The sequence below is a fragment of the Embiotoca jacksoni genome, unplaced genomic scaffold (assembly GCF_022577435.1).
Source record: "Embiotoca jacksoni isolate LCO1_2020_lvr unplaced genomic scaffold, fEmbJac1.0.p SCAF_7, whole genome shotgun sequence".
Lineage (NCBI taxonomy): Eukaryota > Metazoa > Chordata > Actinopteri > Embiotocidae > Embiotoca > Embiotoca jacksoni.
In genome coordinates this window covers 18,254,697-18,398,875 of record NW_027185425.1, presented here as the reverse complement: position 1 = coordinate 18,398,875, position 144,179 = coordinate 18,254,697, and the positions used below count along the sequence as shown (strand labels likewise).

Here is a 144,179-nt window from a genome sequence, read left to right as displayed (position 1 = left end):
ACAATCACTGTGACACACAATAGTGACAATATGTGGCTGCATCATTTAAGATCCCTTTTGCAACCTTTTGTAAAATCAAAAACGTGCCTTGCAACAAATCTGGTGACATTTTGTAACTCGTCCCCTTTGAAGATAGCAGCATTTCTCAGTGACTGTGTTGTTATGTGGCTCTGAAGTGTGAATGAGCTGAGAATAAAGGTACCAGCTCTTTCATCTTCAACTGTATAGTAGTACCCTCAATGCGGCATTGTTACCACTTGTTGGATCTTTTCATTGGCAGCCAATCAGAGGACGTCTGTAACTCCTTAGTTGACCACAGTGTAGTGTTTTGGGTGACGCAGTGATTGTAATGACTCTTGTTGACAAACCAGCGGTCTGCAGTGTCCTTTTAGTATCGGCCTCGTTAGCTTCTAAAAATACCAAACAAAGTGAGTCTAGGCGTGCCCTGGAAAAGTTACTATAGGCCAAGAAACTCACTTCAGCCATTTTCATTCTTTCAGTCTCCACTCAAAGCTCATGAACATATTCGAGGGAACGTAGATCGACTGGTAAATCGAAAGCTTTGCCTTTCAGCTCACTCTTCTCTTCTCCAAAACGCTCCATTACAACCCCTGCTTCACTGCTGTTAGACCAGCAGCATACTGATATTGGTACTAAAATGTAAATAAGGTTTATAACTGGGACCCACAGTGTCACGGTACATCTCACATCTTGGTGGACTGTGAAAGAATAAAGGTTGGGAAAAGTACCTTTATTCTCCCCCATGGGGGACACTTAGTTATTGTCTGGGTCTGGAACAACAAACTATATCATATCATATTTTATTTTAGTACTTGGGCTGGAGTGGAAATGTGTGCAGGGAGCCTCCCTGTCCTAAATCTAGACTGGGACAAGAGGGGGAAAAAAAAAAAATCAATCTCCGAATCAATTCTCATTTTAATCACTTAAGTCCTTCATCCTTTCAAATAGGCAATACAGACGTGAACCTCTCCACCGCCGAGCAACTCTGCCACCGGAGTGTTATGAGTGGACAGTGGTCTGTGTGTCTAGCCATCATACAACTGTGTTTGTTCGCTACAGTCACATCGCTGCTTCTCGTGTCTGTGAGTCTGAGAACAGACGATGTGTCATCACTGGCAGACAGACCTGACTGAGTCCAGACAGGTGAGGTTACCTGCAAACAGTGACTTTTGTGTTGAATCTGTGCAGAAGAGGCTTCGGCACTTTTCCTTCACAGGTCGTGGTCATTTCAAATATTCCTTTTTGCCATCTGAGTCACATCTTAACAGAGTAAATTCTCCACTTCCTCAGGGTGGCTTCAGTAATTGCAGCTGATTATCATTTCTTTTGGAGAAGTTTGGATCAGAATCTAAAAGAGAAATACCCAGAACATAAAAGGTTCCTCCGTGCTCGGATGAGAAGACAACTGCAGCATCTCTGTCCTTAGATACATATTCTCCAGTGTTATGAGTTTATTATGCTCCAGACACCAAATGTTCACACTGTCATTCATTCTCTGATAAAGTTAAATTAATGTGTGGTGAGTGGGAGCTGAAAATTGTGTGTGGAAACCAGATGTAATGTTTTGTTTATGTTTCATCGATTAGGTGTCGGAGATTTATATTGTCACTAAATAACACACTTATTTTCACATATCTCTACGTAGCCTTCGCTTCTATTTTATTATAACTAACATAAAATGTCAGGCAGCTATTCAATATGTGTTTTGATATATTCTCATATCATACGCATTTTAATTGGTAGTCTCGTTGCCCTCAGCACGGTGCTGATGTTTACTGGCGGAGAAACCATTTGGATTATTTTCTTTGGCAGCACAGGACTGGATTTTGTTCAAAACATTTTGTGTGACTGGTTCTGGTGCCGATACTTTGATTTTGATGGGATACCTTTTTTAAGAAAAAGAATAATTACCTAACACATTATATTACAAGTCCTTAGCTTTCATACATTTTATGGGGGGGGGGGGTGTAACCCACGTTGTTTTATTGGTGGCTATAATTAACAGATGTCTCCTAAAAGCCTCACATGCAAGTTATTAAGTTTACAATGTACTGATGTTCTCACACTGAAGCTATTGCTTGATGCTACAATATACCGTCAACACCTTACATGCCATCAGTAGATGGTAGCGAGGCGGCTGCAACTCAGACAGCTGTGTGACCAGAGATGAGTTTGAAAAGAGGAAAATAAGATTCTGTAATGTAATATTTGAGCAACACAAGTTGGAACCAGGTTATTTTATGTACGGGCCACTCGAGTAGAGGCTACGTAGCTACCGCTGTTGCTCAGTCACACAGATGAGCATAATTAACTGGAGTTAAATTATAATTTGTAAAAGATACTTCATGTGTTACATGCAAACGGCATTTTAGATCCAGGAACAGCAGATGGAAAAAGCGGTTGTTAAGAGGAATGAAGAAAAAACAAAGTTCTGATGCACAAATTTCATTTCAGTTTTTGAAATTTTCTCTAGTTTTTTATTTTTGCTGACATATTTGAGCATTTAAACATTTATGGAAATGAAACCATGTCAAAGGTTAGAGGAAAACATTACTCTTTGGTGGAGCTGTTAACAACTCAGAGACATCTTAATGTGACACTGACTACATAGGCTACTGATTTTTGTCAGACGTCAGAAGACAAACAGGCTGGAAAGTCCCAGTTATTCTTTTTTTAATTTTTTTTTTCATCTTTTTTATTAATATGCTGTAATTCAGAAGTAAGTTCTATCATCCATTGTGTTGGACAATTTACAATCACTAATTAAGCTAACATGCATGTCTTTAGGCTGTGGGGAAACCGGAGTACCAATGAAGGCACAGGAAGGACACAGAACGTTAATCGTGAATTAACTTGAATGATTTAATTAATTGATTATGTTTACGTTTAACACATTTTGTAGGTTAGTTCTTTCCGGCTTGGATGTTCAATCCAATCCGAAGGCCTCCTCCTCCTCCTCCTCTTCCTCTTAGTCTTCTTCTATTCGTGCACAACAGAATATGAACGACCTCACAAACCAGCTCCTGGTGTGTTTCCTCTCAGTGTTGCTCTCCAGCTGCTGCTTGTTGAAAGCCTCTTCTGCTGCAACCTTTCGCTGAAGCTCCGATGTCCGGATTTGTTTGAGGTCTCGTATGATTTTCTTCTGGGCAAGAGAGCTGTCAGTAGTCGGTATCCCGTTATATTGCATATTTCCGCCCTGCAGTTGATGATGGACGGCGTGCAGGGTGTCGCCTCTGCTTTTGGTGGGGGATCTATCTGGTTGAATGGAAACTTGAAAGAGCTTCATCCTGTTGGACGAGAGATCTTTCCTCTTCCACCCATCAATGTAAGACATCATGTGAAGGTTCAGCCTTGTGTGTGTATGCTGATGGGACTGTGTTTGTTTCTTCTCCCAACCAATGTGATGTACTCCGTCTGAATTCACCTCTGCTGACACTGACTACAGGAAGAATGTGATCGTTTCTGGGCTGTGACATCAAAGTTCCGTATGACATCACAACAGAGTGCCTTTTATTCAAAGTCTCAAGGCCATGCCCTAAATTTAAAACGTGGTTTCCATGGTGACAAGAAGCAAATTTGATTCCGTAATGAAAAATTGACTCAATTTCAGTCACATTTTCATCACTAAAGCTTTTTTTTTTTTTTATTGTGTTTGTTTTGTGATATTGTCAACAACAATTAAAGAGATGTGTTGTCATGTCTATCATAACATTAATGAACATCTATTTTGTTGCCACTTTTTGTCAAATTCTCAATTGATTATTGACTGTTGGTGATTCTGGTCGGTAATTATTCTCCTTACTGCACGCTCCCTGTGCCACACCCCTCCCCTCCCCCCAGTTGCTGCTATAAAACAGTCCATAGGTAGATGGACAGAGTTTTTATCTCTGTTGTACTGTCGCCTGATTTTGTCTGAAAGACGAGCTAAGCCTGAACCATCAAATGTACTTGTCTCGATTTGTGCTTTTGAGTCCTAATCCTGCACTGTTGCAAAATTATTTTTTTTTAATTTATTTTAGACAACAGCACTATTGGTTTTTAATTCAAACAGTATTAAAGTGCTCTATAAATGTTATTTTAAACCTGTATGATCATTGTAATATCATTAAGTGGATTCATGTTGTGCAGGTTTCTGAAAGTCGCTCGGTTGTAATCATGACTCACTCATAATCTTCTTTTTTTTCAGGGTTGCTTGCCTTTGGCTTATCTGACATTTGAGTGAAACAGTGATATGTCAATGTGTAATCAGCCTGAGTGTGCACAGTGATGAGCTTCTTGTTGCCCTGTCTGTTTCCTGCGGGGTGACCAAAGGAAAGCGTGGGCAGCTCTATAATCAGGACTGTGGTTTCACCTTATGACTAAATATAACTCACATTTACATTTACTGCTGTTCACTTTTTCCGCCTGTGTATTCACGTCAGGTCAAGTGCCATTAAAGGAAAATTAAGTCCAGCCCAAAGTTAATACTACCTGCAAGAATGTAAATTACACAAGTAATGATAATTACATGTTCACTTGGGTGGGGCTGTTGCTGTAACATGCTAGCAACAGCCCCACCCAAATTTACAACAGCATACAGTAGATTATAAATAGAAAGTACATGTGGATGGCTGTCTCACTGAAGTCACCTTCATCTGTGTTCAGTCTACAGAACCGGTCCAACAGTATTTAGATCTGAATTGTTCTGCAGACTGTTCTTAGCTTTGGCAGCAGAGAGAGTCTGTTATAATTTAGCAACAAACTGACTTAAACCTGCAGTGTGGAACTTTTGTCTCCTCCTTTCTGCCAGAGAAAGTTATGACAGAAACACAGCTGACACGTTCTTATGCCATAGGCTTCTTTTGAGGGTCGCAAATGACTCAGAATCAGAATTTGATAAACACTTGGAAAGTCTTGAAGAGCAGCACGACTGGATTATCTGATCCTCATTCAAGTTAAATCATCAGTTAGCCGTCTCAGCCAGGGTAAGTCTCTGGTCCGCATGTTCTGCCCAGTTTGCGTTCATCTGGCCGGTGTGGAAATGTCTCACCAGACACTACTGGTGGCTGGTTGCTGTATAGATCATAAACTCCGCCCCTTCCATGTCAGCAGATATGGGCCAAACTAAAAAAATCAAATTGCATTTCATTGCATATTTATTTTTTCTTCTATTTTAGGTAGCTCTTGTCATGTTGATGTATGTCCAAGTGCTAATTTCTTGACAGCTTAAGTATTTGTGGAGATAAGGTCAGGTGGTTGTGTGGGTGGGAACTTAACACCATGACTCCACCCCTCGATTGATAATTGGTTCCACATGATTTCACCTGCGCAACATAGCACCTGCAGCATACAGGATGTTTTGTTGTCCATCTTTAGTCTATAATAGCTGCTTTAAGGAAGTCAAAATATGCTAATAATAATGTATTTTGCTTTGTTTACACTTTATTAATGAAGACACAATTTCATGTGTTTTACCACAGTTTTGATGCCTTCCGTGTTTTTGTTTTACACTGTAGAAAATAGTAAACATACTAAATGCTAAAACCAGTCACTACTTTTCTCTTGATGTGGTGTTTTGATTTCAATTTTAAATGTGTAATGTAACAAAAACATGAATTTTATGGTCCCGTTAACATCCTTTGGGAGGCACTATACATCATTTAGCAGAACACAAGATACCTCCAACAGTTTAAGGTGAATAAGACAGAGAGGAATATGTGTAAGGCCCGTTATACCACTGAGTAGCTTTATTATATGGAAAACTAAACCTCCTCCTCTTTAGAAACATGTGAAGCTGATTAAAATTTAACAAAATAATAAAAGTTTTCTTCGTAACATCACTCAGAACCACACATTGAGCAGAAAACACAAACTTGATAATCAGACTAAATGTCTTTGTCTCTTCATTATTCATCTTTACATTCTAATCACTAAAAAAAGAAAAATCTGCAACCTGCAATTTTTAATAATGTAAAGGTTATGATTAGAGGTCCAACACTCTGCACTGGCCGACCTCATGGTATAAAACATGTTCTTGATCTTGTGTTTTTCCACGAGCTGGATTCTGTTTCATCGAGTATAACGTACCATCTCGGGCACATTTCCTCCTCAGAGAATCATTTGCCAGTCCACATTGTGATCTTACATGAACCTCCCTCATATTAAACTTAGAAGCAGTGTACAAACAGAGGAAACTGGCATCTCTGAACCCTGAAAAGACAGACTATAAATATGCTGGATAGTCTGAGCATTTTATATGGTGAATAGAAACCTGCACAATGCATGTGCTGTTTGATTAGTTACACCCACGTCTTCAAGTCTATTATTATTCAGCAGGAATATATTTCAGCTGTGATGTTCATTTCCTCTGACAAATTTGGACAATCCGACCATAGATTCTCTGGATGAATGAACGGGGAAAGGTTCTGATTCATATCTGCTCAGCTCACTCGTCTACCTGTCAGCTCTCAGATCGAGATGCCTGATACCACCAGAGGAGCTTTATGCTGTGCTTCACTAAAAATCAATAATCAGATGTAACATTTCTGTGATCAGCACGAAGTCTTTCCCAAAGCAAAATAGAATTTTAATGTTCAAGATGAAAGTGCAGTTCGATGTTCCCTGTAGCTCCTGCGTCTGCTAGAGAACGTTCCAGCGGAGAACTCGGTGAAGGTATAAAGAAATAGTAGTACATACACAATCTGCCCTGTGGGCAATGTTTTGTTGATGAACGTTAACAAGTTGGAAACCACTGAGCTAAAACAAAATGTGTCTTTACTTGCCATTTGATTTGAAGGGTCATTGCACTTTTATGATCCACAGTTTCTGGACTGTCGTGTGTAATTGAGGAAAAACATGGATACAAATTTGATATTAACTAGATGGTAAAAACATTTGGCTCTATACGCGTGCCAATGCAAAGCTGTTGCTGAGTGCCAATCCAAGCGTATTTGCAGTTTGGTACAGCACAAAGGGCTTTTGTTATGTGCTGGCGTTCAGTTGTTGTTGAGGCTCAGAGGGAAACCAGCTGCACCGAGATCGGTGGAGCAGCACAATGAGGGGTGTGTTGGTAAAGGTGTAGTGCAACTTTGGTGTCATTTTTGACACCAGCTCAAACCATGTGCAACGCAGCTGATTAAGGGCTATTTATGTGGCCCTAGTGGGCCAGAGCAGACATGAACAGACCTATCCTAAATCCCACAGACAGGTTTGGTGGATGTTCTACGCTTCCTTCTTTGACACGGCACCACGCTGAGCCACAGATGTGCTTCTGTTCATCAAATTACCCAAAAAAGTTGCCCACACCTTCATGCGCTCCCAGCGCGTAGAATTTAGACCTCTGTTTGTTCTGAAGAATCTATTAAAGCATTAAACAGAGAGCATTTAGAAAATAGAGAAAAGATTTGCAAGTAGAAATGTGTCAGCGAGTGTTTCAGACCTTTACTGAGATTGGGCTCAAAGTGTGATTTGAGGGCAGGTTCTGGTTTTCCATATCACCTATTTTTCATAAAACATGACATTTCTCAGTTTCAACATTTGATATGTTGTCTTTGCTCTATTCTCAATCATAGACTGTATCTAAAAGTGGACGTAGCTTCTAGGTCTGAAAAATAAGTTAATGAGTTATTTCAGTTTTGCTAGCTAAAGTCGCTCCTACTTATTAGTTTTCTGGCTGTACATCTGAAAATAATCCAGTCATTAATAAAAATAAAAAAAAAAGCCTCATAATGAAAAGTTTTGATTGACAGGCCTGTGGTGCAGTCAGGTTACAGCTATCAGTGGGCGGTTTAGTATCGTCGGGTTTCCTCCCCAGCTCGTCCAAATATGGTCACTACCGGTTCCAAACCGCTCCGAACTAGCAAGATAGCGCCGGGCAAATTCCAAAGTTGAGGGTTCGTAACGGCCGTTCACAAACAAGCGGGTGACGTCACTGTTCGTTGCTGCTTGTTCTCCATTAAATATGGATTTACATGATTTGCAAATCATCGCATTCTGTTTTTATTTGAATTTAAAACTTTTTGGGAATCGGCTTGTATATAAAGGTCCAAAATCATTCATAAGAGTCAGGACACTGAATGTTTTGTGAGCACATTTTCCAAAAAAAAAAACTGCACAGATGCAGTGTGGTACCAATTACGTGATATCTGACACAAACTACATTACTGGCTCTTAATTCAAAAGTGTAACGATACAGCAGAAAGCATGTTTTATGTTGCTGTCAACAGTAAAAACTATATTCTTTCATTTCCTCTTTCCCTTCAATCTTAATATCACAACTCTATAACAATAAAAGCTTCCTCCCAGACTGCAATGACCAAGCACAAATACACCATAAAGGAGTACTATAATTAAGTACAGTAAGAGGGAGGGGAACCCTGTCTGGGGCATGCAAAAGGTCACTAGCAGGCTTGCTTTTGTCTGACTTCTCCTTCATACCCAGCAGTTCCTCACATGGAGGGCCGTGCAGCAGAAAAACAACCAGCAGCTTCAGACTGGGAACGTCTGCGGCTGCTTTTCTCACAGCAGGCAGCAGCAGCTCTCTATGCTGTGTTTACTTCCTCCCAGCAGGCAAACAAAGGGCACATACAGGACATTTTATCAAGAGCTACATGAATTGAACTGCGTCACTATCAGCTCTGGCATCGATGCCTTGTTCTTGGATAACTGCAAACATTAAAGGGGGAAGGAGAAGTGGCTGGGAAAAATGAGTCTATATTCCTCCTCTTGTTTGTTTAAATTTGATTAATGGACTTGTTGTGTGTCGTGAAGAGTCTGTAACTCTGTTCTGGGATTAGATGAGTCACTTTTTTAATCATTTTTAGACAGACGTTTATCCAGAGTCATGCAGTAGATTTATGTCCAGTATGCCTACACTCAGCAGCAGGGTCTTAACCAGCCCAGTAGGTGGCAGACGAATCTGTCCCACTGATCTGCGGTCTACAAAACAATGGACTCCACTCCTGCCGTGCAGTTCATCAAATGACCAGAAGAGACCAGAGTCTTCACACTTTTGACTGCTGCACCCTCTGAAAAAGTTGCTCATGTTTACGAGAGCAGCTTTTTAAAGCAGCTGAACTGTAACAGAGGTGTGTATTTGAAACAGACTTAACAGAGTACATCTCTTTCCCCTCATAACAGCAAAGACATCTACAATATTTTGAGATTTTATAATTAAAGAGAACAAGAAATTGTTTTCTTTTATAATACACAGAAATCATAACATTTCAAATATAACCTTAAAACCTCTCTGGCTCATGTTTTACTGGACAGTCCTGATCATAAGTATTTGGACAGTTATACCTTTATGTTGTTGTTGTTGTTGTTGTTGTTGTTGTTCAGGCTCTGTACTTCAGCACAGTAAGTTTGAAATAAAATAGTGGACACAACATAAAAGTGCCATGTCTCATCTTTCACTTTGAGAACAGATATAGTCCTTTCAAACAAAGGGCTAAAAGTCAGAGGGTGATTGGACATGTACACATGATGTGAGTGAGGTGACTAACTGCAGGATGTTTGTAATTTATTGCTCTCAACCAGGAGTTTTCGTCCAGAGCACGACTGAATGTCAAGATGCACTTCACTGAAAACACAAGTGTTGTCCCCACACTGAAATGCTGAGACTGAGGCCCGTACATGTGATATACAGGAGAATGAGTGTGTTTGTGCTCTTCTGTCATTGACACAAACTTCAAGGACAGTAATTTGTTTAATGGATATCAGACAGCTAACAGCTATATGACCTACCTGGTCAATTGCCATTTATATGTTCCTTGTGAACTTCAGTTTTAAAAAAAAAAAAAAAAAATTATTAGAAGGATCCCGGCTGTTCAATTTGGCAAACCAAGTCCCTTTGATATCGCTTTGATCGATTTTAGTTTTGCTTGCTTTTTGCACCTTTCATTCTATTTTTCACTTGCATGGTCACAAGCAGGTGACTCATGTCAACTTGGAGCCACTTGTGAGCGTTTTGTACATGATGTACTGTTAAAATGACACACAGATAACACAATAAACATTTAGTACTGTTGCCCCTTGTTTAATATAGTCTACACGTTTCAAAACAATTTTTCAGCAGTGGATTTCTTTACAATATTCACATGCTTGACAATTCAAAGGTTTTAATTGTCTCATAAAATGCCAATGCTTATCAAAATATATATATATATATATATATATATACAAATATAAATATAAAGTAAAGACTGTAAATACATTTTTTTTAGGTGATCATTGCAAATTATTATTTACAGCAGTTGAGAGGGGACAAACCTTGCTTGACTGTAACCATGACGACTGTCTTAGGCTTCCTCTCACCAAAGTGTCCCAGCCACCAACTCTAAACCACTTTTCCTGCACAAAGTACCAAATCTTCGCTCCGGTCACGTGTCCCCTGAGGTTTGTTTGAGTCACGTGTTCAGAGCGTTTCTCTCCAGGTGGGGGAGCAGCCAGCCCGCAGTAAAGTGCGCATGCGCGAAAGTATCTAATCTTCCTGGCTGCGTTAACGTGCGACACCTCTTTAGACGGCAAAGTGTTGACAAGGAAGTTTTAAATCCAACGTTTGACGTGTTTCCGGGCACTTTGTGTCTCATTCAGGGGGTTCTCGCCTGCCGTGTCCGGTCCCGGTCCCTCGGACTGACTCCAGCGGATCGTTTGGGTCAAAAGGTGGTCCGGAGCGGCTAGTTCCGCCTCGCTTTCTCTACCGCGATGGACGGCAGCGACAAGTGTCACAAGTAATCGGGGCTCAGACCAAAACCACGGGACAAGCGCGTGTCCTGCCACGCGGACACCGTCCCACCGTCCCACCGTCCCAACACGAGTCCAGGTGAGCGGTGTCGGTGTTTCAGAGCTCGAGCAACAAGTGGGAGCTCATTGACGTCAGCTAGCGAAGCTAACAGGGGGCCGGCGGCCACCTGTCGGAGGTCGGACAGGTCCGGTTGTGACGCGTCTCGGCCGGTCGGGGTAGGGAGGGGTGATTAAAAAACAAACAAAAACAAAAAGAGAGACCGAAAACAGCGGAAAGCCGTTGAGGTGCTGTTGTTCAGCTACCTGTACCTGGTGGGTAACGTGAGCTCGTGCTATGCTAAGTCACTGAAAACAGCTGATTCAGAAGTTATTATGACTCGTGTCGCTGCCTGTTGTCGTCAGGACACGTAACCACCACCAAACATGTTAAAACCTCCATTTTCTATTCACTATTTCTACAGTTTTGTAACTTTTTTTTAACATTTGCACGAGGCGTCACCGAGAGCTCGCTGTAACTATATTCCTGTGTAATGACGTCATGACGCATCATGAGGCTTCAGGTGTGAAGTATTTGTTTCCCAGCTTGTTTCGTGTGAAGTATTTGTCTCCCAGCTTGTTTCACGTGAAGTATTTGTCTCCCAGCTTGTTTCACGTGAAGTATTTGTCTCCCAGCTTGTTTCACGTGAAGTATTTGTCTCCCAGCTTGTTTCCTGTGAAGTATTTGTCTCCCAGCTTGTTTCCTGTGAAGTATTTGTCTCCCAGCTTGTTTCACGTGAAGTATTTGTCTCCCAGCTTGTTTCACGTGAAGTATTTGTCTCCCAGCTTGTTTCACGTGAAGTATTTGTCTCCCAGCTTGTTTCCTGTGAAGTATTTGTCTCCCAGCTTGTTTCCTGTGAAGTATTTGTCTCCCAGCTTGTTTCACGTGAAGTATTTGTCTCCCAGCTTGTTTCCTGTGAAGTATTTGTCTCCCAGCTTGTTTCCTGTGAAGTATTTGTCTCCCAGCTTGTTTCCTGTGAAGTATTTGTCTCCCAGCTTGTTTCCTGTGAAGTATTTGTCTCCCAGCTTGTTTCACGTGAAGTATTTGTCTCCCAGCTTGTTTCACGTGAAGTATTTGTCTCCCAGCTTGTTTCACGTGAAGTATTTGTCTCCCAGCTTGTTTCCTGTGAAGTATTTGTCTCCCAGCTTGTTTCCTGTGAAGTATTTGTCTCCCAGCTTGTTTCCTGTGAAGTATTTGTCTCCCAGCTTGTTTCCTGTGAAGTATTTGTCTCCCAGCTTGTTTCACGTGAAGTATTTGTCTCCCAGCTTGTTTCACGTGAAGTATTTGTCTCCCAGCTTGTTTCCTGTGAAGTATTTGTCTCCCAGCTTGTTTCCTGTGAAGTATTTGTCTCCCAGCTTGTTTCCTGTGAAGTATTTGTCTCCCAGCTTGTTTCCTGTGAAGTATTTGTCTCCCAGCTTGTTTCACGTGAAGTATTTGTCTCCCAGCTTGTTTCATGTGAAGTATTCCTCTGCATTCCTTTCACAGGACCGTCGACTTGTTCTGACAAGTCACACCCAGGCGACCAGAAAGACGGGAGACAAAAGGACCTGCAGTTTATTGTACTTGTTCTGGAGAGGCTGTAATCAGGTCAGTCATGTTATTGAGCTTCGTATGCAGATAGTCGAGGGTTGTTGCATTTGACAGGGATTACACCTCATTTGATCAAGCAGAGCAGGTACATTTGTGAGTCCCGTCTCAATATATATAACTGTATGTACAGGTAGGTCGCTTTGTGGGATGAGGTTAGGAGCTCGACGTGGATGGGGTCAGATTTACAGAGGATTTAAAACGGTGGGAAAGGCACACCTTGTTTACTGTAATGGATTATTTTGCAGGTAACAGGTTGTTGTCTAGTGTGGATTTTTACTTCAGCCAAAGATGAGATGTTTTGTTTTCTCAACAAGTTTGTCTAAAAAGCCTGAGGACATTTTCCATGGAACATGTTTTTGGTGCATAATCAGAGATTCTTTTATTTTAAATTTTGTTTTCATATAACAGCTGCACTTAAATAAAAAAACATATCCGTCACAAATGATCTGAATATAGGTCCATAATATATTTCCAACGACTATCATGTCAAACTACAACAAACAAGATGCAGCTTTGACAGTATTAATGTCCGTGTGGCTTCTAGTCAAGTTTAATATTGGAAACAAACAGTGAGCGTGTCTGAGTTTGGTATAACGGGCTGGTAAAGTAGAAAAAAAGAAGTTATTTGAGAGTTGGAATGCTGTGGGATTTATATAATCTGATGTTTGTGCCATTATCTGCTCGCTGTTGACAGTTCCACGCAGCTCGTTCCCGAGCAAACTGCAGCTCAGTACTTCATTTAGTGATTGCCAAGTCTGCAGAATGAACTTGGCACAATGGGCGATTGTGCTCCGCTCAGCTCAGCAGAGCTCGGGCCCTTTATCCTATGAACTGGGAGTCCTTAATGAGCTAATTAGGTGCTTACAGTGAACAAACAGGATTGTGTAAAATTTATGAATTACAAGAGTAATGTTCTCAAAGTGCATGGTTTGTCATACAGGACAGGAGGGCCTGTTATTGCTCTGCTTAGTCAGGATAATCAGGCAGCCTGAAACAGACAGCGCTTTGGGTCCATTGGGTTCTAATGGAAAGGAAACAGACTTTGTTAGTTCACAGTTTACTTGATTCTAACAAAGTAAAATGTGCATCGACAACGTTTGTTTACAAGTTGAATCACTAACTTTATTATTAAAGAAAGTGTCTTGGACTTACTCATGTAAATGATCACTGTGAATTCAGTGTCTGTGCCGAGATGTCTTTTACGAGGTCCATTTATGCATGACAGACACTTTTTTTTATAAAAGTGACAATTTAGGTGTAATCCAAGACACAGAAATCGACGAGAGAAAGTGCTTCAACACCCAATTCCATGTTTCACCTGATACAGAAACCTCCCGGCCTTCATGCTGATCAAATAACATGCCTCTTTTTCTTTGAAGCATTGTCAGATAGAGAGAGAAGGGCTTTTAACTAAAGCACACAAGTATTTGGAGGACACCTGATCCACTGATACTAGTGGACTTTGGTGGTTTGCAAATTTTTCTCTGGTTTTCCAGAGAGGGTTTTGATTTACGAGAGCAGATTATGAACTGGTTACCAATAGCTTATTTACTTCAATATGTACACACAACTTAAGACCGACATCTTTCCATAGGCAGGAGATTATCACTGAATGTAAAATTAGTTTATTTCGGTGCAGGTGGAAAAAGAAACATTTGAAAATGTTTGTGTTTGTGTTTTTAGTGAATATAATAAAAGTTAATTGATATTAACAGTGAATGTTCATGTTTTTACGGTTTATTACGCATTACACCTGCAGTTGCTACAGGTTTGTGCTTGACCGCATATTTGTGGTGCAAGCTGTTTTCACGTGGCGTCAGTGGAAATTTTGCAGATGTACTGTTTCTGTGAGCGACAGAAATCTCCAGAAAAACATCAGTTTACCGACAGACAGAACTCAGAATAAGTTTCAAAGACAGAAAACTAATTTCATGACCATAACTGATGCCTCACGATGCGGGGACCATGGATTCAGTAATGATGATATTGATAAATAATTAAAGTGTTTATTCTTCATTCTTGATCTCAGAGCTATGATATTGGTACATGATTGTTTCATGTTAATTGATGCATTTTTGGTGTATTTTCATTTTTGTAGACTTTATTCTTGCTGAATATGTCACTCATCAGCTGTTTCCCAAATAGTTAATGCATCACTCGGTGTCCTGCAGTTTCATAGTGTATTTCATAGTGTAATAAGGTGGGAGGTCTCACCTCCATTTACAAACTGCGGGTGTATTCCTGCACTCGTGTGAAAGTGCTGAAATCCTGCTGTTGGGTCTTATTACCAAACCTGAAAATCTGGCTGCTGTTTTGCCTGCTGCTTTTTAAACTGTACTCAGCTGTTTCTTATGCTGTGTGGCTCACAAAGCCAACATGGAGACAATGATTTGAAGGCAAGTTAAATCAGAGGCCCATCTCTTCCTCAACCTTTGGATCCTCTGTAAAATAATGTCAGGACTGGGTGTGTACATGTTCATGTGGTGCCCCGAGGCCTCGGGCCGCACAATGCAGGGACTGACTGAGTCTACGGGCCGAGCTGCTCTGGTTCTCTGGGAGGATATCTGAGAGCAGAGTTGGGTTGCAGCGGTGCTGGACCTTATCTCGTCAATTATTTGTGAGTTCAACTGCGTATCGACTTCTCTCTCTTTATGGTCCGGTTGGATTTAATGGATAATAAATGAATAAAACTATGATTAAGTTATTAGTCTTAATAAGCAGCAATAATATATATGTTGTGTACAGTTTTTAGTAATGATTAATTAATGCAAAAATCATAGTGCAGGGATTTTGCTCAGTATGCAGTCGTTGAAGTTCTGATACTACTGACTGCATATATCTGTTGGAAATAAACGTAAAATCAGCCATTTATATGATCATCCTATTTATTTATTTACAAGTGAAGCCATTAAAAGAGTGTTTACAGGCTGATGTTTGTTATGCCTTGAGCTCAGTTTACTGAATCGGATCACTTTTAAGGGTTGTACTGCTTTTTATCAATCTTATACTAATCTCAAAATAAATAAATAGATAATGATATTAAAGACCATAATAATGATACCGACCATAATAATAGTAGTGTCAGTAGTAATAATGATTTAGACGGGCACAGTTGTGAATCACTTGCAATTTAAATGGGGACAACCTGCTATGATATGTATCAGTAACATAAGCATTAGAGAAGAATTAAAAAAAAAAAATTCCCATTAGGTTAGGTAGTTACTTTATTAATCCCCAAGTGGACCAGCTAAAGTGATGTACAGTGCAGATATGACGACCTGCCTGCTGCTGTGTACATGTGCTCTGTGTATATTAGAGCCCAAGTCTTGTCCAACCAATTGGACTAAACCAAAGTTGCCCAGGCAGAGGGGTTGGCAGGCCAACGTTAGACGTTCATTGCACAGTTGGCTGTAAAGTTTGCACGTGAGGTGATGGACTGCTCGTTGTAGAAGTACAACTGGTCGGTATTTCTGTCAGTGGTGATGATGGCGTTCTTTCAAAGGGATCGCTGCTTCATTCAAAGAAAATGGCACAAACTGAAGCCATATCTAATAAACCGCTTACTCAGCAGGTTTTTAAAGAAGCTCGGCACCAAGAAGGAAGTCGGCTGTGTTTCCTCTTGCTTTATGTGACTTGTATGATTGTATGTTTTACAGGAGGACTGCTGCTAAGCTGTCCTGCTGGAACCAGAAGTCACCGCCAAACTTCAAGGACGCCGTTTCCGGGGAGGATTTAATTGTTGACCAATGATCTCCAGTCGAGGTAAGTTGACTGCATTTTGTAACTTAATAAAGTAACTAATATTGGATCAATTCGTTTATCATGACTACATTTGAATTGTCAGAGAACCCGCTGTGCTTATTAACAAAAAGAGTTTGTCCTGGTCCACCTGACAAGGAGGTCAAATACCTGCCGACCAGGTTATGTACACAGTGTGCAGCTTGTTCAGTCACACGGGGTTGAGTTTTACCAGTTCTTCTCTGGAGGCTTCTGACATTACACAGTGCAGCCTGATACCACCGTCAGGACCAACCTCCTCCAGCCTCCTCTAGCCTCCTCCTGCCTCCTCTAGCCTCCTCTTACCTCCTCCAGCCTCCTCCAGCCCCCTCTTACCTCCTCCTGCCTCCTCTAGCCTCCTCTAGCCTCCTCCTGCCTCCTCCTGCCTCCTGTAGCCTCCTCCTGCCTCATCTAGCCTCCTCTTACCTCCTCCTGCCTCCTCTTACCTCCTCCAGCCTCCTCTTACCTCCTCCAGCCCCCTCTTACCTCCTCCTACCTCCTCCAGCCTCCTCCTAACTCCTCCAGCCCCACCCAACCTCATGTCATCGTGGAGCAACACCCACTTAACCAGTGACAGGCACGGCATCTATTGACTGTGAAGGTCTCTGGGAGAGACAACACAAAAGTCAATGTTTGCCAATGTCAGCTGCTGAGTCCCCTCATCAACCACGGACACACACACACACACACACACACACGCCCTTGTGCTTTGTCTTAACGCTACAGGACATTCAAAGTTTGTGAATTTGTAAAAGCTGTTAAAAGCTGCCCTCAATTTCATGGGAGCAGTTTCATAACTTCTTTTTTTCTGAGCTGTGATTTGTTGACCTTTGATTGTTACAGTCAAAACCCGACTACCTTCTCCAAAAAAAAGAATTGGAACAGATATATTTATATGCAGTGTGCATCTGAACCTGGACTGGTATTGATGGTATTTTGTGAAGAGACGGTTCAGGAAAGCAACGCTGGTCTGGTTGGTTCTCAGAGTCAATTAGAAACTCCTGAGGTCAGACTGATTTAGGAAACGCTTGCTCATAACTTTGCACAGACACAATTTAATGATGTCTTACAAAAGGTGTAGTTAAGCTTTCTGTCTGCAAAGGGACTTTCTTGAAAATCAGAGTGGCTCAACCTGCACCACCTCAGGACAGCTTCCCAAACCATCTGTCAACTCAGACAGCTGCCTGTAAACGTGTTGTAGCTTTAAGTGGACGTGATGTTCAACAGCTTGTTGTTACGTCACAAATTTACCGGTCTTTCCACCTGTCTCTGCTACACACACACACACACACACACACACACACACACACACACACACACACACACACACACACACACTTTGTTCTTCTATTCATTGGGTAGTTGTGTTGAATGGATTTGGTGGACGTACCATATATCTGGTGTCATTTGTCTGTGGTGTTCAGCATGAAGGGATTTGTTCCCGTCACTGCAGTATGTTGCTCCTACGTGATGTCCAGAGAAACTTTGCATTATTGTTACAGACGTCTTGATTTAATTTGTATTTGATCTAAACACCCCAACCATCCTGGTGTCTGTACCCACAGCGCACCACAAACTTGCCCACACGTAAAAACAAGATTTTTGGATCAAGCTTTGTTTAGCTTTAACATGGAGATGAGCTTCTACAGAGACTACTGGATAGCCATGTTGTTTCTGGTAGGGTTCGCTGTTATTCCAAATTTTGTGGTACTTTAACAGTGATACCGGTTCCTGAGTGATGCAGGGTTTTTTTTTTTTTTTTTTTTTTTTTTTTTTTTTTTTTTTTTTTTTTTTTTTATACCAATTTTCTAAAATCTATTTTAATTGGATGACACATCACAATACAAATCTTTTGTTATGTGTTTTAAAATGAAAGTATGTTTTGTGTGGATGAAGCCTGGGTATTGATTTTTGGTATTAAATGACGAGACATTTTTGATACCAGGTAGTGCTGAGTCAGTTTGGTCGGTGTTCCCAGACGTAGTTGCTGGAGATACAGGATGATTGACACTAACACTGCGTCACTCAACCTTGAGTTTTCATGGTTTGAATGAGGTGTTTGGCAGCAGTTTAACATTTACATGTTTATACTCATGACATCAGGCTAATTTTTTGGTGGTCTGTCTTTGGCCCTGAGATAAAACAAAAAAAACCTTCAATGATGGTTGTTTTGATGACCTACAATTCCAACAGTTCCTTTCCTGCATAGATTAAATCTCTGTTCATTAAAATGACTGATGATTTCTACTGCCCTTGAGTGGTTTAGATGGGACTCTGCACCTTTACCTTCATTCTATATATTAGTATATATGAATATGCAAAAGCACCACATGGACATGTTAACAAGTTTAAAACATTCACTTTCATCGGATGGGTCTTGAACGGTTCAGTTATCTGTCTTGTAAGTAGAAGAAATGAATAATGTATGTAATGTAAACATAATGTAAAGTATGTTGTCCTTTTAGAAATACATTCTTGTCAGTTACATGTGCTTTTATTATATTACCATACAATTTGAAAATCACCCTTTAATTCATACATTGAAAGTCCCAAAACACACCTAGAGTCTGTTTAAATGAAGAAAGCTTTCAGGGTATCTGATGATGACTGCAGTCCGAGTTACCTCACAAGTCAGCGTGTCATCCTGTCACACAGCGTTAGTTATTACCAACCACGTTTCAATTTTGTTACTTGGTTGTCTAGAAGTATGTATCTTTATTATGTAAAGCAGAGTGCTTTGTTTTTCACTTATTTCATTATATTTTACACATCACTTCATGTTTACACAATTAATTTGTCCAAACCAAAGAGCCTGAAATTCAATTGTGCAGGAGAAAAGTCAAGTTACGTTTTTTTTTTAAATATTAGTTTCTCAACTCCTGTAAAACATTTGACTCCCTTTCTACTCGACACTGCAGCTGCCTGATCATTTCTCCACTGTGACCTTTATTTCTTACGTTGTTTTGAAAGAAATTACAAATTAGACAAGTTTATTTGCCTTTTAGTTCAGAATTGATTCTTGAGTCCATTAATGCACCATTTTGTTTGTGCTAACACAACAGAGTTTAGCTTCCAGAGTTAATGCTCCCCATTAGCTGTAGAGAACATCTAATCTATTCAAGTGCCCCGAGAATCATTCATTGATTTACCGAGTAATGAATGAAACCGTGGAGGCTTCACCTCATGTAAAGTCAAACCTCAGTATCAGCTGCTCTGGGACGCCATGCTCCCTCAATACTTTGATGGAATTCGTTTCATTCCAGTCACGTTAGTTTAATATCAGCTGTGAATTAGTGTAGATTTAGTTCCAAGTGATGACAAGTGAGAGAAACTATGAAGTAAAGCATTTTTTGAAGAAGTATTTCAAATAGACACGCATCTAATCTGTTGTACTGTGTTCCATTATTGAAATGTTTCTTATATGTTTCAATCTGTTTAATTGTTTCAGGAGCTGCTGAGTTTTGGACACTGTGATGGAAAATCCTGGTATGAAAGACTTTTTATTTAACAGTTCTGTGATTTAAAATGTGTAGTTTGAATATTTTAGGTTTTCTTTCAGTCTCTATTTCACTGTGCTGCAAAAGTTATTTCTTTTTTTGGTATATATTCGATATAAAATGGCGTAAAACAAACCTTTAGAAAAGTTGCTTTCTAAAATGCAGTCGACAGCATGTTGTTATCTCCACCATAGTATCGTGGTGAATCAACAACCACAGCTTTGGGTTAGGAAGCTGCCCATTAAGGGGTTGGCCGTGTGACGAACCGTGCTGTTTATCACCGCTGCTATCTGATTGGCTCTCGCCCAGAGGACACACCTGTGGGTGAGCAGAGCTGCTGCTGTCTCTCAGCGCCACACATGGCCTCGTGTCTATTGCACCGCTGACCTTGATCACTTGACCACCTCCACGAGTTGTTGTTGTAGTGCACTTGAGACACCTGTGGAATAACACCTGACATGGCTGTGCAGTCTGAACGTGAGTAAACCTGTTTTCTGTCTCGTGGATGTTTAACTGTTAGAGTTACACTTCAGTTTCATGAAATGATCGTGTCGTGTCCAGACTTTCAGTAGGTCCTTTGTTTAAATAATAGAAGAACAGAGAGAGTATCGAAGGTGAACATCTTTTGTTGCTTTGGTCTGTGAAGGTGCCAGGATGTAGAGCAGGGCACGGATCCAGAGCACTTTATAGACAACTGGGCCGTGGAGGGAACGGATTAAGGAAGCTTGATCTACTCATCCCTGCCTGGTCCTATGGCCAAGCAGTAAAAATAAACTGCACTTCCTCCTCGGCTCTCTGAAAGTGACGTGTTGAAGACACGGCTGTCGAGCAACTGGAATGCTTCACGTCTTTGTATTGTGATTTGAGGTCACTGAGCAACATGTCTCATGTTGCATCAGTATTGTATGTTTTGGGATCGTCACGGTGACATTCGGTCACGGTATCTGTATGAGTCATGAATTTGATGCTGAAGAAATGTGTTTGTCTCCATCTGCTGCTGCTCTTTGGAAACAGTAGGACGGATGTGAGCACCACGATGAGTCAGAGGTTGTGAGAGGTTGTCATCCCTCTTTATTTAGCCTGATTTGGAGGATTGCTGTCCTAATTACTGCTCTTGCACCAAAAGCTGACATGTGGTCTTCCCATTCCTCACATTCCTGTCAAAGCTGCTCTGCAGTAGCTGTAACTGGACTGTAGAGGGCGCAACAGGGATTCAATTCACCTTTTTACGATATAAGGAATGTCCTGAAACACAGATGGTTTGCTCTCTTGCTGTTTGCCAAACCTCCCTTTAAAGTTTCAATATATTGCTCTATAAAACGCTAGTAATTGCCGTATTTTTATCCAAGCTGTACTGCTGTTATCTTCCTGTCCCCCAGTCAGGTTGGGAAAAAAAAAAAAAAGAATGAACATGTCGGTACAATGGAGCAACTCCATCATCTTCTGTAAACTTCATTCTGCCTCATGAGAAGTAGAAAAAGATACTTCACATCCTTTTTTCCCAGTTCAAGACGGCGCTCATCTCACTCCCTCTCACTGATTACATATAATCACACCACAGTGTCCTGCCCTGTTCCTGCCCTGCATGGGCTGTCAGTGAGATTGACAAAGTTCTGCTCTTGTATCTGTGTATGTTCAGTTTGTTCAGTATTACAAAAGGACTTAGAGACATGCAGTGTGTAAAAGTAAAGATCAGGTGTTTCCAGTAAGAATTTGTTGAATTTTTAAAGACACGACTCCAGAGCAGGTTCAGCTGTATTAAAAGCATTTGTGTTTTTTAAATGATCCTGAAATTCTGAGGTAAAGCTGTAAAACTGAGTTTCTGACGTTTAACTTGAAGTCATCGGTTTGCACGTCTCTCCACGGTTTAAAAGGACCGGACCCCGGAGAGCCACCGGACACCGGCGCTGTGTCACTTCCTCTTTTTTGGCACCGAGCTCTGCCTTGGCTCGCCTCACCTTCCACTCCTCCAGTTACCTCACCCTGCAGAGCCCGTCCCGCGCCCTTCAGGGAGCAGTGTTTTGTCATTCTGTAAAATGGTGCTAGCGAGAGCCCCCATCGCGTTGCAAATCCCCCGAAGTTCGATGGCTCGGCCGGCCGGGCCTCAAAGCTCGCCTCGCCGGTGAACTTTGCCCCCGAAAAATGTGCTCTGAGGAATGAAAGGCATCCAAGACCGTTGGATTACCTTATTGCCGTACCTTATTTATGAAGTCAGAGCTCCAAGAAGGGAGGGACCTAAGAACTGAGTGAGTCAGTGTGTTTGTGTTTTAAAGCGAGGAGAAGAAGGAGGGAGTAAGGGAGGGGGAGACCAAATAACAGGCTGATGGGAGGGGGGAGGGCAAGACTGTAGAGACGAGAGAGACGGAACGACGCAAGTGAGCAGTGAAGACAGTGTTGAGTTACAGGAACTCTGTCTGGGTGGAGAGGAGCGAGGTGGCCTTAGGTTTTCCTCTCCTGCCGCGGGCCTCAGGAGAGGCAGCGCCCGGCAGGCCAGCGGGGACAGGAGCCGTAGCATGGGACACAGTGCTAGCAGCGAGACTGTGGCCCAGCAACTAGCCCAACACAACACGGGTGAGTCCGAGGCTCATGGTTGCCATCAACATGGTTTTTGGACTGATTTTTGAACCCGGCGGGCGGCAGGCGTGTTTGCATTTATAAAGAATAGAAAGCCACCAAGTACATATGAGAGCGAACTGTGTTCCTAGCAGGTGGTTTCAGTGCAGAGAAACTGGAAAGCGGCAGGCACAGACAGGTGGAGAAGAATGCAGCAGATGGAATGTGGTGATTGTGAAATGTACAAACCACACAAACCTCCGTCGGCACACGGCGCTGCATCTCGCGGGGGAAACACATCTGAAAACAGTTTGAGGGGTACGAGGCACCGACTGACACCAGCTCCCCTCACGGTTCAACTCCTCCCGGAGTCCTCCTGGGGTCCTCCTGGGGTCCTCCTGGGGTCCTCCCGGAGTCCTCCTGGAGTCCTCCTGGAGTCCTCCTGGAGTCCTCCGGTCTACAGGGACCCACGAAGCCTCATGTCTCTCTCTGAGCTCAATAACACTTCAAACATTCAGAACAGATTTTTGCTGTCAAAAGGAGAATTTGTATTTGCACACCTACAGTTGTTCTTATGAACACAGCCCGCAGCTGTTGGACTCCAGCATGTATTTTAATGCCAGCTCCCCTCCATGTCTGTCTCCGGTCCTCTGCGTACTCTCACTCGGTTACATTTGCTGACACTGAAGTGTAAATCGTGGCCCGCTGTGTTGAATCAGGTGCTCAAACATCTCGCAACACGGTTTCCTGCATAAAGCAAGTAACACGTGAACATCCTCTTCGATACATATTTGCTGCCCATACGAGATGTATGTTTGCCTCTGCTGTGCTATTTTGTGTAGGTGGTGTCAACGTGTCATGTGATTGACATGAGTCACATGGACGGCCTGACCAGGGGAACACGGCATTAGTGGCAGCTGGCGAGTGCATTCCTGCTTCACTGTGTCAGTCCTTCCAGCTTCCACTTAGAGAAGCTTGTGTCCTTACTTTTCTATTCAGACAAGCTTTTCAGTTAAAGAGCCAGACGTGCAGCGAGTGCATTGTTGTGTATTGTGAGTATTGTAAGCTCTTGATTTGTCTTGATTTGCCCTTCACCTCGTCTTGTCAGGCGTCGGCGCCTTCAGCTCGTTGCTCGTTCTGTGAAAAGCAGCCGCCTGAGATTGTCACGCTCTGCTGTAACACAAGGTCACCACATCACACGCTGCTTTTGTTGCAGCCGAAGCCACATCAGTGCTCTCCCAGTTTACACACACACACACACACACACACACACACACACACACACACACACACACACCCAGTTTACCACCCACTGGTGTCAGGAATGGCTGTGGGAGCCAGTGATCTGCGCAGAGTTCACTGACCTCTGTGCTTTTCACACATGCGTCCAACACTGCGCATCGTACAGTAGGAACACACCAGCATGTAAACGGTCGTGGAGAGAGATGTTTTCAGTTTAGTTGTTGTGGTGGTTTAAATGTCAGTTAGACAGCTCTTAGATCAGAGCTGCAACTAACCATGAACGTTTGGACCAACATTCATGTTGTTGTTACATTTTACACACGTGGTCCACTTAGTTATGATGTCCCATTGACATTTTACATGAAATGCTGCGTCCCGTCGTCTCATGGTAACATACATGTAACGTCTCATGTAAACAGACAAACTGTAGCAACACGTGTTGTTGACGGAGACATGAATGTAGAAAATGCTGCTTATTGACCAACTGCTCAGCCTCATCTGACCATCGGGTGTTTCCGTCTGCTTCTCAGATAAACGGAGCCAAGTGTGAATAGAAAGTGATTCTTGAAGAAGGAGGTCAGAGGTGAAAAGTATAAATCCTTCTGTCCCGGTATGTGATGATGACACAGTGTATCATAGCTACAGTTTGTAGCATCTCGTGGTGCCATCGCTGCTGCGATGAGCTGAACATTGTAAGGAGTTTATTTAAAGCTGCTTATTTCACCAGTCTGGAACTCAGCTGGTATTTGTGACCTCGTAATCACATCACATAATAACGGAAAATAAATGTCCAGCTTTTTTAATATGCAGCTTGTAACTCAAACATTTGATGGCTCCAACTTCAAAGTGAGAGTTTGGAGATTTTTATTGACTTTACATTACATCTTTGTTTTTGACAGTTGAACAAAAGTAGACATGATGCTGTCACATTGAGCTGTAGGAAATTCTAATGGGTATTTTTTTTTTTTTTTTTCCTCAATAGACTGATCAATTAATCAGGAAAACAGTTGCCAGATGAATCTATTGTGGATGTAACACTGTAAACAGACGTCAGTCTTTAGTCAAGCACAACCCTCTAACGCTTATTTCCTCTATAACTACGTAGAAAATGTTTTTCATCGTCTGTTGCTTTTAGCTGTGTAGGGCACCAGGTGCCCTTCAGGAAACACTGGCACATCCATATTGATGTGAGTGCCGATTAATGTGCTCTCTCCCAGAGAAGTAAACAAACAAATTAAAATTGGATTGCAGCTACTGAAAAAAACATTTACAGAACAGACATCTGAAAGCACAAAACATCTTTGAGCCCCGTCAACTCTCATCTTCTCGACTGATCAAATTCTAGTCGGTGATTATGGGATCATAAATGAATCATTTCCCAACATTCAGTGTACAGACTTGTTTTTTTCTTCTGAACTCGCCTGATGTCCTGAACTCGCCCGTCTGACTCAAAAACACTGGACACATTTATCTGTGACCTTGAAAAACTCATCCGCGGGACACGAGTGTTATAACTGATTGTAGGAGGTAACGGTCCTCGTTGAATCCCTCCGTGTCACGTGTGTGATGAAGCAGCTGCGTTCAATAACAGCTGCGTTCAATAACATCTGTCAGGTTGTGTTCGGTTGAAGTCACTCAGGTGTGCTGCTGGTGGATCTCATCTTGTCACCTCGTCTCATGTCTTCCTTCTTTCATTTGATCGTGTTTTCCGTTCTGTTCATCACAGCTGTGAGCGGTGGAGTCACATGTGAGTTGGAGCCTGGTCGATTTATCGGTCGGCCCGTTTCATCCCGTAGATCGTATCAGCGTGTACGTTGTCTGATGTGAAAACGTTTGTTTTTTTTCTTCAGTAGTTATTTATAATCATTCCATTCCCAGTGAAGTACTGTTTCAATGATGTCATCTTTGACAATAAAATGTATCATTAAACTGTAAGATAACCACATTTGAATTGATATACTGATATTGGAATTACTTTTACCTCCTAATAGAAGAATAAGGAACTGAATGCTGACCCGCTCAATAATGTACTCATGAAGTGTCAGATGCCGTTAGCTCTGTTGCTTTTCCTGCGACCTTTGACCTCTGGAGAGAGACAACGCATAACATGTCCTCAGTGGACAAATTTAAGAGAAGCCATTTATGTGACAAACTGAAGAAAAAAAATTGCTTTAGAAACAGCAGCAATGTTGTTTGTGGATCTTTATCCTGAAAGCTTTTGTCAACAACGGTCCTCAAGATACGAGAACAAAAATCAGACTGGTCTTTTGGAAATGACTGAATTAATGAGAACGCAAACTATTAAGCTGCCAAACATGTACTGACTTTAAATGTGTTTGTTTTTATTTTGTCCCAGTTGTGCGTTCTAAGAACACGTATACTTATATTGCTGCCAATAAGAAAACGACATCATCCCGTTACGTTGAAATCCACTTGACATAACTATCTGATGTGACCTTTCCACTGTGACACTGTGTAATGCTCAGCGTCAGCGTGAGCACACCTTCTGCTCGGCTTTGTGCTCGCCACCGTGCAGTGTTGTGTTGTGTTGTGTAACTGACTGCTGCCTTACGACTCATCACCCAAGAATTATAATGGTGGTTTCACACCCAGTTCTTGCTGCCTTTGGGTTTTCAATAGCTTTAGAGCAACTCTGGAATTTTGAGTCATGGTTTCTGCCACAGTTGTGTACTGATTACTCCAGGTTTTTTTTCCCCCTTCAGTAAAACCTTGTTTTATGCCTTGTTTTTTATTCTCATGAATCTGATTTAAACTAAGATTATTGAAGGTTTTGATCTCCATGCAGCAGATGTTACATAATCCTGTACTCATCACTAGTGGCAAGACTCTCATTACTGCACACGACCCTGTAAATATGACCAGGAGACGTTGTGTTCATAGTTCACTGTCAGACAGTAGGAGTAGAATTTGGACCGGCCTCGTTTAGAGCTTTGATTGTTTATTACAACACATAATTGAGGCAGCAGGTTATGCTGAGCTCTGACCTACATATGGAGTCTGACCTTGTGAATGTTTCAGCCAGAAAAGATGGACTGATTTGTTTTTATCTTGGATTATCGTCTCTGGATTTTCAAAATTAGAGGTGAAGCATAACAATACATCTGCCTGATGTGTCGATATAATGCTGCTTTTTATTTCATCTACTTCATACGTGATGATCGGTCGTCTCCAGGAAGCCCTGAAGGAATATTTTCATTCTGTTTTTTAAATTGTACTTTTCAGCCACAACTTTTTAAACAAGAGTAACTGCCTGAAGACTGTCACTGTATTCAGAACATATTGTTCATCTGTGTGTTGTATTGCTGTCACTTCTGAGTCCATAGAGACCTCTGACAGATGCACCCAGAGTTCCCAGCAGATCTACAATAACAGATATCTCTCATTATTTTCAGTTTTCTCTTTTTTTTTTTAAACCCAATTGTGTGAAATGAGGCTTTTAGCTGAGGACAGCTGCTACTTCTCGGCTAAAAGAAGTAGAAAATAAGTTTGCAATTGTGTTCAATAAAGAAAACTTTCCACAGCTCAAACTTTCTCGGTTGTTTTCTTCTGTGTCATGTTCATGCAGATGATGAGGTTGACCTGCAACAGAGCACAACAGGAGGTGAGGAGGGAAACTCTGGTGGGGGAACACCTACAACCAAACGCAAAGGCAAGTTCTCCAAGATGGGAAAGATCTTCAAACCCTGGAAATGGAGGAAGAAGAAGCCAAGTGATAAGTTCACGGAAACATCTATAGGTAAGCTTGCTATGAGGATTTCTTTATGGTCACCTGATGTTTCCATTATATTGCACTTGATTTATTTACATTTTAATTTTTTCAGCTTTAGAAAGAAAGATTTCTGTGAGGAAAAGTCGCCATGAGCTAATAGCAAGAGGAGTTCTAAAGGACGTCCCGGAGAACGGTAGGTCGCGCTGTGGGTGTTTTTATGAAGGTGATCTGTGGATGAATTAACTTAATCTTTCATGACACTTATTGAACTGCTTTTGTCTGCATTGGACAGAGAGCAACGAAGTGAACCACTCCAAAGCCCCACCATTGAAAAATGGACACCCTGTGCCGATGGACGTGGACAGGGTGTCGGAAGCGGGGGTGCGAGTGTCTCGAGGGGAGTCCGACATCAAAGTGAATTCCCTCAAGCCGTCTCAGGGAGATGAGCGTCGGAGCCGAGTGCCGTCCGACGCTTCCCGAAGTAACCGAGCACCTCTGGATGTGGACTCTCACGCACGGCCCCCCGTGGACGTTGACAGACGGAGCCGTCTGCCGTCAGATATCGATAAGAGAGCAGGATCTTTACCTCGAGGACCTCCGCAGGACGATAGATACCGTAGAGACGAGAGGAGGGAAGGCAAAGATGACAGGGAGGACAGAGGGAGGAAGGACAGGGACGACATGGAAAGAAGGGACGGTGGAGCTGACCGTAGAGAAGACAGAGACTTCAGAGAAAGACGAGAATGGAAGGATGACAGAGAGAGGAGAGACGAAAGGTCAGACAGGGACAATAGAGAACGGAAGGATCGGGACGAGAGGGAAAGGAAGGATCGGGACGAAAGAGAAAGGAAGGATCGGGACGAAAGAGAAAGGAAGGATCGGGACGAGAGGGAAAGGAAGGATCGGGACGAGAGGGAAAGGAAGGATCGGGACGAGAGGGAAAGGAAGGATCGGGACGAAAGAGAAAGGAAGGACGACAGGGACAAGAGAGACGATAGAGATCGGAGACTTGAAAGAGAAAGAAGAGAGAACCGAGATGACAAAGAGAGAGAAGATGGGGAGAGGAAAGACCCTCGAGTAGAGAGAGACAATAGAGACAGGAGGGAGGACAGAGAGAGAAGAGAGGACAGAGAGAGGAGAGAGGACAGAGAGAGAAGAGAGGACCGGGTCAAGAGAAATGAACGAGAGAGACGAGACGAGCGAGAGAAGGACAGGAGAGAGAGGCTGGTGCCACAGCGGGCCGTGGAGGACGCTCGGCCCGTTGCCAGGCCCGTCTCCGAGATGGACTTGAGGCCTCTTCTACAGAAGAGCTCCTCGGAGGACAACAAGAAGGCTCGTCCAGCTTCAGAGGCCGACCGGAGGACGACGCTGCCCAGATACAGCCCAGCTGCAGAGTTCAGAGAGCGCTCAGGTAGGATCATGTTGAGTCGCAGGCTTCTCAGAGGAAGCAGAGAAAAGTGGGTCGTCCCAGTATCCTGGTACACAGTTCACCACAGTTCACCACAGTTCACCACAGTTCACCACAGTTCACCACAGAGGATCAGGCTGATAAAACACACACACACTGCGTGAACACTGTTTTTTCATGTTTTTATCACGCAGACAGAACTAAGTAGGAAAAAAGAACTTCCTGCGGCTGCTTTGTGGTCCTGAAACAGTCTACAAGGGTTTTAGTGTTTGCTCTGGTGCTTCCTCTAAACACAGCAAAGGAAGCACATTTCTAGAATTTATGATTTAGACACTTCATAGTGTAACACAAATACAATAGATTGCCAAACCTTATGTTAAACTGTTTCTACATCAGTGTAGTTCTACTGGAAGCACTGCCAGAGTCGTGTAGAGACTACAAAGTGTGATTTGTTTTCTTTAATCTGTGGTCGTCCTTGTTTCTGATGCTGCTGCAGATTGTTGTTGACGGCAGCGGAAACTGAGCGAGTTAAATAAAGGCTTTGTAATCATCTTCTTCTTGTGTACAGCGGGCTGTAAGATAGCAGTGCTGTTTTCAGAGCAAGCACTCTTCTCCTGGAAATCCAACTCTGTAGTCAAAGAGGAAATGAAAAGCTGATCAATTCAGGTCCAACTTATTTAGATTGCACAGCAATTGTCTTTTTGAAGCTCCTAGAAACATTTGTATGCTGCAATCTTGGTAACAAAGATTAGTATTGGTCACAGCTTTAGTTTTCTTCGCTGTGATAACAGCCCGGAAACCCTCTTCACATCAGCGTCGATTTTGGTCGATGCCTTTTGGTTGAAGGCTGCTCCTGTAGCTTCAAAATGAACTCTGTGGAGCGTAGCCACACTCGTACGTTCATCAGTGATTTTAATGGATCACATTGAGTAATTTCAAATTGCATCACATCATCTTGACCTTTGCCTCAGCCTTTTAAATGGACCGTGCAGAGTTATTCTTACATGACCAACAGAAATGACGACATTTCACTCTGAGTACAGTTCAGAACATTGACACGTGTACATTATGTACGATACAAAAGCTCCTCTGTTTTCCAGATTTCCATGAAACCCAAAGTAGCCGTTCTTATACATTTCAGCTGTAAATAGACTTCAGACTTCAGCCTTGAGTTCCAGATTGAATGTGTTTTTCCAGTGTTGTTCAGCGGTGCCAGAACATTGTGTTTGATGTGAACTAACGCACGCCTCCTGTCTCTTTGCTTGTGCAAACTATTTTGTTAGCAAACAGTCAGTCAGTAAATTTCTTACTGTGATGAAAGAGCAACATGTGTGCTCACCATCTCCTGATGGTGTTAAAAGATTGAAATACTTCATTCTGAAGCTGAAGCAGTAAAACTGAGCTTTGATACATGTTTTTCAGTGGACATGAAAAGATGAAAAACCAATGATTTAGACCCCTCTGTGCATCTTTGATCTGTGTCGTCTGCTGTGTGAACTTCAGATCGTCTGTGTTGATCTTTTTGTGCTTCCTGTTTACATAGTTGTCTACAGAGTGACCTTGCTGTGACCTGTCCTGTAATGCGTGTCTGTGTTTGTGTGTCTGTAGAGTCCACTGGTGTCCGCTTCGCCCCCGACCCTCGCCCGACACCAGACTCCCAGCAGGAACCTCCCAAACAGGCTTTGCTCCCCCCTAAATTCCTCACCGGCTCTTCCTCGGAGTCGGGCAGGAGTCCGACCCCTTCCCCCACCTCCTCCTCCTCCTCTTCCTCCTCCTCCTCTACCTCCTCCAACTCGTCCCGCGTTGCCGTAGCTGTGGCCAAGCCTCCGAGGACAGTTTCCCTAATATCAGACGACCCTCCTCGACCCTCCCTCCCTATGCCTTCCTCAACCGACACGCCGCCCCCCGTCCCTCCCCACGCCAAGCAGCCTCCCGTCCCTCCACCCAAACCCACCAACCGCAACAGCAACCCGGCGCTGCTTGGTGAGTTTGTTACCGCCTGCTGAAATGAGTTTCTCTCTATAAACAGCTGCTTTGCTTTTTATGTCTTTTTTTTTTTTATAGCATTTGTGAAACAAGGTCCTAAAATAAGCTTTGTAGAAACAAATATAAGAAACCGGAGGGAAACTGTTGGATCTTTGAGGAGCAGTCGTGTCAAATGGTTCATCAAATGTTTGATTTTTAACGTGCATGTTTTCCATAGGATCATATCTGTACTGGTGGAGTACTGATAAAAACCAGCGTTTAAATTCCCGAGCAGCATTTATTACTCCAACTGTTGCCATAGTTTTCCTCAATAGTTCTGCCAATGGCATATTACTGCATCTGTTCACATTCATGCTCACTCTGATATGCATGTTTCTGCTCTTTTGGAGCAAGAGAGGGGGAAAGCGAGTTCATGTGTTCACTTCAGACAGGAATCGCCACTGACACCCACTTGTTTGAAAGAGAAAGTCATTATTGTTTATAGTATGGAGTTTAGTTATTGACTTCTGTGGCATGGTGTCACCAAACAGAAAGTTTTGTATTATTTATGACCATGTTTATGTGCAATGCAGCCCTCTTCACCTCCGTACACAGGAGGGATGAATAAATGATGTCGGCTTGGCCTCGTGTGATCACATCCATTTCATCTGACCAGCCTGCTGTAGTTGTCTGAATGTAGCCAGCAGTGGTTTTGTCTCCACTGAATGCTTCACCTGATGAAACATCAGTCTGTGCAGCTTTGTTTTGTTTGACGTAGTTAAGTTGTCGTGTAAGTGGAGGAGCTGCGAGTGAACACGATGTCTGAAGCCGGTTACAACGTAGCATTTACAGGCTGCTAACGGTGTGATCGTGGACACGCAGGCCGTTTCATTCGTAATTGTTTACTACCCGACTTGTATTATAGTGTGTGTGTGTAAATATATGAGAAGTTAACTAGTAATTATTCTCTATCTGATAATTATGGGGGAAGCTGTCATAATAATTCAAATCAAAGGTCGTCGGTACTCAGTCAAGCTGTCGGAGAAGTGAGGCATCACGGTGCTCCCTGATGATATCATTTGTCTTAAGTATTTCAAATATTAAAATTACAGGAAGTATAATGTCACCATAACTGCAGGTAGTTACCTTAGCAACCACAACATTGTTATTTATCCTGTGTTCGTTACGTTTTGGAAAATGAAGTACAGCCAGACTGATTGTACTGACGAGCTCCTGGAAGGTAAACTTAGCTTTTTGCTTTCCTTCTGTGCTCTCTGATGCTCCGCCACCGCTGCCGGGCTGTTTCACACCGGCCGCCCTGACGGGGGCTTCGCAGCATAACGTTTTCTTTGTCAGTCCATTGCTATTTTTTCAAGTATTTAGATTCGCCAGCTTTATAACATTAGCCTGTGGTAAAACCATATGAAAAAAAACATGTACACAACATCAACAATCTGTAGACGTTCACACCCACACGGCAGATTCAAAACCTCGGCGAGCGATAAGCTGCGTTAAGGTGGGGATCTGTGTTGCTTTTGTTTGTTGTGGTAGGCTGTTGTGGTTTTTGGACAGACTTGAATATCTGTTGTTTGTTGCGTGAATTAAAGAAGTTAGGAAGACACTTAAGGTCTTTGAAAGTACAGTAAGACAACAAAACAAGAAACTACTTACTCCCCCCATCTTTGACAAATCAAATCCAATTCCTTAGTTTAATCTCTGGCATCGTCATATTGTGTTTATGGTAACACAATATGTGTTGTATGTGTATCTTCATCCAATAAGAAACGGTGACAAGTAAAACCAAACTAATTGAAATGACCTGTTTCTCTGCATTAATTGCAATCAAACGAGCTGAAGGATAAGAACACATTATGTTCATGTCATTATAGAAGAAGTTTATTACCATTCCCAGTAAAAAAAAAAAAAGAAGAAACCCTTGAATTTACCAATCGGTTGAATCTCCTTTGGTTATAATCAACTCAAAGTGTTTCCACGAGCTGCAGATCAGACCTGCACAACGTTCACACTGCTGCTTCCACCCTGCCTTCACGTTTGGACGTCTCAGGAAGTTCAGGCCGTTTCATTGAGTGTCTGCACGGTGAAGGTCTGACTAGTAGATATTTAGGGCTGCAGCGCTGCGGCATCAATCAGCTGTACTGAGCCTCGGCTGGACGGCCACTCTGACATCATCTCGTCAGACACGTGGATAAATATCTTCCCCTTGTTTGTGGCCCAGAGGACTCGAAGCAACCTCGAACCGTGACGCTCTTCCCCTTTTCGAGATGATGGTTTCATCCGGGTCTCCAAAACATTTCTTTGTCAGTGAGGTCGTAGAGTGCCTCGGCGCTCTTTGGCAAGCTCAGGTGCTCGGAGTGCTTTTCTTTTTCAGGTATGTTGAATATTTGGCAAACGGTAAACTCATGATCAGACATGTTCACCAATTCCAATCATCCATCTTTAAGCCTTTAGTTGTTTTTCTGAGCGTCTTTTTTACCTCACTGATCGGTGTTGTGCTTTTGAAGTCCCTGACTTGTGAGGACAGCGGCCGCACAACCAAACGTGTCGACGAGACGACTCGGCAGCTCCATCCAGCTTTATGCTAAAAACAATTCACCATCATGAGTCCGCTGAGATCCCTTTGTTCTGAGGCACGGTTTATCATCAACAGATGCTTCTTGTGAACAGCAAAATCTAAATGTTGGTGTTTTGTTTGCGGTCGCTCCAACAGGAGCTGGAAGCCGCCCCTCCAGTCTCGCTCGGTTCTTTGTTTTTGTCTGACTCCTCCTGCCGTTAGCGTTTGTTGACGTCGTTAGCCGAGAGATTCACCTTCTTTTTCAGGGAAGTTTTGAAACTTTTTTCCAGACAGGGAAAGTCCGTGAATTTGATCGTTTTTGGGGGCCAAGTCATTGAATATTACAGAATTTTGTTCTCCTGTTTAAATGTTATTGTCATTTATCAACATGTAATATTTTCCATGTATGTAGCTGATTTAGCCAGTTATTGTTGATGTATATGTTTGGTAGCATCAATGGTCACTGACAGAAATTTAAAATGTAGCTTCATAGGTTGTGAGCTAATTGCTGTTATTCTTAGATAAATCTTTTTCTCTGCAACCAGTATTTAGACATGTATTTAATTCATGTCTTTATTGGTGCAAGCGGAGGGGTGTGTTTCAGCCTGTTTTAAACAGGAATGTCAAATGTTAAATGCAGCATGTTTCTCTGATCATTACAGGTCATTTCATTTCAGCTTTTTAGTCGGTAAAAGTCTGAGAATTTGACATTTGACTTGAGTGGGAATCCTGGATTTTTATGTTTGAAGTTAAATGAATTGAGTATTGCGACTTGGATAAATATGTGTTCTTATTTATACATTGATAAAGATCATTTCTTGCCACTAGATTATGTGTTTTACTAATTCCACACTATAATGTATTTTTAGTGGAGATAAAAGTTGTGGTTATGCTGCTGTTAGTTGACATCATTCCAACTTGATATATTTCTGTCCTCCCAAACATCCACGTGTTCCATATTTGAAGCCGTTTCATTTCTCTCCATTATCACCTCGCGTCTTTCCTACCGGTGAGCTGACCGTTTCTGCTGTGTCGGTGTTTTCCACCACGTTGCTCGCCGTGCAGCGTCGGCGTTCACGGCCAGCGGTCTCTGGAGAGGAGACGCGCACCGGCTTGTATTTGCACCGTTTATGCAACTCCGGAGGCCAAACAGAAACTGATTGGCTTTCAGTTTTTCATATCTTTTGTCCCAGCATGCAGCAGCTGTTTACAGCCCGTCCCGCTATCGTTTGTCTGAAACTCACAGCCTCCGTGGTACAAACACATTCCACTGTTGCACCAGTGAGGCGTCTGCACTTATATTACTGTCAGTGGAGAGAGTGAGATTACATTAGTAATGGCCTCTGTTAGCATAATATCACACACGTCACCTGCAGGCTGTCCAGTACACCGTTTTAAATTTTCCTTTCCTCCATTATGTTGGATGTGATGTTTATATTTGTGTTGCCAGATCTTGAATCAATCACAGAATGATTCAACTCGGCCTCAAAAAAAGGTTCATGACCGATGCTGCATTAGTGAGACTGATTTGTGAGTTTAAAACTTAATTAAGTTCTTCATTATAATTCTAATATAATTGGTATTATAAGTCTATTATTATTGAAATGCAATAACAAACATAACAAAAATCACTTCACATATCAATGAACTGGTTTTTTTTTCTCCTATAAAAATGTCCTTACAGTTATGCCACATCACATTTCAAAATAAGAGTTGTGGTAAAACCAGCAGCAGATCATTGATGCAAGTTCATTCTGGAGATAAAGAAACTTTAAGACTGAAGAACTGGGAGAAAGAGTGACGGCTGATATGGGACAAAAAAAAGATAACAACTTGTCCGTCAAATCACATTTTAATTCACAGATTTGTCTGAATATTGATGAATCTGTTTTGTTTATTAAATGTCAAATATTTGTTGTAAAGATTATACTTTTAGTATGTTTTTTAAAGTGTACTTTAGGTCTTATTCCAAGTCTTGAGACACGTTAAGTGTTTGCTAGATGGACACTTCCGTCCTGCTGTCCTATACAGTAGGAGGAGCTTCAGGAGACACATAGAAACCTCCTGACGGGGTTCTTTGTGAGCACAAAGCCTTTTCTTTTTTTTCTTTTTAACAAAAATGTGCTTCACCTCTGCTGCTACAACTATTAGTCAACAACTTTAAGGTGTGACTGAGAGCCACACTGACCAGCACATCGTGCAGCTGAAAAATCAGTGGTCTCTGGTGGACGTACTTCTAAATACATCGAACGTGGTTTAGCACTGCAATTTGTTGTTATTTATCAGCAAAGAGATGTTAACACATCAGAAATAAGATAATAACTTTAAATACTGCATGAGACTGGCTGAAATGGACCCGATGAAACAAGGAGAAGAAGAGTGTTTCCCTTTGATTTAATGACCTTGAAGAAAAGCATCATGAATGAGCAAGTATGTCAATAAATCATCATGTTGAAGGGAAGCGCCTCACTGCAGCGGCGCTTTATGTAACCAGGAGAAATGTTTCTTATCTTCTGTTTCCACTGAAGTTGTTTATGGTGTGATGATGGATGTTCCTCTGCACAGCGTAAAGTCAGGACGACCACTATCTGAACCCCCCCCCCCCCCCCCCCCATATTTATCTCCCAGCTTAAAATATAAACCCAGCCCCCTCCCTGACCTCTCCGCTCATGTTTGCCAGCTTCCTCATTGAACAGGAGCTCTGAGGTCAGGCAGCCTTGTTACTGGACCAGCTGGAGACGGCAGAGCGAGCTCGGCCTCTACCTCTCTCTCCCCGTGTACCTGCGCCACAGGGCGAGCCGGACCTGCTCAGGTACCCGATCAGGGCCGCAGACGTCCGTCCACCTTTAATAAAGCCTGCAGACCTGTGGAGGAGCTCCCCCACCTTCACAGCACGTTCAATACCTCACCTCCATTTTAACCTCAGACCCGCATCGCATGTGTTTTGCAGCCAGTGGAGCTGTTTTTACCTCAACTAATGTTTTCTAAATGCTGCAAGGAGGCACCGCATGGACATGCTTTATGCCTGAGTGCAACGACTGTGTTTGATCATCTCAGTGGATGTTCATTAAAGACTGCTGTCTGTTTGTGTGTTGGCCTCCACTGACTCCGTAACCAGCTTGCAGTAACAGGAACATGAAAACTGACATTTTCTTTTGTTTCTTTGTATGTTATTGTTACTAAAACTAACTTCACTCTTCCTCAGATTGACTCTGCATCTTCACACTGTGCCTGTAGCTTTTGTTTGGGAGCATCCTTCTGCACAACAAGTATTAATTGCTGTTGTTGACTGTCCTCTCAACAGCGGAGCTTTCTCAGTCTGGCAGCGGTGTCATCGTAGTCCCAGCACCCGCCAAGCGCTCTCCACCCACCCCACCGAAGAGGATGACCCCCGTAATCAAGCGCCACTCTGTGGATCCTTCTCCTGCCAGCCAGGTGCCAGAGTCTTCCACCACTAACTCCTCCTCTGCCCCTGTCCCGGCGCCCCCTGCTGTCCTTAAAGGAGACAACGGCGAGGACAGGACAAACGTAGCGGTTCCTCAGAGCGTCACCGAGCCTCTGCCTTTACCGCCCTCCCACATACCTCCGTCTCCTCCCGGGGCTCGGTCGCTCCCCCCGCCCAGCGCCACCTCCGCCGGTCCCGCGCCCACCGTGAAGGTTGACCCCCCCAGCCCGACCACAGAGCCTCCCAGTCAGCTTCCGGCCATCCCTCTACACATCCTCATCCAGAGAGCCCTGGCCAGCCCCGGCCAGGCTCAGCCCAACCCGGACGGCTCCCAGAGGGCCCACTCACTACTGTTCGAGTCTCCTCCAGATTTCCTCACGGAGGTGGGGGGGAACCAGCGTAACTCTCTCCCCATCACCATCGAACCTCTCAGGCTGTGAGTGCCTCATACACTCAACATCACATTAAAAAGCTGTGAAGGAACAGAAGCAGTTTAACTAATAGGTTCATATATTGTTAGGTTGGAGACAATTTAAATAGAGCTCAAACTATCAAATGATTAATCCATTTATTGAACAAAAAAGTTAATCGGCAATAAATTTGATAATTTCTTCAATTAGGTTTTCAAGTAGAAATTACAACAGTATTAAAACTTTATTAATCCTGAAGGGGGCAGAGATTAATTAAATAGTTAGACAATGGCGTTATGATTGTTTAAGGAATGAAGGCAAACGGCAGTAACACATTCAATTCAATTCAATTCATTTTTATCTTTATGGAGCCAAATCCAACACAGGAAAGTTTTATGAGTAAATTATATCAAAAAAGAAAAGTGGTTAATGTCTCTTAAATGAGAAATTGTGCAGCATACCTGTTTACTACAACAGTAAAGTGAATTTTATTGGATTATTTTTGTTCTGTGAAATTTTAATGTTGCATTTGACACTATTTTCAGAGATTTTAGTTAAACAGACCAAATGAAGAATTGATGAATCAAAATAATAATTTGGTCAGTGGTTTATCTAATGTGGAGTATTTTGGAATATGATATTATAGATATGGCAAATGGTCATTCATTTCTTTTTTTCCTGATTTTTGAACCTTCACTGGGTTCCAGTTATTTGCGTTGCTTTCCTCTTTGTCTATTGACCTCTGCAGTCCTCTTGAGATTTGGTTTTAACCTCGTGTGGCTTAACGTGCCTCAGCAGCTGCTACCAAAATAAAACCAAAAAAAGGAAATGAACTCCTGCAGACACGATGTTTAAACACAAGTGTAACATCAATTTTACTCAGCCTTGACTTTTCTCTTCAGATTGATACGGACTGAAGTTGTTCAGTGGAAACGGATCGGTTGCACTTCCAGCTATTAGATGTTCAATAAATCAGTCGAACTTAAATTGCAGGGAACTCAAAACGCAGAGCTGTCGTTTGAAATTGAAAGCTGGTGGTATTTTATATGGTCTCGTGTGCTGCCAAGTACTCATCAATAAAACATCCAGCACGTCAGAACTTTGTTCTGTGATCTGGTGTGAAGGTCGTCCGTTGCTCCAACACTTAACGGCAGCGGAGCAACGCTCAGTCAGACAAACGGGACTCGGAGGAGTCTTCAGCAAATAACTGAGCTTCTATTCCCACGGATTCAGACCAGTTCAGCACATCAGGCAGATCGTTGCTGCACAAACGCTGCCGGCGTTCCTGTTTGTTCTCACGCCGCTGTTCCTTCGCAGGCCAGAAGACGACGACTTCGACATGGAGGAGGAGATGAGGAAGCTTCATCCTCCGCGGCCGCCCCGAAAACCAGAGCTGGAGCCTCGCAGCAGAAGAGGTTTGGTTGCGGACCCCAGAGTGAGCATCATCCCCGAGGGCGGAGGCCCCGGGGACAGCGAGGAGGAGTCGGACTCCGACGGCCCCATCCTCTACAGAGACGACGACGAGGAGGACGAGGAAGGCCCTCCGAGTAAGTTCCACTCGTAACGTTACGTTCGGACCTCTTTTTAAAATCGATTTTAATTAGATTAACAGAAGACGAATGGAAAATAGTTCTGTAATTACAGCTGCAAGGGAACTTTGTTTCTCTCATTTCCTGTTTTTCCAATGAGGCAACATCTGTAAACATGTGGAGGACGTGGACAAAACAAACCTATTTGACTTAAACATGCTACATGTTACATAAAGACCGTTAAACTACTAAACTTCAAATATGTACACATACGTCCCTCGGCACAACACAACTGAAGACCTCAAACAATATCAAGAAGGCAAGAAATTCCTCCAGGTAACTCTTGACAACGCTCCCTGCTGACGGAGACCATTACAGGTGACCAAGCTGTCGTCAAGACAAACACTGACTACTTGGTGGAGTTTAAAATATAAAACACATTTTGGTTTGTTTACACTGTTTTTGCTTACGACTCCAGATGTTCTTTTTTTTTTAGTTTGGATGTCTTGAGTTTTGTTCTGCTCTCTATCAGTTCAAACATTTTACTGGGACTTTGTTATGTTTATGTTGTTTGCCAGATGTATCTAAGCAGCAGATCTAACTATAAATAAATGAATTTGTAGACCAGAGTGATATTCCCAACAGATGAGGAGCGTATTCGTGGACGCTGTAGAAGAGTCTGCTGCATTTGAGGTTGATTTGATTGGTTGGCTGCTGACGGAGACGAATGTCCCGCTGAAACTTCCAAGTTTGCTTTCAGGAACTTGAACGATTATAAAAAGTGCTGAAAGCTGTTGACTGTTTACTGCTCCGCACACTTTACTTTCAAACTGTCAACAAGTATGAACTAGCCCTTTGTATGGTTTACAGCACTCACTGTAATGTACGTATTTCTAATATTTAGCGGCGCTGACTGACAGCTGAGTGCGTTCGGCCTCGTTTCAGCAGCAGGAGCGGCCGACTGTACGGAGCTCTTAACGGCGTCCGAGCGCTCCCGCTCCGAAGCGCTGCTCCATGAAATGTGTGTAGAAATGTACGAGCGTCAAAGAAACACCGTAAGAAAACGGTCTCGCCTTTTTAAGGTCCGTCGGTATCGGGCAGCCGGGCGAGCGCGCGGACAGCAGTGCGCTGAAGAAAGTTGGGATATTTCCGCTAATGAAATGCAGCAAAGTGCGTACGTATAAACATTCGGTCTGTGCACCAGGCGGGCTGGCGAGCCGCGTGAAGAGGAAGGACACGTTGGCGCTGAAGCTGGAGAGACAGGAGCGGGAGGACGGGGACGCCCAGGAGAACTACGACGGCATGATCTGGCACAACAGGGAGCAGTGGGAGGCAGTGAGGAGCAAGATCGGCACCACGCTGACACGGTAAACCCAGCTTCAGCCTCTGAAATCAGAAACATGATTATTTAATTCAAGCTCATTCTTACTAAGTGCAGCAAAGAGAAAGAAAGTCGTGTAAAATGTGGTCGCCTGCAGTTTGTTTCCATCCGTTATTTACCATCAGTCGCTTCAGGAAATCTTGTGATTTCAAGAATTAAAGCATTTATGCAAATTGTTTGCAGTTTATACAGGAAAGAAACGCCAAATAAAAGCTCTGCTGAACATATTTGGGCACAAAGAAATCTTTTTCAAAAGAAACTTGCTTCATCAACATCAATAATTCGTCTGGGATGGAACGGTATCCCTGGGACACGGCTGATGTGACGTGTTGTGTGTTCAGGCGGCTGAGTCAGAGACCGACGGCAGACGAGCTGGAGCAGAGGAACATCCTTCAAGGTGAGACTCTCCCTCATCAGCCTGCTTTATTTACCTTCCCTTCATCTGCATCAAGGTCAGAGAGGACATTTTTCATTTCTCTCACCTTGGTTGAAATGGATAGAAACATTAGTCCTTCGTCCTCCTCTGACTGTGTGGTTGTTGTTGTTGTTGTTTTACTTCTTGCTTGCAGCACATTGACGGTCACTAAACACAGGAGTTTGTAATTATGACCACTGAGCTCACTTCATATTTGAATAACAGTTTAAATCCGGACACACACACACACACACACACACACACACACACACACACCCTAAAGACTGGATGAAATGTAGCTTCAGGTGGTTTCAGGAGTGTGTGGGATGATTGCAGACAAAGTATCAGCACCGGTGATCCCGAGTGTGTTTAATGAGTTTCTGACTCTACAGGTGTCTCTAACGGGACTCTTAACGGGACTCTTAACGGGACCGGACCTCCCCGGTTCTGTCGGACTGTTTCTTTTTCGCCCTCATTCAGAGACAGTTGAAGCAGCAGACAGAATTAAGGATCATCAGATTCTGGCCTCATTAATCGGCTGCATGTGACGGAGCGACATGGAATAACGTTTCCTGTCCTGCTGTGATGAGCTGATGACACTCGGCCACTTCCTGCCTGTGCTTCACAATAAGAGCCGTTTATCAGCGTTGATACCTGATACTCAGTAATATGACAGTAGACAAAGTCGGGGCGGGCTTTTCAAGCTAAACTACGGTTTGAAATTCACCCAGAACTATTTGATGATGAGTGTTTGTGCTGTTTCTCAGCGCGGCGTCTAATCTGACCTCCACACAGTTTCACTTCCACAGCTGGCGAGCAGCAACATGTTCTTTAGTTCATGTTGTTTAGTGGCGGCTGACGGCTTTAAGGTGCATCACTGCCACCTTCTGACGGGAGTAACGCTGCAACAGGCCACTAAAACAGGGGAAACGAGGAGGAGTGATAGTTGCATATACTAATCGATTTGATATATTCAACGACTGTTTTAATATTAAAAAAAAAAAAAATCATGTCCCATCAAACATTAAACAGCTAAATGATGATCAAATACCAAAGACTCTTGGAGCTTGTATGTACTGTAGATCTGAGCAGGTCGGTACCAATTGAAGAGCGTTACGATCGCTGGTACTCTGAAACTCAAAGCTTGGACAGGAACACTCGTGGTTAGCTGAGATTTATTCCATTTCATATTTCCACCGGTAGATGGAGAGATTGTCTGGATGTTGTGTTGACCAGGAAGTGACCCTAACATTGAATTTAAATTCAATTGTATTTCTAATACAAGCCATCTCAGGGCACTTCACACAGTAAAGTCCTTCCAACATAACTTTACAGCATTATAGAGAGAAACCCGGCGACTCAGCAGCTCCCACATCAGCAACAGCTGGAAGGAAAAACTCCCTTTTAACAGGAAGAAGCCTCCGACAGAATCGGGTTCAGAGGCCGTCTGCCTCCACGTCTCATGAACAGCAGAGTAACGTGTGTTACTGGAGTCATTAAGACGCCGTGGAGGAGTTCCATTGTTTGGCTGTGAGAAAAACAAAGTGGTGTTCTGAAGAAGAGGTTTAATGAAGAGCTGCAGAAGCTTTGAGTTACTGCACACAGCGAGTGGACCTACGTAGAATCTGAGTGCCCGAGACAGGTGAAGTCATTCTGAGCACTTTCTTCCTCCGTAGACCGTCAATAACATTTTCCCAAACCTCCCAAAGATCGTGTACAAATTCCCGGTCGTAGTGAAAAACGAATGTGATCGGTGCCCGATACAGGAAGCTGTATTTGAGAAGACTCGTACGCACCAGTTGATCGTGGAAATATCTCCTTGAATCTACGGGGAGCTGTGGAAGTGAAAGTGAGATTCATCATGTGGCCGCACAACAAACACACAAACACACAAACACACAAACAACGGAGTGAGAAGCGTCCAGCAGACGGACTGCGGGGGAACTTTGGTGTCACATCACTGTGACGCTAACTCACATCCCAGAAGTAGGAACAGAATAGTTCTGATGGAGGGTTCATACCTCCCCGCCGCGTCTCGCCTGTCCTCCAGAGACAACAACAAAGCAGCGCCTTGTGCAGGAGCTGCAGCGACTCAGTGATTCTCGTTACAGCAGCTCGGGTGAAATGTGGCTGACTGGCTGCAGTGTTTCACAGAATGTCTTCTCCTCCCGCAGCCAAGAACGAAGCGGACCGACGGCTCGAGAGATGCGAGATCAAACGGAGGCTCACCAGAAAGGTCGGGCTGCAGCACGAGAACGACAGCTCTTATTATTAGTATTATCATCATCATGATTATGAAGCAGAAACTGACAGCAGCCGTGTTCGCTCCTCCTCCAGCTGTCCCAGAGACCAACGGTGGCCGAACTGCAGGCTCGCAAGATCCTGCGCTTCCACGAGTACGTCGAGTCCACACACGCCCACGACTACGACCGGAGAGCCGACAAACCCTGGACCAAACTCACTCCTGCTGACAAGGTGAGAGACACACACACACACACACACACACACACACACACACACACACACACACACACACACACACACACACTCGACTCATGTGGCTCGAAGCTTCTTTAAGCCCCGAGCAGGTTTAACAGTAACGTCTCCTCCGTCTGGTCAACTCTCGAGGGGGGATTTACATTCCAAGCAGGTTCAGTATCGAGGAGGAATCCCAGGAATGGAACACACACACACACACACACACACACACACACACACACCCCACACACACACACACACACACACACACACACACACACACACACACACACACCGCTTTAATGGCTACCAAGTAAATTACCTGGTCCAATGAAGCTGAGAAAATATGCAGGCACACGAAGCAGATGCATGTCAGCGTGTGGAGGAGGTGGGAAGTGGAAGGATTTCAGGTTTCAGGTCCTAAAAAACAAAGTTTGTGTGGAATAATAACAGAGGAGAAACAATCTGAACACACACACACACACACACACACACTCTCTCTCTCTCTCTTCTTTTGTGCCTTGCTGTAAACGGATGAATGATGTTTCTTTCATGTGTCGTCCTCTCAGGCTGCCATCCGCAAGGAGCTCAACGAATTCAAGAGTTCAGAGATGGAGGTTCATGAAGAAAGCAGGATCTATACCCGGTCAGGCTGGTTTATATATATTTATATCTATATATACACCGCCCTCATGAATAATTCACCTCGGCTCTTCTTCAACTTTGTTCATCACAGACATCCATTCTTTAGCGCTGCTGTTTTCTCCGCTGGATGTTTTTGCAGCGACTAAAGTCCTCTCGTCTCCTCCAGGTTCCATCGACCGTAGCTGTCCGGGCCGACCGGTACGAGCCGTCGGGCCGGGAGGAGCGAGGAGGTCCGAGGAGGTCCGAGGAGGTCCGACTCCCCGCTGAGAGCTGAACACGGGGCTCTTCGTGGTCGCGCAGCTGAAGGAGTCGCAGTTCAAAAAGCAGCCGGTACTCCGACACCTGTCAGAGCGCGGAGCTCCGGACGGGAGGAGTCGACCGGTGCTCGGTGCCAACGCTCAAAGGGGGAGGAAACACTCCGACTGAACTTCAAAGGAGGGTTCGCACAGCGCCCCCTTCAGGGGAACCCTCTCTCTCTCTAACGCCTTCACCTGCCTTCATGTATATAAACCCATTCGGAAGCAGAAAGACTGTGCACGTAACGCAGTTCATATCAGCACCGTGGATGGTACCACTGAACTAACCCGGGTTGAAACACTGTTCCTATCCTGCCTTAAATCTCACGTGAACTAACACGACGTACGGCTGAAAATGTGAAAGAGCTCCGTTCGACCCGCTGAGCTCTGATTCCAAAACTCTTAAAACGTGCATTTTACTGTACTTTATTGATGATGATTCTCCTGGAGCACATATCACTAGATTATTCTCTAATAAAGGCAACTTATGTTCCTTAATCAGGTTTGTAGATAATTCAAAACAAGTTTCGAGCCTCTAATTCTGTTTATAATTGAATTCTTCAAAGCAGGAAAATGTACATATTTTTATTTTCCTGTCGGTTTTACGGTACTTTATATATGCAAGTTCATAGCTGGCTGCGACTGTATAGAACAACTCTAGATTTGATCGACTTTATATTGTAAACTACTGACATGTTTTAATTGTAAAGTATTTCTCAATAGTAATGGTACAGATTGTTTCTTCTGTTTTTTTTTATACAGAGACCTTTAAACTGTTTTTGTGAACACACTGAATAACTGAACAATCTACTCCAATTAAAATACCTGTGATTTACATTTCAATCTTGGTCTTTTCTTTCTTCTGTGTGTGTGTGTGTGTGTGTGTGTTGGATGGGAAGTAGAAGGCCTTTTAAAGTGACCAGATGAGGGCAGTGTTCTATAAAGTGATCTGAGCTGAAATGATTCCCTCCATGTGGACCTGAGTGGGTTCGTGTCTTCAGATGAGTTCAGCTGCCGTCTTCTCTCTGTCATGTGTTGTCACTTTAAGATCCCGTGACGCCTGTCGGCGCTGAACAGACACGGAGTCTCTGTCTCCTGCACCTGAACCTTGACGTGGTGTGAAGCCGTCATTGAAATGAACTGATGAGTTAAATCTTGAATCTGAGCAGCAGTTTCTGTACATTCAGCAGATAACACTTCGTTCATTTAATCAGAGACCGAATAGAGACCACGTAGAGCCGCTGTTTCTGAATCAAAGAGTATTTATTAATCAGAGCACTCGGTAATAAGTCATGATCATCAGAGGGAGGTTTGCAGCCTGCAGCTCTCTGACCTGTCAGGTCCCGAGTTGTTGCTTATTTCAACTGTTTTCTGGACTCGTGTGTACCACCAGGTGCAGCCTCCTGTACCACCGGAGGCACACAAACCACAGCTTGGGTATCACTTGTCTATAGAATCTTAATATCAGTACTTATGTAATCTACATAAGAATACAATTCATGTCATGTTTTCAGAACTTATAAATAATAAACCTCCCAGAATGCTTTTACTATTGATTTGGAATTTTGATATCTCAAAATCACCATTTCATATTTTCTGTTTAAACACTGTGCTGCTCGATGACAGCCCGTTAATCACAAACACCATGACAACGATCAGAGCTCCTCCATCCTCTGCTGTGACGGACGGGTCGAGAGCATAAAGAACCCGATGTTTCCTTCAGGAAGGCGGAGACCAAACCTGAGCTAAAAGTGAGTGAATATTGGACTCGTTCATCAGGCGGCCACACACGACGGTAAATGCAGAAGTTCATTCCTGCTGGATGTGAATACACAACAGTTATTGAAGGTGTGTTCATTTACACTGCTTGTGACACCAAATGAGGCCAACAGGGAATCCTATCATTAGTTTTCCGCTGATGTCATAAAAAAAACTTTCCACAAAGGAATTGCTGGAAGTAGTTGAAGCACCGACGCGCTTCCTCCACTCCAATCGCTCTGCTCCGTTTCGACGGCTGCAGTCGGAGTGATTGAATACGGGACGGAATCTCTGACAAGACGGAGTCAGCGGTGCTTTGAAATCAGTGACGAGGTGTCTGCGTGAGTCTCGACTGTATCGGGGAACACAGACATCCAGTCAGCCTGGGAGTTTTGATAAAGCGTCTCCAGTGCTTCACTGACTCCTGTAATTACACCGACTCAGAGCGCGCTGGTCCTCATCAACAGATCGTCATCAAGCTGCTTCGCTGGCAACGAAGCGTCAGACTGTTTGCACAGCGGAACGCGTGCGGGACTAATTAAAGCTGCTGACTACTTGGCCACGAGCCCAAAAACAGACAGAACAACAACAATGGAAGACAATCTTTACTAGTCCGACGCCGTTTCATACCGCTTTGCATTTTACTTTTTTTTTTATTTTAGACAACATGCCACAGTATGACTTTTTAATATTTTAGATGACTGTAACCCGGGTGACGAGCATTTATACCGCGGAGATATGACAACACGAGCGCATGGAGTTTGTCCAATTTCACAATTCAACTGTTAGAAAAATTGGTCATGACATTTTTTTCAGATATTCGTGGTTCCCAGAGGATGAATCCTGCTGAATTTTCCTTTAACGCCACCTGGAGGTGGACATTTGTGGTTTGGAGTAAAATGTTTAGTAAAAAACAGTTTTGACTGGCAACCAAAACTTTTTGACTCCAAACCCCGGAGGTCCAATTTGTGACCAAACCTTTTGTGACAATAGCAACATTTTCAAGCCTGTGATCAAAACCAACAAAACTGAAAAGCAGAATTTGTTTTCAATCCAAATAATTTTATTCTCAGTTCATATATTTTTAATTACAAACTTGATTTTTGATTGCAGTGCGAGAAATTTGTTATAAAAATACGTTTTTATGCTTTCCTAGAAAAGATATAAAAGTATGTTCATAACCAGAAGATGAATCCTGAAACTTTGGTGATCATTCAACGTTTTCTTTGTCACCTTCAGGTTGACATTTGGCGTTTTAAAGTGTCATAACTTGACAATAATTGGATGGATCACCATGAAATTTGGTACAAACATTCATGCTCCTCTTTAGATGATTTGTAACCATTTTTAAGATCCCTCGACTTTTATTCTAGAATAATCCGATTTCTGACCAAATAACTACAAATCCAATGACATTCAAATCAGCCTCAGGTTTACTTTGTTTTCAGTACTAATTCATTTTTGTGACCACTGGTACGTGTTCCATTACAACCTCATCATGGACTGTAGCAGAGAGTGTGCATTGAAATGTGTGTAAAACTCAGCAGAGACCCTTGAAAAGCTTCCAGAGGTTTACAGCGATGAGAAAACGAGCGTGGCGAGGTGTTTTCAGTGGTATTCACATTTAGAGAGGAGCTGAACGTCACTGTCCAAGAATGTTTTTTGAAAATGTGACTTTCTCACCCGCAACAGTTTACTTTGGGCGTACTCACATATCACATATTGCACCATTAAAACCTTCTGAATTATTTTCCAGAAAATTGAAGATGATGAAAAATAAAAGAATAATTTTCCTTTTATCTACATTCATCTACAGCAAGAAAAATCCTTTCATATTGAAGTTATGTTCTCAGACTGCAGCCACGTGTGAATGTGTAATAACCTATAAATTCAAAACGATGACAGTGACTTCTTATGGGTGAGTTATTATATTCTTGTGGAGAGAAAAAAACAAGCCGAACTTGACTTTATCTGGTGTTGTATGAGTGTTGAATATTTATAACTGCACTGAGGTGATGAAAATTTGATGTCCAATTTGTCTTCCTGGGAGCTAATCGAAGCATTGAGCCACGTTTAGTTCGTTCGTTAGAGGGGGTGGGGTGGGTTGGGGGTGGGGGGTGGACATTGGGGGAGCTGATGACAGACTGTAATTACATTGTGTAAATATAACAAAGCCGGCTGCTGCTCGTGAACGTGGATCGTTGGGAGAATGCGCTCTGCCGGATGGTGAGGTGGAGGACGGATGGAGGGGTTAGAGACCGTACATCTATACGTCCATTTAAATCACGTCCTCTCCAGCGGGGTGGGACACTTGGCGTCTCCCAGGCCGGCTGCGTGGTTCTTCTCCGGGATGTAATTTTGCAGGAAGGTCAGAATGAGAGAATTTCACGGCGCCGTAACGACGTCCACTGTGATCTGTCTGCACTCATTTCACCCCCTACGAATGAGCTTTAAGGGCCCAAAACAGATTGTTATGATATGGCGGTGTTTTAACGGACTCAGATGCAGACACAGTAGGATAGCTGTTTTTATGAACCAGGGAGTCTTTATTTTCTCCAAACAACTGACACACAGTAGGCAGAGATAAACAATGTTCAAGTCCATAAGAGGCCAAAAGCCAATTGTCCACAAGAAGTCTCCTCTTCTCTCTTCTCTGATCCTGAGCCGCGATCGCGGCTGGCAGACAGGCAGTATGCAGAGTGGGCGTGGCTTCGCTGTGGGGAATCCCGAGGTCCGACACAAGGACTGCCAAAGCATCAGCAGATGATCTCCGTGGAACGAACTGGATGCTTTCTTCGGACAGGTGAGAACCTGTGTTTTCGACACTGTACGGTAGGTAAGCTGAGACAAACAGGGAGTCAGAACTGCACTGAGTGAAACGAACAGACTTACGGAACAGAATACCAGGTCGGTGAATGCAGCACAGCTGTGCTGACGGAGAGCGGCGCGGCAGCGGGTGGAACTCGTAGGAGGATACTGCTGAGGGACACAAAACAAAACACAAGCACATGGCAAAACAATAACAAACAGACAGGGGAATGACAGCACACATGAGGAGAGGTGATCGGGGATACAAATAGAGGGAAACACACTAGGATCAGACAGGAATCCTCACAGATCTGTGGTGGAGCACGGGGTCGTCCATTATTCCCAATAACACTGAACATAACAGTCCGTGGAGGCTCTGAGGTGTTGGCCTTTAAAAACAAACCCTGGAGATGAGAGCAGAAATAAATCCAACACGGGGGGAGGGATTGAAAGCTGATGTTATTGTTGTTTTCTCGTTTTAAAAGGTCAAATGACGTCTTTCACCTGAATATCAGAACACATGCTTCCAGTAAAGTGCACACTGTAGACAAAAGATAATATGCATGAACTGATGAACATATACAGCTTCATCCTGAACCGTTTGCTCGTGTACCATCCCCTCACACTGCACCCACTCACATTGTGCACTAATTCACTAATGTGATGAGTATTCTTCTGGCAGGTGTTTTCTCTGGAGTGGGAGCTATTTATACATTTGGTCTCAGTTGGTCTTTCATTTGACCAAAGTCACTGTTCACTGTGTTTTGTTTTGAGAATGGAAAATGCTTCATATCTTGACCTGGTCCCAGATGTTCAGAAGTAATCTGATTCAGTTGAATCAAATCTTTAAAAATGGGTAAACAATTTGTCACAACACAAAACATGTAAGAGCACTATTTACTAGTGTACTAAGTGAAGTATGTGATTTGGTACACAGCGTTGGTTTGGATCTGTGTTACGGCCAGCAGTCTGTGTGTTTGGCCATTCAGCAGTTTACTTGAACACTGGAACGACCTCTGTGAACCGGAGTGGGTTGCGTCTCCCCTGACTCTTCCCAGCCAAGAAACAACCTTTTGTTTGTTTGTTTGAGATAAATCTTTGAGACTTTAATACTTTCAGATTCCCGTATTTCTTTTTTTCTCTCTGGGGTTTTTCTTGTGTTGCTCCCCCTCGTCTCCTAAACCCACTGACGACATAACAATCTGGAACAAACCCTCAGTAAATGTTGTTCAAAATCTCTTTGTAACTTTGGGAAAAGGATTGGCTCTAAGGGCTGGGTCGGTCGGGCTGGGGTGCGAAGCGGGTCTGGGCTCGAGTCGCGGCTGGGGGAGCAGTTGCCCCGTCGCCCGCCTCTCTCCGCCGCTGGAAGCGTGGCGTGCGGCCCTCGTCCCCGGCGCCTCTGGCGTCGGTGGGCGTGGGTTTCGCGGGGTGGTGTCCGTCGCCGCATGGAAGGCGGGCCGGTAGAGGGGGCCGGGTGCGGCGGTCGCAACTCTGGACGCGCGCCGGGCCCTTCTCGCGGATCTCCCCAGCTGCGGCGCCCGCCGGGGTCCCGTTCGTGCGGGCCGCCCCGGTGGGTCGCCTCGGCTGGCGCCTAGCAGCTGACTTAGAACTGGTGCGGACCGGGGGAATCCGACTGTTTAATTAAAACAAAGCATCGCGAAGGCCCACGGGGGGTGTTGACGCGATGTGATTTCTGCCCAGTGCTCTGAATGGCAAAGTGAAGAAATTCAATGAAGCGCAGGTAAACGCTGGGAGTAACTATGACTCTCTTAAGCGGATGTTGGAACCGGATTTCCCTCCCATAGCGTATAACAACCTAAGTAACAAGTTTGCTCTCTGTTGGGAACCGAAGAAGGACCGGAATGATCATAAGGGGCAGATATCCAGGGCATCAAAAGGAACAAACATAAGAGTCTGTGAAAGGCCAGTTAGGTGCTATATTAATAACTTGGAGGGTCCTGTGGAAGGACCGTCCGAGTCTAATACTCAAGTGAGCGTGGAACACCGGGGTGCAATGTCGGATATATTCAAAGACGTAACATAGACCGAGGGCTACTGAAAGGATCTTGCAGATTTGGGAAGTACCAAGACCCTGGAGGTTGGTGATGGTCTGCCTAGAATTTATTCCTGGCTTCCGTCCCAACATACCCGGGGCTGGGGATGTTCGCTTACACCTGGGCCCACCCCGATGTCTACGACAGCCGGGGAGCCTTTGAGGGGCGAGTGTCGCCAAGTTGACTAGGACGGGTTTCTCTGTTGCGGTCTGCTTTGAATCTTCATGGCTTCCGTCTCAGGGTCTCCCTAGATAAGAGTGCTCGTCATCGCCTGGGCCCACCCTGACATCTATGACGGCGGGAGGGCCTTTGAGGGACGAGGGGCGCCAAGTTGTCTAGGAAAGGTCTCTCTGTTGCGGTCCGCTATGGGTTTGCCCATGGCTTTCGTCTCAGAGGAGCCCAACGATCGGACTTGTCATCACCTGAGCCTACCCCTAAGCCAGGCATGTCCAAAGTCCGGCCCGCAGCTTCGGTCTTATAATGTGTTAGTTATGGCTCGCTAGCTCTGTCAGAATAAATAAATCATACAAATGTAAAGATGTAATTCCTCCGTTCACCACACGGTGGCAGCACCGTTCTAATGCTATCTGGCTCTGCATCCGTGCTGCGAACTCTTCTCAAATCACTTCTGCCATGGCGACCGCAAAAAAAGAGAGAAAAGTTGACAGTGAGGGCCGCCGCTTTCAGGAGCGGTGGGAATTACGATACTTCACTGAAAATCGAGGCAATTGTGTTTGTCTAATTTGTAAAGAGGCGGTTGCCTTGTTTAAGGATTTCAACGTAAAGAGACACTACGAGACTAAACATGCTACAACGTACGGCAACCTAACAGGGAGAGGCCGCGCTGAAAAAGTGAAGCAACTCCAAGCTGCTCCGGCATCACAACAGAGAGTCTTCACCGGCCTCTGAGTCAAAGGAAAACACAACAAAAGCCAGCTACGAAGTGGCCATGTTAACAGCTAAACATGGCAAACCTTTTACTGAAGGTGCGTTCATCAAAGACTGTGTCATAAAAATGGTGGAGAACATTTGCCCCGAGAAGAAGCAAGAATTTATGAATGTTTGCCTGGCACGCAACACTGTGGCACGGAGAGTTGAGGACGTATCGTCAGATATTCAGAGACAACTGGGGGACAGGGGAGGGGCTTTTGATTATTTCTCATTAGCCTGCGATGAAAGCACCGATGCATCTGACACTGCACAACTACTTATTTTTTGAAGAGGAGTTGATGACAACATGAACGTGACAGAGGAGCTGCTTGACCTCAAAAGCCTTAAAGGGCAAACCAGAGGAACAGATTTATTCGTTTCTGTTTGTGAAGCTGTTGATGATGTGAAACTACCGTGGAGTAAAGTTTCTGGGATCATTACCGACGGTGCGCCTGCCACGGCTGGTGAGCGAAGTGGATTGTCCACATTGATCTGCAATAAAGTCAGCGAAGAAGCAGGTAACGCTATCAAACTTCACTGTATCATTCACCAGCAGGCTCTCTGCGCCAAACAGCTCAAATTTGACGACGTTATGAAACCAGTGGCAAAGGCAATCAATTCTATTCGCTCTGAAGCTCTAACCCACCGACAGTTTCAGCAGTTCTTGCGTGACATCCAGGCTGAATACGGTGACGTAACATATCACAACGATGTGAGGTGGCTCAGTCGGGGGTCCGCACTGCAGCGATTTCTCTCTCTCAAAGAGGAAATTGGACATTTTTTGGGTGAGAAGGGAGAACTGTCCGATCCCGTATGGCTGGCAAATCTGGCTTTTTTGGTTGACATAACAAAGCATCTGAATGCGCTGAATGTTAATCTTCAAGGAAAAGATGCCGTGGTGAGCCAGCTGTACGCTCACATCAAGGCTTTTGGAACCAAACTGCAACTTTTCCAAAGACACTTGTCCCAAACCGAGCCCTGCACCGTGCACTTCCCAGCTTTGAAAGAGGTCGTTGACAGTTTCCCACAGGACAACATCGGTGCGCAAATGAAGAGTTACGCAACAGCTATCGCATCTCTTTCTGTGGAATTTAACAAACGCTTTCGGGACTTTGCAGTTATTGAAAAGGACATGTTGCTGTTCTCTTCTCCCTTCTCCGTGGACCATAATGATGCTCCTCCACAGCTGCAGCTGGAGCTCATTGAGCTGCAGTGTGACGATGAGTGCCGCGGAAAACACCAGCAGTGCTCTCTTGTTGACTTTTACCGGCAGCTGGACAAAAGCAGGTTTCCAGAAATGCGGTCATTCGCTAAGAAAATGCTGAACTTATTCAGCTCCACATATTTGTGAGAGCAAACATTCTCAGTCATGAACTTTAACAAGAACCGACTGAGGTCAAGGATGAGTGACTCCCACTTGCGTGACATTTTACGCATCTCAACCACTGCTCTCAAGCCAGACCTGGCCTCTTTACTTAAATCTAGATCTCAGTATCACCCTTCCCATTAGTGTCAGCAAGTTATCTGTTCCTTGATCAATCTGAAATTTAATGTTTTGAACGGTAACATCTGTCACTATTAACAGTGAAAAGCCTAAAGCACACTAATGCACTTGGACTTATGGCACTTATGTTATTAAACTCTTGAATAAGATATGTGTTATAACTGTTGATGTTATGTACCTGTAGATGTGACACAAACTATTGCTTTCTGAAAGATCTTGTAAAAGACAGAGGCAAAATTCACTTGTTTTAAAGTTTAATGGTAACAGACCACTTTGCATTACTTATAACTCCTGTTTAAAATGTTCATGAGGCAAAGATATTTAACTCATGGAAATTGAAGGTATTCTATACAGTTTGTTCAATGTTATCTGACTGAATGAAAGGCAGACTTATGTTTTTAGAGTTGTTCACATCTGCCTGAGTGGCTTATATTTGGTTACATTGTCATTTGAAAAATAAAGGTAATTGTGACAATGAAAATTGTTTTATAACAGTGTGTATTTTCATGTAACTTTTGTGGTTAAAAAAAATGTCAGAAGGAACTATTGGCCCCCGGGCATCTTCACTTTATCAAATTTGGCCCTCTTTGCAAAAAGTTTGGACACCCCTGCCCTAAGCCTTGTGTGGAGGGAGAGCTCTTGAGGGACGAAGTCCAAAGAATCTAGCGTCATCCATAACTCGGGGATGATGTGGTCCTGGCCCAAACCCTTGACTGGGAGATGGTAATGGCTACGATACTCAAACATGAATGGATGAACGAGTCAATTGTGTATCAGCTCATTCTGAAGGGCGGTGAGTTACTGGGCTAAGCAGATATTTACGTGTCAGTCTGCAATAACTACCATCGGATAGGTCAGGGTGTGAGACCCGCTATCCAAACATGTCAACTCCCAGGAGAAGACATGGAGGTGTGTGCGAGAGGGTGGGGTGAAGCAGAGGGGGGAGCGGGAGTGGTAACCCGGCTGGGAGACTATTAAGGCGGGAGCGTTCCCCTGAGTTCAGACACCCCCTTTCCACGCCCTTCAGAAGAACTGTGAGGGGGTCGGTCCGGCGGGACCTATTTCTTAAGCGTCCTGGAAGACCCAATGTTATTGTACTTAGTACAAATAAACATTGGAGACGGGAATGTGATGGAAAGACAAGACTCCCAACATTAGTCATAGTTGGGATGCGTGTTCCGTGGTTGTCGCAGAACTGCCGGTTCTGTGGTGTTCCATTGAAGCACTGCCCAACTAGCACTTGGACATATAAGGAGAGTGAACAGACCGGGCTCGGTTCTGATCAAATGTGCCTGTTGTTCAGGCACCCTGTCTAAGGCCCAGTACCATGTGCCCAGGTGCGGGACTAAGAAAATACTAAAGGATTTTTTGTTGATTAAACAATTTATTAATTTTTCTTTTTTTTTTCAAAATGGTTTTGTTTCTGGTGTCCATTGTATTTTATCGTGGGCAGCCATAGTGTCCTCATAAATGAGTCCAGACAGTGGGGAAGTCATTTCTTCATAATCTGGAATCCAATTCAGACAGAAATTTGTCATTCCTAAAAATGACATCATTTGTCTTTTTGTCTGTGGTTTTGGTGCCTTTAAAATGTCCTCCTTACGTCCTTTGTCTAGACTCCTCCTGTCTGCTGATAAGATCATATCCCAAATATTTTACAACTGTTTTTCCACAATTGTAACTTGTCTTTGCTGACTTTGTGGGCTTGTTCTGCTAAAAAGTGGAGTAATGCAAGTGTGTCTGTTTTGCACTGATATGTTTCTGAACAGAGTAAAATGTCGTCCACGTACAGTAAAATCTGGCTGCCTCCTGGAGGTTCAAATTTGGCCAGATTTCCTGCCCTGGACTGGGAGAATAATGTCGGGCTCTCGCAATATCCTTAAGGGATTCAAGTGTATGTGTATTTTTTTTTTCCATATTGAAATGGAAACCAAAACTGATCTTCTATCTGGACTGGTATTGAGAAAAATGCATTTGCTAGGTCTATGACTCGTAACTCTGTGATACTCGTAACTCTGAGATATTCGTAACTCTGATACTCGTAACTCTGTGATACTCGTAACTCTGTGATACTCGTAACTCTGAGATATTCGTAACTCTGATACTCGTAACTCTGTGATACTCGTAACTCTGAGATACTCGTAACTCTGTGATACTCGTAACTCTGATACTCATAACTCTGTGATACTCGTAACTCTGATACTCGTAACTCTGAGATATTCGTAACTCTGTGATACTCGTAACTCTGAGATACTCGTAACTCTGTGATACTCGTAACTCTGAGATACTCGTAACTCTGAGATATTCGTAACTCTGTGATACTCGTAACTCTGTGATACTCGTAACTCTGTGATACTCGTAACTCTGATACTCGTAACTCTGTGATACTCGTAACTCTGTGATACTCGTAACTCTGAGATATTCGTAACTCTGATACTCGTAACTCTGTGATACTCGTAACTCTGAGATACTCGTAACTCTGAGATATTCGTAACTCTGTGATACTCGTAACTCTGACATACTCGTAACTCTGTGATACTCCTAACTCTGTGATAGTGGTTCTGCATATACTTCTCCGTTTGCTGCTCTTACTCTGATCTTTTCTTGTGCCAATTTCTGTAATTTGGCTCCTCATCACTCCTAATAAGTGACCTACATGCTCCTGAATCGCACTATAAAGTTACTTCAATCTCTTCTATCAGTAGAGTCACAAAAGGTTTATCTTGTTCTGAGTAGTATTTCAACTGTACTTATCTCTAACACATCACTGATGTCCTCATCTTTAGTTTCTAGTTGGTCTGTGTCTGTGAATCATGTGAAATGTGTGTGTCATGCTGAACCCGTCTCCTCCTCCTCCTCCTCCTCCTCCTCTTCCTCTTCCTCTTCCTCCTCCTCCTCCTCCTCCTCCCCTCCCGTCTCTCCACTGCCTGCAGTCTCTTGCCCAGTGTCCATTCCTCCCTTCAGTTATAGCAGATGTCCTTACCTGTCTCTCGTGGTCCTCCCCCACGGCCGCCAGCCCCTCTCCATCCACCTCTCCATCCACCTCTCCATCCACCTCTCTTCCTCCTTCCTAATCTCCTCGGTAAAAGTTCTTGGCTGCTGTCTGGGGTTGGAGTAGAGGGGGCGGAGTTTGGTGACGGTGTCGTGGGTTCGGAGACTGAAGCTGGTTGAGCAGGCGGAGAAGGAACAGGCGGAGCGGGCGGATCAGCTGTTACCGGGACGTGGCCCATGTTAGGGTATGGAGGAGGATCGGGCCACGGTCCCATGTTGGTTCGTTTTTGTACCACATAATCATCATCCTCATCTTTTCTCTGGGAGAAATGTATTTCAATTATTAGATCTAGTATTGGTGCATTAAAAGCTATACTACCTTCCCCCGCCTTTTTGTTTTTATTCTCTCCCATCTCCTTCTCTTTCTCTTTTTACTTTTCCTCTTTTCAACTTTCCTCTTCTCTTTTCTCCTGTCCTCTACCTCCGTCAGCCATGCCCTTGTTTCTCTTAAACCTTCTTTTTCTTTTATTTTTTGATTTCCCTCACACTTGTTCTCTATCTTCTCTGTCAACTCTCTACATGCTGTCGTTGTCAGTTTCCCCTTGAATCTGTGTTCCTTTTCCCATTTTTTCAAATATTTTATGTTATCAGCACCTTTTGAGTACGTTTTACGTCTCCCTCCAGAGGTATCTCTTCGATCTTACTACAGCATGCTCCCATTTTGTTTTCTATCTATGAGTCAACCAGTTTGTATGGAGTTCACCCGAGCAACTGGACGCTCAAAGTATCTAGTTATTTATTTTCACGTATTTATTTATTTATTTTTTCGGACATTTTCTTACAGTTACCTGTAGGTCCCTGACCTATTTTTGCGCTCCGGGGAGGTTAATGGAAAATATGTGATTTACGTAGACAGTAAACGTTCTCGGAGCGCTGGAAAGGAAGTCATCGGGTGACTGCAGGCGTGAAATATGACCCAGCGTCACATGACTGATAGTCAGTGGTTGGGACAGCAAGATTAACATGTGTCCCTGTCCACCAGCAAAGGGCCAACATTGACCAGGAGTCAGAGGTGAGGAGGGTGTCCTGATGACAGTCTCGGGGGGGATATATCTATATAATATAGGTATACCCCACAATGAGTACAATACTATGTTGGCTTCATAAGTGTCTGAGGTACTATGACGATGGATACTAGCACCTGCACACAAACACACCGAACAGACACAAACGGTTCAAATTCTCCAAACAAGATCACCATCAAAGACCACAAATGAAGATGATGATGAAGATGAATTACCCAGTGATTCCAGAGCAAAATTTGGCATCGAATCTGCCAACGGAAAAAATCTGTTTGTCAGACAGTGCATCTCCTCCTGCAGCTGTGTCAGCTTGGTCTGCAGCATCTCCATGTAAACACTGGTTAGGTACACAAGTCCTCCTGAATACACCGATGTAAACATATAGGAGGAACATGTGTTAGAAAAACACCACTGAACTCATTCCTGTGATAATCTGTGACAAGTCATCAAAGCTGCTGTATTAAAGATGATTCTGGATGAATTACCAAAACAAATCAGGAGGATGACGAGGAGACACGGAGCCGGTTTGAGTCTGAACGTGTTGCTTATGTCACCCTGTGATCGATTTACTCACAACAGTCTGAACTTTTTGATTGCCCCTCACAAAATGCAATGTCACCTGTAAAGTGCTATTGATAACTTGTGCGTCCTTAAACAAGGCCAAATTATAGGCAACATACTGCTGAGACATTCTGGCCTCCTACATCACTGCTTCAGTATCTCCATTTCCTCTCCTCAGAACCTTCAATTGAGACGTCACTTATTTTTTTATAAAAAGTTAATCACAAATAGCTTTGCTTGAAGGAAAAACAGCGATGCCATGAGCTTCGGCGCTCCCTCCGGTTCTTCCGCTGAGGCTTTGCCTGAGTTTAAAGCATGTCAGAGAGCTGCTGCTGTTACTTTAAAGTGAACTCGTGAAAACATAATATTAGTAGTTCTTTCCTTCGGAGATTTCGTTTGCTGGATCCAAGAGAGATTCTCTAGTCACCTCAATGTCACTGCCCGCGTGGATGAAACTGGAGTCCAACGCATGATATCAAAGACGTCTGCGCCTCTCAAGTCTGCCAACTTTCAACCCTTCGTTTTCAAGCCAGAGGATGACATGAAAAGTAATGAATGGTCACTTGGTCTCATTTCAGTTAAAGACGATAGAGACAAAGCAAAGCATGTGCTGCACATGAAAACCAGGAGCCTTGAAGCACAGAGACTACAATGGTTTGTTTTTGTTATTCCTCTCAGATTGTGCCATTTACAGCACAATAAAGACTGCATCTAACAAAAGTCCCTTATCAACAGATCTCACATTGCCTATTTCCAGCTTCCAGTTTTATAAATGGTAAGCTTGTTCCTCTCACTTGTTTCATTTTCCTTTTAAATTCCATACATGCTGATTAAATGTTTTTTACAGGGTCACATTTGGTGGCCAAGAGCTAATTTGTAGTAGTTTTCAAAGAGTGACTAACTGTTCCCTTAACCTCAGAGGATTGGCACCTAGATGCTTTGTAATAGTGTTGCTTTCGGAGGAAGAAGATGTCGCCCTGGGTCATTTTTGACAGTGAAGCTGAATCTGTAGCACGTGCTGTTGTTTTGGTGTCTTTGTGATTCATTAAGTACACGGTGGGTTAAGTCACTTTAAAATCTTGTGTTATTTCATTCACCACTAGAAGTACTAAAAGTGTCACTGTAATTACACCTTTTGACTTTGCCAAATGTAATCTTAAATCATATATAGTATTGCATAGGAAAATGCATTGTGTATTGTTTTTCTAGCATAAGGTCATTTTACTATAACAGTGACTAAGTCTTGTCCAAAGATTCTCCACATATCTGTTATACTGGTGGCCAATGGGAGAAATGCTTCTTGAGCTGCAGGGAATTTCTTTCCTTGTAACACTGACCACCAGGATTAATTAGCAGCAGGGCTGAGTGCCAGGACCGAATCCACCTCTATACATTAATGGTTTTACCCATTTCTGCATTTCCATTTCAAGAGATTTTATGTGAACAGATTTATTTCAACACACATTCATTTCAGAGTCAAGGATGTCCAATTTTGAATTCAATTTTATTTTCATAGGGTCAGTTTTACAAGAAAAATGAGGTCAGGGCAATTATGTTAATGATTTTGCTATTTTGTCACTACTAAAAATGGGGTTTGAGTTCGGGTTATCAGATTTTTGTTCTCAACTTGGCTTAACATAGTAAGGGCCTCACAACATTACACAGAGGAACCCAACAATTCCCACATGAGCAACAGTGGGGAGGTAAAACTCCCTGTTTACAGGAAGAACCCTCCGACAGAACCAGGCTCAGAGGTGAACGGCCATCTGCCTCGACCGGTTGGGTTGACGAACAGCTTACAACATACAATACATACAACATATAACATACAACACATACAACATACAACACAACAAACAATGAACTTTGGGTAAATTTCTGAAAAAGCACAAAACTAAAAGAGAAAGCCTAAAATGAATAACATGTGATGGTGAACTAATATAAATATCCATCCATCCATTATCTAAACCCACTTTGTCCTGAACAGGGTCACGGGGGGGGGGGGGGGGGGGGGGGGGGGCTGGAGCCCATCCCAGCTTACTTAGGGCGAAGGCAGGGTTCACCCTGGACAGGCTGCCAGTCTATCACAGGGCCAACAATTACATACAGACAGAGACAAAAAACATTCATGCTGTCATTCACGCCTAAGGACACTTTGTAGGATCACCAATTAACCTGATATGCATGTTTTTGGATGGTGGGAGGAAGCTGGAGCACCCAGAGAGAACCCATGCAGACACATGGAGAACATGCAAACTCCACACAAAAAGAAAGGCCCGAGGCTGAGATTTGAACCCAGAACCTTCTTGCTGTGAGGCCACAGTGCTAACCACTGCACCACTGTGCCCTAGTATAAATAGTATAATTATACAACTTTTTCGATATATATATATTATAATAATAATAATTTGCTATTAATGTGTTTAGAGGGACTCCTGGTCGGCCTCATTTCCTGGCAGAAGCTGCAGAAAAAGCACAAAGCTGAAAGAGAAAGCCTAAAATGAATAACGTGATGGTGAACTAATATAAATATCCATCCATCCATTATCTAAACCCACTTTGTCCTGAACAGGGTCACGGGGGCCTGGAGCCCATCTCAGCTTACTTAGGGCGAAGGCAGGGTTCACCCTGGACAGGCCAGTCTATCACAGGGCCAACACTTACATACAGACAGAGACAAAAAACATTCATGCTGTCATTCACGCCTAAGGGCACTTTGTAGAATCACCAATTAACCTGATATGCATGTCTTTGGATGGTGGGAGGAAGCTGGAGCACCCAGAGAGAACTCATGCAGACACATGGAGAACATGCAAACTCCACACAAAAAGAAAGGCCCGAGGCTGAGATTTGAACCCAGAACCTTCTTGCTGTGGGGCCACAGTGCTAACCACTGCACCACTGTGCCCTAGTATAAATAGTATAATTATACAACTTTTTAGATATATATATATATATATATATATATATATATAATAATAATAATAATAATAATAATAATTTGCTATTAATGTGTTTAGAGGGACTCCTGGTCGGCCTCATTTCCTGGCAGAGGCTGCAGAAAAAGCACATAGCTAAAAGAGAGAATGGCCTAAAGTTAATAACATGCAATGGTGGACTAATACAATAATAATAATAATAATAATAATAATAATAATAATAATAATGAGATATAAATGCGTTTAAAGGGACTCCTGGTCGGCATCATTTCCTGGCAGAGGCTTATACTGTGATTTCAAATTCTGCCAGTGGCGTCTTCCCGTGGACCCTGAAGTTGTACAAACAGGTGTAGTTTTCGTGGCCCCAGTTGTCATCAATGTCCAACTTCACATATCTGAAGACATCTTTTTTAAGATCCTGATGAGAGAAAGTACGAAAGGTGTGAAGGAATTGGAGGCAAAAACATTTAAAAGAATCAGATAAAGTGGAGAGTAGAGGTGTGCTGCATTCTTTCTTCCTGTAAAGTTTTATATTAGATATTTGGTTTCATACTGTCAGATAGGCCCACAACACTTTCACTAGACTTCCATCTGAGCATTAAATTCATAAGTGTGAGTTTGAACCAGAAAGGCCTACGACACCTCAGTAAGGCTGAACGGCAATTCTGGTGTCCCCTCCCCTCAAAACCTACACCCACCACCCTGCTCTACCTGCTCTACATCTAAACTAGGATGACTTCTGCCTACATACTTCTTTGCCAGATTTATCTTTGCTCAAAGCTACAATATCATACATGACCACCAATATCATTCCTTCTCCACCAAATCCAGAGAACGACCGTGTTCATCTGCTCAGCTGGATTAAAATGTGTTTGTGAAGCCGGCTGCTTGTGTAATACTCACAGGAAGTTTAAAGGTCTGTAATGACTCCCCAGCCCGATTATAGACGAACGTCCCGAGTCGGATCTGCTCTCCGTCTTCTGTCCTCAGTCCCTGAAAGAGACAGAAAGAGAGACAGACATTGAGCACCTTGTAGTTCACTTCATGTGTACAAGTGAAAGTGAGCGGCAGCTACAGGACAGCTCCGGGGAGGTTAATGGAAAAGATGTGACTTACGTAGACAGTAAACGTTCTCGGAGCGCTGGAAAGGAAGTCATCGGGTGACTGCAGGCGTGAAATATGACCCAGCGTCACATGACTGATAGTCAGTGGTTGGGACAGCAAGATTAACATGTGTCCCTGTCCACCAGCAAAGGGCCAACATTGACCAGGAGTCAGAGGTGAGGAGGGTGTCCTGATGACAGTCTCGGGGGGGATATATCTATATAATATAGGTATACCCCACAATGAGTACAATACTATGTTGGCTTCATAAGTGTCTGAGGTACTATGACGACGGATACTGGCACCTGCACACAAACACACCGAACAGACACAAACGGTTCAAATTCTCCAAACAAGATCACCATCAAAGACCACAAATGAAGATGATGATGAAGATGAATTACCCAGTGATTCCAGAGCAAAATTTGGCATCGAATCTGCCAACGGAAAAAATCTGTTTGTCAGACAGTGCATCTCCTCCTGCAGCTGTGTCAGCTTGGTCTGCACCATCTCCATGTAAACACTGGTTAGGTACGCAAGTCCTCCTGAATACACTGATGTAAACATATAGGAGGAACATGTGTTAGAAAAACACCACTGAACTCATTCCTGTGATAATCTGTGACAAGTCATCAAAGCTGCTGTATTAAAGATGATTCTGGATGAATTACCAAAACAAATCAGGAAGATGACGAGGAAACACGGAGACAGTTTGAGTCTGAACTGATGTCTGCTGCTGCTGGCAGGAAGGTGGACAGTGTCCTCAGCAAAAGATGCATCTGACACCTCTGAAGTGGTGCAGCGACGACGTTTCCTCCTCTTAAAGATCCTAATGTTGAAGAACAAAACATTTTGTTGACCACATGTTCACATGTACATGCAGCCAGAGTTGGAAGAAGCGCATTACAAATGTAATATTTTTTAGAGTTATATAGATTTATAAATATATAATGTGGAAGAATATGATGAATGATTATTAATGTGTGAGGAAGTTTAATATGCATCAGATATTTGAAACAGCTCATTTGTGTTGTATGTGAAATTGAATCTGTAAATAGTGACGAGAACCATGTTTGTATTTGGGATGAAAGTTACAATATTTATCTTTCAAATGTGTTGGAGTAGAAGCATAACATATTATTAAACTGAAATACTTCACAGCAAGTTATAATAAGTTAAGTACTTCAGTAAATGTACTCAGTTTCCCAAAATGTCCAAGAGAAGCTCATCCATGCATTTATTTCCAGTCGTGTTGACTACTGTAATGCTCTCTGAACCAGTCTTCCCAAACAGATAATTAAACACCTGCAACTCATTCAAAATGCTGCTGCTGGAGTTTCTTCCAACAACAACAAAACTGATAATATTACTCGTGTCTTCAAATCATTCGATTTATCGAAGAGGTTATAAAGTGCTGCAGCTGGTCTATAAATCCCTGAGTGGTTTAGGTCCAGAATACATCTGTGACATGTTCAACAAATATACAAACTGGTGAAGGCTCTTTAGATCTTTTAGATCCATGGACTCAGGTCAGTTAGTACAAACCAGAGTCTAAACTAAACATGGTGAAGCAGCCTTTTGCTATTAAAATACAAATAACTGGAACAAACTGTGCTCATGTTACAAAATGAATCAAGATTAAAACATGTATCTTTGCATTTGCTTCTGATTGAGCTCTTTCTATATGTTTAACGCTGTAGCACTTGAACATTAAGTAGGTCTTTGGTCACTCCTGGCCGGGTAGTGACATCTCAGACTTACAGCTAATATCTACTGACAGTTTCTGCTTCATGGTACTGCAAAATATACTTTTACTATGTTCTTATTCTATTTTATGAACTTTGCATTTTATTTTGTATTCCCATGTCTTCTTAACTTTTGTTTGAACATTTATTGACTTTGCACTGTTTGTAATCCCATATATAGTTGTGAGTGTTTGTACATATGTATATGTATGTATAGTATTTTACAGTATATATATGTACATTTCTTATTTTTATTGTATCTATGTGAAGCACATTGAATTTCCCCTGTGTATGACATGTGCTATACAAGACAAATGGTTTGCTTGCATGCAGTACAAACACACACTCTCCTGCCTACCTGGACAGATTCTCCTTGTAGGAAATCAAAGGTACTCCTTGGTCGTCATAGTACCCCATTGAATGTAGACGTTCACTGTCTCGTCCCATGACTGAAAACTGATGGAGACAGAAAGAGGGGGAGTCAGTGACCACTGCTCATTCAAAGACTTGTACTGAAAGTGTTACCCTAAAAATGTATTCAACCATCAAAAATACTTTTCATATTTATATTTTCAAAACCAAAATGTTACATTTCGTTCAGCAGGACCAACACTCAGGTCTGAACTGATTGAATTTCTTCCAACAAATACAGTTCTGTCATCAAGTGATTTGAATTTTATTTGAAAAAGAAAATAAAGATACATTTGTCGTGACGTAAATTCACTACATTTGAATTAGGACTCACAACAACTACGCAAAATCATTTCACAACAGGAAAGTTCCAAGAAGAGAGAAGTTATTTAACTGTTATATCTACTAGTTTAAGAAAATCATTTCAAACTATTTTAGAAGATGTTTTAAAAAGTAAAGTTCAAATCTCAACCAGACTCTGTTCCTTTCTTCACCAACGTATTTCTTACTCTGGTTATTTGATTAAAGCTGTTCTTCATCGGTACAATCACCAAGTAAAGTAGAACAATTACAACTACATAAAATAATAGTTATTTTACGTGGAAAAAGAGTAAAAAACATCATAATTGTATGTGACAGGTCATGAAGAAAGTCACTGTCTGAAACCGATGATCCGATGATGTATGTATGAGGAGGGAAAACAACTGATAACTTACCTTGTTCTTCTTACCCAGATGAGGAACTCAGAGAAAAGCAGATTTGTATAAATTGTAGATCTAAATGCACAAAATATCAAATGTGAATGAAGAGAGCTCTTCACAACGTGAAATGACCAAAGTTACACAAAGATCAACTGTTGTGTCACATTCTATTCACGTGTCACAAAGAAACAAAGTGTTGACATGGAAACAGAATGTTTACATCCTGCTTTGATTTGAGCACAACAGCATTAAATTAAAGAGCGCGTGAAGTAGAAATGAAAATGAGGTTTAAGTTCATCACACCACAGAAGAATGTGTGCAATGACACCCATCCAAATTTGAATGAATAAAACCAATAGACAAGTACGTACATTAGGCTTTGAAATCGTGAGAAAATGAGTCGTCTCCTCTGCTCTGAGACTGTGGGGGCGTGGCCTAGGGGGCTGGGGGGGTGGCTTGGTATGGGGGCGTGCCACCTGGAGGCCCTGAAACTCCGCCCACTCACAGAAAATTGCCGCCTCTCTCAAGTACCTATGACCTGGACAATGGACAGTACTTCAAACAATGAAATAGGAGTCGTTCAGCCTGATATGTTTGAGCCGTTAGAACTTGAATCAAGTTTTGATCAGAACCAACCTGGAAACCAACGTGGTTCTTCTCAGTCTGCAACAGAACGGTCATTTTTTTCTCTCATTTATTCAAGTTATCAACAACAGTAGTGACTAGCATAAACTATCTGAATCAAGTTAGGATATCAATAAACAGACTGTATTTTAACATTATTCCATATAGTTTTAATTGTCTGCTTGGTCAGAGATTAAGTTTGTGCTCATGTTCCACACTTCAATATATATCATTGTTATCCGACCCTGTTTTGTAGATTTTTAAATAAGTGAATCCTGTACTCTCTTTTTACTTCTGTGTTTTATTACCATGTTTATAGGTGAAAGTACCCGCTATTATAATTATTACTTAGACTACGATCAAATTGAACATGTGCTGTATTGTTAGTTCCATTCAACACCACCTCAGTCTTCTGAGTGTTTTATGTGTTAATTGCTTTCTCTTTGCATCATTCCAGCTGAGTAACATAATGCTGTCAACCAACTACATACCTTTACTGACTAGTTGTTCATGATAAAGAATTGATAAATTAAATAGTTAACAGTATCTTTATTCACACCGTTAATGAAACTGTCCATGTACAGGTGGACCGGTGGGGAATGCAGGACGACGGCCGCAGAGGAAGAGAATATCTGCTGCAAAGAGATTCATGTTGTACGTGAAAAAAACACATATTCCACAATGATCATTTACAACCAGTAGAGTACGAGATCCCTCCACTGAGACAACACAATTTTGAGTGAGATGAAGGAAAGGGCTGCGTAAGTTTGTTAATAAAGCAATTTTTTTTATTGATTTTGAACATGGCAAAATTTTTTGTTGATGAAACACTACGGAAATTGGGAAGGTTTATGACTCAAAACCAAGTCGCACTGTTAACACAATCATATTTGTGTTGCTGACTAATCACCACACATACAACAGTCTGTTGCCAGCCAGCCGTGTCTCCCCGGATCTGTCGGTCGAGTTGCCCTCCCGACTGGAAGCAAGTGGACACGATAGGTGCCACCTTTTGGTTTGTTTTTGTTTATTGCAATAAGGACTGTGTTTTGGAACTGATACCTAAGTCTGTGAGCTTGCATTTGGGTCCTGGTAAACGCCACCACATGACAGATGGAGCTCCTGCTCTGGACTTTTTATTCTGCACTCTGTTCAAATATTAGCAAAAAAAGAGGCCACCTTTATCCATCGAGTGACCTTGAGATGATGATGATATGGGGGGGGGGTGATCGTGCCTCGGCAGGCAGGCAGGGAGGATGCTGCTCACAGAAAAGTACTCTGACAATGACCCTGTGGGAAAGCCATCATTGCCCATCAGTACTGTTTGGAGCTCATACCAAAAGCAGAGGATGGCGTCATCAGACCAGAATGATTGGAGGGTCATGCAGGTACATTTACCTGCATGAAACCCATTTGGTTCCCAAATAACACCACAGGAGATTCCACTGTATGAAGTTTTAGCACTGGCTGCTTATTTTTCTTGAGTGTCGAACCTTGAAATAAACATTATCCTACTGTTGTCTGTTACGGTGTTCAGTCCCTGCACACTATAGTCAGGGCTGTTTTACTTGTGTTCCTCGCAATGTTATATTCATTTTTCCCTACTTTGCAGGATTTCCTTTTAAAGTAGCTAATGATAAAATAATTGATTTGTCATTGTCTCCTGAAATAAACCCATATTAGTCTTCAAATATGATTCATGTACGTGTTGTTCGATCTGTGACCTTCGGGGATGACTTTAGGCAGGAAAGGGAAGACACATTTTATATACTAACCCAGCCTCAACCTATAACCTGCGATGTTTTTTTTGCGCTAAAATAGGATCTCCATTCACATTTGTTCCTGAGAGAGCTCAGTAACAATTTACCCCTAAGAACACGACAGATAAAAAACAGTGGATTTGGCTTCCAGATCTGAAAAGTGAGGCCAGTTCAGATGTGCCTTAAAGTGAAATACCACAGAGGGCTGCTAGGGGTTAGCTACAAAAAGGATCTGGCCTCATGGACTCCCATCCAACTTTTTTCATAAAATACTTTTTTTTCATGAGTCATGATGGTGTCATTAGCTAAAGTGACAGTTCCAACCGACATACAGGTCTGCATTGATCGTCACACCCATTGCTCTTATAAAAATCACTCGTAAACGTGTCCTGGGTTAAAGTCATAGACTGTATAAAAATCTGGCATTAGCCTTCGTGACATCACCCACAAGTTTCCTGAAAAGGTGTTTTGAAGCTCGGTGTACGTGGCTTTGAACGTCACCATCTTGGCAGTGCCTGATTCCGCCTTACTCATCCAAAAATGTGCAAAGATGTGGAGCGTGGTTGGAGCTGAGGCAGGCCGAACGAAAACTGGTTACTATTGAGGAACTTGGTAAAGTCTTATGTTTTGTCGACACATCCATCCACCCTGACCTCCACCCAGCACCGATTTTGTGGCTTTTTCACTCACCTCGCTTCCTTCCTTGCTCCCATGTTAATTCCTGTAACCCCTACGGGGAATTGTCGCAATGAAAGACAAGATGGGTTATAATAAACTACAAATGACGTATGATGTTGTTTCCTCTGGGAGGACAGTCTTGCTGGATCATTGCAGCTCTGTTTCACATTTCAATGAAGAAAGGATTAAGACTACACAGAGTAGATCTGATCCCGGTGTGGCAGCGAGAAAACGGATTAGTTTCTCGATAAGGATATCTCTGTGAGTGTCATTCAACTAGAAATAAAGAAAGAAAAAAATATATCTGATAGGAAACACTATTATAAATGATGTGATATTACCTTAATGGCTGATATAATGCTGTTCGGTAAAAGTAGGTTATCAAGAAAACTCTGCTTTTATGTCACTTTTCTTCCGTGCTGTAGACAAATAATTCCTGCCACTCACTACAAAGATTCCACAAAATAACAAGTAGAGGTGGGTTCTTCAAGTTGTCAATGCCGTCTTCATCATGATAAATACGGAAAAAAACAGCACAGTGTACATGTGGATAAGCAGGAACACATTCAATCATGTAAAATGCCTATTGAGATGGCAGGCAGTACTAAAATGACATGATCCACATGATATATGAAGGTTACTGCTGCTCCATAAATGATTAAATCTGGTCACGTCCTCATTGTATGAAGCCAAAATGATGGCGAGAAATACCCTCTTTCATATTGGATTCATAGAAATTTCACAAAGTCACTTGTGCAGCAGGTTAGCATAACCTTTTAGCACCAAATAAAGTAAATAAGTAAAAGATGTGAGGAGCACAAGCCATTAGCTAACCAGGGCACAGTCATTCCTGACTGAAAGAAAAAGCAATTCCCAAAGTACAATTAGAATTTTTTTTTTTCTCCCTTTCAGCAATCTCCATTCTTTCCCTGCAGCAGGTAGTCCGAGTGTATTTTGTTCCGCAGCAGGTATAGCAGCTGAGGACTGGATGTCATTTTTTCACATCTCATGGGACTTAATTGGAATTGTCACATTAACTATCCAACTCCGTGGCTGTCTTTTTGGGTTATTTGGCTTCATTATTGCGTTCCCTGAATTTAATGAGACCTTTTTATTTGGTCCGGTGAAGATCAGCTGCGTGTGAAATGAGGGAAATCGGGACAGAGCAGGTAGAAAAGTTTGTGTTTAAATGCAGAGACACTGCAGCTGGTTTGATTTGATGAGCCAACTCTCAGTTTATCCGTCTGTTTTCTCCCCTATATTTTTCCCTTTAGCATGGAGACACATTCTTTCTGGCATTATGGAGATATTGAGCCCTATTTTCCATCCTCCTGGCATATTGGCATTTCGGTGCGGTGCAAGGGGACTTTGCTCTGATTTACAATTTTCGTGGCTTACCGTAAACCCAGCTGCGCTGAGATGGGTGGAACAGCGCAACAGGTAGTGTGTCATTAAAGATGTGCAGTGTCAAAGTAGCACCTTGCACCTTTGCAGGGCTACTTTCAGTGGGCAGAGCACCCATCAACAGACCTATCCAAAAATCCCACAGACAGGTTTGGTGGATGTTTTACATATTTAATACCATTTACATAAATACTCAAAACAAGATTTTATGAATGCAACCTTTCGATTCAGTTAATCATAAACAAATTTAAGCTGACACGGTGAGTCGCAGCGGAGCTGCGGAGGGAGAAGTTCTCACCGGGACGAACTCCGTCAGCCGTTTCTTCCCCATTAAGTTACTACCTGAGGTTAACTTGTTAACTAAGTTGTGTCAGAGACTTGTGATTATTTTACCTTGAGGAACATAGCAAAGTAAAAACCAGTCTTTATTTCAGTAAGTCAGTAATTATAAACCCTCATTAAGACTTGAATCATTGGTTGTGTGCTTCGTTGGCTGGAGGTGTCATTGCTCTTATATATAACTCACCCTTCTCTCTGAACAAAAACAAACAACTGAAAAACACAAATGAGGTAATTATACTACAAACAAAATATAAATAGCACTCATTAGTTTTTCCAGGGACGTGGCTATGAGGTTGTCCAGAGCATCTATGACAACTTGCTGTGGATTTAGTTTGTCTCAATGTCTTCTGTCTCTTCCTGTTGACTCCATGATGTTGGAGATCAGGACTCTTTGGAGGACCAACGCAGTATCACAGCAAATCATGTAATAGACAAGCATTAAAACATCCACAGCAAAACATGAGATCGCTACACTTGGCGATATCTCGGTGACAATTACACATTTTGCTTTAGTGGACGCACGTGTATATTACTCTCTTTGGCCTGCAGCGATTTCTAGGAAAATGAAACCTGCTGCATGGTTTTCAAATATGTGACTTAAGAGTTTTATGCCGACAAAACCTGTAATAGACACGTCGGTCTACTAGAGCAACACATGGAACTCTCACACCTTGACAGCCCCAGGCCTAGCTATCTCACGTTTTGCTATATTTCACACTTTGCTGTGGTACTGAGTTGGGAGGACATGCTGCAGGTCTCCTTGTTGTTCTGGGGGCTGGAAAAAGTTCTTTATGACTGTCTGTATGTTTGAGCTCGCTGTCATGCAGCAGAGTGATATTGGGGCCAACCAGACATCTCCCTTATAATATTGCACAATGAATAATATAATGTTTGTCAGACAACTGGTCAAAATTAGCTAATAGTCTAAAACTAGGATGAGGACTAGAATAATAACCAAAAAGTATGTTTTTACTTTAAGATGTCAAACTTCTGAAGTTTGACATGATAGAGTTAAACAGAAGAGTTATGGTGTCCCAACAGTGTTTGCTTATTAAAGCACAGAAATTGCTATTAATTTTGAGTTGAATGCATTTCAGAGGGAAGAACATTGTATCTCATTCACCAACCTTCATTAAGAATATATTTATTCTTAAACCCCATTTATGCAGATTTTACAGAGATTGTGGCATTCACCAATGTTTTCTTATTTGGGATTTTTTTTCTGAGGAAATAACTAAATCTACGACACTGAAGAGCACACGGACGCACGTCTGAGAGCTGAAATATTTCTGCCAACTAATTGGTTTTTGCGTTTTCTTCAATTCTATAGTTGTATAATATTATAATCTTTAATCTACAATATATAGATATTTTTTTGATTGTAATAATTATTTTCATTACTTTGCAAAGCATCATGGTTTTGAATAATCATTACACTAACACCCTGCAACAGCTTTGCCTTCCAGGTTTGACAGCAATGATTTGCTTGTTAATAGATTAAAGTTAATCTGATTTATACAATGCGGTTATTTATATATTACAATTATTCTCAAGAAGGGAACATATCACTAACAAAACAAAGAAGTTTCAGTTCATTTTTACTATTTAGGATTTTTTTTAAATTAATTTCTTGAAGTGTTTCTGGGATTGTAACCAGTGTTGAGCCTGTCGGTCAGTGTTTGGGCCGTTTGCTCCTGGATGTCCAGAACCACCTGAGACCAGACGTGGGGAAGTTAAACAGGATGTGGGTGCCGGTCTGGAGGTGCTGCTGCAGGAGGGTACAATCGAGCTGTCGCTTCTTTTTGACATTAATCGGGTTTGCGCTGTTCTCCTGATACAGCGTTCAATGAACGAGCAATCCCAATCAGATGCATCTTTTCTTTTTATTCTACATCCAGTTCTTACGCTACGCTATTAAATATGACAGAGCCTTTTCTGTTCACTTCCAGCAGCAGCAGCACCTCCTTGCGCAGAACTGAGGTTGTTCTTCGGTCCGCTGCGCCACCGTCTGTCAACATTTACGTTTCTCTCAACTTCTCTTTTCTACCTCACTTTCTGTGACTGTGCACACGGCACTGCAGTCTCATGACCTTTTATGGGCATTGGCAGGGTGTTTACTTATGCTAATTAACTGGCACAAGCTTAAATTACGAACACCGTGGGATTCATCAATATAAGAACACAGGTGCAAACAAATCCGAGTTTAAGAACATGTCATGAATCTGACTTAGACTTTTAAGAAAAATCTTAAGAAGATATTGGTGAATGAGGTGTAATATTCCTGTTTTTCAGAGAACAATAGTTACGCCTGTAACCATCTCTCATTCCAGACAATGCCGGTGATGGCTTTAAGGAGGGAACCCTGACTCCCAATTTCTCTAAATCACTCCATTCATTTGTGTTCAGGCTCTGTATTTGCAGATAGTGAAAACAGCACACGGAGTCAGCTGATAAGTCGAGGAGGAAAGCTGTGTTTCATGTCTGCTGTTCACTCAGTGCTGATGGCAGTGACAGCAGGCACTCTTTATCCTTCTTTGTGGGAGTAATTGCACCCCTTGGAGTAACTTCAAAATCTAAACACTGGCAGCAAATAACTGTAACCCTCCACTATTATAATACAAACATTATCGTGACAGTTTCTCTCTTATGTGATGAAAACAACGGCAAAGATTAAAAATAGGACAATAAGAAAATTGCTTAGTCTTTTTGTTGTGTCATCTGTGGCACAAGCCTCGTTTATCAGCCTGATTTAGGCCAAGCCTCCAGTGGAAAAATATCCAATAAGATTTGTCTTGTTGCCACAATATATTTTCTAGTCTTCTCTTGCGTAGGAGTTGCGTTTCGCCTTTCAAAACGGGTTTCACTCTGTGATGTAATCATTAAAACTGTCAGCTCCAGGCAATCGTTTAAGGCCCACATAACAAAACATCAGCTGTGAGCCAGATTGCTTTTTTTTTTTTTTTTGATCAAAAAGCGATGACACCAATTAAACACGGCTCGGAGTGTTGAGCACACCTCGCTGCCCACACCTCTCAGCTGGTAGCTGGGTCGCCGAATCTCAATGTGCTGATTTAGTTTGATCACACTCACTGTGCATGTGTAAGCAGACAACAGATATTCAGACTTCCATTTGTCCAACTTCTGCCTGGTCTGATGTGAAATATTGAAAAACCTCCAATACAAGATTCTTCCCTCACAATCTGTTCTTCAATGCATGTTTTACTTCTACCATAAGCTCTGTAAGACTACTGTGCATTTGGCACCATCTCCAGGACCGGCACAACCCGGATATCTGACCTTTAATGGCTAAAGATAAAACACCTTCTCTGGAGGGAGGAATAAAATACAGAGCTAATTATTATCTTTTTTCTGCCAGGAGGTTGGTGTGAGCTCAAAAGTCGTAACTGTGCCCATCACAGATATGTACCTGGCATTCAAAGGGGAGCACAACCTCAGCATTAAATAACGCACATTGCCCATTAACCTTTTCCCATCCACTGTTCTGCCTGTAGGACACTGTAGCACTGTGGAAACCTTTCCAAAGACCGCTAGCCCTTCGAAATGTTGAGTGAAAATGGAAATGTAACTATAATGTAATTATAGACATTCATCTTTTTGTCATTCTAATTGTTTTCATGAAATAAAAAGCCTTGTCATAAACACAATTATGGTACAATACGCAGCTAAGTATTGGAGCTTTGACATATGTCTTTCACCTTTAAAGTGTAGCAAACTGCTAATTTGTTTACATGTGTTTCTTTGTAATTCTGTAACAGTGCATTTGAATTTGTGTTCATAGGCAGAGAAGTGTCGTTTGGACAAGTACTTCAGCGTTCTACAGTTTTGAGGGACTGACAATGCCCCCGTTATGACGGGGATTAACAATGGGGTCCATAAAGTGCTGAAGGAGGAGTATGGCCTCAAAGATCTGGTTCTTTTTCGCTGTGTGTATCACTCTGCAGCTTGCTGTAAGTCATGCTTCCAATGACATCATCCCCTGTACTGTGGAGTACTTGGTACGGGAGACTTATAAACTGGTTTGCAGTGTCTCCAAAGCGCAGGGAGGCCTACAAGGCCAAATATGAGACCATTAACAGAAACCCTTACAAATAACCAAGGTGTGTGCCACACGTTGGCTCTCCATTGAACCTGCTGTTTCATGCATTTTGGACCAGTGTGAGGCGCTTAAACGGCACATCGCAGTCACCAAGTCCAGTGAACACTGCTCCATAGCTGAGGTTTTATACTCCATGTACATCCTCAAAACATCTTGTATCTGACTTTTTTGAAGTCAGTGCTGGGTGAGGTACAGTTGGCCATCAAGGCTTTTGAGGGAGAGCAGGTAGATCCTCTTAAACTTCTTGACAGCTTGGGTAGCCTGATCAAATCTGAGTACCAGGGTGCTGAATCCACTGGCAAATATTGATGTACTCAAAGAGCCAATTGATAGGTACATCAGTCCCAAACTGTACCTTGGTTACCTTTTTGAGTCAAAGGCAGCTGAGCTCCACCTTGCGCCTGAGGAGAACTATGTCCGAAAGTGGTGCGTAGCCTTCACCATCTCCCTCACTAACGAGTTGAGGGTGAGACTGCCGGACAACATCGAAGCATTGCAGTACATGTCAGTTTTCAATGTAGAAGAAACTCTAAAGCACAATAAGAGCCTGGGAGAAATAGAAAAAATAGCCAAGCTCCTTGGCTACTCTCCTGCAGAGATAGACAAGATTGTCCAGCAATGCCGCGCAATCCATCTTAGTAAGTGGAATGAAACAAAAAACACAGTGGGCTTCTGGAGGGAGATTAGGAAGTTCAGGGATGCAGCTGATATCAACTCGTTTCAGGAACTTGTCATGGCTGCTGTGCCTGTGTTGTCCTTGCCACACTCGAATGCTGGAGTCGAGAGATTATTCAGCCAGATGAGTGTGGTAAAAAGCAAACTTAGAAATCGGATGTCCTTGCATACCCTTAACTCCATCCTGTATGTCCGATATGGTCTGAAGCTGTCTGGTGAGGCTTGCTATGAGCACAAGCTGCCTGATAATGTTTTGCAGCTTTTTAGCACATCAGTTGCTTATTCATTTAAGTCAGCTCCCTCAGTTGCTGAACCTGCCATAGAACGCCTTGACCAAAATGAAGATGGCCTACTCAATATTTTCGTAAATCGTCTCCAATTCACCTCCCATGCAAGGGGGGTATGATATGAAGACCCTGAACTATAATTGGAATTGAAAAGGTGGGCTACAAAAGTAACCTGATAATCCTACCAACCTCATAAAGGTTGTTGGAAGTTGGTAGAAACTAGAACTTTGTTGAAGTAGTGGAGCACGAGCACATCAGTCTCAAGCTGTGGCTCATTCCTAAATTTGTTGTGCCACTGTGGAGGCCACTTTACTTATAATAGTCAATAATGCAGTTTACATACATTGTATTTTAGATGCTTCAATTTAATAAAGTCAACACTAGACGCCTCCCACTTTCAAGAGTTGTTCTAGATTATTCCACATGTAATGTTTCACAGTACAAGTCTTGTCAACAAAGTGTTTCTGACTCAATCAATGCATCTTAAATATCAATGTTCAATAAACTGAACTGAATGGAATATGACAACTTTTATTTTGGCTCTCTTCTATGACATACTTTAGAGATGATTGGATTTTCAAGCACTTAAAAAATATTCATGAGCGTCGTTCTGGTGTGCTCCGCCAGCACTACACCTAACCTGAAACCCGTAGCCATGGGAGACAACAACACCCTCCGAACTTTTAATTAATTAAAGACAAAATTTTTCAAAATTTGTTGCAACGGTCTGTATATTTTATTTTAGGTCGGACAGAATCCAGATACGTCTTTGGTCAGTTGTCAGGTTATCTCCAAAAGTCACATTAATTCTTTGCCGTTGCTGCAGAGCAATAATCTGCACCGGAAGATGAAAATCACCCACAGGACGACGTTGTAACTCCCACTCGCATATGAAAGAAGTAAAATGAGACGAATGGTTTGCAGCAGTTTTTTTCATCGTTCCATAAATGTTGTTGCCTGCCGGCAGAAGAGTAGATGGTGAAGCTTTTCTTGCGAATGATGGCTTCTCAGTAACAGTGGAAGCCCAATTTTGTGCTGAAACATTATGTTAATGCAGCTGACCAGTGAGGCGCCAGTACTTTACCCAGCAGCATAAGGTTGATGTGAGTGCTGCCTGAAAGTGGTGAGAGGGTTTGATAACTGCACTCATATTTTTTTTCATTTTAATATGAAAACCTTCAGGACTAAACGACGGCCATGCCTCCTTTTTAAATGATATGAAACTCTAATGAAACAAGAGTTTCCTCGCCATTGTATTTAACACTTAAGAGGCAATATTTCCGAAGTAATCACAACTGTGACTCGGGTCACTCAGGGATGTTGTACTCCAGCCTTCTAATCCCTTTATCAAGGCTGTGCTGCGGAGACAAATGTCGGTGCTGCCGTCTGCCTTTCCCACTCAATCCTAAGTGCTGCTCGACTGTGTTACGAGACTGAGGTCAAAGCCAGATATTTCTCTAATGCTTTACCTTAAAATCTAAGCACACAAACAGAAAAGCACCCCATCTATAGCTGCACAAAAGTGAGCAGTGGTCGATACTTCAGCAGATGGATGAGGTGAATGGTAATGTCGGGAAATCGTACGAAATGGCCGAAAGGTCCAAAACCTGAGCATGGGTAAATCCTGCGAGGTGATGCCAGCTCTGTTCACTCTTTTCTTAACACCATCAAAAGATGAATTGTCTCGGTTTGCCCGAGTTACAGTGTTCAATCGTTATTCTTTAGGAGTGAGATTTGTATTTCAGTGGAACTCTTAAATCCCTCTCCCAGAGCAGAATTACTTACTTGACACCAGAATTTAATTTGAGTCAAGAGAGGAAATCCATTAAGTCTGTGATGAAGGAATAAAGGAACAGGGTGTTCCAGTCTTCTGCAGCTCCATGGAGAGATTCATTTAGGTGTAGAAACCTGGCAACACTCTACTTCAGTGAGCCCAGGTCCTCTTGTATTATAGAAGTTTACATTAACAAAGAGACTATTATTAAGTGTGAAAGGAAGGGACTTTGTCTTATCAGGAGGAAAGTATGTGTTACAACCCGGTAAGGGGAGTTGTTACACGATGGGTTCAAAAACGAATCTCATAAAAAATATATTTGTCTTGTAGTTTGGACTTGTACTTTGCTTCTCTGCAGTCCGAACAATTAAACAACTTTACATCTAAAGAGAAGTATAAAGTTTCGTTCTTTGTGTTTGGTTTCATTTGAGCCTGATGGTGTGTAGTTATTTAAAGTTAATGAAAAAGATGAAGAAAAGAAACCACTTTAATTTTACATCAATTTGACAGAATACCACTCCAGTATCTGTCCACATGGATCTGATTTTCACGCAGCCAATCAACTATTGCACAAAGCAGTCAGGTTTGTGACTCCAAACAACCACCAACATTATCATTCCTTTCAAAGTCTTTTTCTCATTCGAGTTACAAACATGAACTATTATTATGCCATCAAACATTCATCAGGGAAAATTGATCTTCCAATGTCTGTTTGCAGGCTAGTTTGATGATTAGAAAAAAAACATAAAAAAAAAAAAACAGTCTGGGTCTAGTTTTGGCTACAAAATGAAATCATTAAATGTGATTTCATTTGGGCTTTAACGGATTATTGAATATGAAGAACTGACAACCAGACAAAGAATGTGTCGATTGTTTTTGTCTATTATGTGAAAGAAGGTCATTTTAAAAAAGGATGAAAAATATATTGATGACCAATTTCTCAAGACAATAAGGCTAAAATTTAATTTAAAAAAAAGCCATGTTTGAAAATGAGAATAAAGACAAAATTATTTTTTGTTTTAATGATTATTTGAAAGATAATAATAATAATAATAATAATAACAACCTTTATTTGTATAGCACTTTTCTAAACTTCAGTTACAAAGTGCTTCACATAAAATAAGCCACTAAAACAAAACAAGTGAATTCTAACAACTCTAAACAACACAATGATCATATAAAACAATCATAAAAACTAATTAAAATGGTATAAAAGAAATAAGAATTGCTCACTAAAATCAACAAAAATTAGCAAAGGCTCCCTGATAAAAGAGACTTAAAAGATGTCACTGACTCTGCAGATCTTATTTCCTCAGGCAGCTCGTTCCATAACTTGGAGGCTCTGACTGAAAACGCTTTATCACCTTTAGTTTTAAGACACGTCTCCGAAACAGATACAAGTTTTTCGTCTGATGGTCTCAGAGGCAGGCTTATATGGGACAATCTGGTCAGTTAAATAGGAGGGAGAGGGGCTGTGAAGTGTCTTAAAAGTCAACAGTAAAATCTTAAAAAAATTAATTGAAAACCTATTGGGAGCCTTTGCAACGAGGCTGAAACGGGGCGATGTGGTTCCTTTTCCTGGTTTTAGTTCAAAGTCTGCCAGCTGAGTTCAGAACAGTTTGAAGTCGACTGATGGATTTTTGATGGAGGCAGGTGAAGAGGCTGTTGCAGTAGTCTGGGTGTGAGGAGATGAAGACGTGTATGATGGTCTCAGCATCATGAAATGTTAAAATAGGATGGATTTTTGAGATATTTCGAAGGTGATAAAAACAGGATGGCACAAGCTTTATGAGATGGTGTTCGATACTCAAATTGCTATCAAACCAAGCCTCAAGATTTTTTGCGACAGGTGTAATGAATTGTACAAGCGGGCCAGCAGGTGGGTGGATTTGTTTGATCTCTGATTTGCTTGTGACCTGCAACCAACTCAGTATTACCATACGAAAGCAGATACAAAGGGAACGGGGGTGACTGTCAACTGTTTGTCACACTGTATAAAAGCTGCCATACGGAGGAGTGACGTTGAGCAATGCTGAGCATCTTTCTTTGAGTGTACATGTATTTGCTCCTTCTTGCAAGAATAAATGTCCGATATGTTTGATTTTGAATCCAGCCTCTGAGTAATTTTTCTAACACCAGGTCACCACTGCCAAAATTCCTAGGTTTGCTAAAACACTCATTGAAGGGGCACAGTTCAACCAGCTGGCAGTGATCCTGTCATTTTACCCAAGTCTCAGTTAAAAGTATAACATCTAAATTATTGGAAAAGATCAAATCATTTAGAATCAAATTATTTTAAAAAGCCAGGTGGTGAGTTCTGCGGGCAGACTGCAGCCAGGTGTTGAGACTGGGGAGTCTGCTAAAACGATCATCACCGCAACCTCTTGTGGGAATAGGACCGGAGATAAAAACAAACTTTCCACAGTGTTTTAAAAAGTTAAAGAGACAGTTAGCTTTGGTAAGCTCGGACTGCTGGAGAGCTGTCATTTGTTCCTACGTGAACGATTATTCTGCTAATGGTGAACGGGGGCGATGGGAGTAAGTCCTGCAGCTCATTAAAAACATTTGAGTCTGTGGCACCGGGGAAACAGCGGCTGACCGTATTGAAGAAGCGCACGTTTTTGATGATGGAGTCTCTGACAATCACCGTCGAGGAGGAGAAGAGCGGTCGAGGGGCTGCAGGCTGGGCTCTACCAGGAGAAGACAAAACACCATCAGCATCCACCCCGGGTGACGCATTCACTGCCTGAGGGTTGCTGCTCCTGGCCGGTGACTGTCGCTGCAAGGACGTGGCCTCCATCTCCGTAAGCGGGTTTCCTCCAGAGTTTCTCCTGATCACGGCCTCCTTCAGCAACCTACGGCGAGTCGATGACAACTTCATTACTGGAGGTGGTCGTTTGTTCTTGTAGCCTTCGCTCCACAGATGGGTCGGCTGGGAATCATCCGGTGCCGGAGGAGAGGAACTATCCAGTAGTGCTACTCGGTCCAGTAAACGCAGGACCACGACGACGTCTGATGGGTGAGCCGGAGCCTCTTCAGGCAGAACTGCACAGCGGTTTGAGAGCTCCAGCACAGGTTGGGATGCCACTACGCCCGAGTGGCTCCCGCCGCCACGCACTACCTCGGACCAGGATAAATGCATCCGGAGGTTAGTCCGGTTGGGTGTGGAGGTCAGAACAGGAGCCTCGGTTCTGGCTCCCATTGGGGCCCACTCAGTACCAGACTGTGTTGCACCCAGCACCAATGGAGCACTGGGCTCAGGTGCTTCTACACCTATGGTGGGGCAGAACACCACCACCTCTGCCTCCTGTTCCTCTGGTGGTCCTTTCTCAACCCGGCATCAGACTATCCACTCGGGCATCAGATTCAGCAGCAGCTCTGGCACTGGCCGATGGCAGAGTTGGAGACAGCAGCCTGGGAGAGCCGGGAAGAGGGTGAAAGAACCACCGGTGCAATAAGGGATGCCTGCATATATGAAATATGTTTGGACTGGGCTAGGACGGCCGCCATCAAGTTGTCGATCAGCAGTCGGTGGATGTTGTCCTTAATTTGCCAGTAAGCGATGTTGCAGGTGCTGTGTTGGTGTTAAAAATGTTTTGAGGGCGACGGGCTGCTAGAAGTGGGCTAGCTGCTGATGGCCACCAAGACAGGAGGGTGGACGAGCAGCCAGAGGAAAGGGACGAGGAAATCGGATGAATGTTCGTAGCAGTCATGGGAGTCCAATTTTCTCATAAAAGTAAGCCACACGAGTAAAAATAAGTTTGAACAACAGCTCGCCCTCGTAATTCCTCTTAAAAAGCCCACTTAAATTCCATTCAAATCCGTTAAAAGTCGGTCTTAAGCTAAAGGTTGAGAGACAGCAAATCTTGGCAGCGGCAGCAGCGGCGGCCTTACCGGAAGTGCATCATTCTCACTTTAACAAAAAAAAGATTAACAAATGTAGAGTTCAATTGCTGGTTTAATGCAACGTTTTATTGAGCAGCCTGCAGAATGGAGCTGCTGATTAGAAACTCTCTTCCTCCACCCAAAATAGCTTGTGTTAAGAAGCTGATTTAACTGCTTGACCTGTTGTTCTGCTGTTAACAAGATGCATCGTAGTAGTATTCGTAGTATTTGTATTTGACAAATGAAGAAAACAATTAGAGTAAACTCATCAATTCAGTGAAGTTTTGACCAGAAAAAGCAAAACATTATAAATAAATAGTACAAAAAACTTGCAGATAATCACATTGATATTAAAGGAAAGGAAAGCTAATACAACATTATCAAGTTGTGTGGTTGTGTGTGTTGATATCTTTGGTGTTGCAAACTAAGTCAGGTACCAGGGGTCTGAGGATAAACAGCGTGTTGTACAGATGGTAAATCCTGACTGCTGTAGAAGCCAAACACTTTATTTTGTCTTGCCCTGATTAATTGGAGACTTAATTAACAAACAGATGTACTTGTCTAAATCCAGACACAAAGCAGTATCTGTCCAGAAGGTGTGAAATTCTTGCTGGGTGCGCTGACATTTCCTGTAAGTGTGAATCATTGTCAGCTTATGAGGAAAGGTCAGTCAGTCAACAAGACATGCAAACTAATTAACCCTCCTGTCATGTTCGTTTCTCCCTCCTTACGTTAGTGTTCCCGGTCAAATTTGACTGGTAAGTTTTAACTGCTCTTACGTTAACACAGAAACCATTAATCATCACCAAATTTTATTTAACACCTTTTTAAGCTGTAAACAATGTCTCAGACTAGTGGTTTACATGAATAACTGCTGTGAATATACAAAGAATAGACCCTGAAAATGTATTGCTAAATTAACATTTATTGTAAAAAAAATCAAAATCAAAACAGAGACCAAATTCACAGAACGTCATGAATAGTCATCTGTATGTCTGTGTGTGTTCATGCACAGGAGTAGAATTGTGCAATTAGGTCGGAGTGTGCCTTGCAAAACATAGGCATCACATTTGTAGTATTTAAGTCCCCACCATGGTGAGCTTTTGTTTCAGCAGCTCCTGACCACGCATATGATGTAAAAAGGTTATCACGTGATATTATGCCCCTTGAGACCGGCTGTCATGTGCTGTACAACACGCATGCCCTGTTTTTTTTCCTGGCCTTTCAGCAATAGGTTTTCCCGTGTAGACCTACATATTACAGGCATAGCTGCTCCTGGCATCACATGCTGCCCAGATCTTGATTCCATACTTGCCTGGTTTGCTTGGCATGTACTGCTTGAATGGACAGCGACCTCTAAAAGGGACCAGGCGCTCGTCGACTGTCACCTCAGGGCCTGGATTGCACATCAGTGGTAGGCGCTCCACCCACCTGACCCAAACCTTCCTGATGGCAGCCAGTTTGTCATTTCAGCAGGGGACATGTCGTGTATCTGTTATCAAATCGGATAATTGTAGAGAGGACATGAAACTGTTGTAAGGACATTGTTGACCGGAATATAGGCCTCCCAGACTCTGCATCCCACAGACTTTTTGTAGCCTCATTGTTTGACCGATATACTCCTGCTAGAATCAACAGACCCATGTAGGCTTGGAGGTCTACCTGGTCCAATGCTCTACACTTGTTCCCCCCAAGAGTTGGAAGCTGGACTTGATGTCATCCACACGAGATGTTGCATATCATGTTGGCCCTGGCGTCATCCTTATTATGTTTTCAACTCTCACTCTGCCTCCTCTGTCCTGGGAGGATGAATACCAGAGCAAGTTGCCACCCTTGGACTGGTATGTCACCTCAGGTGCCTGTTCCTCTGGTGCCACTTCCTCACCATCTGTTGACTGGTCAGTCTCATAATTGTCCGGATCAAAATCAGGATCAATGTTGTCTTCAATTTCTGAGACATCTCGCTCTATCTCCGGTTCAATCTCCTCTTCATCTGGTTCAAAGATTCAGTCCACAGACTCTCTGACAAAATCGCCTCATCAGTTGCCTACTCATTGTGTTCACAGAGTAAAATGAGAGCAAGGCACAAATAAAGGTTTATATAGGGGGAACGTGAGAAGATATGAAACATTGTTTAGTCTGGAAGGTGTGGTTCACGCGATAGAGATGGGTTCCCATAACAAACACCTGTTTTTTTTGTTTGAAGTTTGAAATTTGAAATGTGTACAACTTTATATATGGAGCTGTGAACAGGTGTTCACACAGGTGTGTGTGTGTGGGAGGGGGAGGGGGGTGTATGGGAGGGGGGTTGTTTTTGTGGATTTTTTAGGTGTGTATGGGGCTGTTTTCCATCTGATGAATGGACATAGTCTAGTGTTTCCCATTCATTTCCTATGGCGGTCACTTTTGACCGGGAACAGCACGGGTGTTACAAAGTTGACTAAACCACAAAAAATTCTATGAAAGTGGTGATCAGCAATTTTATATGTTCAAATGGCTAGTGTGGAAGATATCATAAGGCCTTGAGGCAATCAGATGTAAAACACAATATTTATGATTGATTCAAGTTGTGAATCGGTCAGATTTGACCCGAACATGACAGGGAGGGTTAAAATAGTTATGCTAATGCACATCAAAGCCCATTTTTAATGAGGGCAATAGAGATAATCATTATCTCAAAGAACTTTCATTTATTGCACTACAGTTTGGACCAGTGAAAACATTGGGGTGGAAAACTAAAAAGGCCATAGAGCCAGGTCGGCAACCCGCGGCTCTGGAGCTGCATGCGGCTCTTCATCCCGTCTGTTACGGCTCCCTGAGGCTTTGACCAAAACTATTTTTTTGTATATTTTGCCAACTAAAATGTGTGTCACATCCTATTACGTCGCTGTGAGGCGCCTTTCCCTGCAGGTGACTAATCATGATTTGGAGACCCCAGAAAATAGTTAATTCTGTGTGGACGTATTCATTTGCGTTCACTGCCAACGATGCTGGCCTACCTGCATGCTTGATATGTGGCGATAAATTAGCAAACAACAATGTAATGTCGAAAGACACTTCCAGAACAAGCACATAGCATTTGCTGAAAAGTATCCAGCTGGAGATGAGCGAAAAAGAGCGATTTCTCAGCTGCTGCAGCAAACTGAGCAAATTAAATGTACTTTCACGAAGTGGATCAAGTCTCCAAACTCAACTATTGCTGCTAGTTTTGTGGCAGCTCATGAGATAGTAAAGCGTGGAAAGCCGTTCACAGATGGAGAATACATGAAAGAATCATTCACTTAAATATCTGAGCATCTATTCTCGGACTTTAAAAACAAAGGTGAAATTGTTCAGAAAATCTGAGATATGCCTCTCTGCAGAGATTGTTAACGACATGGCAACAAACATCACCAGTCAGCAAATTGAGGACATCAATTCAGCTCCAGCATTGTCAATCGCCTGTGATGAGTCAAGAGATGTAAATGACATTGAGCAGACAGCACTGTTATGCAGATGTATGAACTCTGATGGGCCGCAGGAAGAAATCATTGAATTAATACCGCTAAAAGGGCAAACACGGGGGGAGGACATTTGTGAGGCTGTTATGAATTGTTAAAAGCTAAAGAGATAAACAGGACCCGCATGGTGTCAGTGGCCACTGATGGGGCTCCCAGTATGAGAGGAGCACAGAAGGGATTTGTGACTTTACTTCAGAAGTCACTGGATCGAAAGCTGCTGTCGTTTCACTGCATCTTACACCAGGAAGCACTGTGACCTCAAACATTTCTCCCAGAATGTACGGAGGTGATGAACCTTGTTATTCAGATAGTGAACAAAATAATGGCAAAGGGATTAAACCACCGACAGGTCTGTTTGTTATTGGAAGAAGTGAACAGTGCATATTCAGATCTCCTGCTGCATAACAAAGTCCGGTGGCTGTCCAGGGGAGAGCTGCTGAAACGGTTTGCTGCTTGTCTGGAACCGTGAAACCTTCCTGGAAAGCAAAGTCCTCACCTATCCTGAGCTGGGAGTACTTTGAACTATCCTCGCCCAAACATCTTTGTTTTGCTTTGTTGTGTTGAGGATAGTTCAAAGGTATGTTATGCCAGGGATTACAGATGTTTTTTGTGCATCGAAATAGAGACCTTTAAAAAGTATCCTATGGAGAATATAATGAATCCCAAGATGCTGACTAAGTTACACTGTATTGATTTCAGGAACCAGTTGCTAATACAGGTGTCAGTCCAAATGAGTGGGGTTTCTGTTACCTAAAAAGGTAAAGAGCTTTCAAATTGAAACAGATACAGGAAGTGTTACGTTTGTATTTACGCGTAATGCAGTAACTACAACAGGGCAAACGGTAGTGGATCAAAATGATAAGCTCTGTTTAATGCACACTGTTACCACACTGATGGCTTCTATCCCACAGCAGTATGGTGGTACTTAGTGAAAAATAAACACTTTGTGCGTTGTTCTGCAACAGCTACAGCTCTCCGGTACTTATAGCGCACTGCATGTTTCCATACTTGACAGTGTGAACGCACTTATGCATTTATGTATTTCAATTAGTAACTGTTAGTGTTTAAGTACACAGTTTGGAACACAACACCAGTCAATCACTGCTGGATAATAAAACCTTTTCATGGCAGACATTTTCTAATCATCATTGTAGGGAAGCAAAATGTCCCTCATGAAAAAGGTTTATACTGTCAAAATGTAATGAGGGAAGAAACCAAATACATGATGTAAGTTGAAGAAAAAAAAGACCTTTACGTTGTACAATGATTGCTTCAATAACACAATCCAGGCAGGTGAACACAATGATGGGAAAAACATACATGGTGGTCTGCTGTGTTGCTGGCACCGTTACTGAGCGGCTACCCACCAGCTGAGCCTGCAGACTCTTACACACAAATGATCTCCACCAAAGGCCTTCTTTAATCTATGTTCTTCTCTGTACTTGTGCTTTGGCGGTCTTGTGAAATGTCTTCAGTCACTGCTCAAGTACTGTTCCAGTTCAAAGTCCACTTTTATTCAAGTACAACTAAAATAACCACAAGCGTCATTGCTTGGACTACTTTATATGAAAAATTCTTTCAGAGCCGGTTTGTGTGGACTTTGAATGAGGCCAGTTTTCCCAAATAATGAAATCTTCTGACATGGAAGTAAGACTGAGAAATCAAAAGTCATGATTTATGCATGTAGAAGTTTCTCCTACCATTCAGACAAAACTGAAGCCAGTAGGGTCAGCTATTGTCATTTGGCCTAGATACACTGTAGATATACAAGAAGCTGAGTATCTGCTCTTTGTTTAGGTGAGGATACGTCAAAGGTATGTTATGTCAGAGAATACAGATGATTTTTGTGCATTGAAATAAGAGACCTTTGAAAAGTATCCTATGGAGAATATAATGAATCCCCAGGGCTCACTAATGCTGACTAACCTCCACTGTATTGATTTCAGAAAACTGTTGCTAATAGGGGTGTCAGTCAAAATGAAAACTTCCACAAGACCAAAGAGATTTCTGTTGTCTGTGAGAAGCGGCCTCATGGAAATGCATGCAGATATTTCCTCAAAGGGAAGTGAAGCTTTGTTCTCGGTGTACAAACACTCACTGTGATAAGGTTGGTCTGAGTATTGTGGTTCTTGCACATCTTGATGTGCAGGTACAGTAATAGGGTGTTTAGCTCAAGTATGAGCTAAAAGCTAAGTAATTAATTGACTGAAAATGTAACACTGTCTTCAAAATGTATTCAGAATTATAAAAAAAAGTCATCAGAAGAAAAGTTCCCTGGCTTCTTGCTGCTTTGCTTGCAGACGGTTTCTGATCCACTTCTCAGAATGCCCAAGTAAAAAGAAAATGTTGGTACCACTGTGCTTAATATTCAGTATTCCTTCGTGCTAAATGAAGACGCCCCCAAATTACACCGGGACTGGATTAAGTGACCGTAAAGACTCTTTTAAAGAAGATGAGATGAACTCTTGGGACAGTCTCGTTCTCCGAATGCATGCTTTATTCATCTGCCCAGCTGACAGAGTTATGTAAGATGAGCCAGTTGGATATTTAAATTTAAATTCATGAGACACAAACAGTGTGACAATAATGCCAATACTCAGAGGACCTGGTGTGCCCTGCATGATTACCACTGCTGCCAGCTAATCCAACCTGCTGATGATGCAAAGCAAAAGAGTGTAAGTGATTGTGACAACATGAAAACAACACGTTTACCCTCACAATACCTCGGTCAAAACTACACGAGTGACACAGTTTTTGACAATCTGACACAGCACTTCAGTCATCATAAAAACCTCCAAATGACAAAATAGTAAAAACAGGTCATTTCTGAGTGAGCCTGTTTCCTCCTGAGAAAAGCATTCGAGAAGAGAGATGTGGCTCCACTTTAGAAGGAGCATTAAAGCACATGGGGATCTTTACAGAAGACAGAAAACCCCAGAAGTCGCTGTGGCCTGTCATTATTTTTAACTTTCATGAAGTTTTGAGTGCTGTTAAGAATCACCATTTGAACTTTAATATACTTTTTTAGGGTGTTCACAGTTAGAGCAATGCTGCACTATACACAGTATTATATAAGAGCTATTATGTGACACATGAATTGGACTAATCTAGATGACTATAAAAAAAAAAAGATGCCCCTGACTGTTCTTGAGCTACAAATCAATCAAACTCAAAACAAGGCAGACTTCTGAAGCGTAATGACTCTGGATCAGGTATTTTGGGCGTCATTAAAAGTGTACCAGATGAAGTATAAGCAGGACCTGGTCGCACTTTACCAACTGAAGTACAGACAACTGTTACTGGAGTACTCTGATACTGAAGGAAACCCATAACAAGATAATACTCAGGCAAGTTCCATGCTGTGTTCCAAATGACATACTTCCCTTAGTAAACTAACAAATAGTACTCTTTCATGTTTGGACTCCCACTTGTGTAGTGCGGGAATTTTGGCAGGGTAGCGTTATCTCAAATCTCACATTGCTGCTCTGCACTGACTGGAAATAACCTCAGCATGTGTACACACCACCCACCAAAATATCTGCAGCTTTAATTATTTTACCCAGAAATAAACGTGTTTTTGTGCCCTCTGTTAAACACACTCAACAAACACACTGATATGACTTCTATCATACTGACAAAGAAACACTTTAGTGAGGTTCAGCTTAGTTTGAAAATACTGTACTTCTGTGGCCCCGCCCCCTTCCTCTACGTAGCCAAGATGGCGACGGTTTAGAGTGGAGAATGTCTTCAGAGTTTCACACTTCTTTTTTGGGCCATTTTGAGTGCATCATCCTGGTACTTGTAGTTCACTGCATGTTTCTGTACTAAACAGTATGAACACATTTATGCACTCAAAATAGCGAGTGTTAGTACACTAGTATGCAATTTGGAGCACAGCATTAGAGTTCAAACGAGTGACTTGTTTTTCTTTATGATTTATGGGCGTTTCTTTGCAATGGGCAATGAGAACTGTAATGAGAACTAAGTCACACTTAATCTCAAAAATTACTCAAATATACATACAAAGCACCTTTAGCCTACCAGCAACACTGCTGCTGCTGCTGCACTTTATTTTCAAACTAAAAGTCCAACCAACAAAAATGTTTTTTGTCTTTTCTAGTAAAAATGGGCATGAATGTTGAGGGGTTAACTGCCTCCATGAGCTGTTTGTCTCAACCGGTGCTGCTGCAACAGTTGTTGACCTCATCTCTGGTGGAAATCATACCCAGGCGCCTTGTTTGCTACTTTCAATAACAATAACAAGGTTTTAAAGGGGATTTGATTGACCAGATTTGACTGTAAAATTTACATTCATCCCGTAAAACATCCTCCATCAAAGGACTTAAATATAAAAGACATATGGTCATCTGTAGGTGTGTCATCTGTGGCTGTGTAACAAAGTACTGTACAAGAAGATGATGATAATGACTGTTGCTAACCGTATCATTACATAAACAAATATTGCTGATGATTACCACTGTCTATACCAACTTCCTCGATACAGAAAAAACCTAATGCACCTTAATCTGATGCAAAATTGGTAAAAATGTTTACCTTTTCACAGTCAATCACTACTTTGCACCTTCAAAAGCCATGAAAACCCTCAAATTGCAGTGCTTCTTTACGTAGATGTGTATAATCAGTAGAACTTGCTCTATTTACACAAGTGGGACAGGTGGCTTTAATTGTATTCATTTTTTTTCTAGCTTGTGGACAGTTGTGTTAACGCTTCATTTTACATGCAAATCTGCAGCACATCAGCTGATGTGGGCGCTGTGCAGCTTTATTTATTGATGTGTCTGAAGCCTGAAGGTTGATCATGCCCTGTTGAAACAGAACTGGCTCAGATTAGTGGTCGCTGAACAAGCAGAAGGACGGTTTACTAATTATCTCTCAAGCAGATCTCAGATTTGAAAGTTAATGGGTTTAAACCGAACTAATTTATTATGTTTAATGGAGTGCCCCAAGGTTCCATGCTCAGCCCGCTTTTATTTTATTTTTACATAAATTATTCAGGTACTGATATGCATATATATGTGGTTGTTAACACTTTGAACTAAATCAATTATATTGCAATCATTAATTCAGATCACATAACATACATTTGGTCTACTGTCCATCCAAATGGGAAATTAAAGGTTTATGTTTCTCTGCTTTAGATTCTTGAAAGTCACTGGATACAACTGAATAAAACAGAGAAGAAGAATAGTGTTTCCAAGAAATCAGCAGCGTCCCCTGACTTTTGTGATCAGTTCTTATCTACACAGCATGCCAGCAATGATCCCAAACACACATCTTATTAACCTTTTTTTGCAGTCATAATAGACGAAAGAGAAAAACTAAAAACTAATTTCTGAGCACACCGGCACTGGAGAAAATGTGTTAACTTGTTTGTTTTTGCACTACCATCTGTGTAAAATCATAACATGCTGTATATTGATTATGCCTGGTGCACAAATAGAACTGAAGAACATTTATCTTAACTTGTATCTAGAGGGAAAGAGTTGTGTAGATGTTCTCGTTCAAGGCTAACACACCAAACTGTGCTCCTCCGGCAGTCTGTTGTTACTGTGCTGAGCTACTTTTTGAATCTCCTTTTTTTTTTTTTTTGCCTAAGCTTTTCTCAGCAGGGGCACACGGTGGACGATTAGAAACCCAACCAAGCCTAACTGTCAACAGACATTCCTACCCACAGAGACCACCAGTTAGTAAAAGGTTAGTTGAGGTTTCCTGACATTGTTCAGTGTCAACTGTTATTTAAGTCCCAACAATTTGACCTTCTAGGACACATTTGCCCTTTATTTGGATGGATGGCAACATCCTTGACATTTTAATAGTGAAGTCAGAGAACTCCAAGATTATTGACTGCATGGTTTATCAGCAGTTGCTATGAGAAACACATGAAGAGGGCATAAAGTAAAACACTTCGAGCTGCACTAATTGATATATTAATAGTCAAATGAGAATGTTTGATATGCAAAGTGTCACTTTTGGTGACGAACCTACAGAAAATCCTGCTTGGATTTAGGGTCGCTCAGTCACTGAAGGGCGGATATCAACAGTTGAACACTAGCAAATATGGAGGAATAGAAGCTGGAGCATGAACAATAAAATTAAAGAAAGCCTGCAACGGTCAATTTCCAACTCAGCGTTGAACTCTGCTCACATTGAAGGAGGGTCTCTGTTGTTTACAGCTTGGCGAGTTTTGGCGCACAACATGCATCATTTGGTGGTTAATGCCGATTTGCTGCTCCAATAATTTCAAAATTATAACAATTCTCTATGTAAAATGGGACCTTGTATGTTCATGCAGGGTATTTGGGATTGGTCATACCAGGCTGGAAAAACGTTCAATTATGCCCAAAACTGTCAGAAGAAAAGGCTTTTCTTTTTACTGTAGACTTCTGATGGAAATCAAGCATTACAAGCCTCACTGGCCGCTGGAAACTCTAACAACCCCTGGGCAATTCAGGAAGTTGCTGCCTTTCATTCTACATGTTCACAGCAGAAAAAAGAAACACTGGCTTGTTACTTAGTTTTCATATTTATAGAGGTTTGATCTCTATTGGGCTAATTTGTTAACACACACATGCGTTGCCTGCTTCAGTCAAATGCACCTACCATATGAAGGGCATATTATCGTTCACACTAATTTCCTGTCCACTTGGAGTCCATAATTTACCTTCAGGCTACAACAAAGTAGTCAAATCTGCACTGCTTTTGAATTTAATCAACAAGTGACTGATATTAATTGGAGAGTGTGAGAATTGCGCTTCAACACTTTTAATTAGATGTTTGTATTCAATTGCAATGACTTTACTTTTCATCTTTTACTCTCTCCACAATACATAACTATGTATGTCGGTTGCAGATAAACCCTCTGTGTTTTTATGAAATCCAGCTACCACAGGCAAAAACCTTCCTTCAACAAATTATTCATGTTTAAATATATTTCAGACTATGAGGCTTAACCAGCAAACCATAAATGAAGCAACAATGGTGTAGATTTGGTTTCAGTTGTGGGGGGCAGACAAAATGAAAGAAAAGACAAACAATAATTTACCAAATTAGTCTAAAATATTTTATATTTTTGGAGATGATGAAAGTACAACAAAAACTGGAAATACTACGTTAACCTCTGTATTGTAACCCTACTCGTATTATTTATGTATACTAGGTATTTCTAATAATTGTTGTATTTGCATTGTTACTACACAGAGCTTACTCTGACTGATGATCAGTTATTGTATATTTTTTGCAATATGCTAACTGTGAATGAAAATTGACAGTAATGTAAAGACATTTTTTACACTTTTAATCCATCACTCCCCATCAAAAATGATTGGTCCCAAATTCACTCTGCAGCTTAACAATAAGACCAAACTAATAGTCAATGAGAGCCATCATCAGCAACAAGTACAAGGAGTCCTGCAGCATATTGTATGACCCCCAAAGATCTGATCATCAGAATCAATCTGGGATCACGGGAAGAAACAGAAGACATCAAAACACCCTAAATCCAGTGGTTGTGTGGTTTTCCTCCAATATGTTGGAAACAATTAGCTGCCAAGTACCTCGAAAAATAGTGTGGAAGTGAAGTGAAGTGAAAAAAAGACAAATTAATTGGTGCCGGTGCATTGACAGGCCCGCTGTGACTTTTCAAATACAATACAATACAAATATTCAGCATTGGATAGATCACAGACAGCATAGAGGCAACCAAAAGTCAAGATGCAAACACATCAAAGACGGGTATCCTTATCTTTATGCAGAATTTCAAGGTCCGCGAGTTTCAGTTGTTATTTTATCTATTGTTGGTATCCTCAACACACAATGTTCACAAAGGCTTATGGTATCCTGTTTCATTGAAAGCTCATGAAGTGAACAAAAATATTTAGAAGGCTGATGTAAAAAACATTATTTAAGATTTAGCAATTCATTACTAAACACATTAATTACATTTATATATCTAGTTTTTGGTCATGGTTTTAATATTTTTAAAAAAAATCTGGAAAGTGCAATGTAACCATTACCAAATTTCAGGTCTCAAAACAGTAAATCTTAAATGGTTTGCTCTGACTTTAGCAGTCGATAAAGTGCTTTGCAGTATTTCCCACGCATCCTTGCCATCAGGAACAACTTTTCAGTGTCTTACCCAGATTGAACCACCATGGTCAGTGGGCAGCTGGATCTAATATTTGATTCCCAAGCTGTCAATCATCTATATGTTAGCTGAAATCCAAGACCCAGGCAATTATTACCAAACCAGTTTCAACAGCAGCTCTTTTTTATAACAATACTGTAGATTGTGACCCAGGTGAAGTGGACCATGAGGGCTGCAAGGTCAGAGAACAATGTTCAGAGAGACTACAGTGAGAGGATTTTACTCAGGAGTCTGCTAAAATAATACAGCTAAAAGCTCCCCACAGTACAACAGCCTGACCTTTTGTGGAGGACCATGCTCATTCGTTCAGATTCTGAACACTAAAAGACCTGATGGCCGTTATACTGCCTGTTCAACAAAATATTATTTAATAGGACTGGCTGAGATAAGCATTCTCAATACACAACAGCTCTCCCCATCCAATTTTTGCAGGCTGGCGGGACGATAAAGCACACATCTACGTTGGCACATGCCCGAACACACAATTATATTACAAAAATTCAGCCAAATGGATGACCAACTAAAACCAGCAATGAACCAATTAAATCTAGAAGCACACAAAACAAGAGCCCCTGAACATGAAAAATATTCAGCAGTCAGAGGTTAAAGAGCAAAAGAAACATAGAAAATTTGCCTGGTGTGGCAATTTGTTACCAATATCATTTTTGATGTGGAACATTTAGATAATTATATTATAAAAGCCACATTGCATGTATTTATGTTTTTCAGGCCCCCTGTATAATCTTGACCCTAACAACATCAGAAGGTACCTCTTCTTTCAATGTTACTTTTTCTATCATTAGAGTTTCTGAATTAAATTGTTTTAAGTGTCTACATGTGAATGCTAATGTTAGCTAGTTATTAACTTTTGGCTTAAAACTAATTTTACATGTACATAAAGTGAACATCTGTTACATTTAAGCCAAATCTGTTCACACAATGCTGATTAAGCCTTTTACTGCCAGACGAATCACTTTCTAAAACACTTTGTAAGGAGTTTTTGAATCTGGTGTCTGGTAAGACATTCCCACAATGACTGGATGAATACAGGCGACTTCCAGTTTAGCCCGATGCTTATTTGAATGGGGGGGAAAAAGTATAAAAACTTGCAGCTCTTCTACAACGTAGACTTCCCAAATGTTATCGGACCAAATGGATCAAATGCTTATAGTGAAACAAGTCCTTTTCACAGGGGTTGTAAAACAACTTTAATCAAATTTATGCAACATTTTACAGCTGCAACAGCACCAATGGAGCCGGCTACGGTGGCACATATGCAGTGTTTTTGTAATTACTCTCACTGGCAGAAGGGGGAAACAAAAGCTTTGCACTGCAGGTTAAAGTCATAGTTTAGCTAAAGCTAAGCTCTATCTTACCCTAAAGTATTAGCTTACTAGCTAAATAATGTTAGCTGGCTGATAGCACATCGTTTCAGTTCTAATGTTGAATTGGCATTTTATTACTAATATAAACTGTGATCTAATTTTAGCTGCCGCTGGTGCTCAGTCATGATCAGTGAAACAATGGAACATTAATTGTTGTGGTTTATTATTTCATGGATATTTTGGTTAAGTCAATCTTATGCATTGTTTATATTCGCTTTTATAATAGTCAGCACATTGTGACAGTTAAGTTAACACAAACTTAGGTGGTCATTTGTCAGTAAGGTACAGGCAAACAGGCTGATTGGTAGTTAAATGTCTGCCCACCAACATTTAAAAAATGTCTTTGGTTCTAGTTCAGCATTGTGTGGGTCTGTATTTCAGTGGATATGATGGTCTGTTGTTGTTGTTGTTGTTGTGTTGGACTGAGTCAGGAAAACTTTTTTAGTGACCCCTGAGTGCAAAAGTTCCCCCGTTAGCTGCTGTAAGATTCATCATCACCTACAGACTGCAGACGTTACAGTAAACAAGTTCAATACTGTAAGAAGTGGAAGACGTCACGTGCCTGGCTTACAAATTGTATAATCTGTATTCTGGTTACTGGTTCAAAGTAGAAGAGCATTCATTTACTTTGGTAGTGGAGTGGTTTTATGACAACAGCTCTACAAATGTACCTCAAAATCTAGCTGAGGCTGCTGATTAAAGGTTAGTTTTTTTTGCCATTCTTGATATCAGATAATTTAAAAGCATAACTGCAGCATGTAAATGACAAAACAGAAGTCAAAACACATCCAATTAGCAACCAAAGGAACATTTGGGACTGATGAGGAACTCCTAAAACTCCATTAAAACGCTGCATCCGACATTCAAGATAATTTCCACTTGAGGAGCCTGAAAGTTGAGGAAGCTGAGAGTTGTGTCTTTGATCGTGTTATCTCCAGTTGTACAGGTGGACTGAGGCTGGCAGGGCAGCCGTACCTCACGGCCAGCAGATGTTTATTATCCCTCCACTGCTCTGAGCGACTCCCCGGCTGCCCGAGGTGATCCGAGTTACTGATTCCAAAGTGATTAATGCTGACTTAAAGCCTTTCCTGCACTGCAACGTGTTGAGGGAGCTGGAGGTCCTGTTTAAGGCAATTATGGGATTGTTCCAGGCTGTGAGGAAAGAGTGAATCACAGATGTGTCTTCAGTGAAAGCTGAAAAAGTGGTTGACATAAACATTCAGAAAATCCTGGTGGAAGGAGTCTGTCTGTTGTAATTTGTGACATTTGTGTTGTTTCTGTACATTAGTTTCTACTGCACATCGTTATCTTCTTTCATGAACTCAGCTCTATGCATCACCAAACACACTGTAATCCATACCAATTAGGGTTATTTACCTGTTAAAATGCCACAATAATGGATTGACATTGTTTTTGCCGGCAGGTGGAAAAAGATCTATGTCAGAGAAGAAAACAGAAACCTACAGCACATCGTTTTTCTGATGTCAGAGGCTGAAGTGGTGTTCCTATTGATTACCTTTCTTAATGAAATGTTCACAGACCTTTGGCAGCCATTCAATATATGCTCCTGTTTCCATTAAAGACTGGAGTCACTGAGTGATTGTGTCATGGAGTACTTCACAACACTGCTTAGGCTGCAGTTGCATACAAGTTGGGCCTTTTTTTTTTGGAATAAGATTGTTGGATGGGACAGACACTGTAGATAGGCACAAAAATACACCAGCATCACACAATTTTTTAACTAAAACTTGATTGAATGATGAGTGAAAACCTTTATTGCCCAAGGGGGAATTTACTTTGCGCAAAAGCATCCAAAACAACCACACGATAACATAATCTGACAAAAAAAACAAAAAAAAACATAACATCATAAGACAAAGAGCATCATAATACAACAAAACCAAAACATCAAAAAGCATCATTTAGTAAATTGACTTTGTGAAGTGCAGCAGAGTGCCAATCCCGACTATCTGATTAGAGCTTGTTAAGCAGCTGCGTTGAACAAAGGATGTAATGCTTATTTTTGTCTGCTCAAGCTGTACCTCCGGTAAGATAGAGGTGCATATTCAGACCACAGAGGGTGCCATAGATCTGCTATGATCTTGCGAGTTAAAATCATGGTGTACTGATCTGTAAGGTACACGTAATAAATACTGCCCATTGGCTCCCCTGTTATCTTTCCACCCAATTTAACAGTTTGTTCTTGTTTTGTACTGACAATCCCCACAACTCTGAATACAGAAGGTCAATACACTCTGAATAAAGGTCTTGTAAAATTATCACTTTAGACTTTTAAGTGTCCCTTAACCTTGTCCCAGTTACATAAGACATACTTAATGTTTGGGGGGGATTTTAAGGTTTCACTATATTTCAAGGGGTTGACTTTATTTTGTAAAATTCCCTGAGATGACTTACGTTGTGATTTGGCACTAAATGAATTCAATTAAATTAATTTGAATCTTTTTAGTATTAAGTGTGTCAAACTGGAAAGTGACAAAGAACATGCAAGAAAGACTGAGATAGAAGGGACATCTTCCTTTTTTTCCAATGAAACTGTATGAGACATTTTATATTTTTTCATATTCACTTAATTCTCAGCGGCACGGTGGTGCAGTGGTTAGCATTGTTACCTCACAGTAAAAAGGTTCCAGTTTGAAATCCGGGCCTTTCTGTGCAGAGTTTGCATGTTCTCCCTGTGCCTGCGTGGGTTCTCTCCGGGTACTCCGGCTTCCTCCCACCAATTAATTGGTGGTTCTACAAATTTCCCTTAGGTGTGAATGGTCTTTGTTTCCATCTGTCTCTCTGTCTGTGATGGACTGGCAACCTGTCCAGGGTGTACCCTGTCTTCGCCCAATGTGAGCTGGGATAGGCTCCGTGACCCTGTTCAGGATAAAAGTGGGGATAGGTAATGGATAGAAAAATGAAAGCTGTGAACAAGCAGGAAAGACAGGAACAGAGTCAACAGGTCCAGAGGACTAAAGTCTCTCCTTCTCTTCTCCGGAGTCAAGGGAAACTCCACTGAGGAGCGAGGCTGCGCTGGGGGAATCCCAAGGTCCTCCACAGCGAGCGGCAGCAGACTAGGTACTGGAGTCCTGGTAGCACGGACTGATAGCACTCACTGGTAGCACTGCAGCACCTGGTCTTCCCAAGCAGTCTCCCATCTAGTACTAACCAGGCCCGACCCTGCTTAGCTTCCAAGCTCAGGAGCACTGACTGATAGCATGGACTGATAGCAGAACGAGAGCAGGAACTGGTACCGGTACCGGTACTGGAGCGGGAACGGACAGACGGATGGTGTGGGTGGTGACAGATTGTGGGAGACTGGCAGACAACCTCTCACTGGTAGTGACTGTCAGTATGGACCGACGCCAAATGACTGCAGACACTGGGTTCATATAGACCAGTGAGGTGACTAGTGAAATGAGCCACCTGCAGGTGGTGATTGGGGAGAGTGGTGGCAGCTGCTGAGACCGGTGAGGGGTGTGGCCATGGGAGGTGACAGGAGGCGGGGAGAGGAGGACACAGAACACATGGGAAAACAATAACAAACAAACAGGGGAATGACAGCATACATGAGGAGAAGTGACTGGGGACCAAACAGAGGGAGACACACCAGGGTCAGACAGGGATCCTGACATCCACAGCGACATTCCCAAATCGCAGTGTGTTTGACACACATTATATTCAATCAATTACATTTTTATTATTATATTTATTTATATAGCACCAAATCACAACACAGGATATTTAATGGCACTTAACACAGTAAAGTCCTTACAACAGAACTTGTATGACATTATACAGAGGAACATAACGATTCAACAATTCCAACAAAAGCTGGGAGGGAAAAACTCCTCATTAAGGGAGAAAAACCTCCAACAGAGAGAAGGAAAAACTCCCTTTTAACAGGAAGAAACCTCCGACACAACCAGGCTCAGAGGTGGGCGGCCTGGTTCTGATATATTTTCCAAAACAAAGTATGTTATTGTTTTTGTATGTTAAATGAAAAAAACAAAAGTCCCCAAAATGCTTTGTGGGATGGAAACAGGATGTAAAATGTTGCCATGAATGAAGTGAGTCACACTCTGGCTGTTTTTACCTACTTTTGTTTACATTTGCAAATGGACAACATTAGTCGTGTGCTGCATTAGCTTTATTGTTCCTTTGTGTAATGTGCCCATGACAGACAACTGTCACTGGATTACTTAAATACTGAAGAAAATGTTATGACTCTGAGGCAGGTTCTGGGATTAGACCGGCTCATGTTGAAGTGGACCAGCTGCTCTGCTCCTCATGAACAGTTGGTGTTGCTCCAGTTCAGCCGTAATACACTGCCTATTAAAGGAAACACTCTGCAGATACTACAGGAGGGAGAGATGATGTAAGTGAATGCATTGCACTTCACAAGACACATTCAGTGGCTATTCATTTTAAAAGGCGGATCTCTGAGAGTCTTCAGCTGCTGGTTGTGAGCAGAGCTACAGCTGCTCTGCCTGACTGTAACGGTGAAGCTGTGGCTGGATATGATTATTGTTCAGCCTTTGGCTGCTGCTGTGGTTCAATCTATGGTCCTATGGATATGTACAGCTGGTACTATTGGAATATGCAGTGCTTCTATGGTAGTATGTTATAACCATTAAAAACAAATGTGTCCCAGCTATAATCAAAACAACTACATGACTAGACATGACTTTAGCCACAATGACAGCTGTGCCATCCCAGAGCGGCACTTATAAGCACAGATACAGTGTGTCTCAGCAGCAGTCAGTAAGAGAGCTGGTGATATAAAAGTGCTGAGAGGTCACTGAGTACAGTAACTTCCCTCAAATGAAACAGACAGCATTCTGGAAATGACAGTTCTGCATTCCTCTGGAAGGACCTCCTGATCTAAGGATTAACTTACATTTACTTTTACTAATTACATAGCCGTGCCTATTGGGCACAGCAATGCAGGATGTAGTTAAGCAGAAGTAGACATATGACTCAGAAGAAATAGGAAAAGAAAGGCTGGGCGTTAACGTAAAAGTATTGAGGGAGAACGCGACAACCTGACAATGAAGCCTCAACCACACACTACGGTCACACCATAAAACTATATATGGTTTTAATATTGAAGTTTTATCATCTTGCGGTAAATGGTCTGCACTTATATATGCTTTATCACTCTAGCGATCTCGAGGTGCTTTAGTTTGCCTCCCATTCACCTATTCATACAGTTGCCATACAAAGTGCTTGGCTTCCATCTGAAGAAACTTGGGGTTCAGTGTCTTGCCAAAGGACACTTGACATTCAGACAGGAAGGCGCAGGGGTCAAACTGCCCCCCTTATGATTAGTGGACAACCCACTTCCCCATGTGAGTCACAGCCGCCCAGTGAAAGCATCAGACCAGGTAATGCCTCCATGTGTTATGCCAGAGACAAGCCTCATATTTAATTGTTTAAAGAACTTCATTGAAGGTTTATTTTACCTTAAACTAAAGCATTTGGACGGCAATACTGTTACAGTGTGAGGTGGGGATTGAAATATTCCCTTTGGTACCTGGTAATTTCACTAATTGTTCAGACAGAATTTTAAAGATGTTTTTTTAATAAAACTGGACATTAAGCGGGACGAATCATAACAGAAAGCAAATGAGTGTCAGTAACTCTGTGACAAGATCACTTAAGAAGTTGCCTGGCACTCATCACATTTTAACTATCCGATAGTTGTCTGTAAGTACATTTGGGAACTGCTGATTCAATCTATTTTTAAGTGGCATCAATTTGACAAAATAAAAACAATTCTGTGCTGAAAACAGGGCTCAAAAGAGAAAAGCCTACTTGCAGCACATTTGATGAGCTTTTACGTGTTAGTTTTAATTTCTTTCCATCATCGCATATGAGGCAAAAAATGATTAGAAGTTAATCATTCAAGTATCCCCACCTCACTGGGCCCCACTGGGAGAAATAAATCCTGGCAGAGTAGGTCTCAACATCGCCTCATGTCCCTATAAAACAGTTCTGACTGAAATTCAGGACAGTGGCAGAGTAATCCTGCACACTGAAATACTGTTGGCCCTGAGGAAGCTAATCTCTGCTCTCCCTGCAATACGCTCCACCAATCAGTCAGTAATGTTTCAGTTCCAGATGCCTCATGCTGTTATAAGAGTTATTTGTTTGCATCCCTCTGCTGTCATTGAAGGTGTTTGCAGTATTTTGTCTAACATGTGCTTACGATAATGACATAAGCAGATTTATCTGGTGTTTCGAAGTAGGAGGGAGCTGTCACCTGCCTCTCTGTTCTGCTCTGTCACGCTCCACGGATTCTGCTTAGTTTGTGGCTAACACAGCATTGGCGTTTACACAGGTATATGACATATTTGATCTACACAGTGTTTTCTCTCTACTGGACTGGGCAGCTCCTACTGTAATCTAGTGAAGGTATCAGACAGTCCTTTGATTTGATTTGACAGCGTTGCTCTTTAATGTCCAATGATGCTGATGTAGATTTTAAGTGCTTTTCTTCACAATAATGTGTTTAACTGTAAGGCCACTAAAAACAAAACTGTAGACATTATCTATAACTGAATTTTGTTTTCATTACAACATTTAAATGCATGGATATTAAATACCTCTTTTAAGACATATGAAGCCATACATTAAAACCAAATTGCCTGTAAGCTATTTTTTACAGTAGAAAGTATCACCAACAATAACAACCGCACAAAAAATATGTTTTTCTAATTCAAAAAGATTAAAAGATTAAAAATCCCATTAACTTCATGCTTTTTCTCTTTCATAGTTTTTGCTTATTATCTGTTGTCTCTCCATTCAGTTCCCTCGCTCACGTAGTTTCTGTTCTTTCATTTGCAGATGTCCCATCATGGAGCTGCATGTCTCTGCTCTGTGATTGTCGGCCCCACCAACAGTTCATGTCTTATATCTCTGTGCTGTCCTTTTCTCTCTCTGCTCTCCTCTCACCCCAACCGGTTGAGGCAGATCTCACCCACCTCTGAGCCTGGTTCTGTCGGAGGTTTCTTCCTGTTCAGAGGGAGTTTTTCCTTCCCTCTGTTGGAGGTTTTTCTCTCTTAAAGAGGAGTTTTTTTTTCCCTCCTCGCTTATGTGGGAATTGTTGAATTGTTGGGTTTCTCTATAATATTGTACAGTTCTGCTGTAAGGGCTTTAATGTGTTAAGTGCAATTAAATAACCTCTGTTGTGATTTAGCGCTATATAAATAAAGCTGAATTGAAATTAAATTTAATTGAATTGAAATCTATTTGTGGGTTTATGGTGGGTGGGTTTATGGTGGGAGGGTTGAGGCAGTTGAAACTATTACTATCCCTCATCAGTCCTACCATCTCTTCAGAGTGCTAATTCAACAGACCTAGACCATTGTGGGTTTTAAATGATTTAATTCATGAAGGCACAAAAACGAATTCACCCGTAACTTCCAGTTTTTCTTTATTTGTCAAATAAAAAGGAATTCTGTTCTGGGCTTAATCTGTTACCAAGGTACTGCAACATCATGTTACCATGATAACATACGGTGTTTTAATTAGAAAAAACAGATGTTATAGAATTTTCCATTGTTAAAGACCAATAGATTTAGAAATTAAATGGACTTATAGAATTAAATAAATGATTTGGACAGTGTTTATGTTTTTAAGCGTTACATCTGACATGAAGTGATTTTTTTTTTCACATTTATTTCAATACCTTCTTATTCAGCTGAAAGCATCTGCACTCCCCATTCACATTAACATGCTCATTCAAAATCATGTTTTTCTAATTATATGTTAAAGTCTGTCGCTACTCTTTTTGCCATTTCCTTCAGATTTCCAACTTTAGTGAATAAAAAGTATTTATTTTGCTGTGATTGCCTTTGCACACTGGATTATTTTTGTTCATTTCCTATTCATGCTGTAAGTTTATCTTTTTATCTGCCGGGAAGCATCAGTCCTGGAAAATATTAAGCTCAGGAATGCAACAACATAAACAAGCCGGAACCACGGTCACCAACACGGTCCGGTGCAGCGCCTGTTGTACTGCTGCAGCCGCACCGATCCGCCTGTCGACCTCCCGCTCCATCCTCCCCTCACTCGTGAACAAGACCCCGAGATACTGAAACTCCTTCGGTTGAGGCAGGCACTCCGTCCCCACCTGGAGGGAGCAATCCACCGGTTTCCGGCAGAGAACTACAGCCTCAGATTTGGAGGCGCTAACCCTCATCCCTGCCGCTTCACACTCGGCTGCAAACCGCCCCAGTGAGTGCTGGAGGTCACGGTCCGAAGAGGCCAACAACACCACATCGTCTGCAAACAGCAGAGATGCGATCCGGAGACCCCCGAACCTGACGTGCTCCTCCCCCCAGTTGCGCCTAGATATCCTGTCCATGAAGGTCACAAACAGGATCGGTGACAAAGGACAGCCCTGGCGGAGGCCAACACCCATCGGAAACGAGTCTGACTTAAGAGAATACGAACACAGCTCCTACTGCGGTTGTACAGAGCCCGGATGGCCCATTGCAACGGGTCTGGCACCCCGTACTCCTGCAGCAACCCCCACAAAAACCCCCGGGGGACCCAGTTGAAAGCCTTCTCCAAGTCCACAAAACATTTAGGACAGTAAACTGCTCATTATGCAAACCTTTGAGCTTGTTGAACCTCAGGAGCTGGTGAGCTCAGCTGGTTTTAAGTTCAAGCATAGACTAGTTATACTGTGAGCATCACGAAATAATTATATCAATGAAGCTTATGCATGAGTTTAATAAGGACAATCTGTTCCCTCATGTTTCATTTGTATTCTTGAGGGTGAATATGTTCTCTCCCTGCTGTTCTGTTGTCTTCATCACTTCCATTTTCCCATGCTGTCAAAATCTCTCATTCATAATCTTCTTGCCCAATGATCTTTCTGCCTGCGTTATTTGGAGCCAATCAGTTTCTCGTTCTTGTTATTTAAATATCATCAGTATTCTGTTATTCTGCCTTTCTGGCCTCCTGACATGTAACGCTCCTCCTCCTCCTCCTCCCCCCCCATCACCACCTCATCCATCTGGTTTTCCCAGTAAGTTTCCATCAGTCATCTCCTCTCTCCCATCAACCCACCTCTGAGCCTGGTTCTGTCCGAGGTTTGTTCCTATCAAAGGAAAGTTTTGTATATCGTGTTATATATAGGAACTGTTCAACTGTGGAGCCCCTGTGTTAAATACCCTGACATATCTAATGTGATTTGGAGCTGTATAGACACAATTTGGAATCCGGTTACTCCGCTTCATCACCTCCAGCTTGTAGACTGGGAGGTTGTGTCCTATCTCCTACATTTAAGATATTGCTCTATTAACGGTTTCTCATCGTCAGAGTCAAATCCCCCAAAATCTCACTTAAACTGTCCCTACTTCAAAGAAAATTGTTATTCACTTTTAATGATCTCACCTAATTGAAATGGATTTCACCAGATTTCAACCAAATGACAAATTAGATAACAAATGGAAATGGGCATCAAATCTCACCTGATGCTTGATGTAAACTGTAGGATAAAAGTTAGTCCTTCACTTGCCCCAAACAGTGCGCACTCTTGCGCACACAGATACATACATTTAGCCTATGCTGCTAAGTTTTTGTCCATGTGCTGAAGAGCTTTTTGAGAAAAGAAATTTAATTCAGGATAAGTTCACAGAAATGACAGGCCAGTGGACAAACTAGCAAGCCCTTTTACGACGTAAAACTTGAGGATAAAGCAACCGAATTAAAAAGGCTGAAGTGATGAGTAGAAATACTGGCCTATTTATTTTTGTAATGAAACATGTAGTTTTTTTTTAACCTTTTAATGAAGACAAATAAAAGATACATAAAATAGGCCATGACTCAAAACAATGAGTGTTTAACACACATGTAGCCATAACAGTCTCAGGTTTCTAATTAAATATTCAATGATTGCTGTGCAGAGCAAAGTGCACATCAGAGGGCCCATACTAAAATTCTCACAAGGTTTTAATAGCGTCTTGGCCCCGATATGTTGCTCCGTTGTTACACCATTGGTGCAAGCTACACTCTCAAATACCAATGTCAGCAACAGTGTTAGAGCAGTTGAAATTATTTTCCCCAGTTAAGGCCAGTGAAACAAGCAACTAACAACTTGTTAGTGAACAGTTTACTGTTTTGTAAACAAACAGCAACATTAAATGTTTCAATATCCACTCGCCTTCATGCTCTAGTTCGTGCTGTAACAACTTCTGAGGGGAGTATTTGATTATTCAGCTGTAAGATTCTCCTCCATGTTCCCCAGCATGTTAACAGCAGACAGCTGATAAGAAAGGTGACACAAAATCAAAACGGAAAAGTGGCGGGCTGACAAACCAAAACAATGAGCTTAAAGACACTAAAACTTTCCACAGAGATGGGATCATTTTAATGTAGGTATTTATAATTTCCACTGTTTAAGTCTATATATGTGCTACTTATTTTTTTGGTGCAATACTATTTTGCTATTTTTTAAAATTATTATCACACTACCAATATACAGATGAATTATTGTTCATATGGTGAAGACGGAGACCCTTGTCTTGACTTTCCTTTTCAGCCTGTCGTAAGATTAAACAACCAACCCCGTTTCATTTGAATACCTGTCCTGCTGCTGTCAGGCTTGTTCCATCCCAGTGTTTAATTTCTGCTCTGACTGATTAGAATTACTGAGCCGTAATGCTACATATGCTTCATACTGACAGCGAACCTATTTCCCAACCACAATCCAACACGGCCTCATTGGCCATCACCGACAGGGACATGCTGATTGATAGACATGCTACCCTGATTATGGCTCATGCCAGCGTTTTGAATCCAGCCTGTTAATTACCTCTTTATTCCAAAGTGTTTCCTTGCATGAAATGGCCATTCAAAAGGCTATTTTCATACTAATTTAAGACTAGAGGAACAAACCCCAGCTCTAAAACACATGGTCAAAGCACAGGTTGCTCAGGCACTGGGTTAAAGTGAACCATGTTTTCCTCTGATTTGTTGCCAAAACTAGCCCTCAGCAAGAAACTTCAATCATCACAAAGCAGAAAACTAGAGCATGATCAGCTGTGGTGGCTCAGGGACAGTCCTGACTCCAATCCAGATATCCACAAAAGCCATGATCCACTTCCAAGGACGAGTGGAAGTTCTCTCTTTTGAAAGCTGATATACTGTAGCTGCCTTCAAATTGTAGTGGGATCCGGTCAAAAAAAATAAGCTCTTAACTTTAGTTTTTGCTTCTGGTGCTGTTTATAGTTCACTCTGCAGAGGAAAGTTGAAGTTGGCACGGCTGAGATTGCATTATTCAAAGCTCTGCGCACCACTTTCCGTATTTTGAATGGCCTTCCTCAGTACTATCCAAGGTTCTGTCAAAAAGGAAACCGCACTCATGCTAAATGTAATCTTTGAAATCCTCCAGTACTCATGTTGATTGCAGTCATACAAACAAAAATTTGATAAATTGCAGGTTTTCAAAGTAATTTTCCTTCCTGCAAAAGCCTTTCCATAAGTCTGTTTTATAAATGCACCAGTCCTTCAGTATTTTGCTGTGACCTACGGGATATACTGATAAAGCTTGCTGTCATCATTAGCTGTCACATGTATGAACTATTACTTGCCTGAAACAAAATGTTAAATGCTCTGCACCTATTTAGCACTTTATCATCTTAGCGGTCTCAAAGCAGTTTACAGTTTGTCTCCCACTCACCCACTCACACACATTCACACATCAGTGGCTGCAGAGCTGCCAAGCAAGGTGCTCGCCTGCCATTTGGTACAACCTCGGTTCAGTGTCTTAACCAAAAAAACTTCGGCATGTGGACAGCAGGACACAGGGATCAAACTGCCAACCTAATGATCAGTGGGTCATGCCATTGCCTTGATCTTTAACTTGCTCTTAAACTGACAACTGACTGACATCACACAGGTGGCACTGTTTGGACCTCTGAAGTCTAACAACACAGCAGCAGTTCCACCAATGTGCTGCTAAGGCGACAAAACAGAGATTTTCGAGATTGGAACCTTTAATACTTGTGAATTAAATTTGTAATATATTTAGAGTAGATGTACTCCCATAGATTCACAACAATTATCACAGCAATGAAAAGAAAAAGGCTTGTTGATTTCATTATTTATCGGCCTTCTGCAGCTCAGTCTTTTGGGAGGATAATGAACCATTTTGATTTTCTTTCACTTCGATGCCAACACATCATGTTAGCTTGTTAGTGTTAATCTGTGGCCTGAAAAGTACTATTTAGAGGTCTGGACCCGGTATATAACCTCCTAACACAATATGGTGCACATCAGAGAATACTTATTATTTCAATTTCAGGTTGGAGCTGTGTTTGCTCTCTGCAGTGCTCTTGCAAGGTTACAGGCAGCAGGCTGCTTCAAAATGGGGCTGTACTCTCCCACTCATTCCCAAGGCTAACATGGCCTAAAAAAACATATATCTGTTGGCCTTAGCAGCTTGTTTCAGCCTGAGATAAAGTGTTCACAAAAACAACACTTGAATACGAAGGTATTGCTTGTAAAGAAAATGAATAGAAGAGTTGGAGGGTGAAAATTATAGTTTGAGGGACAGTGGTTGAGGAGAACAAAAGCAGAATTGCTTCTTAAAGCAACAATGAAAGAACAAGTCAGAGAAGAAGAGGTGAGTGAAAAACCTAAAGAAGAAAAGGAGAGCACTGCCAAAGGAGAGAAAAGTGGATAAATGGTGAATTGCAGAAAATATATTCTGTATACAGGAGGAAGAGGGAGTAAAATAAGAGAAATATGTGGCACTCCATACTTATGTCTTCGGACAGACTTTGAATGAAGTCGTTTCATATGCATCATTTAGTTGTGAGACTATTTGAATGTATATTTGTGTAAGTTAAACAGCAGAGTGCTGTACACTGATGCTGAGGCTCAGCTGCACCTGTTGGTCCCACTGAGGATGTCAATGCTTTTAAACATGTCCTCATTTCAGATGAGGAGAAGAATAAGATGCTTCTCAGAACATTTAACCCTGAATCTTGAGAAGCTCAAATTCACCAGAATCAGCTGGGAAAATGAAAGAAAATGATCGAGCAGGACATCAGCAGATTGGAGAGCTTTGGAGAGCTCCGCAAACAAACAGCAGGAGGAGGACATCCAGTTCAGGAAGTACGAGGAGGTCATCAGAGAGAGAGAAGGTCGTGACCTCCCTTTGTGAAAGGCTCATTGTCCAATTAGAGGAAACCGAAAGAGTTTGAGTTCAGTGGCTGGAGGAAAACGAAAGAGCCAAAGCAAGGCAAGACTAGGCAAGTTTATTTGTATAGCACATTTCAACAACAAGGCAATTCAAAGTGCTTCACATAAAACCATTAAAAGCATCAAAACATCAGGCAAAACAAAAGGAAATTTAAAAACAATTAAGAACATTGATTGAAACATTAAAAACACTCATTAAAACATTAAACAAGCTAAAAAATAGAATAAAAGTTGCAGAGCAGACCTGCAGCTTTCTGGGAGTTTGTTCCAGATATGTGGAGCAGAACAACTGAACGCTGCTTCTCCATGTTTAGTTCTGACTCTGGGAACAGAAAGGAGACTCGTCCCAGACGACCTGAGGGGTCGGGATGGTTCATAAGGTCGCAGAATATCAGAAATTTATTTTGGCCCTAAACAATTCAGTGCTTTATAAACCAACAGCAGGATTTTAAAGTCTATTCTTTGTTGGACAGGAAGCCGGTGTAAAGACTTCATAACTGGAGTGATGTGATCCACTTTCTTGGTCTTAGTGAGAACTCGAGCTGCAGTGTTCTGAATCAGCTGCAGCGTTCTGGTTGGCTTTTTATAGAGACCTGTGAACACACCGTTACAGTAGTCGAGTCTACTGAAGATGAATGCATGGACAAGTTTTTCCAAATCCTGTTGAGACATAAATCCTGTAATCCTTGATATATTCTTCAGATGACAGTAGGCTGATTTTGTAATTGTCTTGATGTGGCTGTTCAGATTGAGGTCTGAATCCATAACTACATCTAGATTTCTGACTCGGTTTGTGGTTTTTAACATCAGTGATTGAAGCAGAATGGAAAAATTAGAACTGCCAAAGTTTAACTTTGAGAGCCGGAAAACCAGCGAATGTGAAGAGCTGGAGCTGGAAAAAGTGGTCACCAGATTCCAAAGTAAAGTTATAGCTCTGACCAAAAAACATCTCCAAAATTTGGTCCAACTGAGTCACATGAACAAACTCTGAACAAGACTGAGAATCTGGTCGGGAAGGAGGAGGGAGAAAAAGGCCTGAATCCGGCTGCGAATACCTTTACTTCAAACTTCAAAACTTTTGTAAATTTGAATAATTTGTTCATAAGCAGCCTCTGGAGGACAAATGTAAATATATTGACTTTGTCTTTGTAGGCAGCTGCTTTTACAAATATGAGAAAAAACTTTGAAATATACTCCAGTTTCAGAAAAGATGAAGCTTGACAGGAAATGTCGAGAAGTTCAGGCCTGTCCGCAGCACAGCATCATCCTCATTGCTTTCTACTGTTGTAATTAGTTCATACTTGCAATTAAGCCAACTTTGAATCTGCCTCAGCCTCTCTCTGCTTGTGACAGGTGTGTTTGTCACCTGTGTGACGACAGCTTCTTCCTTTTCTTTTTGTTTGCTGTCATTTTCCCGGGAATGTCGCTACCAACACCCAGCTCATTAATTTCCAATTGCAAATGGAAGGTGGGCCACAGTCTCAGTCACCATTGTGTTGCCTCAGTCGGAGATAAAAAGTGATTTAACAGATTTATTTAAATGGAAATCTTTGAGATTTTGACTTGAAGCTCACCAGAGTTGAAAGAAATTATCCTTTTAATGGTGCTCGGAAAGGAAGAAGCAGGAAAAGTCAGAGGATCATCAGAATCTTCCTTCCTTTAGGCGAATATCTGTCCACATTTCATGGCAATTCATCTGATAGTTGGAGATATTTCAGTCTGGACTAAAGTGGTGGAAAAACCATCTACATTTTCAGCCCTAAAGTCATCTTAAAAAGATACCAGCTTCGGTAAAAGAATTCAGACTGAATGATGACCAGTTTTATCAGGTGTGATGGAAATACTGAAGGATGTTCCTGTTAAATCCTCTCTGTAAGAGATGTAGGCGGACTTGTTTAGAGCATGCAAATATAACACAGAGCAGAGCCTATGTGGCATCGCAGAATTCAAAGGATTAGCGAGGTCAAGTGAGTGGAAATAATGATGTAGTCCCTTGACTCAGGAAATACATGCAGCCTGTTCCTGTCTATTATTTACAGTAGTGGAGAACCTGTACTGAGAGTTCATAGGCTTGAACAACTCTCCTGTGACCCTGCATGGAAATGTCCAATGAATAGGAATTTCTCACTTTATTAGCCACATATTGACAAGCAGACATCAGGCTCTCCAGACTGTTGTCTTCTTTCACACAGCCTGAGTCGTTTTAAACCTCTGTGTGTTCTAAGGACAGAGAAAAAAACTTCAGTGAGTTTGATCTAAAGGTGAAAGAAACCAGGACTGTTGAAGTCATTTAAAAGCAATTGTAAAGTGATTACTCGAAAAATACTGCGAGACGTTTCAATGTTGAAAGAATCAATGAACACAAGAGCCTCAGATTATTTCTACAATAGACACTAGAAATTCATAGAGATGCTTTTTTTTTTTTTGGTTAGGATGTCTTTTTTTATGATAGAGAAAGAGGATACACTGTAGGGATAATGGATGGATATTCATCATGAATGAGAACAGATAGGAACTGCTAATGAAAGCTAAAAAATGCCTGAATGTGAAAGGCTTTAAAGCCCGTGAATTAAAATATACATGGCCTTTGAAATTCAGCAAAACTGGTGAAAAACCAGCCAAATGAAACAGAGCAGTAGCCTGTAAACAACAATATGTAATTTACAGTCAGGCATTGCTGCAGTGTATCTTGATACTTATTTTGCTATCTGAATGCACAGCCTCAAAGTCGGACAGAGCCAGGCAGAGTGAAACTGGACCAGTGTAGGTCGTGTCAGGGATAATGGAAAAACAGGAATTTCATCTGGAAAGTTTCACGCCTCAGTGTTATGGTCCAGGGAAGAGAGCCTTGCTAATAAATGAACAGAGGCGGAAAAAGGTGACTCATTATTTATAGGATTTTTAAATACAAACATGACGCAGATCAGTGAACACACACCACATGTTCATGTAATCACTATAAACTGAGCTAGATTCACCACATACCCAAGCTGGAAGATCCTGAATCAAATCCAGAGAGAAGTCCATAAAAAGGACATGCTCATTTCCAGATGTTTTATGTTTATTATTTATCCACTAGAGTAGCTTAGCATAAGTCACAACACAAAAAAAACAAAAAAAAAAACGTACTTATCGTAAACTGTCCCTTTATGCAGCCTTTAGGTCATCCTCTGTCTGAAATGATGGACTGTATAGAAAAGTGGAGGTAGTTTCTGGTTCTCAAAAATGAAGCTGATGCAGAAGTGTCATGAAGTGCAATACCACAAAGTGCCACTAGAGGTTGGCCCCCAAAAAGGCTCCGACTCCATCGACTCCCATTTAACTTCTCATGAAATAGTGTCAATACATTTTTCCCACAAGTTATTTTGGTGTTTTCGCTCCTTCTTATTAGTTTTCTGGCAGTCCTTCTGAAAATAATCCAACATTAATTAGGAAATAAGCTTCACAAAGCTCTTATTGTGGCGTGTCTGTTTGATTGACAGGTCTGTGGTGCAGTCAGGTTTCCACTATGGGTGGGCTAGCGTAGTATTTTTGGGTTCCCACTCCGATCGAGTCATATCCACCGCTTGGTCCTCCCCACCTCGTCAAACTATGGTCACTTCTCCAATCCGCTTTGAACCAGTAAGATGGCAAGGGCCAAAATCTGAATTCGAGGCCTCATAATATCAGTTCAGAAACCATTGGCTGACATCACAAGTAGTTTTAGCTACTGTCTCTTTAAGGCCCCACCTCTCTCAAGGCTTACTTTCTTCTGATTGGCCAACTTCAACAAAGACTGCTAAACAGCAACACCCCCTGTTTCCGATCCCTGCCTTACACTCTTTCTCTAAACTCTAAACCTTCAAAGATAATTTGTCGTTTTTGATAGGAAATCACAACTTCTCTACACCATCCATACGTTCGAGCCCACATCTGATCCAGAATGACAGTGGACAACACAAATGTTCACAATGACAAAGATTACAGAAGGATGTTTGGTAAATGCTACACACATTACGGTGGATGGAGTGTTTCAATCAGCTGCGTACATAAAATATTTTCTAACGGTGAACATGCGGGAATGTAGTTTGATAGGTTTCTGACTTGAAATGTCTTCGCTTTAGCATAACTGCTTTTTGTACTATGATGGTGACTGAGCAGGTTGGTACATCCCTGTACTTTGTGGTGTGTCGTGACCGGAGCCGATGACCAAATAAAGAAATCTGTGACAACCTGCCTGAAGCCTGACCCTTTTGTTTAAAGGAATTACTTAAACATGTATTTCAGTCTTTGAAAACTTTAGCTGCGTTTAATATGAACTTCCCAGATTGTAAAATTATATTTACATTAACGAGAGGATGTACAAAAAGCATAATAAACCTAATCAAAATGATGTCCGATACACTTTCTTCAGTATATTTGAGGTCTTTGCCTCATCTGCTTCCAAATCATGTTGGAAACCTTTCAATGCAAAAGGAATTTCCTCTCAACTGGTGCATTAATTCATTTGCCCCGTTCAGCATAGAGTTCTTAAGCTTCAATTTGAGTCCTGTGAATTCTCCCATGAATCCCTTTGAGAGGAGGCTGTACGAATGTGCATCCATTCGTACAATTTCCTGCGTCGAGCATCTCTGAACAGATTTCCTGTCGGCAGTGGTACAAAGACCGAAGGAGTGTTATTATAAGCTTTTCCAGCCCATTTTTGTGTTGTGATTCAGAACATCTCTAAAACCATCTGCCTTTAGAAGAAGTCAGGTGGTTTGTTTGTTCCCAGCTCATGGAAGGTTTTAATGGATGCCTTTTCAAGCACCTTCCCCTCCTCGTATGTCAGACTGTCACGACACAACCTGTGCAGCACAAGCAACACATTAGCAGAGCAGCAGCTTCGGTCCTCCTGCTGTGTCTACCAGGGTCTGATTTACTAAAGGTTTACGGGTCTGATTTACTAAAGGTTTACATGTGTAAAATCACGTGTAAACTTGAGAAATGGCCAAGCAGATTTACTAACGACGTGCAGTGAGGATTGCGTCTTTCAATTTTAATACACGTTGTCCATTTTGTGAGTTTGCCTGAATGAATATGTAATATTTTGCGTTTCTACTTGAAGGTGCAAAATACTGGGAGGGAACATGCAAATAGAATAATTTAACACCCGCAACGATATTTACTAAACCTGAAAGTAGAAATAGGAGAAGTGATTGTTGTGTATTTTAGTACGACTGAAGATATTAATCAGGTGCACACAATATGAGAGACGGCTGCTCTTATTGTGGTGAGAAGGAGGCGCAGGAAATGAAAGAATACGTAGAGAATGTGGTTTTACATTGTGGAGACATTTTAGAGATGTCAGAGGGAAACATTATTCAGACATATCGTTTGTCCAGCAATGACATTTCTGAGTTATTGAATGAACTGAATGATGATTGACAGCCAACAACAAGGAGGAGCCACGAAATACCAGCAATTAATGAACTTCTTCCGACTCATCATTTTCCTGCCTCTGGGTCGTTCCAGCATATCTCTGCTTGGACGTCCCACCAGTTCTGTTATTCAGGTTTACTGTCACAGGTGCTGAATGTTTCCCACAGAATTCACAGGTAGCTTCATCAGGTTCACGAGCACCCGCGAGGCTCTGAATGAAAAGTCACCTGCTCATCACAGAAAGATCTGGACCTGCTGATCGGTGTTTGTTAGAGGATCTCATCCACCGTCCCTCCTGATTTATTTGCTGACGTTTTATTATTAAGCCCCCCCCCCCCCCAGTATTGACTTTCTTGCTGATTATCTCCTATATAGCATTTTGTTCTTGTCATATTTATATTTCTTCATTTCAACAGGATAAAATGTTCTTTTCCTTTTGCGGTCGCTCTGTTTTCCATTGCTGGAATCACTTTAACACATGCAAACCCCTCATTTAAACACAGAGATTTGCACCTGATTTCAATGACGCATTTACTCTTAATAAATCACCAGCAAAACGGGTGCAAAATAAATGTGAAAACCCGATATTTGAAATCTTAATAAATCAGGATCGAGAATCGAGGATGCACCTACAGCTGGGTGCAGAAAACAAGTGTCCACGACAACATGCTTTTCATGCTTTTAACATGCTTCACAGGTAAAGAGAAATAAAGTAGATAAAGGTAAAGATAAAAACAGAGTAAAAGCAAAGTCTGCTCTTTCCTCAGAACACAGGTGCTGCAGTGTAAACTCTCCACGCCGCATTTAATCAGTATTATTGATCGGCCACAGGCTCAATGAAGAGAGACTCCGCTGCCCCATTTCAATTTTTCCCTGTAAAACTATAATCAAAACAATGTGATTTATTTTCCAACCAATGTCTGCTCCTCTATCAGCTGCCATCAATTCCAAAACTGAAACTCTGAACACTCATCAGTCACAGATAAACACGAGTAATCTAAATTAAACCATGAATGCATAGTAGCTGTGAGCTGTCTGATGTTAAAACGGGTGGTTACTCCTGCAGTTTCTGAGTAAAACATCCGCCACCTGCATGAAATCCACAGCTCTGACTGGAGCTAACAAAAACTCTGAGACCGTCTGACCTCTTCCTTGTGTGTATCCGTTTTGTTAATACACGCCATTTAGTTTTTTGAATTCAGTCAGTCGCTCCGGAGGGGTGTGTGAGTGTAGTCCTTAAACGTAATGATCATGAAAGTATAGCTTCAGTCAGAAATAGTATCCCTTTTTTGTGCAGCTAGTTTTGATGAGTTCTAAATTACGTTGTAAAACAGCGTCGCTTCTTTGTTAAAGTGTGCTGTCGGCTGTTATCGCCGTGACGATCTTTTTGAGTGTTCGCACCTGATTTACTCACTGGTTAGGTAGACAGGGATGACAGGAGTGGAAGCTAGTGAGCTTATATGTGCAGGTGATGGCAACAGGTCATTTTCAATGCCTCAGTTTAGTAATTCGAATGATAACCATGACAAGTGTCTCAGGTGTATATTTCACCTTCCCACCTTGTACACTTATGGCTGGGAGCCTCTTCAATGTGGCTTACCTGAATTTGTCTTTGTTGAAATGTTCCAAAACGTAATCAAACATTTTAAATCATTTCTAACAATTACCAACACATGAATAACTTGATTGCTTTATTATTAAAAGTTACAAGGGATAGAGGACATGCTGGTAAATGGGAGGGTAAGACCCTAAAAGATAGTAGGAAAGACCGATTCATGTTCTTTTGCACAAGTTACAATGCAACACCCCAGTACAACTCTGAATGCATCATTGTGTTAATGAATAGATGCAGCCAAAAAATACATGTAAAACATGACCTTGTCATGTTACAATTTGATTTCAAGAATGGACATAAAAAGAAAATCATAAACAAATGTATGCACAGTGAGTACTGGATTACGGCTAGCGGCACCAGTGAACAGAGCCATAAGGGTTTCATAGATTATATGTTACATCCTGTACTGTTTAGTCTTTTATTGTTTGATGTTAAATATCACACTTACCGTGGTTTTCCATGGCAATCTTTGCATGTCTGAATACAACAAGTCACCACAGCCACACAGTCATCTAGTCGTCACTTCAATGGTTTGACGAAGCAGCAGTATATAATAAGGGGCAACTGTAGAAACACACTTCAGGTCAGATAGTTATATTCATTCAAAATAAAGTCTAATCATGAAACATAAAAACATCTATATTAAAACGAGCTAACTTAGCAGTAGCATTTATTTGGTGTTCATTTATGAAATCTATGCTTCCTTTTAACTTAAAGCAGTGTATTTATTGATAAACATAAATTTGTATTTATAAACATATGAAACATTCTTATTGTTCTGACCATACTGAATCATGAAATGCGTCAGACTACAGGAGAGGTTTCTGTGGATGTCTGATATGCGTCAGCAAGTTGGTTTTCACTTATTTCTTTGTTTTTTTGGCTGTGAATTCAAAACGAACTGCAGCTGCCAATCTTAAAAGAAAAAGTAGGCTATAAACTTTTCAAAGCATTTTTGGAGATCAAAAGAAATATTTTCAGTTTAAAGCATTCCTTTAAAACTCAATTCTAAAGAAGACTTTCACTTTGTAATGCATGCAGAAGCCTTGCTATTCTGTTTAACAAATAATTGAAGCACTTCTGATAGATTCACAGCACGTTAGAGTAACTCAGCAGGCATTAAAGCCAAGTAATTTACTGTCTTATTTTATTCATCAGCAACCGATTTTATAATCTAACTTCTGAGAAGTGGTCATGGTGAAGTTCAATTATTAAAAAGTTCTTGAGCAGCTTAATTTAACTTTTTAGATTTTTTTGTAAATAGCTTAAACTGTAGGGTTTCATCAGGAAAGGACGTCACTGCTGTCCCAACATCTGGCTCACTTAGGACTTAGTTGTCTTTAGTGCTGCTGGTGTTGGTGTCTAATGTGTCAAATCTGTGTAACACAGGATGAAGGGTCCAATGCTCAATTCTGCCAAATAAATCTAGGAGAACTGCAATAAAAGCCCTCATTAAGCCCCCTAATTCATCCTCGGTTTGGTGGTGATGGTTGCAATATTTCCAAAATATTTCCCACCGTTTCATCTTTCTGCGCAGACCCAGTGGTGTGCTGTTCTGTTTTGATCAGGATAGATGAGTCATGGAGGTTGCCATGATTTGGGAAAAGCGTGTTGGAAGTTTGTCCATGAGTGCCTTGCCATGGAACAGACAATGCCTTCGTTCTGCTTTCTTGTTTCCAGAGGCGTGATGCTATAATCTGCCATCATCACTTGGCTTCACACTCGATGAAAACTCTCTGTTCAAATGTGGAAAACTTGTTAGTTTGTTGGCAAAAATTCTCACTATTCGTTCCATCTGAATTTAGCAGTGTGCCGGGACTACAGAGCAGCATGTTACCATTTAGTTTTACTCCTGACAGCATCAAGAGTACTTTCCCCGAGTCATTTGTCATACTTCACCTTGTAAGCCACCACAAACAGAGAAACAGACGAACCCGGGCTCCATATCTACTCGCATTTACAAAATGGAATAAAAAGCTGAAAACAAGCAGAGTGGTGTGGTGGTTTTATTTGAAGCAGGTCCCACATTGCTGCCAAAACCCAGAACTCTGTGAAATCTGGAACACTGAAATTACAAGATTAAATCCCCATCTGGATGGGGATGTATTTCTCTCATTACCTTATCTGCCCTCCAGAACACATATGCGAGTCATTTTTCAGCAGAAAATACAGATAGGTGCTGACATTTTCTTTTGATTCTCATTGTTAGACTGTTTTTCTTTTTGAAAAATTGCTGTCATTACAGGTATGCAGAATTACCAATTATCAGTTTCTGTTTGTAATGTGTCGACAAATGTGTCGACAAGTATTGATAGATTACTTTGTTCTGGAAGGAAAATAATCTTTTTTCTAATTTCCTTGCAGATTTATGGACCTTATTTAGATAGATAGATAGATAGATAGATGGATAGATAGATAGATAGATAGATAGATAGATAGATAGATAGATAAATAGATAGATAGATAGATAGATAGATAGATAGATAGATAGATAGATAGATAGATAGATAGATAGATAGATAGATAGATAGATAGATAGATAGATAGATAGATAGATAGATAGATAGATATATACTTTATTAATCCCCAAGGGGAATTTTTTTTCGCTACAGCAGCATTTATAGATACAGGAAAGCAATAAAATAACAGTAAAAATATTAAATATAAAAATGCACAGTATATACAATAAATATAATAAAATAAAATAGAACAATTACGTTAAATTAAAACCAACTAAAGAATAGTGCAAAGGTGTTTTTTTTTGTTTTTTTTGTATTGAAACAAACAAGAAAATCAGACAATAGTGTTATTGTTGTGTGATGGATTTTGCCAGAGGTGAGTTATTGTACAGTCTTATTGCAGTGGGCAGGAATGATCTCCTGTATCTGTCCTTATGACATTTGACTTTATTCATAATTTGTTTTGCTCTCTTTCTCATTTTGCTTTGTGATTGACTATTCCAACTATGCAAAGTTTACATTCAGGTCTAAAATAATGCTGAAACCTAAATACGTAAGTCAGTCTGCTAGAATGCTTACAATGGCAACACATTGATCTTTAGTCAGTTTTATCTTTATCCAATGCATTCTCTTTCCCATTTTATCAGATATTTGAGTCTGGCGCCTTATGTGTTTTATATGTACTTATAAGGTGCCGTTTCCCTCAACATCTCATATGGACTAACAACAACCAACCGTGAGGTGACCCATTGGTTTGTGAACTGCCGTTCTGAAGCCTCACCCGCCTATACAAGAAACCGAACTGCACCACAGGCCTGTCAATCAAACAGACTCCAGACTTGGTACGTCCTGAGTAGTTGAATGGAAGTCTATGGAGCCAGACCCTTTTTGGAGCCAAACCCCCAGTGACCAACAGTGGTATTGCAGTTTAAGGCACTTTCACATGAGCTTCACATTTCCGACCTTGAAGCTATGTCAATGATATGGATGCACAAGGTGCCATGTGCCTAGTGTTTGGGCAGCAAAAACGACATGGTTGTGGTGAAGAAAAGACAATGGTTTGGGTTACTGAAAATAAATCCATGTCGACTTTTGTCCTGTGTTGGGTCCATCCAACCAGCCTTGACTTCCTCTCGACATGGACTTTCCCCCTTTCTTTTACTTCATCACATAACCATTTTCAACCATCCTCTTCAAGACTTAAGGTACCTTGTGGGTGGGTGTCTGATGCAAACTATTACTGATGGTAATAGAAAACTAGTTTCGCAGATTTGTGATCATAAACCAAAGTATCAAATACAAATTTTGAATGTGCCACATCAAAGGTTAGTCGGTTTAAAGTTCGATACCATGAATGTCTGTTCCAAATTTTATGGCAATTCATCCAATACTTGTTATTTCAATTAAAATAAAGGCACTTTAACCTCGTGGTAGGAATAAAGGAAAAGTCAGGGAATAACCAAAGTCATTAGAATACATCATCTGGGCCCCATGAATACAGAATTTGTTGTCTGTCCGTCCAGTACTTGTTGAGATATTTCATTAAATGAACAAAAACAAGTTTGACCTGGTGGTGGTTGCAGTGCAATTTTAGGAAGATCGCAAAAATCACAAGAATCTATTTTCAAGAGACCTTCACTTATTTTAAAATTGTATGGCAATCCATGAAATAGTTGTGAAGGTAGCTCACTCTCAATCATAATTTCGGCCTTATAATGGCGCTAAAGGAAAAGTCAGGAAATCGATGTCAGTTTGATTGATTATCTGGGGAACATGAATGGTTGTTTTTAGTTTCAAGGCAATCCATCCAGTTGAGTTATTTCTGTGTGGAGCAAAGTGATGGGCTGACCGACCAACCAGCGAACCATTACTGCCATCCCCAGGGCCACGCTGCTGGCATGCCTCAAAGTGTGTTTTAGGTTCACACAGTGCAAACCCAGAATTGTCTTGCTTTGAGGCGACAGAACTAATAATGTTTTTTGCAGTTAGTTTTGAGCCTGAATGTTTTATAACACTTAATATTGTGCATTAAATCATTACGAGTGGCACATCAATTTTTAGTAACTCTATTTTTGGCATAACTCTCATCCCATCCCCCCCATCTCCATGCCAGCTACCAGTGAAGCAGAATGTTTTTTTACCTTCATGTCTTCTGGGTTGTTGTTCTACTTTAAACCCCTAAAAGCCTTGATGTTAAATTGCACTTGAACAAATAACAAACAGCAATGCAACTGAAATCATTACACACCTGCAATAAATCATATGCTGTGCCGAAAAGTAAATACACCTGTTCACCCTATCAGATTTTGACATTCAGAAGTAGATATCTGGGCCTTCAAATAAAGACCCTTTTTAGTTTTTAGGAATATGTAAATGAGGTGCTAAGGTAACTAATGGCTCAGGATAGTTTTATCTAATGGTGTGCTGGACTGGAGAGCTTTCAAGTCATTAGCGTCTTGAATACCAAAAGAAAATAAACACTTCATAGTTAGACTTTTAGGGTCTGATTTATTAAGATCTCAAATAGGGGGTACTAAATTGCGTGTTCCTTACAAAAGTTTGGAACACGCAATGCAAGCAGTGATATTGAAGAACCATTGCAGACTTCTACTTTTTTTAAATTCTAGTTGTCGTTTTTGCTTTGGCTCGAACTCTGCGATATTCCTGGAGTTGCTACAGCTGTTAGTATCGATTCATCTACGGTAGCTCTACCACGGCCGCCATGTTGGAACTACATTTAGAAACACACACTTGACTTTAACACCACCCTGACTGGTCACTGATTGGTTCACCCAATAGGCGGGGGGAGCCAGGCTAGGTGTCGTCCAGCTGTTTTCAGTGAAAAACCTACTATACTAACATTATCCGCTTTACCTTAAAACAAGAGTATATTTGATCTCTTTTAGCTTTTTTGTTGTTGTTTTTTTCAAATGTGCAAATTGAAATTTTAACAATTGAAAACAAATCAATTAGTTAAAACAAGTATCAACAAGTACAGATGTTGAAATGCCCATTAATTGTTGTTCTTTACTACAACATTTACTCTTTTAACAAAAAAAGTTATCAGTTAGATAAATATAAACTGTATCTTAGCTGTTGGTGGAGACCAAACCACAGCTTAAAGGAGAGTTAAAACCTTATGATGACATTAATTAGGATAATTAAGGATCAAGTGTGAATGGATATAAATTAGTTCAGATTTCAGCTGTTTGATTAACTTTTAATGAATGAATTGCTCATCTTAAGTTTTGTCTCAAGGTTTGTCTAAGAAGTAATAGGAAAAAAGCATTTCAGACAGGCTCATGTAACCTACATTAGTTTTACCAGCAACTAAAGGGTTAACTCGCAGTACCGACGTTCACCAGAGGGGCGCTGTGGTGCACGTCAAAGCCTTCTCCCGGAAGAAGACCCTTTATGTCTCCAAGGAAACAGGTCATGATCTCCATGAAGAATCTCATTGGGTTGATTTCTGCTCACTGCTGTTGAGGATCTTTATTTATTTGGTCGTTAACCAGACCGACTCCGAAGGAAGAAGTTGATTTAAAGTCTGAGAAGAATCTCCGGTGAGTGACGGATGCGTTGCTAAGAGTTACCCGTTGGTGTGGAGCTACAAAGGAGGACAGTTGTTTAGTTGGGCTAAAGATACCGATCAGGAGAGAAGAGAACAAAACAACCAGTCGGAGATAAATATTAAATTGTAGATGAATATTATTTTACGTGGTTGATATCTGTGATTGTGGAGCTCCATGTACGTGACGGGGCTATCTAAGCGCTAGCTAAGCGCTGAGGGTTAATGCGTCGGGACCTGTTGAACCGAGCGGGAACGATGACGTCATGTTCTTGTTTTAGCGCCAGAAGTAAACGGTCAGATTGAGAACAGCTGTTGAGTGTGTTGCTTAGTAACGGTGGACGTTGAAATAATGTCTGTTAGGTATAAGTGAGAGATGTCACTGAGACATGAGTACATGTGTGTGTGAAATATGTTGCTATGTTAATATTGACCATAGTGAATATTATTATATATGTGTGTGTAATACTATTTTACTGGTCATTTACTGTTACACCAACAATAGAGTTTATAAATCACAGTACTGACATCATATTAAATTCTGCTGTATGCAGATTGTTTTTTTTGTTTGGATCTGTGATGGAGACAGCGATCCCCAGAAACCTCCACAGAGCGCTGGAGCTGAGTGACCCTGTGACCCCTGATCATCTTCTCCGTGGGTGAAGCTGCATTTGGTCTTCTTGGATTCTTCTGCCGGAGCACCGACGAGCAAAAGATTGAGGTCAGAGTTAGTCTGAGAGCCTCCAGACGTACACTACCGGGTAGTAGACTGAAAGACAAGAGACTGAAACTGACTGACTGTGAGAGAAATACCGGTATTGGGGTTATTATTTGAATTTGTTATTTTTCTTTTATGTTGTTCCCTTGATTTTCTGTGTGTTAATAACTATAATAAATTGCAGTTCAGTTCCTTGTTTTAAACTGCAAACATTTGCCGTGTTTCATTCACTCCCAGAGCGACCTAAAGACAGTCCTAAACTTAACACAGGAAATCTACTGTGTTACATAGATAACTACACTCACATTGAATATTATCTCCCTCACCAAATGATGAGCAGCAAAGACACAGTCAGTCTCTTATTAATCTATGCTGTTGTTTACACAACTGTTTCATTTTCCCACCCATTAGGACATATCGGTTGTTATTAAAGATGATTGATCAAGTTAAAGGAGGGTCTCGAGGACAAATGCAACCTAACACATCTGTCCAGCAGCTGCTCTGCCTCCACTCTCACTTCTCTTCTCCTACACTGCTGCAAAAAAAGTCTCAAATCAATGATTTATTTCCCGTAATAAGTGATGCAATATTAATGAGCACTGAAAGGGGAAATATTGGTAACTGCTGCAAGTAAAATAAATAATGGAAAGTCTTTATAATGCATTAGGATGCTTACTCCAGGGAGACTGCAAGCAGGAATCTAACACTCATTTATGATCATTCATATATTTCTTAGCTAAACATTATTACTGTCAAGCTTTTTAAAAAGTCACTTTATTCTGTTACTGCTTATTTATTCACATCATGTCAGGAAAATATCAAAGATTTGCCTTCATTAATAATGAAACGATGGTCGTTGGCTGTTCTTAAAGTGGAGTGTTTATTTTATCCACATACATTTCTGTGTAATAGATTTTCAATTTACGTCCCATTTGGTGTCCCAACATACTTCACATGAGTACCTTTCAAAGCTGTTACATTATTTATGCATTTTGTAGAGCGAGACACAGACTATTTACCAAAAGGCACTGACCTTTTTATAAAGAATGAGCAAAGAGGCTTCAGAGAGTGGGGCTCTCAAATTAGGCAGGACCGATCCTGTCTAACTAAATGCTAACATTTGGTGCCTTTGTACATGTTAATTATTTTGGCATTTACTTAGCTCTTGTCCTTTCCTTCATCTTCTTTTCGTATTCTCTCTCTCACCTTGTGGTGACACATTTCCTGTAGGGATTAAACATTTTTGGAATACATTTCATTCAAAGCTGAAACCTGAATATTGTGCTTTTGGTATAAATCACATCTATTTGAGTTGAGCAGCAACAGAGTTGAAGGGGGACAGCAAAGGTCAGCCAGATTTCTAGATATGTACCAGGTAAAAACCATGGACCATTGATATAAACACCAAACAGATGTTGTCTCGCAGTCTAGAAAGAGACACTACTGTGGAAGTGCTTTAAGGTGCAATACCACTGTGGACCACTAGGGGCTGCCTTCAAAACAAAACAAAACAAAAAAACCTCTGACCTCAACAGACTCATTACATTACATTACATTTCATTTAGCTGACGCTTTTATCCAAAGCGACTTACAATAAGTGACTCCCATTCAAAAAGATGTTAAGCATCAAGATAAGGTATTTTGGGGGCTATGTCTGGTTTGATTAACATGTCTGAGGTCCATTCTGGTTTTTACTATAGGTGGATGGGTCCTCAGATCCACTCCTCAATCCTCCCCAGCTTTTCTAAACATGGAAGTTTCTGGTCCCAAAAATACCCAGATGGCGATGGGCAGAATGAGACTCGAGACTTTAGAACAGCAGTTCACAATTCAGTGGGTGACGTTACGGTGGGTTGTCACTTGTCTGAATCTCTAATTTGAGCAGTTCAATGTAGACATGGTTTGCTGCTCCTTTGTTGCTCCTTTGTTTTCAATTTGCAAACCAGACTCTGTTTGGAAGTGAATTGTAGCACATCTGCAAAATGTTTTTTTGTTGTTGTTAGGTTTTGGCTGGAAATTAGCTCCATGAACTGATTTAATTAGGTTTCTTTGATGTTTCCAAACATGTATTCCTCTTTCCATTTAATTTAATTTCATTCTTTTTATTTTCCTTCTTTTTATAGTTTACAGCGTTGCAGTTCTTGCTCCTCACTTTCCTGTTGGTACTACAAACATTTCTGAGATTAACGTGGCCTTTCGATTGATTCATGGACTCAGTTTTCTAGCTGTGACATTTAGTCTGTGTTCCTGGTGTTCCTCAAAGGTGTCTAGTTCAGAAATACTTAATAAACCACAATTTTGAGCTGATTTTGTTTTTGGACATACGGTTCTTATTTTAGATATATGAAGGCAGGGGCGACATATCGCGTTCCAGTAAGGATCCAGGAGGGTGTACATCAGGCGATGGTGGATTCTGGCTGTACACAGTCTATGATTCACTAGAGCCTGGTTCGGCCCGGGGCATTGGTGGAGGCATTATAGGTGAAAATCAGGTGTGTGCATGGGGATGTTTACGATTATCCCATAGTGTCAGTGGAAATTAGATACATGGGGAAAAAGCATAAAGTAAAGGTTGCGGTCAGCTCCCGCCTTACGCACCCCCTAATCTTGGGAACAGATTGGCCTGGGTTTCATAAATTAATGGGGCAGTGTGCAGGGGTGCATTCACGACAGACAGGGACATACGATATGTGTGCTGTGCTCAGCGGTGACGCAAGGTTGTCTGACACTGCAGACGGGGAGGGGGATCTAGCGGAGGCTCCCGGGGAGACTCCACCGGTTCCTGGATTACACTCCATGGAGGATTTTCCACTTGAGCAGTCTCATGGTGATACTCTACACTTTGCCTTTGACCAAGTGATCAAAATTGATGGTCAGTGGGTGCGCCCTGACGCAGCGCTATATTTTACAAAATATTCAACAATAGAGAAAAAGTTAAAGAAATAGTGAAAAAAGTGACAATAGATTTGTGAGTCAGAACTTTTTTTTCTTCCTCCTCTTTCAGTAAATATATGAAGACCCCTCACATTTATCTACTACCGCAGGAACACGCTGCTTCCACACTGATGCTTCAGTGTTAATAACCTAATGATATCCTACATAATGTAAATCAGTCAGAGGGACTAAACCAATACTTTACTTTTTCTTTACCACTTTAACTACATTTTGCTGCTAATACCTGTATGTACTTTTACCTCAGTAAGAATTTGCATGCAGAACTTTTATGTGTAATGGAAAATTTGGATATCCCTGCATTGGGACTTTTACTGCAGTGAAGGGTCTGAATGTCATCCATCCTAACCAGCTAACTAGGGAAACATCCTTTATGAACACCCAACTTATCTCTTATTCATGAATTCACCAATCAGGTGCAAAGAAAGGAGATCCGTACTGAGATTAAATTCATGAAGTCCAGCAGAGGCCTCCCTCACACAACAGAATCTGGTTTTAATTAAAGGTTGTTATTGTGTCCCCGGGGAGATGTTTGGCAGAGCAGCATCTCCATATGGATGTTGTCATGCAAGGATGCATCTTCTTTTACAGTATTGGACTCCAAGCAGAGGGTGGCAGATGTCACACAGGGCACTCTGTTAGTGCCACTTCAATTTGATTATTGTGTTTATTGCAGGCCCTCTCAAGCTCAATATGACCACCAGAAACAGGGCAGGGTGGAGATTTAGCACTGTCAGCAGAAATCATACTACAGGACCCTGTTTTCCCATTGACAATACATGTTACAGGTTTAAGAGTGTTTTCTCTTCTACATTTGTTAAAGAGCAACAAGCTAATACAGCTCTGTTGAGCTTTTCATGTTGTCAATATTAGAGGTTTTTTTTTTTTTTTTTTTTTTTTTTTTTTTTTATAGATTTAAAGTTTCAGAATGAACATTATTTTTAGATTCACTGTTTGGCACATTTAATTTTTTTTTACAGTAAAGAGCAAACACTTTTTTTTATCAAAACATTTGAAACGGCTTAATTTGCCATAATTCATAATTCAAATACACTCAATGATAGAAGACTGCCCTGTTTACTCAAGTAAAAAGATAAATCAAATACAAAATTTACGTTGATACAAGGTCAGCATGTTTGTAGTTAATTTAAATTAACCATTAAAGGAAGCAGTGCAGTGTCAGCCTTAAACATTTAAAAATATTAAGTTAGGAAGAAAAACTCCCCAAAATACTTTTTTTGTTTGTTTTACTTTGCGGCTCCTGCAGCAGTTCATCTTCAGACACATGCAACTAGTCCTCTGTAGCTGGGCAACTCGACTTCCTCGCCTCTCCCTGTTGGACCTCGAGGCTCCTGTATCAGTTTATCTTCTACTCTTCTCCTGTTGCAGCTCCTCTTTCTGTTGCAGTCTTACAGTGGATCAGGGAAGAAGAGTTAACGCCTACCAGGCGAAGCAAACAAAATTACATACCAAAGTAAACTTTCCCTACTGAGCGGCTCAGGACGAATGCACACGCTATTAACGCTAATAAATACTAATAATAAGAGATAACAGCCAAATAAGAAAGACCAATCAGACACCTGATAGAATTGTGAAATGGGTAGAAACCTGAGTGTCTAAACTGCCTTGATCTTTGCACTGTACTGTATATGAGTACATTCGTTTCACAGCAACAGAGACTATACTGAATTTATTATAAATACTAACTAAGCATTAACTCTCCTCTTCTTTTACTTTTTTTTTTTTTTTTTACCACCGGGAAATAATTCAATTCCATCCAGCTCGTTTTGTTCTCACTCATTTCTCTCCCCACAAATTCCATTTTAATGGGTTCAGCATGTCTGCTATTTAGATCTAATAACACTGTGTACAACAAGTTGTACAAACCAATGTGGCCTCAGTGTTTTCCACCCTGACAGCAAGACAAATGAAATGCAATGAAAAAAATTCCCAAGTTCATTTGAAATCTCAATTAGCCAGATCAGACGACAGTAAATTCAGTCTTTGGGTGAGGAAGAGATAAATAACATGGCCATAGGCTGAATACAAGACCATAACCAGAGTGATTGATGAGCCTAAATCAGAGAATTTTAATGACACTGCATGGACTAACTGAATTAGCAAGCGGCTGGCCTGAGATTGAAGCAGGAGATATATGTTTCTGGTTCTGAACACGCCGGTTATATTTGGTCAGGTTAATCGATTGATCAAATCTCCAGCTTGGATATATATAAACTGGGAGATTTATTCAACCTCCTAACACAGGTACTGTGTCCATCACTAGCAGCTTCCCTGCAACCACAGCATTCAGCTTGACCCTAATAAACCAGGTGGTCCATCACAGATCAGTAATAGGCTCCCCTGAGAGTTGCCTACCGCACCGCATGCACATGCATCTTATCCATCAAGTCAACATCAGGAGCTGCAACATGGAAGCAAAAGGAAAACTACGGCCAAAGATCTCCATCAGAAAAACAAACCAACAGTGTAATCAACAACCCACTGGCACTCGAAACAACCCACATGACCGTTACAGGAACAATTCAAGATTGTTTCTGAGCTGCCGGCTCCATTGTGAACGTTTTGAAGGGCTGAAGCAACTAAAATTGCTCGGGGGAAGTTCGGGTGCCTCTTAAACCGGATTTTATGAAATTTAGGTTTTGCTTTCGGTACAGGCCAACGCAATTGATGAGATCTCGAAAAGCAGCCAATGTGCTAAAAATGGACAACAAACACAAGCTGTTAGATAACAATAGAGGATGTAAATAAAAATAACAAAACAGGGAAATTAGTATCCGAACTGTCTGTAATACTTTTTAGACCTTCAACACCATGTTAGGAGTGAGAACAGTCACAAGGCCACGTCTCACTGCTGCAACGCATGACACGCACAGTTCCCAGCATCTCCCTCCAAGTAACAAACTAAAAGATGTGTTCATTGTGATGATGACATCCTACCAGCAACATTACATAAAACAGACACCTTTCAGTTTATTTACCATGTGGAGGCAATATCTGTATATCTCAGACATGAAAAAATAGAAATATATATATTTAATCATTTTAGTAATTGCATGTGGAGACAATGGAGGACACATGCATACTATGGAAAAATAAATCAATATAGGATCTAATTATATTGTCAATCATTTCCTACGTAAAGGGCAGTGTTTTTATAGTGCGCTCTGTCTTTCTGTGTGTGTGTGTGTGTGTGTGTGTGTGTGTGTGTGTGTGTGTGTGTGTGTGTGTGTGTGTGTGTGTGTGTGTGTGTGATTCCTGCAATGAGGAGAGGAGAGAAACTAACACAACCATCAATGACGGCAAAATCACAAAGACCTACAGAGTACATATTGTAGAGATAATCGAAAAAAAGGAAAAAGCATGGTATGAATTTGCAGTTTGTTTTGTATATAAACTAAGTTTATATATAATATATTGTATATGTTTTTGATTTTATTGTCTTGGCCTATAGCTGTGTTTTTTTCTTCTTTCACAACTAGCACACATTTCAGAAAATGTCTGTCTAAACTAAATATAAATTGAATTGATAATGAAGTGACATTCAGCATTTGAATGCAGATAGCTATAATCCAAGGGAACATCAACACAGGGCTGACCTTTTCTCATTTAGGTTGAGGAAAAAGAGGATGGGTAAAATCTTGGCTGACATCCTGTTCACTCTCTCTTCCATCTCAGCGGAGACCACAAAGACTGCGACCAAACGCCTCCTACGCAGCTTCTTTCCTTCAAGAACTTCTTCAAGAATCCTTCTGACATTAAACTGCTTTAAACTGTTGTAATACATTTCATCACATTGTAATGCACATACTGTTAATCTCATACCCGTCTGAATAACACTTTCCCACTGTAGTCAGCGCACATATACACTGAAACTAAATAAACACATTATATATATATGTTTCCATTTCCATTTATATTTGCTGGTCAATTCACTTAACTGAACACAGTGAATATATGTACCTCAGTCGGCCACTCCAGTATTTGATTTCTGTCGTAGGCACCTCCCATTGCACCTTCTTACACTTTTAGTTTGTTTTACATATGTTTAACAAAGAAAGACTCTAATTCTGAGAAGGACTTTTTTCTTTTGTTTTACCAAAAAGCCCACAAATCACATAAACCTCATGGGATAAGGTTAGAAAGACAATCGGAGATTTTCAGGCCAATCTCATTCTTGTGGGGAAACAAAAAGCCCACAGTGTTTCTGACGACCTTTGTCTCTGCCTTTGGCCATTCAATCACCAGGTGCACAGAGAAATAGAAAAATAGTGGTTTTTACTTTTAGGAGAAAATGGGAGCACACCCTGAATGAAACATACTGTTCAAGAGATTCAAAGGCAGAGCTGGGTTGTTTTTATTCGCTGTAAGGGACAAAATAATTACTGTTGATTTCATGTTGCTGCAGTGGCTGGGGATATGAGACTGGGGATTAGAAAAACTAATCCTGTTATGAATAAATGATGTGGCTGGCAGGTTCAGCTTTTGTAAACCTTCTTTTCTGCTGTTGACTGTTCTTCTCATTGTTGTCCTCACAGACATAGTTTTGGGGAATCGGGACTTTCTAACAACTTTACTTTATGTGATGCGATCAGCTGATGGTTAAATTAGAGAAGACATCGTTCTCTGTTGGAACTACAAAACACTCAATCCACTCTGTTTTTATGGTGTATGGTGCATATTTTACCTCATAAACATCCTTTGACAGACAGTGTGTTGAGCTCTGTTTCCTCACCGGCTCACAGAGCGTCACAAACCAATTAACGGTTTCATTTCAGCCTGTCATGAAGGTCGGTCATGGAAAATGTTAGTTTGTGACGGCTGATATGATATTTGTCATTTTAACTTCTTCATCAATGCAAGCTAAGAGTTGAGAAGCTTCTACCCAACTTTTTTTGTACATTTATTTTGGCTGACGTGACTTTCAGAACTCAGTTTGTTACATTAACACACCATCGATTACAAAGTGGATCAAAAAGTTCAAAGACTTCCTGTTGCACACAGTGGTATAAACACTATCACCTTCTTGTACTCCAAGTTTTGCTGCTTGGTAAACATCAGCACCTGAGTTACACACATTTTTGTGACCACCGTTCTGGTTGCGTTTGAAATTTCCCCTTGATAATCCTTTGGATTTATGTTGTGATCCCTTTGGGCACCACTGGACCGAAATACTGTTTGTAAAGTGGTTACACCTCGCTCCACCTTGACTAGCTCCAACAGCAAAATGCAGCAAATACATGGATGCATAACTTATATTATCATTACTGACAATAACAAGAGGCATTGATTAAGGGACTGTTTTACTTAGTGAAAGTTTAATCAAAGGCCCTTTTTTTCTTGTAGGCACCTTTTTATTTCATTCATCTATTTATTTATTGTTGGGTATATTTTTTTCTTTGGTAATCCTTTTGTTCTTGGTCCTGTTTTTGGGCCACAATTGACTTTGTATTGATGGTATATTTTATTTGTCTGTCTTTTGGATACAGATTTTTTTTTGTAAGTGAGCTGCTGGACATGATAATTTCCCTGTTGGGATGAATGAAGTGTCTGTCTGTCTGTCTGTCTGTCTGTCTGTCTGTCTGTCTGTCTAATATACCAGTCACATGGGACATTTTACTACGCAAACGCTTACTTTGATACTTTATGCACATTTTGCTGATAATACTGCTATACTTAACTTTGTTTTTAAATAAATGTATCGGCACTTTTACTTAAGTAAAAGGTCTAACTCCTACTTTCAACACTAAGCTTTTGACTACTAACAGTTAAAAAAAAAAAGAACATAAATCTGCTGTTTCACTCAAAAATGTTTTCTAAAACATCAACTTGTCAAAAGTCAGCAGCTGCCTAATGTTTCAGCAGCCAGAAAACACAGATAAGAACCGGAGTACAGAGCCAATGCTGCAATTAAATCATTCTTATTTTAAAATGTTTTATTTGTCTTTCCAATTATAATTCAATCTTTGAGTTTGGATTACATTAAAAATGTAATAGAGGCTTTTTTATCAACAAAGTTCAGTATCGCAAACATTAGCACTGCTGTTATTGTGAAGTATATGTCAGCTTTGACAACCCCAACAGCGCCAATACTGAATGAGTATGCTGCCACTGTAGACGATGCTCAGAGCCAAGCACGAATGTAGAGATGGTGATGACCCTTTCTCAGCCAGGAGAAATCAACAAGAGCCTCGCCATGGCAACAGGAGCCCAGAGATGGAGATGGTGCCGCTGCTCAAGTTCTTTTATCAGACCTAATGGTGCAATCAATAATATTTGACTCTATTTGCACAAATTACCATCACTTATGAGCATGTCTTCAAAAGTAGTTGCTGATGCAATTAGGTCATGATAATCAATGGGAATGGATGTCCTACATTAAAATACGTGTGCAAAACCAAACCATGAAATTACCTTGGTAAAACCTATCACGGAAAATAGCTGGCAATCTGCATTCAAGGTCATGGTTGCTGAGTGATAAACTTTATAAACACTGTCCTACAAAGCAACAATTAACTTGCCTAAAATAAAGATCAGAAAAAAGTTAAAAGGCCATAATTTACTGAATTTTTACGATGATTATCTCTCTAAAAGATGTGCAAAAGTCATCTCTGACAAGTTGAGGCTCATGCGAGTGAAGTCAATGTGGTTTAGTTTTTACCTCTTTTTTTCTTGTTACTACAATTTTTTAGGGCATTTTAAATATCATCAAATTGTTTTGGCTTTGTAGGTCAGCGCAGGTGAGTGAGTACTATGTAGAGGCTTCTCAGGGCTCACTCACCTCACTATCATCCACCAATAGTTTGCAGGTGAGGCGTTTAGGGAACATTTGTAAATTGTAGCTACAGAAAATAACCAGGGTTACACTCTCCCCTTCTACACTGCATTAAGATGCATCGAGATGCATCATACAGTCGGTTCAATCATTGACAGGTGAAACATAATGGAATTGAATTATGAGGCCATTAAAGATTCAGACCTCAGCTGCAGACAGACAGAAGCAGCAATGAAATAACATCAGCTGTGTTGCAATCGCTCAGCTGTTACAAGGATGATGAGATGACATAATCAGTGAAGATGTATCAGTGAACTGAACTGAACTGAACTAAACAGTGAAATATTGCCTCTAATGTTGTTTGCAATCCTTGTCATTGGTAGCCAACAGAATGTGTTGGGCTTTATGTTTGACATTTCCTGCATTTATTATCTTATGTTGTTTATGAAAAACTTTTAATTTCTGTAAAATATAAATGTTTAACCTTTTAGGTTGTATTGCAGAGGCTCTATTTCTGTTTTAAAAGTTAATTCCACTGACTGAGCTACATGTAGAGGTCAGCTTATACTATCCATCACCATAAAAATAACTTTCTTGTGCTAATCGCTTTTTTAAATGTACCAAACAGCTTAAATGTCCTACAGATTATTGTAAAGCTAATGAAAATACGGTACAGAAATGGCCTGCATCATTTGGGACTCATAAAGACACAAGATAAAGTATTTGGGACCTGCTGGTCTTTGTGAAATGCTCTTCCTGTATATTCGCCATTTAGTGCCCCAGCAGGGATCCGATTTAACCACGTCATTTTACAGTCCATTAAGCTCACAATATGATGACTTTATCAAAAAAGAGGCTCTTTCAAAAAGAAAAAGGAGTCACTTTCTCTTTACACGACACAAAGTATTGTGTAATCTCTGCTTGAAGCCATTCACATTGTGTCTCATGGAAGTAGAAAGGAAGATAACGGCATCTTATAGCTGGATGCAGATACAAACACAAAGCATTTCTCTTTTTATATTCACATGAAATTATCCAGCTGTGTATTTTTTATTTTCTTTTGGACACAAGCAGCTATAAAAATATTTCCCAAAGCCGGCTACCTGAAGGAGCTGTTTGTAAAAGCTAGCAGGGGCTCGTGCAGTTTTTTTTTTCTTTTCTTGAGTTTGCTTTTTTTCTTTGAAAACTGTATGTTCAGAAAACATGACTGACAGCTTCAAAATAAGCAAAAATTTCAGAAGTCATTTTATTGATACGTTTTCACATACAAATAAGTTGTGTTGTTGTGTAACGATGTGTAAAACCTAAACGGTATAAGAAATTTGCAACTACACAAAGTGAGACAAATAAAAGTAAAACACAATATGGGTGATTTATAAGTAGCTACATTTTGATGACAAAAAATAAGACAAAGATATGTACTAGTGCTAATGTACATAGTATAAACAAAATATGTAATATGAAAGTGTTTTAATACAAGGAAAAGTCATAATTGCATTGGTGTAATGCCTTGCGTTAGATCATTCACAGATGTGCAATATAAGATTGTAGATTTCATGTTAATGTGACGTGTGGTCTTGATGAATGAGACAGAGTCGATGTCAGTGGGTTACCTGGACCTTATTCATGAGGTCAACTCCATTTGGGAACTAACTGTTCTTGTTGCGTGAGGTTTTGGTGAAAGTATTTATAATATAATGATTGTTCCTGCTCGGCAGAGTTTCCTGGAAGGGATGGCAGGTTTCAGCCAAAACACCTTCTCAGCCCTTCTCCTTGGCAGTGGCAGCAGCGTACCAGATGGTGATTAAAGAGGTGAGGATGGAGTCAATGATAACAGTATTGAAGTGCACCATTGCATGCACCACCATGCATTCTGTCAAAGCCAATGATGGTGCACCTTCTATAATGCCTGGAAATACATCTTCTGTTGTGCCTTCTTGGAGAAGGAGGTGCTCCTACTTCAGGTCCTGGGTGATGATGGTGCCCGGGAAGCGGTATGACTCCACAGTGTCGACTAGGGAGTCACACATGGTGATGGAGGTGGGTGGTGTTGGGTTCCTTCTGCAGTGTAAAACCATCGCCACTGTGTTTAGAGTGTTAAGCTCCAAGTCGTTTTGGCCACATCAGGTCAGCAGGTGGTCCGTCTCCCACCTGTAGGAGGTCTCATCCCCTACAACCCAAAAGCGTGGTGTCATCTGCAAACTTCAGGATGTGAAGCTGATTGTATACAGGGAGGAGAGTTGAGGGGAAAGGACGCAGCCTTGAGGGGACTTTGCTGACTCAAATCACTTTGTTCAAGTCATTCAAAGCTCCATCATCGCTAACTCTGCTCCTCTTTTGTTTGTTTCCTTAGCAGTGTTTTTATACATGTTCTAATGCACTTCAGTATGTACAATAAAATGTGACCGTATCGCAGCTCAAATGCACTTCAGAACAAACAACAGTAGTAAACATATCATTGCCCAGCAGTGATTCAGACCATCTTCTGTCCGGTCTGTTGTTAGTCCCAGCTGTAACAGTGAAAGGCTGCACTTCAACTCCCTGGGTAAAACACTTTTTCTCAAAAGCATACACCCAGACCAGAATATTTAAGCTCTGAGCCTGCCATCAGCAGTCACAAAAAATGCAGAAGGAAAGTAAATGAATGACCAATTTGTGGAGAAGTTTCTGTATTTGATTCCCAGTCTTTTTTTTTTTTTAAACATGAGAGGACGGAAGGTAAACTCATCAAGCTAGCAGTGGAAGGAGGACCAGCGCAGCCACAGGGATGTCTCATTAGCAGAGTGTGTGGAAGAAACCATCATCCCAAATCTCACTGTGTGGTGGCCCACCGGGCCGCGGTATCAAAGCGTGAGGTGTGTCCTCATTACAGACAGAGGATCTCACACACACACACACACACACACACACACGCACACACACACGCACACGCACGCGCGCACACACACACTGTGCCGTCTGTCATGCCGTATGACTCCCTGAAACCCTACAAGTCGCTAAATGAGATGTCCACATGCAGCCCACAAAAAGAAAAACACTAACACTGAGTAACTGATGGGGTCCAAGTCAATCAAACCCAGGACAAGTACGAGATATCAAATATTTAGTTGCCCTGAGGGAAGATGACGTACGACTGTATAGCTGACGACACTGCATATATCCATGCATTCAATATTCAGAGGCAATCACATTTTTAAAGTACTTCCTATTCGTTTAGGGTTAGGAGTAATGGAAAAAATTAAATAAGAATCCCATGAATCCTGCAGAAGACACATTTTATTGGAAGCAATGACATCACTTTGTAACAAGCAGATCCGTGAGTCGAGAGCTGAAGTAAAGTGAGTTGGTGTCAGTTGAATTCATCTAAAGTGAAAGGCTTGAATCTCAGCTGAACTTTAACAGAAGTGCACAGATGAAAGAAATCAAACTTCAAACTCTTTTTCTGTCTGGGCCTTTAATTTCCTTGATTGTTATTGACAGTATGAAGCTTTTGTCGTCAATCCAATGAATAAGGATTTTTTTTTTGTTGGAAAAGCTCAAATCCATACAGGCCAATTGAAGAGAAACCAAAGGTGAGCGCACATGAACAACTACGGTAACCACAGTGGATAAGAGGTTGTCATAAATTGACGTTTCTCTGGAAAACAGTGAGACCACCGAGTTGGGGAAAAACAAAGCAAGAAGGTGAATCATACTTGTTCAACTGAAGCTGAAACAACTGAGTAACTGAGTTACATTTGCAAACCTTTTTCATAGATTTGTCCTTTTTAAATAAAAGACTCACTAATGACATCATCACTGTTCCAATTTCAGGAACTGGTATTTCCTGGTTCCCAATGGTAACAAACCAGGTTCCTAACCTCTTTTTTAGGGGTGGAGATTATTTGGAATTGTTCAAATTTAGGTCAATGATGTCACGTGTTCTTTTGCCCTTTAGTTACGCTGGGGTCAGACTACACAATACATTTTCCATCGCGATTGTAACCATGTCAGATAAGGCAATCAAAGTGCCATAAATTATTGCCGTGTCTTTATCGGGAGACTGGCAACACTACAAGTATGACCCGGACTAATCATGGGTCACAGTTGTGCGTGAGTTCTGTTAGACTGTATAAAATATGTTGTTTCTTATGCCCTTATACTACTGTGCAACTTCAGGTTTATACATCATAAAGGATCAAAATGAGGGACTGTGTGCATAAGCTGTATTACTGCCTGCAATGTTCGTGTGTGTACATGTTACTGATAAAGAGGAACAGGTCACCATACCTAAAGATCTGAGTCATCAGGAAGGACGCATACACGCACATGATAACAAAGATTTGGCGGTTGTCAGTTAGACATGATGCTCAGTTACATGACACCAAGGCCAGAAAAACAAGTGCACAACAAACTAGGCAGGTTTCCTCCCACCTAGAGCGCTGTCTCACAGGAATGGCTGAGATCGTGTGCCGAGAGGCTGGGACTAGCCTGTGCCCCTTTCCAACAGTTTTTTGGACCAAACAGATAACAGCACATTTTCATATAAAACTCTGTATAACAGTAAGATGGGTACTCTTCTCTGGATCGATGTTCAGCAAGCTTAACTGTGTGCTGCTCACGAACTGAGAGGTTTCCCTGTACAGGATGACTTTTGACTCTCCAATTGTTGTAATAAATCAACTTGCAGGTTGACGATTCTCAGAGTAGTTCTTCTTTCACAAATCAACGAACGCGCTGACAGTTCCAGTGTAATCTAAGAGGATGGTCAAGATGTTTTCGACCATGGCTACAGAGGCAATATGTGTGCTGCAGTCTGTCATCATATTAGTCGACGTGAAGGAACATGTCGTCGGATATGTCAAACTTGGCAGGTCAAAACAATAAAATTCTGACACTATTTGCGACCCCGCAGCAACCTTGGCAAAGTGTTTCACCACAGGGCTGCCAAAACTGGCAACACTGTGCTTCTCATTCGAACATCTTTTATAAGAGTCGTACAACTGTTTTGAGTATTTTTCAAGAATTACATATACTTGTTATCGATTGTATAAAAAGTGGACGTAGCTGTCAGGTCTGGAAAATTAGGCCAATGCAAAGGTCCCTTAAACTGCATTACCACCAAAGGCCACCAAAAAGCTCCAAAAAGCTCCAGAAAGGTTCTGGCTTCATAGACTCCTATTCAACTTGTCATAAAATACAAAGTCAATACACTTTTCCCACAAGTCAGTATGGTGTCATTCACTAAATTCACTCCTTCTCAGTAGTTTTCTGATGGCCCATGTAAAAATAATTCCATCATTGATTTGATTCTAGGTCTCAAACAGAGGTATGTTTGGGTGCGTTGTTGTTTGATTGACAGGCCTGTGGTCCTTGGTGGACGAGGAGTCGTGTTCTCAGGTTCCAGATAAGATTGAGTCAGATTCACCGCTCGCTCCTCCCCAGCTCGTCCAAATATAGTCAAATTTGCCTCCAAAAAAGCATGATGATGGACAAAATCCAAACCCGAGGCTCCAGGGACACAAATCAATGGGTGTAGTCCCTGTTGGTTGCTGCTTGGTATTTGTTTGATATTTCTAGTCAGCTCATGTCTACATAATTAGTGCACGAGCATCACACCATCTGTCAACACCAGTAAATTGGATAGTGAAGGTCAATATTTGTCATAAACACCAGTAAAGAGCTCCTTAATTTACTTCAAAGATTTATTATCTGAGTCACGGAAACAGATTTATTTAGAGAAATGTGTGGATTGCAAACGTCTAATGAAAAAGCAACATGATGGAGAATGATTTTGAGTCTAAAAAGTTAATTAAGTCTTTGATTTCTGCTATTATGGAGCCTGGATGGGAATCAAGAGACCAATGACTGTTTCCAGAGAGTTTAAAACATCCAACCTGACAGGAGAATATGGTCTGGCTGTGGTTTTGCAGCCACAGCCAGACAAATAAGTTGAATGAGTTCTTATCAGTTTTTCACTGAGTGCTTCATCAGGAAAAGTGAGCACAACTTTACTGTTATTGACAGTCTTGTCTTGGAAGTGGAGCAGCAGTGTGTGACTCCTCTGCTTTGCTGAATGATTATTACTTTCAATTGAAGCTGCTTTTGGCTGCAAACCCCTCTGTAGTTTCTCTTTTTTTCTTCCTCCCTTTAGAGTGGCTCTGGATTGGGCAGCCAACAGGCGAATAATGCTTTGGTTGAGACAGATGCCAGCTAGACAGGCTAGATTTGCCCTGGGTTATCCCTGCCACCTGCAACGCTTGAAGTCTGTTCCAAGAAGGTCTTTGTGTTTTCTGTCCCATAGGTGGGGGATGAGACAGACTGCATCCAGGCCTGCCAAGACAGTGGCCCAAAGGCTGGTCACGCTGCCCAGGCTTGGACGACCCTCTGTTCTCTCATATTTAGACACATAATGGTTCCACAGTAAGAAGTTGAGCAGCACTTCCCAGATTGTAAGAATGAAAAATAAATGAAGAAAGAAAGGTTGAAACTGACTCCAGCACAGGCTCTGCTTTCAGGACAAATTTAAGCATTTTATAGGACGATTTTGGTTGTTCTTTGAATTATAAGATGTAGAGGAACTTATTCGCATGGTAGTGTTGGATTCAGGGAACATGTTCTCTTTATCTTCTTCTGTTTCCCCTTTTATGGTTACGGTATACAACTGTAAATACAAACCTTGTGTATCTGTTTCAAATTAAAAGCTCCCTAACGTTTCTGTAGATAGAAACATTTTATTTAACAAGGCTTTTATTCTGAAAAATTTGCAGAAAAGTGCTGTGAAATCAGACAATAACACTACAGATGAGTAATCTAGAACAACAACTGAAAATAGCATGATTAGCTTATATGACTTTAAAATTAAAATGATGGAAATACACATTATTGACTATTGTAAGTAAACTTGTTGCCATAGTAACAGTGGTTAAAATCTTAGAAATGAAGCCAGAACTTGCATGCATGTGTGCTCCAGTACTACAACCAATAGCACTGCACCCCTGGTCAGCTCGGTGAAAGTACCACTCTGAACTCTGATTGGCTGCATGTGTGTTTGTTTCATTAACAAAACAGCTCTTGATCACAGTAATTTAAAGATTTTAAACACAGATTGAACTGCAGTGATTTCCAATTAGGATATGTTACTTGTATTTGTTAGAAGCTATTTGGATGTAGTTATAAATAAGTACAAGTACGTATGTATCACCACTACTGAGTATCACAAATTAAGAGTCAGTGCAGGGAGAACAGTTAAAGCAGGTTTCAGCCTGATCACGTACGATACATCAGTCTGGCTGGAACCACCTGTGTCTGAAAGCTCACACTGAACTAGGACCGATGTTTACTTCTTGTAGGGTCAAGGATCAGCCCTGCTTTCAGTTGTATTCAATTGTAAGTAACAGCTGTTCCATCCAGAGGTTGAAGGGTGTCGCTTTTAAATGGAGAATAATCTAATGAGAGAATTCACTGTTCTCCAGCCGGCAAAACAGCATCTATGTTTCCACCAGATTCCCTCCCGGGAGTAAAAAACAGAAAGTAGACGACGACTGATGTGATCACAGTGGACTCAGTCCCAGTTTTCTAAACACTCAGTCTCTCCCTCTCTTTTTTACTTCTTTCTTTTTTAACCATCTCTCTCCTTTGTTGCTCTAAAATTAGACAAATGCAGAACTGAACATATCTAAAGACATGAATTCCTGTTGAGCACATAAAAAGGACTTTTTTTTAAGACAAGCTATGAGGGCTGATAATTTATAACCTCACAGACTGACCTGACTGACTGGCTCTATTTCTGATTAGAAAGCTACCTGCTTCATTGATGCTTATTTAACCAAATCAATTCCCGTCCCAGCCGCTGACTCTCTCCCTCTCTGTGGGCTTTGTGTTTTCCTTCATCTCCCTTACAGAGCAAGTAATGTGTTGCCACACATAAATCAAAGCTTCATGCTGCCTTCAGGTGTGCCATCAACAGAAATGGGTTCTTGTAGTCGCAATAGCAAACAAACCTTGAAGCGCTCCCATTGCCCACAATTACATCACTTTCAGGAGCACAAATATTTCTGTGTTGCCGCTGACTGATCCAGTTATTGGTGCTGTAAGCCGGGCGAGCTGCAATAAAACAGAATGAAATACTGATTTCTGCTCTCCACTCACAGTTTTGGTACACATGAGATCTTCTCTCCAGGTAACCACAGAGCAGCATAAGTGACAACTGTTGCCCTACAAGGACCATTTTGAACTCAAATCTTTTCTGAAACAAGAGTAAGTAGAGCTTTTAACTGGTGAAAAAACATTGTTTTACCAACTTTCCAATTCTTCCCAGTGAATGTTTTCACCTTGAGAGGAGTACAAACCCAAAAACTGTTGATTGGAGCTGGAGCTTCAGGCTGGAGTCTGAAATGCTGAAGAAAAAACAACAATGTTGAAGGCAGCTGTGTGCTGCTTTGCAGGAGCTGCAAACCATTAGAGCCTCTCTGCACCGGCCACAACATCAATCACTCCCACCTCTATTGCAAGCAGCAGGTTGAGAGAAAGAAATATACACATGTCGTGACACGTGTTTATGGGAGTTTCAAATTAAGGTTTCATTTTGTCTTTCCACTTATCTCTTTCATATATAGATGCAGGCCTCAGCAGTGGAGACAGCTCAACAGGCAACAGACTGAAAAAGACGTTATTGTTGTCTCACCTTGTTTCTTTTTGCCTTTCTCATGGTAAATGGACTGCACTTAAAGAACAACTTTATACCCAAGAGATTTATAAAGTGCTTTACAATTCACACGAGCACGCACACCAATGGTATGGGAGCTGTTATTCAAGGGGCACGCCTGCCTTCAGGAGCAGCTTGGTAGACTGAGTGTCTGTATGTTCTATTTTGACACACATTTAATACACACTAGGGATAAAATACATAGCTTTATAAACATGCTAAAATATATGTTTTAATACATGAAAAATATCTAAATTGTTTACTTTGTTACTTTCTGCTCTACCATTTGTATAAGTTTAGCTACCAAAAAAAAGATAATTTTATCTGTATGCAGCACATGACCTGATCAAATAATAAAGCATTATTTATCTGTCTATTATTTGTGTAGCCTCAACAACAACAACAACAACAATCTCTGAAAGTCTCATTTCAGAATAAGGCAGGTAAACAGAAAGACGGGGCAGGATCCTGCAGGCAAGGTAAAAAAAAAAAACACCAGGAAACAAACAGGCAGGGAATGAATTGAATGCTGGAAGGTGGAAGGCAGTATAGAAATAAGCAACATAACAATCTCGCAGGAGAAATTGTGAGCTGGGGGTGTATGAACTGGAATAATCAGGCCAGTGGATGAAGGTAAAGTTATTAGGAGCAGGTGAGGTGGATGTGGAGGCAGGAAACTAGGTAAAGACAGACAGAGAGTGGGTGGAAGGAGAGAGACACAGAACAGCCAGACAAAAAACAGCGAACCACACAGCTGAAGTCCGAGTGCTGCATCAAGTGAAAGCTGCTGAGATAGTCTCAATCAGTCTGAGCTAAACCTAATGCTATTCATTTTTGCTCGTTGCTACCTGTAGGTCTAAATGAATCATCCATTTTGATGAATTGACACTTTGGTTATTCAGTTTGTTGATCCACATAATTACATTTAGCAGCAGTTAAGAAAACTTGATACTTCAGCAGAGAGCTTACATCAAACTTTGTGTCAAACTGTTTTGGGGAACAGAAAGACGTCAGAGGGAGGTATATCCCGCGAGTAGGGGTGGTGTGGGGGAAAGATTGTGTTGTTGTGGGCATGTTGTCATGTTTGAGAACCTAAAGCACCATCGCACCAAAGTTGATGATGGTCAAATGGTGTAAATCACATTAATCCAGCTGTCAAGTTGTCGGCTGGAAAAACAGAACAATTATCTTAAAGACACTAAAAGCTCCCTGAAAATAAAACACTGGCCTTTAAAACTGCAGGTTGTGTATGTTTTCACTTTGTTGGATTTCCTTTGCTGCTTTGTGCACCTTTGATGGTCTTTAACTGCAGTTTAATTTCTGCCCACTTGTCAAGGTGCCAGGTTTTATGATTGGATCATAAGGTAGAAGTAACTGCTGTTCAACATCTGTCAGTCATTATCCTGCCTTGTAAAGACGAGTGAAAGTATGAACGTGCATCATGCTGTTTCGGCTACCAGGAATTCCTTTTGACACTTGAATGTATTTGTGTTGCTCTGATCTGAAGTTATATCCTTTTTCCCTGTGATTTGTAAATGAAGAGTAGAGGCGGTCCACTTCACTACCACCGGTTCCCTTATCTGCAGCTTATGGCCCAGAAGGAGCGACATCTAAAAACTAACGACAGACCCTAATTTTTGAAGCCAAACAATTTTGAGAGCAGATGTCTGCTTGGCACTGCAATCATCAACAAAGAGCTGCTGCCAAAAGACCGTGCGTTGACCTAACCAAGAGGGCAGAACCAGAACGATGCTTTGACATTAGAACTGGAAACAGCGGGCGGACAGTCTGTCAGCTGTAGCAAACTGCTATTCGCAGCTTAATGATGATACAAAGAGATGGTTGGGATTTCCTCTGCAACTCATAACCCCCTCAGTGTAACTGTTGATGGAGGCAACAGCTCTGGGGAAAAAGCTGTTCCTCAGCCTCTTAGTCCGGGTTTTGATTGTTTGGTATCTTTTTTCCTGATGGCAGGGGAACAAACAGAGAATGTGTGTAATATCTTTGCAGATATTGCTGGCTCTCTTACGAAGGCAGCCACAGTGTCAAGGTCAGGGAGGGCAACTCCCACAATCCTCTGTGCTGTTCGTACAGCCCGGGCCAGGTCCCTCCTGTTCTCTGCCGTGCAGCTGGCATACCACACAGTGAGGCACTGACACAAAATGGTTTATATTACGCCTCTGTAAAAGTTTACCAGAAGCTGAGGGGCAGACCAGCTTGTTTTAGCCTCCTAAGGAAGAAGAGCCTCTGCTGGGCTTTCTTCACCAGGTGGGATGTGTTCAGGGACCAGGTTAAGTCTTCAGTTATGTAGATTCCCAGGAATTTGATGTTGTCCACCCTCTCCATCTCCTCCCCATTATTGTAGAGTGGAGAGGGTGTGGTCTTCCTGGTTCTCCTGAAGTCCACTATGACCTCTTTTGCTTTGGTGGTATTTAGGACAAGATTGTGAAACTAAGCACCGCTCAGCCAGGTGTTGGACCTCCTGTCTATAGTGCATCGTTGTTCGAGATGAGCCCCACCACAGTGGTGTCGTCGGCAAACTTCACTATTGTGTTGGAGGAATAGATGGGGGAACAGTCATGGGTGAAGAGGGTGAAGAGGGCCGAACTGAGCACGCAGCCCTGCGGTGCACCTGTGTTCAGAATAAAGGTCGTGGATGTCCGGTTCCCTATCTTGACATTCTGTGGTCTGTTGGAAAGAAAGTCCATAATCCATGAACAGAGTGGGGTGGATAGTCTGAGGTTGCTGAGTTTATGCACCAGTTTATGGGGGATTTTAGTGTTAAAAGCACAGCTGAAGTCAACAAAGAGAAACCTGACATATGCGTTGGGGTGCTCCAGGTGAGACGAGCCGTATGAAGTGCACTGGAGACCGCGTCCTCCGTAGATCTGAGGAAACTGGTGTCTGTCCAGGTCTGCGGGGATGACATCCTTGATGTGAGATAATATCATTCTCTCAAAGCACTTTGTGATGACTCGGGTCAGGGCGACTGGGCGGAAGTCATTGAGACAGGTGACTGCAGTCTTTTTGGAGACAGGGACAATGGTGGTGGATTTAAAGCAGGTGGGGACTGCAGCCTGTTGTATGAAGAGGTTAAAGATGTTTGTGAACACCCCTGCAAGCCGGTCGGCACAGGTCTTCAGTGTGTGGCCCGACACCCTGTCTGGTCCACCCGCTTTGGTGACGTCAATCTTCCTCAGAGTGGACCTCACCCGGTGGTGCTGGAGGAAGAGTGCCTGCTCCTCCTTGGGCTGAGTCTCCTCTCCACTTGCTCCGGGGGTCGTTGTTCTCAAAGCATCCCTCGATGCGCCGTTTGTACCTGCTCTTGACCTCTCTGATGCCCTTCTTCAGGTCCCTCCGGGCACTTTTGTAGGCCAGCATGTCACCTGACCGGGAGTTGGCCAGGAAAAGCCTTGGTATAGCTGGTCGGTTGGGGTTAGCTCTTCGCCTACCCTGCAGGCCGCTCCTCTTGCCCCGCTTGTGCCTTCTTTCCCTATGCCGCCTGCGGCACCTCCTGGGTGGGATGAAGGTAGCATATTTGGGCCCTCCAAGATGCAGGATCTCCGGTGGAATAGAATCCAATCTTTCAGGGTGTAGACCTGACACTGTCCTCCAATGTCAAGTAGTTCAGCTCGCTCATAGTGTATACGAGTCTCGGGTGCATGAACAAGTACACACAAAACATACAGGACGAAAATGCTGCTATCAAACCGAGAGTACCGAGCCGCTGCGCACACCTCCATCTTGGTTCACACTTTCACACTTACCAAACGTGAAACTATCACGCCTAGAGAGGCCAAAGCGTCAATGCTGTTGTGGACGGGCGTCTCTATGTCACGCTTTGCTGCGATACTGGGTTGGTAATGTAACATCTAACACAGAAACTGCACAGAGGAAATCACTGTGGAGGGAAAAGAAGAGATGAGGTGCTGCACAAACGCCCAGTACACCCAGGAAGAAGCCAAGCAACTACAATGAAAATAGATTTTGACGTATTGAGCCCTGGTGAAGGAGAACATGTCTAACACTGCAGCAGAGGTGAGATAGCAGTTTCTCTGTAGACATTAGTTTCTTTGGCCTGACATTTTATTTCCCACAGACGCATTTTTTCACCCAGTCCAGAAATTTGCTTACAAGCAGATATAAAACAATTGCTCAGTAGTAATATTATTCAAACTGCGTGTTTGCTCTTGTATCAAAGTGTAACTGGAGGTACCTGGTGTTAAAGCAGGAGAGAAGCAGGACTGACCGTATGTCATGGCAGAAACCCAGCCTTGTAACAGTTCCAGTACAGCCAACATCTATTTTACGAGAGTGTGAGGGGAGACGAGGCTGCAGCTAATGCGTCTGGACATTTCTCTCCTCACCCCTCCATCTGCTGCGCCGCTGATGAAAAGGCTTCCAGAATAGCTCCCAGATTTCAGTTGGATGGCACAAAAGATGACACAGAGCAACACATTGACCGTTTCAAAGCGGGCCCGAGTCCAACGGGGGTAATAGGATCAAAGTTCACGGCTTATATCATAGAAACCTCAGTGAACTTAACACGGAGACAAGCAAATAGATGGGACTAATTCACCCAAATGAGATATATCCACAGACAGACAATCAATCCCTATCTAACACAAGCACGCACGCACAGAATACGGTTCAAATATAATAACAGATAATATGTTGGACATTTAATTGCCATCGTAAATCTAAGTGGATTTACAGAAGGGTAAAAACAACTGTGCAACACATAAAACCTCACGTTCACGAGTTCAAAAGTAACCTGACAGATACACAAAAAGTCCGACAAAATAATCCTTTAGAGAAAAAACGCATTTTACACATGATTACGGGGGAAACCAAGTGAACACCAGGTAAGCTATGTGAAGATGCCCTTCATAAACTTTAGCTCGGCCTTCAACACTGGCATCCCGAGCAGACTGGTCACCAAACTCAGTGATGTATGACTTTTCCCTTCCAGCTGCCACTGGATTAAGAACTTCCTGACAAACGTCTCCGGACTGTCAGACTGGGACATCACCTCTCTCCCACCATCACGTTCAGCTCACACAACGCTGCATGCTGAGCCCCATCCTCCACTACCTCTACACCCACGACTGCAACCCAACATAAGCAGTGACTGTCTGAGACTTATGTGGACATGAATGTTTGCCAGCACTAAACACAGCACAACACGATGCACTAGAAGTTATCGTTTACGTGCCCCTTACTATGTTGTTTCTGTTTACAATAAAACTGCACTGTACATGCACATATCCAACATATCCATATGTATATAGTTTCAGTTACATTCTGATTCTGCACCTCATATATACATATCCATACCTATGCAGTCCCACATTTAGTATTTAACAACTGCCCTACCTGTATACATACAAAATTGTACATAGAACTCAGAACAAAGGGCCCGATTTACTAAGATCTCAAATAAAGGGTACTAAATTTGGTGTTTATTCCAAAAGTTTATTTTGCACCCGTTTTGCGGGTAATTTACTAAGAGTTATTGCGCCTTTGATATCAGGTGCAAATCACTCTATTTAAATAAGGTAGGCTATTTGCATGTTTTATGAGAAGATGGCAAAATATTAGGCAAAAAATTAAAAAAACAAAGGGCTTATAAAAAATAAAAAAAACTCTGCAAATAAAAGAGGAGGTGGATGAGATCCTCTAACAAACACTGATCAGCAGGTTCAGCACTTTCTGTGATGAGCAGGTGGGAGCCTTATGAAGATACCTGTGAGTTCTGTGGGACACATTCAGCACCTTGGACAGCACCTGTGAATAACAGGACTGGTGGGACGTCCAAGCAGAGATACGCTGGAATGACCCAGAGGCAGGAAAATGCTGAGTCGTAAA

At 41.7% G+C, this 144,179-nt stretch overlaps 1 protein-coding gene and 1 pseudogene across 6 annotated transcripts; one reads left to right on the top strand and one right to left on the bottom strand.

Annotated features, from left to right (window-relative positions):
* The first annotated feature begins 10,466 nt into the window (after positions 1–10,466).
* On the top strand, positions 10,467–44,556 carry phactr4a (phosphatase and actin regulator 4a). Of its 6 annotated transcripts, XM_069176029.1 has the most exons (17): positions 10,467–10,822; positions 12,266–12,367; positions 16,027–16,132; positions 19,596–19,633; positions 27,026–27,196; positions 27,282–27,362; positions 27,462–28,580; positions 30,186–30,560; positions 35,795–35,926; positions 36,419–36,995; positions 38,287–38,516; positions 39,703–39,865; positions 40,221–40,276; positions 42,469–42,530; positions 42,632–42,769; positions 43,342–43,418; positions 43,584–44,556. In XM_069176029.1, exons 4-17 carry the CDS (start codon positions 19,621–19,623, stop codon positions 43,597–43,599), a joined length of 3,210 nt encoding a protein of 1,069 aa, XP_069032130.1. In that variant the 5' UTR covers positions 10,467–10,822; positions 12,266–12,367; positions 16,027–16,132; positions 19,596–19,620; the 3' UTR covers positions 43,600–44,556. The 6 variants fall into 6 exon arrangements, with proteins under 6 accessions (XP_069032130.1, XP_069032128.1, XP_069032129.1 ...); XM_069176027.1 differs by lacking the exon at positions 19,596–19,633; XM_069176028.1 differs by lacking the exons at positions 10,467–10,822; positions 12,266–12,367; positions 19,596–19,633 and adding an exon at positions 12,438–12,455.
* Positions 44,557–80,926: 36,370 nt separating this feature from the next.
* On the bottom strand, positions 80,927–140,657 carry LOC138214754 (uncharacterized; annotated as a pseudogene).
* Between the last annotated feature and the right edge of the window lie 3,522 nt (positions 140,658–144,179).

What these genes read in the sequence shown, in the direction of transcription:
- phactr4a (XM_069176025.1), top strand. Translation starts at nt 22,158, where the DNA reads ATGGGACACAGTGCTAGCAGCGAGACTGTGGCCCAGCAACTAGCCCAA. An exon ending in CAGCAACCCGGCGCTGCTTG is followed by an intron (nt 30,561 to 35,794) that starts GTGAGTTTGTTA and finishes CATGTTTGCCAG; the next exon opens with CTTCCTCATTGAACAGGAGC. An exon ending in AACTCACTCCTGCTGACAAG is followed by an intron (nt 42,770 to 43,341) that starts GTGAGAGACACA and finishes TCGTCCTCTCAG; the next exon opens with GCTGCCATCCGCAAGGAGCT.